General features: G+C 38.3%; 5 protein-coding genes, 1 long non-coding RNA gene, 1 other non-coding gene and 1 pseudogene across 9 annotated transcripts; 4 read left to right on the plus strand and 4 right to left on the minus strand.

Moving 5' to 3' along the window:
* Nucleotides 1-22,881: 22,881 nt before the first annotated feature.
* Nucleotides 22,882-23,962, minus strand: si:dkey-63b1.1 (B2 bradykinin receptor). The gene has a single exon (XM_027000795.2). The coding sequence runs from the start codon at nucleotides 23,960-23,962 to the stop codon at nucleotides 22,889-22,891; it is 1,074 nt and encodes a 357-aa protein (XP_026856596.2). The 3' UTR covers nucleotides 22,882-22,888.
* Nucleotides 23,963-33,257: 9,295 nt separating this feature from the next.
* LOC113571708 (uncharacterized protein C14orf132-like) lies at nucleotides 33,258-52,566 on the minus strand. 2 transcript variants are annotated; one of them, XM_027000809.2, is made up of 3 exons: nucleotides 52,305-52,566; nucleotides 35,414-35,614; nucleotides 33,258-33,353 (listed from the first exon to the last, which is right to left on the minus strand). In XM_027000809.2, exons 1-3 carry the CDS (start codon nucleotides 52,329-52,331, stop codon nucleotides 33,348-33,350), a joined length of 234 nt encoding a protein of 77 aa, XP_026856610.2. In that variant the 5' UTR covers nucleotides 52,332-52,566; the 3' UTR covers nucleotides 33,258-33,347. The 2 variants fall into 2 exon arrangements, with proteins under 2 accessions (XP_026856610.2, XP_026856608.2); XM_027000807.2 differs by lacking the exon at nucleotides 33,258-33,353 and having other exon boundaries at nucleotides 33,487-35,614.
* A 12,364-nt stretch (nucleotides 52,567-64,930) lies between these two features.
* Nucleotides 64,931-66,593, minus strand: LOC113571736. Its single transcript, XR_003410018.2, has 3 exons — nucleotides 66,349-66,593; nucleotides 66,048-66,185; nucleotides 64,931-65,726 (listed from the first exon to the last, which is right to left on the minus strand). It is a non-coding gene; the product is annotated as an uncharacterized LOC113571736 (long non-coding RNA).
* Nucleotides 66,594-68,730: 2,137 nt separating this feature from the next.
* glrx5 (glutaredoxin 5 homolog (S. cerevisiae)) lies at nucleotides 68,731-70,504 on the minus strand. Its single transcript, XM_027000844.2, has 2 exons — nucleotides 70,110-70,504; nucleotides 68,731-69,196 (listed from the first exon to the last, which is right to left on the minus strand). The coding sequence occupies exons 1-2, from the start codon at nucleotides 70,402-70,404 to the stop codon at nucleotides 69,024-69,026; spliced, it is 468 nt and encodes a 155-aa protein (XP_026856645.1). The 5' UTR covers nucleotides 70,405-70,504; the 3' UTR covers nucleotides 68,731-69,023.
* Nucleotides 70,505-70,871: 367 nt separating this feature from the next.
* LOC113571727 (alpha-1-antitrypsin homolog) lies at nucleotides 70,872-82,453 on the plus strand. Of its 2 annotated transcripts, XM_027000843.2 has the most exons (5): nucleotides 70,872-71,762; nucleotides 80,056-80,702; nucleotides 80,799-81,069; nucleotides 81,227-81,371; nucleotides 82,109-82,453. In XM_027000843.2, the coding sequence occupies exons 1-5, from the start codon at nucleotides 71,740-71,742 to the stop codon at nucleotides 82,295-82,297; spliced, it is 1,275 nt and encodes a 424-aa protein (XP_026856644.1). In that variant the 5' UTR covers nucleotides 70,872-71,739; the 3' UTR covers nucleotides 82,298-82,453. The 2 variants fall into 2 exon arrangements, with proteins under 2 accessions (XP_026856644.1, XP_026856643.2); XM_027000842.2 differs by lacking the exon at nucleotides 70,872-71,762 and having other exon boundaries at nucleotides 80,027-80,702.
* Nucleotides 71,164-71,447, plus strand: LOC113571737. The gene has a single exon (XR_003410019.2).
* A 4,051-nt stretch (nucleotides 82,454-86,504) lies between the features above and the next one.
* Nucleotides 86,505-90,519, plus strand: LOC113571696 (annotated as a pseudogene).
* A 16,199-nt stretch (nucleotides 90,520-106,718) lies between these two features.
* LOC113571709 (alpha-1-antitrypsin homolog) lies at nucleotides 106,719-108,370 on the plus strand. Its single transcript, XM_027000810.2, has 4 exons — nucleotides 106,719-107,397; nucleotides 107,493-107,763; nucleotides 107,905-108,052; nucleotides 108,159-108,370. Exons 1-4 carry the CDS (start codon nucleotides 106,722-106,724, stop codon nucleotides 108,345-108,347), a joined length of 1,284 nt encoding a protein of 427 aa, XP_026856611.2. The 5' UTR covers nucleotides 106,719-106,721; the 3' UTR covers nucleotides 108,348-108,370.
* Nucleotides 108,371-144,179: the final 35,809 nt, after the last annotated feature.

Here is a 144,179-nt window from a genome sequence, read left to right on the forward strand (position 1 = left end):
GGTGACAGATATGAACAATCTCTATAAACAAAACAAGATGCAGGTGAGAATGAATAATAATCATGAGAGGATGAGTGGTGAAGAGAGTTGTGATTGGTGGATCAATGTGGAGTGATGGGTGAGCTGTTGACAGGTGGATGCTGAGAGATGTAGTCCATGGCATCCTCAAGGTCTCACAGGAAGCATTCAACCATTGTCTGAAGCACTAAATCTACATAATCCTTTTGTGCTATAGTTTTTCATTGTGGTGATTTGAAACTACTCTCTGTGGGTCCTAATATTACACACCACACTATTACCCACTTAGGCCCACAACTCCTGTCCATCAGAAAGACAAAAAAAAAAAAAAAAAAAGGTGAAGTGAAAAACACACACCACTAGCCAAAATAGGCTGTTTGGGGAAGGGGGGGGGTTATTAGCAACTGAAGTCTGATAGCATACACAGGCCACTTATCTCTTTCTAGCCAGGATTGACAATGGCTTTAACGTCTAGCCACCCCAACACCAGACCATATATCAGGTCAAAGGAATGTAACCAAGATAATCAAACTGGAACTAAGCAGACATATCAACACACACAGAAAAAAAAAGGAAAAATGGATGGGAACACTGCATGATTCACAAAACTTTAAGTTTTAAGTTTTTCACTTGAAGGTCCCACCTTCTGACACTTATCTTGCATGTGTCTGAGTGTTAATTAACAGGTTTCAAAAGACTGATAACACCTTTAGTGGGGAGAATGATGCAAAAACCAGGGTTATTAAATAACAGCTCATCAGGGTGAAAATGTCCTAACAAAGAATCACGCATAGTCAGAGCATTAATGTAAAAAAAATGTCTTCAATAGTTTGAAGGCTGTTTTGAACAGATTCTATCATATAAAAAGTATAAAACTAGTCATGACAATTATTTGGTGGGAAAGAAAGCACATAACATTATTATATATTATAGGTCAAATTCTGTGGTAAGATTTAACTTAATCAAGAACTGTAGAACTTGCGAATTGTCGTTCAGTAATGATGAATAACTATGGTGATGTTCAAAGGACCATTATATATCTGAAATAAGGCCATTTGGCTGAAACAATGGTAATTAGTATGTGGAAATTAAATTAAAAAAAGTTATTGTCATAGTAAACAGGCTGAACTAGAGTCAAGAACATGATCAGTAAAAAAATAAGGTGGGGGTACTGAGAGACAAAAGGGGCAATCCAAAATCATAGTGAATAAACAGTCAAAGATAAAACACAACAGAGAAAACCAAAATGGCTTAAAAACTCAAGAAAAACTCATCAAAGCACAGTGGTGCATTGATTTCCCCTGTGAGTTACCTGGGGACAGTGGTAGCTCAGTGGCTGAGCTAACTAGTAATTTGAGCATTGCAAGTTCAAGCCCCTCCAAGTTTCCACTGTTAGGCCCCTGAGCAAGGCCCTTACCAAGTACATTACTTGAATTGCACTCAGACATACTAAAAAGCATTAGTTAAATGCTGTAAATGTAAATATGCAGGGGACTGGTAAAGAACAGGGGGATTATGGGGTATGTAGTCTATAGGTATTGTGGCAGGTGTGTTGAGAGGAGCAAATGTGATCTTCACTATAATAATAAGCATTGAAGTTACTTATTCAAAACCAGAATATTATTCTCCTTGGTTTAAGTAACCCTTAGTTTGTCTGTTAAAATCAAAATTGCATTTTGGGTTATGCAACATCTCTGAAGGCGGAAGTCTTGTTACAATGAGACTCGGTAGATATTTACACAGGTAGAAAGAGCTATAACAAAGCCAGCAGGGTCTCTGAACCCTCTCAGGCTGTAGTGAACTCTCTCATTCACCCAGACAGGAGGCCTGAGGGCATAAGCAGCTCCTCCCTGTTCCAGATGGTACAGTCACACAAAAGACAGTGACCATCTCCCACTATACACTGAAAACTGAAAGACTGGAGAGCAACAAAGTGCAAGCACTTCATCAAGTGTATATTTTCTTACAGGAAAGTTTTGGATAAATTAAGTGAGCCAGATTTCCCACAATGCCATATAGTTCATTTGATCATGCTATGTATTCGTTTTTCAACATATGAATTTTGTGATATATATAACAATGATAATTGCCTTCCTTCTATAAATCTATCACATAGCCACAGATCTATAACATGCATGGATACGTCTGCAGTAGTATTTAAATAAGGATTTATGCTCTGATTGAACAGATCCACTACAGAAATACCATGCACTGGATGATTGTGTGTAGACCTATTTTCTGCAATTATCAGTACTTAATGTTAATTAAAACAGAGAAACAAACATCTTCTTGTAGTCTACTGTAAACATGATATAATAATTATATATCAGTAACTGAATAGGGTTGGTGTAGGATTGATATACCTCATTGTTCTTTCAGCATTCGTCTTCTTGTGACATTGTAAAAATTAACTTGAAAGAATAAATGTGTTGAGATAGATGCTTGTGTGTCTTCAGCCAAGGTAGGCTAAGGGAATAGTAAATATTAGGCTAAGCCAAAATTAAAGTGTTTGATGAGGTATCCTGTATGGAAACATATGAAAACATCAGACAGCTATTTGTTGACTTTACCTGAATGAATTTAAATCTGTCAGTTCTAGGGAAGCTGTAGTGTGAGTCTTTGATGTTCTCAAATTCATCCTTGTTTCAGCAGGAGGTACCGGAGCCTATAAGACTGATTTCAAAATGAATGCAAAAAAGTCCAAGTGAAGTTCTAATATATGCTTTAAACTATGCCTTAAGCTATTTCTTTATACAGACAAACTCTCAGCTCTAAAGTTGGAATATGTTACCTGAGGCCTTGTCAGCAACAAGAATTCTGGCAAGTGAAAACACAACAGACGACACTGTCTTACAGCCTCCCACCCCCTCCACTTGCCCTATTAACACCAGAAAGCCTTCCTGTTTATTCTGAGCACAGATGACCTCCTCATCAACATCTTAAACTAGCGTGTTAGGAGCAGAAGCAGCAGCTTTCATTCTAGTCATTTAAAACATAAAGAGTTCTTAAGGGAGTTGAGAGTTTCAGCACTATATTTGGTACTCCTGGAGTGTTAATTCCACTGTAGCTCTGTGGGTGTAAAACTGGATTTAAATGAACTCCAAAAGGTCTATTTAAAACTGCCAATTTTACTGTCTGGGTAAAATCTTTTAAAAATATATATAAAAAAACACTTTTTGCATCCTAATTGCTACTTTCATTTTCAGATGGTTTTCTTTGAAGATTGTGCCTTCTATATATTTTTATAAGGCCATTGACAGCCTTATATATTCAAATATATATTATATCTTCATATTCAAAGAGGTAAAAGAGGCTTTTCTGATTTCCTTTTAATTTTTGAACTTAATGTACTTAATGTACAATTGGGGCAATGATTTACTGGACCCGAACTCTACCGTTTCTTTCATAAAAGGTCCTCCTGTGTTTTCATCCAGCAGCAGGACATTACAGCAGCCACTCAGCATACTCAACAGTTTACATCTCTTTGGGTTAAATATATTGTATGGCCTTCTAAATATGATAAGAAGTGTGAGGACGTGAGAGAATGAAACTGCACGAGAAGAGTTAAAATACATGTAAGAGATAATGAAAATGTACAAATGTACTTACAACTTACAGGAAAGAAACAAAATATGAATTACAACTGGCTAGTTAAATATGGGAACTTACCTATAGTACAAACTGTTCAGTGAACATTAATTACTTGAAAGATATGGATCCATTTTTAATAATAACCTGTACTATATCTGCTTACTGAAATGGTTTAGCCCAATGTAAATGGGCTATACACCGATATCCCAGTGTATAACTTGGAAAGCAAGGGAACCTGGAAAAAGATTCCTGTTTTGAACTTATATTTAATCATAAACATTTAGTTAATATCTTTTCAGCATTTTGTTTTGGACTTGCTCGTGTACACTTTCATTCGTGTATTTTCAGTTGCTCACATATACTTTCACACTCTCTGGACCTCACTGACTTAAAACGTGGCACTGTCTTAGGATGCAACTATGTCAGAAGAAATCTTGTAAACATTTCTTCCTACTAGATTTTCCACTGTGAACTGTAAGTTATTGTGAAATGGAAGCATGTAGGTAGAACATGAAGCAATAAACAACAGATACTCAGAGAACAGGACTGCCGAGTGCTGAAGTGTGCAGCATATAAAAATCTCCTCTCTTGCAGCACTTACTTCATATTTCTAAGCTGTCTCTGGAGCAACATAAGTATATGAATTATGTGTCAGGAACTTCATAAAATGTGTTTCCAAAGCTGATCATCTGCACTATGATTTTCATATTTTCAGATGAATAGGAAATATATGAGTTATTTCTGAGTTATTTATTAGGATCCAAGATTTGGTGATGTGTTGCTACATGGCACACTCCCTTCAAGCCCTGATATCAACCCCTTCCTGCCTCAGACTACTTCTACCAGAATGCACCTGCCCAGCCATCATTCCACCATGATCCATCAATCACAGCTCTCCCGCTTGATCTGCTTCCCTTAAATAAGTACTCTCACTCGTTTCTTATTGCACCTGACTATATAGTCTGCATGGTTTCACTTCCACACTGCCATGCTTAGGCCATATGTATTGTGGGGGCTCTCCTGGGGTCTTTGATTCTAGCTTTTGCCTGATCCCTTACTGGTTTGTTCACTCTCTTGGATTGCTTTCAGGTTTTGTAAATTTTGGACTGCTCTCTCATTTTTCCCTGTCCCTGCCCTTGTCGTGGCCAAAATTTGAGACTGACACAAATTTTGGTTTTCACAAAGTTCACTGCCTTAGTTTTTTAGATTTTTTTTCAGATGTTTATATGGTATAGTGAAGTACAATTCTAAGCATTACATCCCGTTTAAGCAAAGACTTCATATTTACAGTGTTGACCCTTCTTTTTTTTTTTTTTTAAACTTCTGCAATTTGCCTTGGCATGCTGGATATCAGCTTCTGGGCAAAATTTTGACTGATGGCAACCCATTCTTGCCTAATCAGTGGTTGGAGTTGATCAGTTTCTGTGTTTGTTTGTCCACCCTGTTTTTGAGGGTTGAGCACAGGTTCTCAATGGGATTGAGATCTGGGGAGTTCCCTGGCCATGGACCCAAAATTTCAATGTTTTGTTCTCCAAGCCACTTTTGTCTTGTGACATGGTGCTCCGTCATGTTGGAAAAAGCGTTGTTCATCAAATTGCTCCTGGATCATTGGGAGAAGTTGCTCTTGGAGGATGTTTTAATACCATTAATTATTCATGGCAATGTTCTTAATCAAAATTTTGAGCAAACCCACTCCCTTGGATGAGAAGCAACCCAACACATGAATGGTCTCAGGATGCTTCACTGTTGGCATGACACAGGACTCATGGTAGCATTCACCTTTTCTTCTTCAGACAATCATTTGTCCAGATGTCCCAAACAGTATGAAGGGGGCTTCATCAGATAAAATAAATGTACCCCAGTCCTCTGCAGTCCAATCAATATACTTCCTGCATGATGTCAGTCTGTTCTTGATGTTTTTCTTGGAGAGAAGTGTCTTCTTTGCTGCCCTTCTTGACACCAAGCAATCCTTGCAAGCTCTGCATTGGTGGTGACACAAGCCTATAGCTGCATCCTCTTTAGGAGATGGTCCTTGTATTTGCTTGACTTTCTTGGGCACTCTGAAGCCTTCTTCACTGCAATTTAACCTCTTTCTTTGAAGTTCTTGACTTGATAAATGATACCACCTAAATCAATCTTACAAGCAGCAATGTCCTTGCCTGTGAAGCCCTTTTCATGCAATGCAATGATGACTGTATGTGTTTCCTTAGAGGTAACCATGGTTAACAGAATAAAACTTCAAGCACCACCACCCTTTCAAAGCAACCAGTCTACTCTTCTAATCAGCATGACAGAGTGATATCAGCTGCCTTGTCCTCAGTAACAGTTTCTCCAGAGATATTGAGAAGATCACTGAAATTTTGTTAGCAGGCCATTTTATTGCAGGTATGAAATGCAGTGGCTGGAATGCAGTAATTTGTCATTAAGTTAATTTTCATGGCATGGAATGGCTTTGCAATTAATTGCATTTCATCTAATCACTCTTCACAATCTCTATATATTGTCTTTACAACAATTAATTCAAATTTGCACCACAAAAACTGAAGCAGCAAACTTTGTGAAAACCAAAATTTGTGTTAGTCTCAAGTTTTGGCCACGACTGGTTCTATATGCTCTGGTATCAGGTATGGGTCACATGCCTGTTTATGGACTCTGGATTATTCTATCAATAAACCTAACCTATGTGGATTAATTTGTTACCATCTGTCTTAGTTCTATTGTTACATCACATTTATAGTTTGACTCCCATCCTAAGGTAAGCTACTAACTCCCAAAAAATAAACACATTCACTTCACTGTGGTATGGAGAGTCCAACACCATGTTTATTGGCTATAATATAATTGACTATAGTTTGTAAGCAGGATGAAGCTGAGACCTGTGGCATTTAATATATAATATGTTTCTGGACAACAAAGATCCTGCTTTTGGAATATTTTTTAGAGGAAATTTAAATGCCATTTACCTCATTTTCCAAACCAACAAATAAAAGCAGACTGATGATGAAGGTTGTGTGCTCAACTGCAGTGTGGACATAGTGTATGGTCACTGGAAGGCTGCAGAAGCAGTGAAGCAGGAGCTCATATCTGAGCTCTGATCCCAATTGGCCAATTCAGTTCTGACCAGTATGCAGGAGGGCTGTTCAACTGACAGTCACACTGCTCAGTCTTCCAATGATAACCCAAACACAGGTTCTTACTGATTTTATGTTTTCCCTACATCCTGATTATGAAATGTTATCTCTCTGATCTTATGGGAGAGAGAATTAAGCAACTGTGTGAGAAACACACACAGAGCTAAAGTGAGTTTTTAAGATTTTACATTTTTTTGCCATAATGCACAATACAGCGCAGTGGGGTTACCATGGTAACTGTGGTCAGTGCCAAAATTGTGTTGGGTACAATGCAGCCATGTGTGTTTGTGGTGTATGATGTGCTCACATAGCATCAGTGTCAGAGGCCACTGTAGATGCTCTGTTGTGTTGAACTAACAAACATACCCATCGTAACTGCTGTTGTTAATATAAGAGCTAATAAATAGCTATATCCTTTTCTTTATTCAGATGACTAATTCTGGTTAGATCAAACTCATTTAAACATGCAGCACTCCTGGCTTTAAGGGCACAGCCCTCTTGACTCCTGCCCATGTCTGTGTCTGTGTGTGTGTGTCTACGTTGCCACACCTCTCCCTTATTGATTGGTCATGTGTACACCTGTCCTTTGTTATCATCCTTGTTAGTGTGTGTCTTTAATGTTTCATTATCAGTTTTGTCTGTGTTTGACCCAGTGTTTGCACGTGTCTCTAGTGTGGCATGTGCATATACCGCCTATTGTGTTTAACCGTTTATTGAGTTTGCCTTGTTAACATAGTGTTCTTTGTGTTTTCAGTTTCATTCAGTATTGTGTCAATAAACGTCTGTGTCATCTAAATCATGGCTTATCTCTGCATTCTGCCTCACTTCCCAACTTCACAGAAACATGGACTGCTGGGGGATGCCTCAAGCTAAGGCAAATAGAAAGAAGGGAAAGAAGCAGTGTAGCCCATACAGGGGAATCTTCCATCCTGGTGGGCACACTCACTGCCATTACAACGATGGACAGTGTCCCTGTAAGATTTTGGGGGTCATACTGTGCAGGGTCGTACTTGCTCCCCATGGATTACGGCAAGGGTGAGGATTAGGACAACATAAGCCTCCGGTCGAGCATGGAATGTGACCGCTCTGGGGATCCGTTGAAGGAGGTGGAGGAGGACCTCCATGAAGATCCTACCTCAGGTTCTGAGAGCAAAAAGCCCCTGGCGTCACCCAAAGATGGTGCTCTAAAGCATGCAAACTCCCTTACCTGGAGCCCTAGAGCCTTTGTGCCTGCTCATGCACCCAAACGAGGAGAGAAGGAAGCACCACCAGGGCCTGCTCTAGAAACAGGCAACCCATCTGGTGTGATCCCCAGTTTGTCAGCCCAAAAAGTGGAGATGCTATCAACACCCAAGTCGCCGGTGGGTGGTACAAAACCCTTGAAACATCCAGGCAACTAGATTTCAGTATAATGGATGTTTCATAATTTTAAGAATCGTTAGACAAAAATGACTTACTGCTTCCTTAAATTAAACACACAAGAGCCTTAGTTATCTTAAATGATTTGCTCACAGAGGCACATATAACACATCCCTGACAATGAACCAAACAAGACTTTAAAGCAAATGCTGCTCCTGCAGAGTATCTTAATGGTACAGGGCCTTTTTTTTTTTTCTTTTTCTTACAGCTATGGTGTTCCTAGTAGCACTGGCTACAGTAAGGTAGAAAACTAGTCCTGTGTCTTGCCTTTAATCCTATTTATATCTTCTAATCCTCCCATCTGAACTCTACTTCCTAATATATATGACATGAATATGTACTTACAGATGTTTGTCATGTGTGGAAACTTGGCTTCGTCCCCCGATCCAGTAGCATTTCTTGTCACAGACGAGAATAAAGAACATTCAGACATGTACATGCAAGGTTTAATTAAGGATCTCAAGCCATTAGTTAGTCATACTTTGTTTAACTGCGTTTGTTTTTACCATTTCCCCTGTTCTGCATCACTATGCACAGCTTACATAAATGGCTGGATGTTTAAATAGTCAAAGTGGAGGTCTGCTGGAGTGGAATGACTGGACTGGCTTTGGAGTTGAAAGACTGGACAATGAAATTTGGGGGAAACCCTTTTCTATTTTTTAGAGCCGATTTTCTGTCTGTTATTTTATTGGTTATCTAACTTGATCAAGGCTTTTTATCATCATATTTTAAAATTTATTTTATTGATTTGTAATTTGTAATAAAACTGATGGGATCTAAGAAAAAACCTGTAAGAAGAAATGAGGTTAGTACATTCTAGCTTGTGACATTGTCTCTTCATCCGTGTTAAGGCATTTTTTTCCAGAAGTCAGTAAGGTGTGTGTTGCAAACTGTTAGATGCATGTAAAGGTTCCACAAATACCACAAAAAATGGGAGAGAAAGAGGAAGGACTAGGAATTCAATGCTGAGAGGAATGATAAATAATTGATGGGTTGTGATTGGTTAAGAGACTGCAGTTCTTATGGTCCTGCTGTTATGAATGACACGGTTGTTTGGACTTCATTCTGCAGCAGCAATGTGAATTGTGCACAAATGTAACAATTACATTCTGCCTGTTAAGATAGGCATAGCTGATAGTAAACTGTACTTGAATTTTTTTTTTCATAGTTTCATTCACATTTTCTTTTTCCATATGTGAGTTTTGTCTGTAGATCCTAGCTTTGGAGGTCATGGACATTAATTATAGAGAATAAAATTGAGATAAAATCAAACACATTAAAGAAAGAGAATTGTCTTATAAGCTGTAGGTAAACAAACCCAGCTTGTAAAGTTTATCGGAAAAGAATATTGTAATGATTTAGGGGCCCATTTATATAACAGCCCCTGAACCAAATGATTGCAAAAATAGCTAAGAAAGCAAAACCTCTGCTTTAGTAAACACATTTTGAGCTCAATAAAGATTTATACCTGACAGGGTGAACCAAGATTAGACATTAGTTTGTAATGATCACATATGATAATAATGTGTATATATGTATCAACCTTTTTCCTTTTTTTTTTTTTCGTGTGTGTTTTTGGTTGAGCGCATACCCTGCAAAGGGGGGCATAGTACATGTTTTCAGGGCTCGTCCCTCGCAGAGCAGATGACTGTAGCTGGGACTGATCGCCCAATGGGAGGGACAATCACAAATGGACTAGCAATGAAACAGGGAATCCCAGGAACCAGAAAAGAGGGTTTTTTTAGAACACACAGAAGCATCAGGTTGTGGGACTTTACTTAGGCAAAGTTTGCATCTTCTCCCTTCACTTTTGCGCAGTGAATATACACCTGAAGGAGCAGGATATTTTTCTTCCTCTTATTGAATGTGGATGGAATTTTGGCTGAGGGATTTACCAACTTCGCTTCCCTGTCTACCAAAAGGGGACTGGTGGGGTGAGCTGTGAAGTGGTAAAGAGACCACCGAGTCTCCATCTTGATATACCGTGATCATTCCATCCCTGTTATGAATGCTTTTTTAACGATGTCAAATTGGTTGTGTTGGATGACCTGACGTGATGATATGTGGGGAATATTTGTATAATACTACTTGCAGTGTTGGTATATACACATGTTGGAGGAAGGGGAGTAATTAAACATCCTGCTTTTCAGCGCTAGTTCATGTATTTGAAAAATTACAGGGCTAGAGTGTTAGTTGCACCACCCCATTGTTGTTTGTGTTTGTGAAAGAGTCCTGAAGAAAACAGGGTGAACTTCATTAGTTTGTATGCCATATTTAGTGTTCTCCTCAATAACCCAAACACGAAAAACTTGAAGCTGAATAATTACAAAAACAGTGCATTCCCATTTGATTATGTTAAAACTTCATTTCCAGCATTCTGCTTTTGCACTGTAAGACATGACTAAGCCTCTCAAATGTATTCTGACTAGTGATGCAGCCACCAAGGTAACCTTGTTATATTTAGACCCATGCACTCAGTCTTGTATTACCACATGACTGTCTTGTCCAGACAGATACATTAATGAATTGATAAGTACTTTAAACTAATTTATTCTGTTTTATTTATAATTTTAGTACAGTTGGAGAGGTGAGATTGGACTACAGCTAGAGCAGAATGCAATTCTTCCTTTTTAAAGAATAGTGCTCATTTTAGGAAGGTTCATGTGAAATCAGATCAATTTCAGATCTGGGAACACATGGTAAACACAATAGAAGAATGTACTTCAAGTTCATCTCCACAGGACCTCTATGTTTTAACTGAGAAACCTCTGAGAATTTATTCAACATTTGAAAAGATCTGTTGTGGAAAATTGTGGAGTTTGCAGAGTTGCTATATTGCATTATCAATATTAAATATAAAACATTTTCTAAAACTATATACATTGTTAATATTAAATGCAAATCCAAAAACCTCTACTGCATTAGAGTGAAAAATGCTAATGAATTGATTTTGGCATGCTCTGGCAAGCAGGGCTGGTAGGCGAAATGTAGTCCAATGAAAGCTTTAATCCCTTGCAACTCTCTGGTTCCCCACCATAGAACTTGGGGGTGGCAATGTAGTGACGCACCCCACTGGCTGCCAAGAGTTTCATGTGCTCACAAGCCCAGGCACCTATAGCCACAGAGAGGCTCTCTATATAGCAGGTGAGACAATCAACCATGGACCGAAGCTCACCAAGTTCTTATTGTTGACTCCCAATTGTGATTACCTGGACCACCAATAGCTCTGCCTAAACTACTCACAGGGCTCCCCTATTTTGTCTGCACATTCTGTGACAATAGCAGGGAGGGAGCAAGGTGTGAGTGCAGGTGTAGATGGTCTTTATCCTCCACAACGTAAATGATAAACAGCACAGTGGCAAGCCAACACCACATAAGAAAGAAAATAAAACAATAGCTGGTAATGATGGCTAATAGCACAATGACATTGATGCTGGCTCAGATGTGCATCTTCTTAGCACCATACAGGCGAGCAACGTGCAGTACTTGAGGAGAGTGTCTATGGGCTTTAAATAAGGAGAGAACAAAACAAGGCACAGGTGCTCACGTTTAGTAAGCAGGTGATTGGGAACAAGACAGCTGCAGTGTGTGCGTGTGTGTGTGTGTCCTTCCTGCTGGGTGCCTGGAGCATTGTTATAACTGATCACAAGTGTGTAAGGAAATAAAAGCACAAAGTCACTGTCACTCATATATGTCAACACATAAGGGCTGAATGACAGCACTGAGGCACTAACCACACACTCACACACTTACTTATTGCTACAACTACTTCTATCTAGTCTCTCTGTAAAATTAATTACAATTTTATCAAAATTTATAATGTAGGTGCACTTTTTAGGTATACAATTTTTTACCTCTATCAGCTACCAAGAGTGGAGGGTTCAAGTCAGCACATGTAAAGCCCAGCACCACATCTTTTCAATGTGCTGCCCACATTAGTTAGTGATAACTTCCCTCATCAGTAACATCAGTAAAGAAAGATGAAAAAGATTAATGTCATCCCTCCCACCCAGACAGCAGCATCAAGCATCAAAACTTACAATGATAGGGCAAACTATAGAACCTGAAACTGAATAAGTTTCCATGTATATAAATAAGTCATCCATGGCCTTCCACAAATTACTTCCCTTCTTTGGAATATGAGATAGGTTTGCAGCAAATCACCAAAAAGAAAATAAATATTTTCACTACTCAGCCATACATGCATGAATGAAACTATTCATGCACATGAGAATGGTAAATACATAAATGATACTGTTTAAAAATAATATACACCTAACCACATTATCTAAAAAGCAAATACAATGCTATGCATGTCAACTGTAAATACAGTTGTGGCCAAAAGTTTTGAAATTGACACAAATTTTGGTTTTCACAAAGTTTACTGTTTTTTAGATCCTTTTGTCAGATGTTTATATGATATAGTGAAGTACTTAATTCTAAGCATTTCATAAGCTTTTTTTTTACTGCTCAGGCATTTCATATGTTTTTTTTACTGCTCAAAAAGAACATTACCAGGAATAAGGAATGGTATCAAAACATCCTCCAAGAACAACTCCCAACAATCCAGGAGCAATTTGGTGATGAACAATGCTTTTTTCCAGCATGACGGCATGCCATGTCACAAGGAAAAAGTGATAACCAAGTGGCTCTGTGAACAAAACAATGGGGGTCCATGGCCAGAAAACTCCCTAGATCTCAATCCCATTGAGAACCTGTTGTCAACCCTCAAAAAGAGGATGGACAAACAAAAATACAGAAACTGTGATCAACCCCAAGCATTGATTAGGCAAGAATGGGTTGCCATCAGTCAAGATTTTACCCAAAAGCTGATATCCAGCATGCCAAGGCGAATCACAGACGTCTTAAAAAGAAGGCTCAACACTGTAATTATTAAGTCTTTGCTTAAACTTTGCTTAAAATAAAAATGTTAAAAAAAAAAACGTATGCAATGCTTATAAATGTATTTCACTATACCATATAAACTGGCAAAAGGATCTAAAAAAAAAACCCAAACAAACCCAGAGGCAGTAAACATTGTGAAAACTAAAATTTGTGTCAGTCTCAAAACCTTTGGCCATAACTGTACACTAAATTTACTTCAATGTTCTGATTTAAAAGGTTTAAAAATGTAAAAGAAATTAATTTGTGTTAGAAAGTGAAGTTGCTCCAAAAGAATTATATTTATATTAGATACACAGCTGATCATGGTGCTTCCTAATGTAAACCAGTCTTCAGGCACAATAGAACTCACTGGTTCTATAAAATGTATTGTTGTGGAAAAAATAAATAAAAAAAAAAAAATATATATATATATATATAGTGTGCTATATTACAGTTTTTCTTAATTGCTTAGACACATTTCAGGAACCAATATCTGGTCTAAAATGCTTGAACACATACAAACTTAAAAAATTCTGCAAATCCTTATATATTGCAATCAAAATGAAACAAAGCCAGAAATATTATTGTCAAAATAATATACTGATAGCAAACTGCAAGACCCACTTATACATAGCACCAGGGACAGCTCATCCATTTAAGCAATTTATTTCAAGCTTAATAAAAAGAAAACAGAATGACACAAGAATGACACAAATATATTCAATAATCTTAAAGGTGCTATAGAATGCATTTATTTAGTATTTTAAAAATGTTCTCTAATGTCCATGTAGAAGGCGTGTGACTTTGGCAATGGAAAAAATTGCCTAGATGTGGTTTTACATGCCCATTCTCACCCTGATTTGGCCCTAATATTAAACAAGCAGTTGTTTTAACCGCCCCCCCCCCCCCCCCCCCCCCCATTTTTAGTTGGTTTATGTCGTTAATGAACCCTGCTCTGATTGGCTAGTTTATGGTAAGGCATCATGGTAGCTTATAGAGAAACAACAGGTCAAAATAAATTGATTCCCTAGATTTGTTCCCAATCGACTAGTTCCCTAGATAACTTAATTGACAAGCTTGATGCCCTCCTGAATCAATTCCCCATTGAAGGAAACCCACTCATTCTCCTTGGTGACTTCAACCTTCCATCAGACAAGCTACATTCCTCCTGCATCCTTCTGCTGTTGATGTCATTTGATCAGTCTCCTCCGACTTGTGGAGTAGGCAATGTTCTGGACCTCATTTTCACCAGAACCACCACAACATCAGACATCCCCTCCACCTCTCAGACCATCACTTTGTATCCTCTCTCCCTCTCTCCCTCTCTCTCTCTCTCTCTCTCTCTTTCCCTTTTTTTTCCACCCATACGTCCTCAATGTGTTCTTCCTCCTTTTGTTAATCTATGCTCCATCACTCCCTCTTCCATTACTTCTACTATTTTGTCCACCCTTCCTCACCCTGACTCTTTCTTTTCTCTCCCTGGATACAGTTACTAAAACTTTCCTTTCTATACTCTCCTCATTGATTTATCTTCTGTGCCCTCTCTCCTGCAAGAAACACTCAGGAGAAAGCTAAGGACTGCAGAGAGGTGGTAAAGGAAAACTCACCTAGATTCAGACCTCAGCTCATACCAGTCACTCCTTTCGAAGTTCTCACTGGAAGTAACATCAGCAAAGCCATCCTACTACACAGAAAAATTTGAATCATCAGTATCTGACCTACACAAGCTCTTCAGTATTTCTTCTTCTCTCCTTAACCCTCCCCTCCGCTTTATCTCTTACTCCGAAGGATTTTATCACTTTCTTTGAGGAGAAGGTTGTAGAAATCCTCCATTCCTTTTCCTCTGTTCTCAATCTTCCAACCAGTTTTCATTCCCCTACAACCAACTCTCTGGCTTCTTTTTTCTCCTCTCTTATCCTCTTTCTCTACTCCTGATTCCAGCAATTCAACTACATGTCCGCTGGATCCCATTCTTTCCATTCTGTTCCAGACAATCAAAATACTTAAGAAGGTCACATTCAACAGTTCCAACATAACCAATTAATGACCAGTATCACTCAGCTTAAAACGCCTTGCTTCAGGACTCATGGATGACAAGCATTGAGACTATTTTCTGTCCTGGCTTCAAGATGGTGTAATGAACTCCCACTTGCTGTCCAGACTGCAGAGTCCCTTGCAGTCTTCAAACGCAGACTCAAGACCCATCTATTTGCAGAATATTTAAAGGACAACTGACACTCTAACCTACTGTACTGTACTAGGATATTCTATGAGTAAATGACAAAGCACTTTTGTAAGTCACTCTGGATAAGAGCATCTGCTAAATGCTTTAAATGTATATGTAAATGCTAGCTATAGGTGTAGATTATCCAGTCTCTAAGCAATCGAATTAGCTAGCTGGCTAGTTTCTGAGTTAGGTCTTCTTGATGAAATATAAATGTGAAATTTACCTGATAAAGGGATTGACAGAGATATTGTAGATATCTATAAGACACAGACAGGAAAATAAAATGTACCGCCATGTAAAAAAGGTTGTCATACTATTTAGCTAATATGTGTTTGTTACTTGGAGCCTCCTAGCTAGTAGCTAACATTACCAGTACTAGCTAATTTTACTTGCAGTTAATTTCAACAAATCAAGTCAAATCAAATGTATTTACATAGTGCTTTTTACAACAGATGTTTTCACAAAGCAGCTTTACAAATGTCCAAGTCCAAGCCCCCAGTAAGAAAGCAAAGGGTGACTGTGGCAAGGAAAAACTCCCTAGAGCATGAGGAAGAAAGCTTGAGAGGAATCAAAACTTAAAGGGGGGGGGGGCATCCTCCTCTGGCCAACAACAGTCACCACAGTAGTAACAGTTTTAAAAGGAAAATAAATAATAATAATAAAATGAAAAAAAAAAAAAGCAATTAGTGTCTAGTTTGGTTTTCTAGACATCCTAGTCTGGTCTAGATGGTGTGCATGTGTCTGAAACCCATACCACATGAGAACATCCATTAAGGTCAACAGAGAATAGTTGGCTGGGATGGAGTTGTGGTGGGCTACAGCAGGGGACATCAAGGGTTGGTAGGAGTAGCCATGGCACCTGAGAAGGGTTGAGGCTCAGTAACATCATGACATCAGGGCTAGGTGTACCTTGGCAGACTAGATTATTAGGCATGTCTAGGTACAGGGTTGTGTAAATTAGGGAACTATAATGTGCAAAGATGCACAAAGATGTCAGATATAGCTATGGCAGCACACCTAAAAGGATAGAGCTAGAAGGAAACACAAGCATGAGGATACCCTGGAACATTAGCACTCGGCTGCTCTCAGTCAACAAACTTGACAAAAGTGACAAAAGAGAGGTGAAGTGGCAGCAAGAATTGAGGCTGCAGCTGTATTGTGCATTTGGAAAGCAACCTTATATTCCCTGGCTGTGACTGTATGTGCTGTTTTTGTTTTATTATTTGGTTGTTAAAATATATGCTAACTAATTTTAGCGTTAGAAGTAAATGCATTCTTTGTCTGCATACAACTGAAACAGACTTTTTGAGCTGAATATGACTTCTCCTACATATTCTACATGTATGACAAATATATATGTCTACATCTTAAACAATAAACATGAAATTAATTAGTTAATGAGTGATATGTGAGGATCAACAATTGTTTAAGTATGAATATGCTTTGTTCTTGAACTATTTGCAAAAGAAATTCTTCAGTCTTCAGTTACATGTGAGAAATTTCCATATTATACATTACATTTCAATTACATTTATTTTCCCTGGTGCTATTTCAGACATGATCCATACATCCACGAACAAGCTGCTTATTATTAATGCTTGGCTATACTCACAAAAGCTTTTTTAGATTTTGCCTTCCCTTATGAGGTACACAAGTGGCAGCTGTCCTATTCAGCCATTAGTTATTTGAAACTATTTAACCATTTGTGGAGTTGCTTGCATGACAACTCTTATCATTTATATCTCTTGTGTAGGAGCCAAATGATCACAGTGCTGAAGTTCCACTGGGAATTTTGGTAGTGGAGAAGGATACTGTCTTTCAGACCTCCAACCCCTTCCAACTAAGAGTTACTTCATGTTAGAAATCTACCCAGATGTCTGTACAGTATAAAAACATTGTCAGCATATTGATAACAAACAAGTTCAAATATTTGAAATGCTTTACAAAGAATTTGGGTCCAGGTGGCTAATGAAAAGTCCAAAGGACTGTATCAAAGCTGAAACCAAAGGTGACAGTGGCAAGGAAAAACTTCTTGAGAGCTAGAGGAAGAAACCTTGAGATGAACCAAGGGTCAGGAGAATCTCCTCTGGCTAAAACGGGAAAACTAACAACTCCAACTTGAATGAAGTTATGCATTTATGAGTTAGAAGAATAGTAATTAGAAGACTCATCTATTTGCAGAATATTTAAAGGACAACTGACACTGGTCCCTTATTGACTGACTAATTTAGTACTTATTGTAGGGCATTATTTATGCTTTTTAACAAACTCTAGCACTTATTGTTTATAGCACTTATCATTGTTTAAGATAGACCTTGTGTATTTTGCACTTCTAGGTATTAGCATTCATCCCTGTATTCTACAGTATTCTAGTTCACTGGTATGTTTAATTCTAACCTACTATACTGTACTTGGATATATTCTATGAGTAAATGACAAAGCACTTTTGTAAGTCGCTCTGGATAAGAGCGTCTGCTAAATGCCATAAATGTAAATGTAAATGTAATTTATAATAGTAAGTTAAGTTAAATGACTAATAAAATATACAACAATGATTAAAGAATCTGAGTGAGCATAAACATTACACAGAAGTATTCAGATTAATCGGTGCGAACCAAAAAGTAATTTCTAGTCAGTCTTCACAGCAAACATATAAACATAGGCTAGCAGGAGTACAGACAGAGGTGGAGGTGAGCTGTTCACTTACATCTCAGTGACACCCAGCTGCTGGTTTTTCATCTCATGAAGAGGGTAAGTGATGGTTCAAATTACAGGGGTTATTGGGGGGTGGGGGGGGGGGCGGGCTCTGATCCTCCTAATCCAAGTTCTTGAATCCCCCAGAAAGAGGTAAAAGCAACAGTTCAGCGGGGTCAGAACATATCTATTCTTCTTACCTGTAATTCTAAATATTACAAAATATTTCCAATATTTATGCCTGGAAGAATTTTGTAATATGATTTCAGAGACCCCTAAAGTGGACCATACCATATTTAGTCCAATCTGCCTGCCTCATGCCTATCATTGTTTGCATCTTCATGAAGGTTGCAGTTGCACAAGCCAGAGAAAGAACTGTATGTTAATATAAGTTGCTAGCTATCTAGCTTGTTTGATACACTTTATTGAATCATATTGTGTCAACTGCAAATGGATGAATGCAAACATCATCTAGTTCTAACTTTTGCCTGAAGTTTCAGTTAACTGACATTAACTGATAGTTTGGCCTTTCATTTTCAGTGTTGGCTTGCCGTTTTATTAGAAAATAAAATATTGTATATAAAATGTTAGGTAACATTGGTGCTCAGTCATGAGCAGTAAGTCAATATAGAGTTTGTAGAGATACATTTTGATATCAGTGTAGAGTTTATTGTTTCATTTTAATAGTCTTTGGTGTGGCTGTGGTGGTGTAGTTAGTCTTTTACTTTTTTTATATCAGTTTTTACAATAGGTACCTGCTTTGTTTTCAGTCAGGAATTCAGGGGTTTTACCTGGGTGGGTAGTTCAGCAATATTAATCCATGTGTACTGAAGGCTGAGTATTTCAAATATATGACTACTTTCTTGAACTCACATTAGATTTATTCACAGAGCCAACATGAGCAAAAGTAAAGAAGGAGAAATAAGGCACTTTTTGTGCTAAAAGAAAAGTAAGTTGAAACTTATTAGAATTAAAATACAAAGATAAAGATAAAGATGTTAAGCAGGGTATAGTGGGTGATGAGTGGGTGACAAGTTTGACATTTATTGCTGTTGTAAAGAAGAAGTACAGGGAGGTTAGAAAGAAGAGGGTGGTCAAGAGGAGAGTGTGCAGGCAGGACCTACTACCAAAGAGGTGGGTTAGAATGGAAAATTTGAAATAGCTCTGTAATGTGAAAGCTCACTGGAATCAAGATTAGGTATGTTGATAAGATGTTTGATTACTGCTACCTTAAAAGTTTTTGGTATAATTGTTAATATGCAAATTTGCTACCAAGGGTTTCTAATACTTGTGAATGGAAGATTTTAGTTCTGGGTAAAAAAAAAAAAAAAAAAAATTCCCCCCAGAAATGCACTATAATAAGTTTTGCTAAATGTGAATTTCTCATTATACAGTGCTGTCTGGCTGATGGGTATGTATATCAGAGCAGTGATGACTGGAATATGGTAGATGGGATGTTTCATTAGAACTGGTATGATCTGTCAGACTTTGATATTATGACTGCTGCTGCATATGAAGACATACCGTTCCAGTCAGTGGGTGACTTCCTCTGTCTTCCTCTCGTTTTCTATTTCCCCTTGAATTTCTCTGTCTCTCTCTCTCTCTCTACCTGTCTCTGTCTGTATGTCTGTTTCTCTCTCTTTCTATCACACAGCTGTATATCCAAGGTTTTCTTCTTCTTTGCTGCTATCACCTGGGGCATCCATAAAATACTCAGTGTGACTCTTACATGCTGTTTTAAAAAGAAAAACAAAACAAACAAACATTCAAACAAACAAAAAAAAACAAAACTACAGGGAAATGTTTGGGTGTTCAATGTTACCCATTTGTGATTCAAGATCTGCAAATCAGGAGCTTATCAGGGAACATCAGCAACAGTAAGTAAAAAAGAAGGGACAGTGTATGTATAGTAGGAGAGTGAGGGAAGTTTCAGAAATTATATAAGGTATATATATTATCCAGCCTATATTTAGAACTTCTGTTAACTTTTGCTTGTTCCTCTGCCAAGGCTATGTTATCGGTCAGAGAGAGATGACACATGCATGGTTTTGTACAGAAAAAATATAGCCTGAAAAAAGAAAGATTACATTTTGCCAAATTCCAATATGACTGCAATAGACTGCCAGTGTATGGTTGCTATGGCAACACCTACCCCCTTCTTGCTGGGCCTGTCTGCTCAGGTGGAATTCCACCCCTGGACAGATTGGATTCAAACATCATGTGTCCATCTTTAACAGGAATATAAAAATCCCAACTTAAAGTGTTTCCTTAGAAACTTTAAAAACTGCAGAGCTCCAGATCACTACAGTATATACCAGGAAGCTACAGAGATTTTGCCTGACAAAGAAGTTAGTGTTTGTGGCTAATGGAAAAGACTCAATCCTGCATAAGTAAAACTACATGAACAGTAACAATTCTTGTGCACTAAGAGCCAGTTTATTCATTGAGTATTTTATGACTCATGTGCATATTATTACACTGCATAACAATGCAATTAGTAGATAAATAGATACTAGTGTTGTTATTAAAAACCAAACTAAGTAACCTTTGTGAACACTAGGTGGCACTATATGAAAGGTAATTCTGTTTTGCCATCTCAGTTCGCTGTGATGAAGGGGGAAAAAAAGGAATGTGAAAAGACAGGATGAAGTTTGACTGGAGTCTGAAGACCTGGTCAAGCTGATAGTCCTCAAAGCAGTCAAGCAGGTCTCTGGGTTCATTCCTCTCCTCTCAATTATGGGTCCCCCTCAGTTATATTACAATCGATTGGGATCTATTATGCAGACATGTAGAGTGCTTTCATCCTTCCCACAGAGTAGACACACACAAATGAGTCAATTAGTTTTGCCTGTAGCCCAGGCAGGTAAAGAATGTCGTGAACTGAATATCCTGTTTTGTAAATATAAGCAGTGTGCTTGAAGCCTGAGGCTACTGACACAAACATAATAATGTTCAGGTGTTCAGTAAAACAATGATATATAAAATGTTTATATGTTATGTCTTGCATTTTAGGTTTTTTATTTTTTGGAAATCTACATTCTTACTCTAATAATGGTTCACAAGATTTTAGCTTTTAGCTCAATATATTAGAAAAATACAAAAGTGGTCTTCTTGGACCTTTTTTGACTAGGTTTTAATCAAATTATGTTACATTTATTTTAGCCCCTGTGAATTTCATCCTAAAAATAGCTTGGGATAAAGGTTTTTACTCATCTTTAACATCCTTTAAAGCAAACAAAATGGATCCCATGTGACCTAGCCTTTAACCAGCTGTTTATGTTTATTCATTTCTGCTTATGTTTATTAATTCATGCTTTTAACTAGTACAACTACACAGCCACCAGTTTGCAGCTATTTCTTAGATGCATGGCAAGCATATACGTAAAACAGACTGAGTATAATCAAATACTACCATCTGGAGGCAAAAGTCCTGTACTGCTTTACTTTGTTTACTCTAATTCCCATAAACTGACTTTAAACCAATAATAAAAGATGATTGCATTCAAACAGAAATACTGATAATAATGATGATATCGTTAAATGATGGGATAGGTCATTTACTTAACCACAGTTCCTGTTGCCTTTAGGAAGATATAATCTTATTCATTTCCCATGACCTGGTATTCACTGGATGTTTACGCAGGAAAAAAGGCTAGCCTTGTACATGTTAGTGAAAGGTAATTTTGAACAAACTGAAAGACAACACAACTTGGAGGGACTGGATGCCTTTACACGAATCATGCATTCACCAGTTATAAGGAGGATTAGTCCGTTTTTGCTTCCAACATCATGAAATAAAAATCTTTAGCAAAGCCAGGATGACAAAAGAGTTTAACAGTGGCTGGCATATGTGGGCAGCAGCATGTGAGAACACCTGAACATCTCTGTATCCTTCAATATGTCTGTTAGCCTGTGGTGTAGACACTGGCTCTCTCGTCATCTTTTTTCAAGCTTCAGTTTCACCAGGTCAAAAAACATCTTTGTCAACTCTGTTTGCAACTCTTAAAAGTTGGAAATTAGAACTTTCACAACAAAGTCAGGAAAGGATTTTTGGCTGATGTATTACCACCACAGCACTTGATATGCTCCAGACATTCATGGTCATCAAAACAGCTGCACTGCTGTTTATCTCTTCACTAATCACAGAACTTTTAGCAAACATCACAACAAATCAAATGTATTTATATAGCACTTTATATAGCAAAAGATGTTGCCAAAAAACAGCTTTACAAATGTCCAAGTCTTATACATATAGTGTGTGTAGTTCTTAGCTGTATAGACTCACCAGTCATTGGGTAGAAAACCTTTCAAAATTCTTTATTTTGTCTTAATAATGGAGCAGTCCTTAATTATCCTTAATAATGGAGCAGTGGTCAGGTTTTAGGCCCTGGCTGCATGTGAAGTTGCATTGAGGGCTTTGGTCCATGCCCAGTTATGAGTCTAACGTACAGAACGTACAGATCACCATGGAATGCCAAGACACTGAGAAACTTTATTATCATCTATTATTACAGCTTTATTACAATGTAAGGTAAGTCACATAATTCATACCCCATTTTGAGTAGTGCCCTTATTGTTTAACCTGAAACAGTCAAAACAGTTATATTATTTCCTGAAACAGTAAGCAATCTAATAATGAATTGCTGATTCACTGGTTGATCCATTACAACAATAAAGTATATAAACATTAAATAAATGCAATTAAATATATCACATACTGCACTGCAGTAGTTGTAGTGACAAAGTGGAGCATTTACAAAGCTTAAGACACAACCACACAGTGAGGACCAGCTCTGAGAGACTTCTTTAGAAGGTGCTTGGATAAACATTGCTGTGTCTTTAAAGAAGTCAGTAGAACTCTGAATCTTATTGTTGGGCTGCACTTCTAACTGCTTGGTTGGACATGTGGAGAACCCTGCTGTAGTTACCAAACACCCCTTTTTTTAAGCACACCAGAGTCTTTTTGGCTGTCACTGCACTTACTGGCAAAAGTAGTGTTAGTAGCACTGTCCTTCCACCCAGGATGGAGGAGTGTTTTAAACACTCCTTTAGCTCTTTTCCTGAAATGTTTCCCCACAACCACGTACAGGAAAGGGTTAATAGAGCTGTTAGCATAAGCAAGGTAGGTGGAGACCTGCTCACTGATGTCTAAAATGTGCACAAACAGACACCCTGGTATTATCTGAAAATAATCCAGAGTGTCCAAGATGCGCACAACCTGGAAAGGTGTCCAGCAGATGAGGAATACAGCCAGCACAGTCAGCACCAGGTGAGCGGACCTCCTCTCCACCCCTACTCCCTGCATTGATCCCACACAGCTGTCTCTAAGGACTCTTACCATTTGGTGGGTGCAGAGTGCAATTATGGACAGGGGAATCACAAAGCCAAGCACATTGGTGGTTAGGTTCCTCTGGATCCTCCAGCTGGGATGAGGATAAACTAAGTAGCATGCCTCCATGTCTAGTTCTGGAATGTAGTTGACAACTCGGAAGAGCAGGGATGGAATACTTAGCAGGACACCCACTGCCCAGATGCCAAGGCAGACTTGTTTGGCCCAGGCTGGCTGTCGAAGTCGGCTGGCACTTAGGGGTCTCACCAGGGCCAAGTAGCGATCCATGCTTACCAGGACCAAGAAGAGTATACTGCAGAAGTAGTTCATATAGATGGCCATATTGACCACTTTGCAAAGCACCTGGCCAAAGTTCCACTGGTAGTCCTGAGCAATGGTGACTGCCCAAAATGGCAGACAGAGCACCATGACCAGGTCAGCCATAGCCAGGTTGCCCAGATAGATGTCAGCCACAGTGCAGGGCTTCTTCTGTAGGCAGAAGACACAGAGAACGAGGCCGTTTCCTAGCACTCCAATAATGCTGATGAGGACGAGGCATCCAGGCTGGAGGGAGACGAGCCAGGCCCAGCCTTCTGTATAATTGCAGTTATCCATGATCAGCTCTGATTCCACAACAGGAACCAGGACTGCAGAAGAGTTTAACTCCATTAAGACCTAAAAAAATAAACAAAATAATAACAAACTCTCATTTATTTGAATACATTATAGATCTTCAACAAGAATTTAAGCAAAATGTTTATTCATGTCCAAATATGTCTGAAATTCATGAAGTTAAATCTGATAATGATTTAAGTTGATATATAACAATATATACCTTTAACTATAAATAGAACACTGCTTCAGCAGAAAGCATATGGCTCCTGCTCAAGCATGGGGTAGTGATATGATGATTAGTATTTATATTATTACTATTAATTAATATTCATGATTAATATTATTTATCTTCAGTTTTAAAAAACAGATTCAAATTATACCTTAACCTTTTTTTACGTCAAATCACGTGTCAAATTTTGGTTCTCCTGTATTGTCTTGGTAATCTTTTTCTGATCTAACTCTTTAGGCTTAACATATTCACTGAACATCAAGAAATTAATATAAAACTGCAATACGGTGGTACTATAAAACTGTAACTTGGGAAAACCACTCTAAAATACTATAAGTCTGTAAAACATTAAATAGGGCTATACAACTGCATAGATAATGAAATAAAACTTCAGCAACCAGCTGTTCTGACGTACCTTATATCACACAGTAGCAAATCCAAATTCCAGATCCAAAGATGAAAGGAAATTCACTTCAGATGGGATGTCTGACTGTTCCTGTTCTCACTGAAGAATTCTCAGAGCTGCCAGACCCTCTTATAAGTGCATTACGAGTTTGTCGTCATAAGGAGCTTGGATCTGCTCTTGCTTTCCATCAGTCGTGCTCTAGCCCACAGTGCAGTATGACTAATACTGTAAAGATTGAGAAAAGTGTTATGCTACCTCACTGACATACTATCTCTAAATGCTACCACCTAAATGTAATTCAGGATGTTAAGAATTCGAGCACTGACAATCTTGCAGGGATCTAATAGAAATATTTACAGCATTTACAACTCCTCAATATGAAGAATTTCACTTTATTACAGTACTTTATTATTTCTATTGCTATAGAGATCAGGACTGGATTTCCCAAAAGCATTGTAAAGATACATTTTAAATGACGAAACACTCACTCCCATTTAAGATTGTCTTAACACTCTGATGATTTTTGAAAAACAGAACCCAGTTTTCATTTCAATTTGTATTTCATTTTAATATGTATTTCAGGTTTGTTTCACCCTTATAGATGTATGGTTATCATGTTCAACACCCACAACATTAGCCACCAACTAAAAATCTACTTTTAATTTTAAAGCTGCATTTATTAAGTTTTATTCAGGATTTAGGATCCAGTTTAGGATCTAATGTGTTAGATTAGAGACAGGTCTTACTAAACTTGCACTAAATCCCACGCCAAATGTCAATAGGACTGTGTTATTCATCATCCAATTTAAGGAGTAGAGTAGGGGCCATATTCACATATCCCCCAAGGACATTTAGTACTCCTAAATGGCCAAAATGTTAGAAATGTCTTATGATTTAATGTTTCACACTGTATTAATAACTGTCACCTTATGTGTACTGGATTTTTAACTGACATTGCTCTGCATTTTGCAGTTTTTTCCTGGTGGTTTTTCTATGGATTATAATTTATAAACTCAATGAGCACAGCTGTGAGTTTTCACCTCATACTTCTCTGGTTTCTCAATGTGCCTGACACGTTGGAGCTTGATCACAATTTCTCCCACACATGCTTGGACTGTGTGGAGCAATATCATCCATCTGCCTTCTGGAGGAAATCCTGAAAAGAATGCAGAATGCAAATATCTATCCACAATTTAAAGTGATTCTACTTTAGTATTCATTTAGTTTTAAATATGCATTATAGGAAGTTTAGCAGTTTTAATAGGAACTACCTGTTTCGCTTAGACAAGCACATAATATGCCTCCTGTAGTGTCTCTCAGCTGAAGCATGGAAACCAGGTCATATGACACATTATGGGCACTTTAAAGGCATACAGTGTCATAACTGAAGAAGTTACCATCGGCTTGTGCACTAAACAGGATTTTTGTGAAGTACTTTTCCAACCAAATGTTAACAAAAGAAGAGTGTAGCTATTTTATGTGAAATTATTCTGAGAGAAACCCAAGAGGGTAGCAATGCATTCTGTGGGGTGGAACATTCTCCCCATTACATCCTGTGTGAGGCAGACAACACAAAGATCTTTCCTCTCAGCTCAAGTCATTACAACAACAATCTTCTTTTTACTTTTATTTTTTTTTTATTGTATGCATATAAAGGAAATCAAAGATAGTTTTGATAGATAACAACACCTGATTACTTAATAGTTACAATACAGAAAAAAAAACATTCCAGATGAATTGTTTCAGAAACCAACCACTGTCTTCAAAACAACTGTCTGCTGTAAAGAGAGGGTATAATATTGTGTGATTGTCACATTATTTGTAATGTTGTGGTTTCTTCCTCTTCCTCGTCCTCTTCGCCTCTATGCTTTTCCAAGTCACTGTTTAATGTTTGCTTACTTTTTGCCCAAGTGATGTATGTTTGGCCCATTGGTAAAATTATTTTTGATTGTTTCTGATGTGGTTCTACAAATTATATCGTTATGCTTACACTTAAATCTAAGGTTTCCAGCTGAGTGTGTGTAGAGTTTTGCAAAACGAGTGCACTGCATTTGCAATCTGTGTGAATACTAAGAGATTGTGTTTTTGTTTGTGGGGAAAGTGTACATTACTCTGAGGTGTTAGCATGAGAAACTGAATTCTTGGTCTCTTCATTCAATCACAATATGCACTTGATTGGGAGAAAACTAACATTGAGTAAGTAGTGAGATGCCAGGTCAATAAATGGTTTGTATTTATGATATTGGTATTTGTTCAGTTTATAAATGTTTTATTAGGGACTGGATCTTTTCACACTCTCTTTGGAAGCTTTCCAGTATGTTGATAATTGGGATCCCAGCAGTCGCCTCATGCTTTTGTCTTTCTTTCATTCTCAGCAAGATTATACTATTCAAAGGAGGCTTTAAGGAGTTTTAAAATTGCATGTCTGGCTTTGTCCTTTTGCCTACAGAGGTTCTGTTTGCACTCTGAGGGCTAGAAAACATAAATTCTGTTATCTATTTGCTTGCATGTAGCATATGATAAGGTAGGAACACAATATATCTCTGTGTCACAAATAAATGTTCTGTTATGGTGTTATAGTCCAAATCACACAGCAATATCTAACCAGGGTAGAGACACAAATCACGGTTGATCTTGTTTCAGCGTATTATTTTTTTGGCTCCAAATGCTGAAAACAATTTTGAAGTCTGTAATGTAAAATTACTGACAAATTTGTAAAAGTACTATTTTTTACATTTTGAATACAAACATCCATATGCTGCCATATGGACTGAACCCTATTTGGTGGCTCAGTCTTGAAATAAATTATTATATGCCAAATATGTGCTCTTATGAAACAGAAGGGTTCCTGTGTGGCAGTACAGAGATTTATCTCCCTTTGCCCCCCAGTGCAGCTTTACAGATTCATTGCCCACAGCACTTGAAGCTACCTCAAAACAATAACCAACATGTGTGACCCTTGCAGATAATACAATAATATTATTCTGTTTTATCTCTGATGAAAATGATAAAACAGAGGCTTTAGAGTGGACATGTCCTTTTCAGTTTCTTGCTTTTGTATAAATGGGTTCCAGTTCCATGCACACTATCTAGATCCCTGCAGATGCTATGGGTAACTTAGTTTAAATTAGCCTGCAAGAACTCTTCCCTCCGGTCTTCGGGGCAGCACATGGACATAGGATTACATCAGGAAACAAAAACAGGAAATGTGGTTTGTGGAACAACCTCACAATGAAGCAATTAGTCTGATATTAATCTGTAAGTCGCTCTGGATAAGAACATCTGCCAAATGCCATAAATGTAAATATGATTCAGAAAAATGGAACTGTGAGATTCTGACTATGAAATATTCAGGAAGATTTATGGATGAAATGAATAATAATAATAATAATAATAATAATAATAATAATAATAATAATATTTCATGGCATCTATGTTGGTTCCAGTACAGCCAGCACAAAGATTATTAAGCTTAAGTTCAGTTTCAGGGACTCAAGGAGTGTTTGGTAGTTCATGAGCTAGTTCACACGTGGGGTTCAATGAGGGAAAACTGCAGTGTGGGTTATAATGTCCAAATCTTTCAAATACTTTTACTTTTATTACTAATACTGCTACTACAAGGAAGTCCAAGGAAAATGTAAAAGGACTTCCCACCCTGCTGGTCCCTATGGTAACAGGTACTGACATCAAAGAGAAAACACAGCACCTTGGAGTCAGGTAGTCATTTTTCCAGATGTGATGTTTGACAGGGTGCCTAGGTTAGGTCACTAGGGTGTTGTTTGCAATATCTCTAATGGCCTGTGTAATATGCCCGTAAGCCACTGTTTTAAATAAGTAGAAGTACCTTCTGCATTATGCCAAATAAGTGGATCCAACAGCTGTGAACTAAAAAAGATTACTTTAGGGGATGGATTAACTTCTTCACTGATGGTCTCCAGCCATAATATTTTCCATGTACTAAGAGTTAAAGAAATGTACCATTGTGTTAAGATTAGTCTCCTGTAATGCTGCATTCTCTGGTCTGGAGCCATTGGAATGAATCAGGCAGCTATTAAAGCAGTCAGTTAGCTGTCATGAAAGAGTCTAAAAGTAGTGAATTTCTGGTTCCTGTAATGTGTCGTGAACAAACAGATGCTTGCGAAATCGCTTTAACAGTTTTAATATCTGACGTACCAAACAGGGTAGATGCCAGGAAGAAGCAATAAGCAGAAGGGGTGTCTGAGCCATATTAATAAACACTTTCCAAAATACATAAACTAACAGAACAAAAAGAGTACGCAAGCAAGCAAATCCAGAGCGACAATCCAAAACCAGAATATAAACACTTGGTAAGCAATAGATAAACAGTGGCATTATTTCACATTGACTAAGTGGAACAGGAGTCTTTATAAGATGAAAAAATGAGTAAAAGTTGAGTAACATATTGACTAATATTCCGGGGAGGATGATCTGCTGATGTGATTAAAGATTTCCTGGTAATTGTTGGATGTAGAGTCAGTTCTGATGCTTTCTTTGTAGTGGAGAACTATGTTACAGGTCCATGAAGCAGTGAATCAATTATCTTACTTAAATAGAAAGACTACACTTTTTAGAGTCTTAGCTTTGGGAATAAAGATTATTATTCAGAATGCATCCTGAACATTACATATCTTAAATCAACATGAATTGCAACTCAATCATGAATCCATTAGCATTTCTCTACAAAAATTTCATTATAGATTTGATGCATACTATATGCAGAGCACATGTAAAGTGAGGAACTCTGTGTTTTTTGGAAATGAATTCATATATATTGTAACATCATCCCAAATTCTATTTGCCTTAGAAGCATAATCTATTATATTAAAATGCCTTTATTAATATATATATATATATATATATATATATATATATATATATATATATATATATATATATATATATATATAAAATTGAAATTGTTGTGAAGTACACAAAGACAGAGGTCATTCATCAGCTGTGCAAGCAAATTATATATGTAACGAATGCCTGAGTGCCGCAGGGCATGGAGCAGGAGACACAGACTCCCTCGACATTGTGAAACATTTAATAACACAATATGTAACAGACAACGGTGGCACTCACACATGACATTAACAGAGAAAATAAACACACTTAACCCTAACAACAATGATTGTAACATGAACACAGTCTAGACAAACATGGATACTAACATAAGCTTCGACTAACAAACAAACAATGACCAACAGTGAGGGACGCACTGACAGGGGTTTAAATAGACTAACAAACACTAATGATTAACCCCGTACAGGTGCATGCCCTCATGGGGGTGTGGCCACAAACAAGCATGAAACCCCTGCACGCAGCAGGCCGTACCACGTGACTGGTGGGGGGGAGTGTCCCATGGCAATATATAATAAAGTGTAATATATATATATATATATATATATATATATATATATATATATATATATATATAAAATCTAAATTGTTGTGAAGTACACAAAGACAGAGGTCATTCATCAGCTGTGCAAGCAAAGTATAAAGTGTAAAGTGTAATATATATATAAATTCCCCTGATGAAGTTCTGAGCTAGTCAATAGCAGGGCTCTCTACCACCCCTGGGCCACAGACCAGACCTGGGACACACTGGTGCCTGGAGCAAAAAATGGCCCAGCTATCAAGATGACCTGGTCCCTTCCCTCTAATGATCATAAACTGATGTATGGCAAGGTGAAAAGCTCTTACCATCCTGGTATAGTAAGGAAGACCATAAATTCCATTAGACTCAAATTCCTAACAGGGCCAGTTACTTTGCTCATCCCATATATTCACAAAGTAGCCACTTAATCTACTTTGATGTCAGATAATCAACCAATAATGTATAGTGATTTTAGTATAATTTCCAAATTGTGATGTATGCTCCTGTTGTTTTATAAATGCCTGTTGTTACATTATTCTGTTCATTACTTGTCCTTCATTAATTTGTATTATTCACTCATATTACCTCATCTGTATGTTGCTTAATTGTAAACAAATTGTTACTCACTGCTAGTTGTGTTTATCAGAAATCCTATATGAACCAATTAGACAATATATTAAAGTTAGTAGTTTGTAACATCTAGAAACCAGGAAAGTAATTAAACTGATTATCTAAATGCTCTACCCTCATTCTAAGACCAGGAGGTAGAAATGGGTAGGAACATGTGATTTTTAAAATTATTATTATTATTATTATTCCTTTATTGCTTTATTTCTTTATTTTCTTTATAATTGATTTGTGGTGGATCCTATGTATTCCTGTGTTCCTATGTCTCTGACTGACTGATGCGCCCCGGACCCGCCGCCACTGACTGCTGCAGCTGCGCTCCCAGGCCCGCCGCCGCTGATTGTCGCAGCCGTGCCCCCAGACCCACCGCTGACTGCTGCGCCCCCAGATCCACTGCTGGTCACCGCGGCCATGCCCGCGAACCCACCGCTGACTGCTGCGCCCCCAGACCTGCTGCAGAACGTCGCAGCAGCACCTCCAGACGAGCCTAGTCCTGCTTCTGGTGCTACGGACACCTCATGGCTTGTTCCTCCTCCTGGAGTGAAAGTAGCCAGGCCAGTTCCTGTGCCTCATGTTGGTCCTAGCACCATGGTTAATTCTCATGACTCTTCTGTCCCCAAAAAGGCTGCTACAGGTGTGCTCCCTGAGACAATTGGGACTCCTTCGGTCACACACGACCAGTGACTCCTCTGAACTAATGAACTAGCCACTCCTGGTCATTAATAGAATTTTAGTCACTGATTGTGGTGCATGTTTTCTTGTTTCGGCTTATTCAACAAACTTACCTTGATTATTATGCCTGTGAGCCCAAGTGATATTATGTTTGGTAGACGAGAAATAATCACATATCGAATTGGCGACTTTCATGAGTTGAGACAGAATTATTAGTTATTAATACATTTATTAAGCATAATCAATTTTCCCCTGTTAATCAGGGTGGTACCTCAATTAAATTTAATAATTGTAATAACTGACAATTAATAACTGACAATTCATTAAATTCATACTAAATATGCTATAATATATATTTCCCTCAAGCAGGCTGGATTCAAAGTAAACATTTTGTATGGAGATTAAGAGGGTGGAGGAGAGAAATGAGAAATTGTGATTCTCCAGACTGGATGTACCTGTTAGAGTAAAAATGGGCTGCAATGCAGGGTTGGCTGAATGTGTTGGGAGGGCAGTACAAGACATCCTGAGGTTCTTAGATTCCAAAAGAAGTCTTTTCACATTGGCACCCACTGAATGGCACAGAGGGCACAATAAAACAGTACCTGTAAAATAATCTACTGCACGTGCCGAAGTAATATACAACCCCAAGTCTGCAGCTCTCAGGTTAGTCCCCACATCAGCAGTGCCTGCCACAGGAATCACCTGCTTTTTGCTCACTGTAAAAATTGTTTTTATTTAAATTGGATTGTGGTTTCAGAATTTTTCCAGTGCTGTGACTGATGAATTTCAAGTTATCTATATATAAAAATTAATTGTTGATTTGACTATTGATAGGATAAACAGCTGAAAATAATAGGCCAATGATTGCTTAAAAAATCAAATTGCTGACACTTCTGTTACTATATACATGGAGTTATTGCCACTCATGAAAAATCAAGCAGGAGAGAGTAGTAAAATCATGAAAAAATCCATGTACTCATGTTTGATTTGTATACATGAGAAGTCCTAAGGCATCTGGTCTAAAGTCAAAGTTCCGCTTCATTTGTGGACAGCTAAAAAATATTTTCTGCATCAGTATCTGTTTGACATTTTATACCAATAAGCCTAACACAGCCTAATTTGAACTACATGCTATGTCAGCCTATTTGCTTAACTGGGCTTTGTTTTGGATGTCTAAAGATATAGGTTACATGGGAATGGTAAACACAGTTATTGTATAAGAGTGTTTGTGGGGAAATTTCATAGGCAATGAAAACAAAAAATCAGAGAATGGAAAAAAAATCAAATGTAATGTGTAATGTGTAATGTTTGTGCACCCACAGAAGAGGATCCAATTGCTAGAGGTGTTATATTAGCAAACAAGCTAATTCTTAGCATCAGACAGGTAAGCGTAGTCGGGTCGGTCCGGGGTCGAAACACGGGGTAGTGTCCAGGAGGTGTCCAAGGGTCAGGCAGGAGACAAGGTCTAGGAAGCAGGCAGGAGTCAATAACCGGGAAAACACACAGGATAAGGAAATGCTTAGTATGCCAAATAGGTTAAACAATACTTCACGACGTGTACACGGGGAAGGGAAGCTTATAAACGGTGTTGGTAATGAGGGGAATGGGAATCAGATGTGTGCTATAATTCTGGTGAGTCGGATTGGAGGGGTGAGCGTGGCTGTGGGTTGTTCCTGGGGTTTGTAACAAATGGGAAGCATTCAGATATTATTATTATTTGCATGTATATAGGACCTTTCTCAAACTCAAGGTCGCTTTACAAATATCTAATACTAATATTATCTAATATTTAATACTCACACACCTGATGAGAAGCAGCAGCCAATTTGCACACGTCGTACTCTCAATCAGAAACCACAGCCCCCTTGGGGGACTGCACTGGGTGCAGGGGAAGAGGTTAAGATCAGGACAGAGCACCAACCATCACTGGACATACATGCACAAATTATATATATATATACACACACACACACACGACAATTTAGAGTATCCAATTAAGCAAACCTACATGTTTTTGGAGGAAACCAGACACCACAGAGGAAACCCATGCAGACGCAGGGAAAACTTGGAAACTCCACCCAGATAGGGACTTGAACCCAAGACCCTAGTGCTGAGAGGCAAACATGCTAATCACCAGGATAGGAAAAGTAGCTAAAAATGAAATATTTTTTTCAGCTGTGTCTGTAATATTACACAAAGAGGAAAATAAAGTAGAACTATGACTAAAGACCACACTGTTCTTTTCTGTAGTTTTGGGTTAATTTTAATGAAAAAGCAGCAATTAAAACTTTGTTATAACAAACCCAAATGACATCAGTAATCAGTTCTACAACAGTACAAATTAAATCTCTGCCAAGCTTGTGAGTTCAAGCCTCATCTGAACCAGGAATTTTAAGATCCTCTTCTGTGAAAACACTTCGTCATTTTACATTTTGAATATGAAATGGGAACCTGCCTGTTTAGTATGATAATTGGCACATTATCCACCATCTTAATGGTGTGTTCAAACAGTTGTTGAAACCTCATATATTTCCTAATTTATTGCTTGGAAGTTTGTACAACTGACAAAATCAGAAATACCGGAGGATAAATGGTGGTAAATCTGACTTTATCTCAGTTTGTGAGTTGTGGCATATTAGCAGAGAGTAGGTTACATTCTGATATTATGTCAACAGAATGGGCCAAGCTGGCGAACCAAGTTGCTGGTAAACATATTTATGAAGTTATCCAGCTATGACTTCAGTTTCTGTGTCTTAATGTGTGTAATGTTATAAATGTAGTAGTTGCCAATGACCATGCAAACAACTAGGTTAGTTATTCTAATTTATTTTAGTTGCCAAGGGCCATTTGACAGCATAAGTCAGTGATTGCAGTCATGGTTGTCTTTCATCTTGGTGCAAGAGAAGGCTGATCACTTGGGCTTCATAAGACCAGTTCCTGTCCTCTGCACTGGCATCTGTGGCCATCATGAATAATGTTCACACTAATGTCCATGAATAATGTCCCTCTCAACAGAAGGGCTGGGTTGCTACAGTAACTGGCAGACCCACCAGAATCATGTCACAAATGGCACAGAGACTACACTGCTATAAAAAGTGAGGGCCAGAGTGTTATTGACAGCCGATTAACCTCTGACCTATAATACACTGATGCAAATTGCCATTTATGTGATTATCACAGACCTGCACTAGCCTTCATCAGCACAGTAACTGTGGATGCTAATAGACAGTAGCTTCTCAAAAGCAAAGAAAACAATGAGATGGCTGAGTCTCTAAAAGTTTAGCTCATTGGTGTACTACAGGTGAATATGTTTTATATCTACCAGTTTAACTCGTTACTGTACTACAGATGAATATGTTTTTTATCTAATATTCCCCATAGCTGGGAACATGCTGAGAGTTCAGCAGACAGATAATTAGCAGGAAGATAATAAATATAGTGAGTTTAAAAAGATAACCACAACCATAAAATAAAAGTTATATGTACTGTTATATGTAATATGTTTCACACAAATACAAAAGCGAAGATTGGCCTGAAGATTTATCAAGTATTAAAATTGACCAATCAGGATTGTCCAATCAGCAGTACAAACCTTCTTGGTGGTAGAGAGAAAGAAAGCCTTCATTACCAAACCAGAAGAATTATAACAAGAATAAGAACTTTAACTATAACATAACTATCAAAACAATGTCTGAAAACATTGTTTTGTTTAGAATTTGATGACCTTGAATTGAGATGGTAACTACAGAAACCTCTAACAGCATTTTGTGTCCTCTATACATTTAAAGCTTCAAAACTGCATACACGCTTACTAAAGGCAAAATTACATACAAACTATTCAGAAATACCAAACTAGGTACTGTCCACACAGTAGAACTTAGGCATACCTGTTCTTCTAAATGCATTACATTGTACTCTGTCATTTATCAATTTACAGAAAGCAAACAGAAAGAACAAGTCAAAAATACTTTCAAACCTCAATGTTAATTTGAATATAAAAATTAATGAAAATTACACTTTATGCCTATGTATGCTACATGTAAGACCTCACACCCTGTTCTAAGGATTGGGCTTAGAGACCTATAAACAGGATGTTGTCTCTCAGTTCATCTCTCAGTTCATCTCTAGACTCAGTTCTGTTTAGAATGTGAAGGCGTAGACCACACCCACCACCACAATATTGCCGATGGTGGCAGTGATGGCGATCCACAGCCAGATGGCATCGCAGGACATAGGTTGGTGCTCCTCCTGTTGGTGGTGAGCTGCCATGGCTGCGGTGTGAACACTGACTGAGGAGTTGAAGAGCGAGTGATCCGTGCTGTAATCATCATTGGGGGAAGAGTCCATAAAGGCCCCAGTCATCACTGGGATCTGCAGCAAAAGGGGAGGAGAGGATGCAACCAGAGGGGGAAATATGAGTTTAAGGGATGCATCATGCTCAAGATAGAGCTTCTATTCTTGCTGCTGAGCCTCTAACTTTGAAGTCCATTTCATGTATGTCTTGTACATGCTTGTGGTTGCATGCATTTGAAAGTGTTCTAAACTGACCACACATCCTTAAACAATGTTCCATATCTTATATATCATTTGCATAATTAACAACAATAGCAAGTCAAGAACATTGTATTTTGATGTCAAGGTACTAAACATTGAGAATGTTCACATCATGAGGGTTTTTCAAAATCCCCTCCCAGGGGTAATAGTATGTTTCATGGGAGGAGTAATGTGTCTTCTGGGGCACTAGAGGGTCTGATGGTGGAAGTATTGAATCTGAAAGAGGTGTAATAGGTGGGATGGGGGCAGAGGAGCACTGACAAATGCCCTAAAAAGGAGCAGCACAGTCAGCTGAAGCCCAGAGCAACATCAAGATAAAAATATCCCACAATTCTCTTTTTCAACCTTTATATTCTTACACACATACACACACAGTTCCTGTGATTTGTGTACCTTCCTGATACACACGTGCATGGCAACCAGTGACTATGGCAGAGGACAGGGAGTTTTAATACTAGCATACAGCTGGGTGTGAACTCTCATCAGGAGCTAAAATATACATGGACATCTAAACAACAGACAACATACATATGAAATTTAGACTGGTTTTCCTATCTAATAATACATGTATACTTGCAAATCAGTATTAATGTTTTTTATTGTCTTTGCTTTTTCAGACCAAATTTTGTCCCATGCAGTATTTCTTGCCTGTATAAAACTTTGTCACACACAGCTCTTTATCAGGCATGGTTCTCTGTAACACACTACTTTCTGTAACATACTGCTCTCTATCACACACTACTCTAACACTGTCAATAACCTCAAGAGAACAGGAGCAACCAGCATAAAAAATCCAGATTTATCTTAAGACCAAATAAGATAAAGCTGTGTCTGTCTGTCTGTCTGTCTGTCTGTCTGTCTCTCTCTGTCTGTGTGTGTGTGTGTGTGTGTGTGTGTGTGTGTGTGTGTGTGTGTGTGTGTGTGTGTGTGTGTGTGTGTGTGTGTGTGTGTGTGTGTGTGTGTGTGAGACCGAGAATCTCCTAGGACTGAAAAGATCATGTGCAAGTAAAACCTGGGTGAACTGAAGTAACATTTAAGGCTTCAGGACATAGCAGACATCACTGATTCACTTAGCTCAGACCCAAACTGTGATAAAAATACAAGCTAACCCCCCTTCCCCCCCCAAAAAAAAACAAAAAAAAAACAAAACAAAAAAACAACCTCATATAGTCAGTAGATAAACCTTAGCAGCTCACTATACACAAGTATTTTCTGCCTCACATTAACATACTTTATAAACATATCCTATTACTTAGCTCATGGGGCAGCTATGTTTTGTGCTTGCACACATGGTGTCCTGTATGCATTGTGTCTACTGATTGGATTCACATTAATTATCAGTGACAGAGCATGTTTGGAGGGAACGAATGAGAAGTGAGACAGGCAGTGGAAACTTTCCTCCAGGCATCAGACATGGATCATTATTGAAAGCAGAGATGCAGATAATGGAGTTGTGTTTTGTGTGTACATTCTTTGAGAAACAGAATAATGAAAGTAATGAACTTTAAATAGCTATCTTGCGGAATACTGCACTCTGTCTTAGTCTGTCTTAGTGTAGTGTTTTAAATCAGCATTGACCCAACCCCTCTGCCATAAAGCCTCACTCGAAAAATGTTAGTCTACATGCAGCTACTCTGGTCTTTGTTGTTTTTCCTTTGAGCCAGGTTTCACTGCAGAAACAGCACAATGGAGCACTGGCACATCTTATTTTCTCCAGTAAACAATATTTATTCTATAGTTTCCTTCTCTGTTTTTAGAATGAAAAAATCATTACAAAATTATATCCTTGAAAGTCTGAATGACTAAACTGAATAAGTAAGAGTTTGAGTTACTTAATAGGATCCTGTGACAGACCAGACTATTACTACTACTCACTCAATCTGCAGTGAAACACCCTAACTGTACAAAAAATATACCGAAAAAAACGTAATCACAAAATCACTGCAAAGCAGTACAAAAATCATTGACTAAACTGACTAAATATTGTTAATTGTATTTTAAAAAGTTAGTTAAGACTTGTCATTCATATGGGACTGAAATTTTAAAGTTGTTTGCATTTTTCATGTGAACAGGGAATGTTCTCAAAACCTTCTTTAATATTATCTGAAGGTTTTCTCAAAGTTATTGGGAAACATTCTGAACATAATGTTAATGGAATGTCCTTATAACCTTTTATATATGTGATACAATTTCTCAGGTCATTAAACAGAGAGGGACTAAAAATTGTAGTGTAATACACAAGGCACACAGTTTATAAAGCTGGTCAATCAACTTTCCTGAAACATTTGAACTGTAATGTTTTTAAATGTTTTGTAGGGATTTTGTTACTGTATTTACTTAGCTCTACCACACTTACGTACAAACAGTGCTGGGAACAAATATTGGTGAATTTATGTAAACCGTAATAAATGTCTTTACTGTCATAATGCTGAGTGTCATGTGCCTCTTGATCTTATCAATCATTCACTCTAGTTAGAATTTATGTGTTGACATTACATAATACTGCCTAAAAAGCTGAACTTTGCATGAATTCAAGATAACACAGGGTTTATTAGCATAATACAAGCCAATGTTACATATTAAAATTGATTAATATGGTAATTAGGCTATATTAATAATACTTTAAATATCAGAAATACAGTATAGAAAATGCTACATGAATATTACCTGGAAACAGAAAGGGAAGAAAGAAAAAAGGGACATAAAAATGAGGGATTTGTATTTACTTTTGTAGCATCTAGCAGACATTCTTATCCAGAGTGACTGAAAAAAGCATCCGAGATGCTACTCTACAACTCAGTCCACCAAGGGACTCATACCTGGAAAGACACTTATTTATGGTCCTGAATAACAATTGACTATTTATGATAGAGTGGGGCCAAAGTGACCATTGTGACTGGATAAATGTTATCTCTGTGAGAGACCACCAATGTGCATAACAGTAGGGTTACAGGAGAACATAACTTCATAGATCAGAGTTTGGCCTAAAGTTTTTAGAACACTGTGATAAGAAAAATATGTTCTACGATTGTTAAATAAACTAAACACAATGAAAATTTCCAGAACATTTGACCCATAGGATTCAGAAAATATTTTGTAGAACTGTCACAGTTGCCCCTCCTCTGGTGTCATGGTTCTCACGGCGACACCTGCCATGTGTCCTTTGTTTTGGTTCTGTTCCTGTTCCACCCCTTGCTTTGTTTTTTCCCACCTTGGATTGGTTTCACATTTGTCTAGTTAGTATCCATTAATCTGTGTATAACTACCCCTTGTTTCCATGTCTCAGTATGGGTCTTTAATCGTCTCATGTTGTTATGTGTGGGTTTCAGGTTAATTACCTTTTGCTGTTTTACCTTATTTTTGTGTCGTTGGATTTTCCTTTTGTATTCCCATCCAGCTTGTATTTTGTTTAGTGTTATTGAATTTCGTGTCTGTTGTTTCTGCCAGTTGCATTTCTGCCAGTTTCCATATTAAATATACTTCAACTACACACTTGTCTCCTGCTTTGCCAGCTACTTTGTTACAAGGATATTCTCATAACCAGTAAAAAAAAATGTTCAAGGACCATTAAGAAAACTGGTCATTATTAATGTTTCCAGAACATTTGGCTGACATTTTTATCCAAAGTAACTTATATTTAAATATTTTATCAGAATAACAGTATGTGCACTCCCTGGAAAATGAACCCATTGGTTTTGTTAGCAGCTTACTTTAAGTGCTTTACCAGATAAGCAATATTGTTATAACCATGGAAAAATGTTCCAAGAAAAAACTAATGAAAAAACTGGTTATTATGAACATTCTTACCTGTAATGCTCTAAGAATGTTTTACAGAATGTTCTGATAATTAAGATAAAACATTCCCTAATCATTGGGAAAACTGCACACAACAAACAGTTATATAATAGAAGTGATTTGTTTGCAGGAAACAAATCACGTTGACATTTATTGGCCTCCACAGAACATCCACAATGGCCAGCACCTCCACAAAGCCCAGAACACCATGCTGTACAGTACCTCCACACAGCCTGGAACATCCACAATGTCCTGCGCATCCACATTGCTCAGCACATCCACCAAGCACCCCTGCCTCTTACTGCACTCTGGCTAGCTGGATTCTTACATGGTGCCTCATTCTGCAGCCAATCACTATCAGCCCACATCATGAAGCCACACAACAAAATCTTTGCATTCAGGACAAATACTTGCACACATATCCTCCCCTCCCCTCTGTGTCCTATAAGCCATAAAATCTTATTCATTTTGCAGTTCAGCATTGTGTAATGTTTATAGCTGAATTGAACCATTTTATAAGATGTAGCATGTCCTCTTTTCGACAAGGACATGCTACTTTACAATCTTTTGGTTTGAAATAAAGTATGTATTTTTGGTCCAACCAATCTTTGCTGTATATGTATTAACACATTCAGTATAATCAATACATTACTGAATGCATAAAATATTGTAAATCAAATAGACTTAACCGCAGAATCAAAAATTGTATTGAGCCTAAAAATGTGTTTATCATTACGCATCCTACCACACACACACACACACACACACACACACACACACACACATAATTATATGCTTTTTCATATTTTAACTTCCAATTTGAGAAAAAAAACAATTAACATTGTATCATGTGGCACAGTTTTTTTTTTTCCTTTCTATTTGTTGCACTGTCAGGGGAAAGCAGTGCTATCTGTTTGGCACTTGGTTCAGTGCAGATCTGAAAGCAGGCTTGGGGCAGTGGTGGCTCAGTGGTTAAGGTACTTGACTTGTAATTGGTTAAGGCACTTGACTTATAATTAGAAAGTTGCTGGTTTAAGCCCCACCACTGCCAAGTTGCTACTGTTGGGAACCTGAGCAAGGCCCTGACCCCTCAATTGCTCAAGTTGTACTCAGTCATAATTGTAAGTTGCTTTGGATAAAAGCATCAGCTAAACGCAAGCCTCAATAGAAATCTGAAGGCAAAGAGCTCTTGAGGGCCCCTGTTCACCCATATTGTTCATACTGTGACAAAAAGCTCCTTTCCATTCCACTCCATAGGCTCCCTGAACATCCTGTGGAACTTTCTGGGTAATCAATCAGTCACCTCAGCTTTTGTTCATGACCATAAGCATTTGAAGCCAACAAACCCTACAGGGCATAATTTCAGAAAACATTATTCTCTCTGACAATGCTCAGACAGACACACACACACACACACACACACACACACACACACACACAAATGATTGTAATGATTTCAAATTCAGTATAAAAAAGTAATATAAATGTCATTAACAATTAAAATTTGTATTATTTGTATTATTGATACCCTCTTTGAACTACTCTGATCATTCCCCTCTACCTGGTTCTCCTCTCATATGCTGTAAAATGTTTTATATGTAGCAGTTCAGATTTTTGCATTCTGCACAGCTCATTTGCACTTTTTTAAAAGTTTAAAAAGACAACTTGCTTTCCAATTTTTGTTCTGAAATAAAAGTTTTTGTCATGCCTTCCACTCGGACTCAGTTCAATACAACCTACAATGCCCACAAGCCACTAGTTTGTTACAGATCACCTGATTATTGAACTCACCTGTGTCATTATCCCTCATGTGTTCTACTATATACGTTCTGTTCATTCACTGAGAAGTCTTATCTGTTTGCCTTATGATTCTGAGCATTTGTATTCTTTGTATGTTCTTCTGGCTATCGTACTCTTATGCCTGTTTTCGGATTTATTCTTATGCCTGCTCCTTGTTGGATTTGTCTGCTCATCACCTGTTTGCTGGATATTACCTCTGCTTGTGTTTTTGACTACATCTTTGGTGTCACGGAACACTCCCATTTCAACTGATCATATGGTACGGCCCACTGTGTGCAGTGGGAGTTCACTGTTTATTGTGACTCGTGTCTTATTTGTGATCACGCCCCCTTGCTATTTCACACCTACACCTTATTCTGTGTTTCATTTATGTTTGTACTTAAACCTCTGTATGTGTATAGTTCTTTGTCGGTCATTATTCATGTTACTCGTATTCTGGTTAGATGTTTCTTGTGTTCATGCTGCTTGTTGTATATGAGTGCCATTTTGTTTATCATTTGTGTCTAATAAATGTCTTTGTACGTTGAGGGAGGTCTGCGTGTCCTGCTCCTTGCCCTGTGGCACTCGGGCCATTACATTTGGATTGCCCCTTTTCATTATTAAATCCAAAACCTGCATTCAACTCCATCTCTGCTTGCAAAATGTAAAACTATTAAATAAAAGTATTTTGTTACATATACATATAGTTATACCTGAACACACACACACACACGCACACGCACACACACACACACACACACACACACACACACACACACACACACACACACAAACTATAAAATAGTATGGGAAAGGCATACTTATTATTAACAGCACCAATAGCTGAAAGAAACACCAATATCTACTAATACATCTTTTTATTTATTTCCTGTCCAGTGGTAGTCCTCCCCTTTTCTTAAATCCTTCTTGTTGCTGGACACTGCTCAACATTGCATATATCAAAGGATAGTATAGGCTCTAATTAATCCCCACAGCAGCCAAGTATGACAAGCTAAATGCTGTTTAGCATGGGAGTGGACAGATTGTTTACAAGTTTGATACACACTCCAGGCAAAGCCTGGCAAAGCCTGGGGATAGCAGCCTCACCCATCTCAGCCCATCTTCTCTCAGGATAATAATTACACTGCATGCAGTGGAAAAGTGCTGGATTCATTCTCAGGGGATCTTACCAACATTAGCATGTGGGCTAAAGAGCTTTATGTGATTTACAAAATGTATTCTGTCTAAGACACAGCAAAAGGAAGCCCTTCAAATCATACAAGAGATTTGAATATAACAGTTGGAAAGAGGCAACTGGGAGCCAGCTATTAATATGAATAGCCTGAGTGGTAAAACTTAAAGGAGAAGGCCAATAGCCAAATGAGTTTCTCTAACAACTGAGAAGGTGGGGGAAGGGGTACAAGAACCTCTTGGCAACTGACTCAAGAAAGCATCTTATACAAGCTCCCAAGACCTCTGTTATAAGCAGACAAATCACATTACTGCAAATGCCTGACCCAAACTTAGGTAAACAAATATGACAAAGCAAACTGATGTCTCTGAGAGTTGTATTTCAGTTCAGTTCACAAACTTTCATTTCACTCCTTATATCTTGACAAATAATTATTTTTAAAAAATATTTTGGTCCAGGAAAACAAAAATATTCCAACCAACTGTGCATTTACAATCCACTGAATGCTTTATAAATCTTTAGATATAGCTTATTTGTAACATGGGAATTAAGACCTCTGCCCCCCAAACTTAGAGAAACTATATAATCTTTTTGGCCAAGAGGATAAACACAGTTGAAAGAGCTGCTGTGAAGGAGATAATCTTCTGCTCATGGTGATATGTATTCCTGTTCTGGGAGATTAAAGTGTTTTCAGTGCAACTTTTGTGCAGATGCCTCATAGTAACCAGCCCACACAATGATAAGAGCATTGGCTGCAACTGACTATTATAACCTCCACAGTAGTAACAATAATTGAATGAGATATGAATATGCATATGTCTGATGTGGCCTCTGAATTAAAATCTGTACTGGTGTACTATGCTGTGCGACCTCCCTGATAACACAATTCCATGCTAATATTAAACAAATAAAACAAAAGCTTGCACAATAGCACTCACACCACACTGTACACTACACTACAGTCATTCAACCAATGCTATATATAAAGCTATGCTGATTAAAAGACAACAGATCAAGCAGACTATATACTCTTTTATATAACCTTTTAAAACAGACTACATTTGCTTCTTGCTCTAGAACCAGGATACACTGAAGGTGTACACTGAAGAGATTTTTATAGAGTAATACCATAGACCAGTAATGGCTTTTGTTTAGGTCATTAATGTGCTAGTATGGTATTTGTGGCTCTGCAAAATAATGTAATATGACTGGCCCAGAGTCTACTGGTGTTCACCACAGTTATCCAGGGTTATGCAGTGCATGATGACTGTTCCTTCACATCAAAACATGTGATATGGCAACTTAATATGACCATCATTGGTAGAGCAGCACCATTTTATGCCTGTCTGTCCTACAATGGTACAATCTCATGGAGGTGTAAATTCTTTATTATCATAGTGCAGGGTCAGCTATTATAAAATACCCCTGGAACCAAGAGGGTTAAGCGCCTTGCTCAAGGACCCAACAGTGCCAAGATTCTGAAATTTGGCCCTGAAATTCTGATTCTAAAATTCTGCTGATGAAAATTCCCTCTACTGTTAAAATACAGTTCCATATTGCTGTGTGTGTGTGTGTGTGTGTGTGTGTGTGTGTGTGTGTGTGTGTGTGTGTGTGTGTGTGTGTGTGACAAGTCTATGCTAAATTTCCACTGATGTTTTACTGGGTAAAAATAATTTCAATGAAATGAATGTATAATCTAGCTCCATTCAAAAGAGAATATTTAGAGAATCAAATACATTTTAATTAGCATACTGGGGATTGCAACAACATGTTTTGTATATTTATTATTTTTTTAAACGCATATCATATATAGATTAGAACTAGTCCCAATTAAAGCACACATAAGATTGCCCAGATGAGCTAAACACACTAAGCTTTACTTGTTCTTTTATTACTCTTAACTGCTAGTGCTTTTAGTTGAAGTGTAACATGCATTCTTAATGTGTGGAATGTTGTTGTACCACAACATTTAATGATCGCAATGTTTTAGTTTGGATGAGCTGCATAAAAAAACAAAAAACAAATGCAGTCTTCATCAATATAGTAAAACACACACTGTCAGGTCTACAAATATGAAAACATGGCCTTCAGTTTAGGCACCTATTACTCCTTCACTAAATATAAAACCCAAATCAACAAGTCTTTGACTAAACATAAAATGTCTTAAACACACTTCCTATAACACAACTTCAGCCCCAAATGCATTTATCATATAACACTACAAAAATACAGAGAAATTAAAGTCAGAATCATAACAAATAGATCTGCTAGCAGTGCTATTAATTTCTTCCTGATCACTCAGCTCACCTACAGCATCTCCTACAATGAGCAATCATTTCCATTCAGAGTAAAACGGTGCTGTCAGCATATTCACTCCACTCTTCTTCCCTAAAGTCATTTCATCCTTAAGGAAATCAAGCCCCACATAACCCCAAGTATACCATTGCGTTCCTTTCTGAAGGTATTTTATCTTGCTTTCTGATCTTGCTGAAATGACTCAATAAAACAGGATTTTCTATTTGCTGCACATTCTACATTATTCTATCTTGCACCGTGTGCATGTTCTCCAGTACTGGCTTGAGGTTGTAAACAGGTGTTCATATTCAGGTGGTATATATCTTGAATTGTGCAGTAATTTAATATTGTGTGCAGTGGAGAAAGCTCAGACAGGCTGGTTGGTTGTGCTAGTAAATTAGCTAGTAAATCATACCTAATCATTTATCATCATTTATTTATTTGACTCACTAGCAGAAAATGTCTGACTTGTATTTGATACAATCTGCTCTTCCCTATATGGCATGGCAAACCTGTGCCTATGATTGTCAAGGCACTGCTTTTGATTGGAAATAGTTGCTTTTGAAATAGCAGCTTTTTACCATCAGAGATCCATTACAAATCCTAGTAATGCTTTCTATAATTTGATTTCTGTTTGAATTGTGTTACTGCTTTCCAGTGCTTTCTAATTCGAAGGTCCTCCCCTGTAACAGTGCTCTCTGTCCCAGACAAGCCAGGAAACTGGAAGAGGAGAAAATGCTGGATTTTTTCAACCACACACACACAAATTGTAAGAACACGGAGGGCACATATGCAATCTAGAAACTTATACAGACAGATAGGAGGCACAAAGTGAAATTTCACAAACTTAACCAAACCAGTGGGAGACATTTTCCACCCACTCCTCCTCTTCCTCTACTATTCTAACCTGAAATGATTTTACACCACATCTCCTCAGCTATGTGGGTTCCTGGGTCCTGTCTATGGCCCAGGGGTGAGAGAAAATCTATACTGACCAGGTCAAAGTTTCATCAGGTGAGTGGTTTGTAGTCTATCATGCAATTTTATATGAACAGTGACTCTTTGTGTGTTCACTGAAGGCACTTAACTTTGCTTGTATAGCACATTTCTCAAATTCAATGTCACTTCACAAAGCAAAAAACAAACAAAAAAAACAAACCAAAAAAAAACCCCACTTTACATAGATCACATTACAATTTCTCAGAGAAACTTGATATAACTGGTATAATGACATAGAGGGTGATTTGCAGAGGAAGGTTCTCACTGGGTTTTAAAAGAAGGCATTAATAGATCCATCTCTGATACATCAGGCTACAGAATTCTACAATTTAACGGTCCAGCACAGAATAATGGAGCAAAGTCTGGTCTGAGAAACCAGTGGCAGCCCAAGACCTGAAAACATGATAGCATGTGGAGGGTTGTAAACGTGAAGGACCTTACGGAACTGACCTTCATGGACAACATTTCACCTGGAGTTTACACAAAAACCTTCAGATTATTTGGAAATCTGCACTATGAGGTGCTGGTATTGGTCAACCTAGCGAGGAGACAGCAGAGAGGCAGACGAGTGGGTGTACTCGTACTACTGAGATGTCATGGGTTTCGGACCCCTTTACTGTCTTTAGTCCTATCCAGTCTGCGATCTCTGTGTGACAAAATGGAAGACCTACTTCTGCTTAGCCAAACCAACAAAGACATTTCAACCACATCTGCCATCTGCTTTATGGAGACCTGGCTTTGTGATATGATCCCAGACAGCACGTTACACCTCCCTGGCTTCCATCTGCACAGAGCAGACACAGACACAGAGCTCAGCAGGAACACCAAGTGAGAAGGAATATCCTTTTCTGTCAGTGAACTCTGGTAAAGTCACTTTTTATTAACTGCCAACATCTTTTATTTTGTTTGCCGCTTACATTTCACTGGATATGTGGGTGAGAGGTGTGCAGGTGAAATTCTCTCTGATTAATTAGAGAGAATCCAGATTCACTGTTTACAAGAGAAGGGAACATTTTGGATCACTGTTACACCACTGTTAAAATGTCTATCACAGTGTCACACACTCAGCTCTTGAGCATTGCTACCATAGCCTCATTCACCTCATGCCATCATACAGGCAAAACCTCAAAACCAACAGGCCTGTTGTCACTACAGTGAGACATTGAACCAGTGGAAACACTGAAAAGCTACCAGTGGAAACACTGACAAGCTGCTTTGAATCTGCACAGAGGCGAGAAATGGACTAGACAAAAACACGGACACTGTGATATCAAACATAAGTTTCTGTGAGGATATCTGCATTTCAACTACAACACAGGAAAATACACTAACAATACACAACAATAAACCATTGTTTTCTGTGGAACTTAGCATCGGAGGGAAAAGGAGGCAGCACTCTTCAATGAAAACTACAACGAAGCCAAATACAGGCTGGAAAAAGAATTAAAGCAACAAAGAAAGAATACTCAGAAAAGCTGAAAAGCCACATTGCTACTAACAACCCTATTTCAGTCCGAAGAGGCCTCCAAGAGATCACAAACTTCAAAACATTTACCATCATTCCAGTAACCCTAAAAAATAAACAGTACTGGACTTAATGACTACAAGCTTATAGCTCTGACCTCTGTAATCACTAAGGTCTTTGAACTTCTGGTCCTACTGCATTTCAAGAACATCAGAAATCTTCTGCTGGATCCCCTGCAGTTTGCATACAGAGTTAACAGATCTGTTCATGATACAGTCAACCTGGCCCTGCACTTCATGCTTCTGCATGTCAACACTCCTGGAACGACAGAGTTCTGTCTGTGGACTTCAGCTCAGCTTTTGCAAAACATGTTTTAACTTTTTGCAAATGTTCGTATCATTCTGTAATATATTTGAATATAGTTTCAAGTTTGGTTCATTTGTCATATACATAGTCATACACAGTATAACTTGCAGTGAAATGCTTTTTTATAATAGTTTTTATTAATATTATCTGACCTACATATGTATAGATATTGTGGAAATGTGCAGATATTCATACATCTCTTAGCTCTCCTCCATGGCTCATTACTGGTCTTATTCTTTGTTCCTTACTCTATTTATTGTATTTTGTTTTTAGTTTCTTTTAGTTGTGCTTGACAGGTCTGTTTAGTTTGTGCCACCCACAATAACCTGGCAACCTAACAGACCACATAACCTATCTATAGAGAAATATTGCACTAAAGTGTAAAGCACTACCCATAGAACTCACATGAAGCATAATGAGCACTTTCTGATAATAAGAACATTTTCCTATGGCCTGTGCCTGAACACTACAACGTGACCACTGAGATGTATGTTTTTGAGCAAGTATGTATCCCTAGTTGAGTATCATAAATTCACAAAGGATAGCGAGTAATACACTTTAAGTCACTGGCTGTAGGGAAGGCAGCTCTAATAAATATATTTTGTCAGTATAGTTACTGACTATATTAATGTTACAAATCCCAGAATGTATAGTAATAATAAGTTTAATTTATATAGCAGGTTTCTCAAGTCCAGTGTTGGAGCCTTACATGCATACATGCACTCACCAAGACAAATTCTTTATAGGGGTAACATACTTCAAATATAGTGATTCTGAAAGGTTTTCCAGTTTTCCAGTGTCAAAGCATTGTGGTCAGCAAATAAATATTAATGAAATGTATTTATTCTCTGAGAATATTGAGTCTGTTCCTTTTAATCATTCATTTAAATCAGAACTGCTAGCTTTTTAATAGATATATAGGCTGCTTATTTAGTTAAGTAAGTGCTTAGCTTAGTTAAGCATCATCCTGTTAGCAGGGTGTAGTGAGAGTTACACATTGTGATTTCATCACATGGCAATGACTCTTTAAAAGAAAAGCTGATCCAGGAACAAAAAAAAAAGAATATTGATCCCAGAACATGTCCTACTCAAAGAAGTATGATATGTATGGTGTGGTGTTGTATGGTGTAAGGCTGTATGGTATAGCGCAGTTTGATGTAGGCCTGTATGGTGTAGGGCTGTATGGTTTAGGGTTTTTTGGTTTAGGGCTGTCTGGTGTATGGTTGCATGGTGTATGGTTGCATTGTGTAGGGCTGTATGGTGTAGGATTGCATAGTGTAGGGTTTGTACATGGTGTCAATTCTAATGGACAAGAGAGAGGGTGCTGAATCAAAAAATTCTATGCAGGTGAGGGTAAACTCATATGTACTAGTTTAGAGATAGATGGAGTCTGTTATATATCCATATATAAACATAAGGAAAAAAAAAACATTTATTCCTCTCTTACACAGAATGGTACAATTAAAGTACAGTGGACAATATCTATGGTGTGAGATAAACAGGTGGCTTAGTTCATTATATCAGAAATATTCCCCCAAATCTAGGACATTATGAGAATGCAACAACTGCCACCCTTCATCATCTGTCAGAAAGAGCAAGGTGATGATTCATTCACATCAAGAGTGAAGAATGAGGGATTAGATCCATGAGGAAAAACTATTTATTAATGAACAGCAGTTCATTCATCTGGACATTGATTGGAAGGTCATTACAAGACGTTTGCAATAGGGACATTAAGCCAAAGCACAAAAAGAAAAATAAAGAGCAAGGCCTTAAATAAGGGCTGGCAGAGTGGGATAGTTGGTGAACAGGGGCCAGATTCATAAAACCTGATGGTAACCACACTACGCCACACTGAACTGCCATTTGTATAAAAATATAATGCAGTTGCAACATTTACCAAGATGGAAATTGCATGGTTGGGCTGAATTGGTGACTTTAGTTCTTCTTCTAAATCATGGCAGAGCAGTAGAACTGTAAAACAGCTAAACTGTTTATAATCTTAATCTTTAACATCAAGTTAAATGTCATGTTTTATGAACTAAATAAGTAGGCCTTAAGTAAGGTATGAAACTAATCTGCTGAGAGCCTGCATATCTTCAGAATTTTAACTTTCTTTCAAAACTGGTTCTTAGTCATCAAATATGACATTCTGCATATTCTCAAGGCACTTTTCTTTGTTATGGAGTTAATCCTAAAACAGCTCAAAGCTTTCTGTCAGGGGAGATGAAGCAAAAGAGAGATGACAGATGTGAGGTCTTCTTTTTGCCAAGCTCTTCCCATACTTTGAGACACACACACATTTTTGCATGTAGATAGGAAAGCAAACATAAACAGGCTTTGAATGTGACAGTAAGCCATCCCGTTGATGAGGGCACACAAGGATTCTGTCTGTGCTCTGCAGTGGGGGTTAATGTAGGAGCTCTACCTCAGCCAGCCACCCTCTGTTCACTCATTTTTAGCATAGTTTCTGGCCATTTTCAGGCAATTTGTTCACACAGCTCCAATGTGACTTTATATGAATTTGCATCTTTTTTGCTGACAAAACATTTAATTGATCTAAAATGATGGAAACAAAATGCACATTCTGTAAGAACAAAGGTTGCTAAGGAAAAATAATTGCTACAATAATGTAACTCCATAAAAAATACCATACATAATTTAAGAGGAAAGGAAAAAGGGTAAATATAAAGTTAATATTTTATGTCAGTCTGATAAAATTAGACAATCCCAAAAAACATCTTATTACAACTCATCAGTTCATTTCATCATATGGCAGGCAGTCATATCCAGAGCGATGTACATATTTATCAGTATGTTTCACCTGGGAATCAAACACCCCAATCCTGGGGTTTTTAGCACCTTTCTTTGATTGTACTACCAGGTATGTACTACCACTGAAATAATCTGCTTCAGACATGTTTTCTATGGAAACCCTTTTGCTTGGTATCTTTATGTCTGAAATGTTTAATAGCACAACACTTTTACCAGTATTACCTAAAGCTGCTTTAATTTTGCTATAGTCAAATTGTGCTTCCTTTACCTTCACCTCAGTCAGCTGGACCACACTGACTAATTTACTTGCCAGTTCTAATGAACACAGAAGTAGCCCAAAGCTCTAGTGTCCATACATCAGCCTCCAGTGTTTTGCTTCAGGCATTCTGACCATGTTGCCTTTAAATTCAATACATATACCACATACCATGTCTGATCATAATGTTAAAGGAAGTGTTTAGTGTAATGGTGAGTTCATGTCACAGTGTTATTTTGTTTCTATAGCTTTTAACTATACACCTTTTAAGTGTGTTGTGTGTTTGTATATGTGTTTATGTATATGTGTATGTCTCTAGGAACAGCAACTCTCTAGGGTCTGATGTATTTTTGTCAGCAGTATTGCACAGAATACCACTCAAATTATATTCTTCCTTATAGGATTTACAAGCATTTCAGATGTTGATGCATGAAAAATGTTGTGGAATAAATGGAAGTCTAGTAAAACTAGGCTTGCTCAGCTGTCTTGTTTCTGTAAGGCTCCAACACTGGACTTGAGAAACCTGCTATATAAATTAAACTTATTATTACTATACATTCTGGGATTTGTAACATTAATATCGTCAGTAACTATACTGACAAAATATGTTTATTAGAGCTGCCTTCCCTACAGCCAGTGACTTAAAGTGTATTACTCGCTATCCTTTGTGAATTTATGATACTCAACTAGGGATACATACTTGCCCAAAAACATACATCTCAGTGGTCACGTTGTAGTGTTCAGGCACAGGCCATAGGAAAACGTTATTATCAGAAAGTGCTCATTATGCTTCATGTGAGTTCTATGGGTAGTGCCTTACACTTTAGTGCAATATTTCTCTATAGATAGGTTATGTGGTCTGTTAGGTTGCCAGGTTATTGTGGGTGGCACACCCAATTTTCATTTTATACGCCCTTACGTCCTTCCAAACGACTATCAGTTTATTGAATGACCTGTTCGTTTATTAGCCTAATAAGTTGCTGTCATTTTCAAGCGATAATAGAACACATATTTATAAACGTTATGAAATTAAACAGACAGAAAAAAACGGCATTCTATTCAATAGTCACACGCTGGAGCTTCGTTTTTCTATCTTTTTCGACCCTGTCCTATAAGATCGTCGTTATCATTTTGCATTGTGGTACAAGACGAAAGCCGTGCATCCAGCAATCGTACAACATCCACCTAAACAAAAGTTAACCCTTTATTTTCTGACATGGATAGTGATTCCACATCATATACCTTTAAAAGTCATTGGTTCATTCTAAAAACATGACACCCTACGTCGCAGATTTTAACGGTCTTAGTATGAAATTTACAGTCTACAATATTGTCCCATTTCTGCTTTAAGATTGCGAATATGATTAAACCAGAATATGATTAAACCATTTTTTTTTTCACTTAGAAAGCTCATAAGAATCTTAAACGCCAATTTAAGATATCGAATAACACCAAATACCAAGCCAAAGTTCATGAAATAGCCAAGCTCTCGAAACTTGAGTTTGATTTTCCTTTTTTTCTAAAGAGGTAGTTTCGTTTGTGGAAAATTAGGTTTAATCTGTAGGTTTTCCATGAAAAGACCTACCTGCGCAGCCATAAATGACAGGTCCATGGTGATTTGCTTATCCTGACACCGAGAAAGCACAACGAAGGATGAGACAGCTCAGTTCTGATTTGGAGCGTAAAGCGTAGTAATCTATTTACATCCAGTGTTCATTGCTGTTGTTCTTTAGCGCATGACTCCCGGTTCATGCATGCTGGCGTAACGCTGAGCGCAGAAGACCATTTTGGTCATCAATAAACAAAGACACGCACGAGAATGTGAGACAGAAAAGGAAGGAGGTAATGAAAGGGACAGGAAATGAGAATGACAAAGAGAGCAAATGAGAACGCGTGAACGCACGAAACGCTGCTTCTTTTGTGTCCTGGTTTTCTGTTTGCCTTGAGTATTTGTGGCATCAAATAATTTCATTGCCTTGCGCTGCTCATTTTAAATATCAGAATAATTTGAAAATGATATATAAAAAATACATATATTTTGATTTGCTATATGTATTAGTCCTTTCTGAATCCAGTATGCTAGTGGTGTAAATGCAAATATACCATAACGGAATTTGTCAATATTTATTGTATGTTTGTTACTATGTGACACTTTTGACGTAGGCAAGAACTAGCGCTACTGCGTACCTAGTGCACTTTGGACTGTACTTGACTAGACGTTGTTTATTTTCTAGAACTCTATTTTTAAAATACTTTGATGAATACTTTTTCCTTGGCAGTCCTTGGTCTTTTGTGCACGTGCTCAGTTGCCAAGTCTTCTATGAATCTGAAATCATCCGGCGAATCGTGTGAGCCAGAGGGTTCCATTACATACCACTCTAACATCTCTCAGATTCAGCCCTGTTATCAGTAGCTATCATACCACTCTAACCCTCAATTGCTCAAGTTGTACTCTCTCATAATTGTAAGCTACTTTGGATAACAGTGTCAGTTAAATGTAAATTTCAATTAAAGTGTGGATGAAATGTAACCTTGAATCTGATGTTGCTCAGTGTAATGGGTTTTACCATGGCACACTCTCAATCAGTCAGTGTGGCCCTCTTTTAACCCAGCTTCATTATTTCATAGCTGACAGGCACATTTAAACACACAATGAGACTGAGTGAGCCTAGTAACTATACAAAACTGGAACCTCAGTGGGCACAGGTGGGAATGAGTCCATGCTGACATTTTTACCAAATGCCAGAGGCATCACATGCCAAACTGAATATTCATTCATACAGCACAAATATCTGCTTTGTAATAAGCCAGTTATGATTAGTGTGCACCAGTATGATGTAATTTAATGCCTGAAGGCAGCATTATGATGGGGTGAGTTCTGACACATCCACAATACAAACTGAACAATCAGAAGATGAATATTTGTTTGGAGTGCACCGCATACTGTGAGTAATTGCTAAAGCAGGCAATCATTGGTGGCCTGATTGACACTATGGCAAATACTTGATTTCATCTGTCAGCAGAATTTTTTTTTGGTGTCATGCAGCCCTCCAGAACCATCACACACTACAGTTCCCAGAATCCTCCATGGAGTATTAATCCAGCACACCTGTGCTTCCTTGCATCACATATTTATATACTCCTCTCACGCTTCCTCATTGTGAAGTATGGCCTCTATTTGCTTGAGCATAATGAGTGTTGTAAGTTATCCTGCTATTTCTCCATGTTTCCAAATTCTAGTCCTTTTACGAGCAATGCCTTGCCCTTGTTTGCCCCTGTCCTACTGCCTTGCTATCTTGTCAGCTCTAATTTGGATGTGTTTGCCTCTCAAACTTATTTTCTGGATTTTTACCTGGAATGTTTGTAAAGTAAAAAAACATTCACTTTTTCTCATCTGCCCTTCTTGCTGCATGATATTAGGCAATTTTGAATTGTGTGCAGTTTGTCTGTCTCCAGGTTCAGTCATTAAATTCAGTGACTCTGAATCAATGAATTCAGTCACACAGATGATCTTGGACTTCTGAACTAGGCCTGGCAGACATGACTTAGGTGGGTTTCTATCACATAAACAGTCCTCATGCACTATAAGGTTTAACAGAGTATTAATAGTTTGATATTTAATATGGACCTGAGTTTAGGGCATGTTTAGTGTGGATATACAGTATTCTTTTACATACATGAGACATAAATGTCACATGAAGTAACCATATATATACCTTATGGGGTAGCAGTAGCATAGTGGTTAAGGTATTTGCCTAGCAGTCAGAAGGTTACCAGTTCAAGCCTCACCACTGCTGAGTTACAAATGTTGGGTCCCTAATCTCAAAGCTGTATACAGCCATCATTATAAGTTGTTTTGGATAAAAGCATCAGCTAAATGTCATCAATGTAAATGTATATCTTGCATTTATAGCCTGTCAGAATCCACTGCCTGTGTCACAGTTTCCCCTTTCTTAGTGTTGCGGTTCCTATGGCAATACCTGTCATGCTCTTCTTGTGTTGGTTTTGTCTGTCTTTAAGCATTTGTTTTTTCCACTCCTTATTGTCCAGGATAGAAAATAGAGCTTGAGTAGTCTATTGCAGCAAAACGTCTAATCATAATTAGCTGTCCTAGGGTGCATTTCATAATCCTACATTGAAACCATCCTACATATCTGGAAATTGATAGTTGAAAAAAACAGAAAAAGACATGCTTGTTTTTGTCATCATGATGTATTTCCTGTCCAGTTCAATATTTTGTGCAAGAATTTGAGAAAGAAAGGGAAAATTCACATGAAATATGGGAAAAGAAAATTGCTGCTCAGTAATTATGATTCCGATGCTACCTAACCTGAGCAGTTGGACTTTATAGACAGCATTTCTGGCTTTGGTTCATTAACTTAATATGACCTTTGAGTTCTCACTGCCCATTTATTTTAAATACTGCCAAGGTGAAAGTGTATACATTTAAGATATTTTATAATACATTGTATTATAAAAGTAATGAGAAATTATGCATTTTAGTTTATAATTCTTTACACTGGTTAAAACAGATTGCTACCCTTCATTCTGATAATACAGATATACACTACCAACATCAGCAGTATGAATGAATGAAAAATCCTCCAGCAGACCAAACAGGAAATTGCCACTAACAGGCTTTTGAGGTGGCATATTTATTTCCAACTATGGTGATGGGTGAAATTCATGTTAGCACTATCCATCTATTTTTTAATGTTGCTTTCAGTATGTGCCTGAGGGGTGGGGCCTGCTGGCTCTCAGACAGAGACACTTCCTGAAGAAAATTCTGAAGAAGAAACATGTCAGGAAAATGACTGATGGATCTGTCACATCAGCCTGAACACAGCGTCATAAAATAAAATGCAGCTGGGGGAGGGCTTGAGCGTCCTGCACATGTCACCTCTGTTCACTAATGTGATGAAGATGTGGAATAAGGCTCCTCCCACGGCACTTGGCTTCTCTCTAGATGTTCTCCCATGACAGCCATCAGTGAGGATAGGCTCACTTGGTAGGATATGATTAATTGTGTGTTTCATAGCAACCAATCTTAGTGAGTTGGATCTCTTGGGCCAGTAGTTGTGTGGTTATTAGCCTGTGGCAACTGTGTGGGAGGCCACATGCTGAATTTCATTACGAAAGAAAAAAAGAAAATCAAGTCTGAGGAGTATAAGTTTGTTAGAGCCAATCTAAGTATGCAGTTACACTCCAGTCTCTATCAGAATAATTTCTTTCATCTCCAGAACAAATTGTTTGCTTGTTTAAGAAAAATGCAATGTTTTATTATTTATTTATTTATTTAATTTTATTTTTTTAATGAGTACACATATAGTAAATATGGGCTCCACAATGGTCTTTGTACTCTGAGTTAAATCCTACATTAAAGTTCACATTAATTTAGAAAAAGATTTGTAGCCTCATCTGTTACTTGCAATTCCTTTATTTTTGACCAGGGTTGGACTTTCCTTCACTTAATGTAAGAGAAAAGGTAAGGAACAGAGAACAAAGAAGAAAGGAATAGAACTATGAGAGGGAGGATTTGCTCAAGTTTCTGGAGGAAAGCAAATGCTCAACAGAGGAACATTTCCTACACTGGGGTTTAATCATGCCAATTTTTAATCATGCCAAATTTACTTTCTCAGGGGAATATGAACCAGTGCTGCTAGTGGACCATACATATGTTTTCCACTGTTCTGAAATTCCTCAGGAATTGGTGAAATATTTTTCATTTTCTGACAAGCATGGTTTTGGGGGGTTGGGAATTTGGAAAGTTTGTTTTCCATTATTACTATAAATTTAGCTTTGAAACTTATTTTTGTGATTTGGAATTGTTTCTTGAGACATTTATAGGCCTATACAGAAGAAATTCTAAAGAAAGTAAGATTAAGATTCCCTTTATTGATCCCCATGGGGAAATTTGGGTGATACAGAAGCCCCAGCACTGAATAAATAAAGGTTAAAGGTAGAATTAAAATAAAATAAAGTAAAAATAAAAACTATGGGGACCATTACTGTATTATGCAAAATTGTCCAAGTGCCACCCCATCTGCTAGTGATGTACATTGACGTGATATAGAGCATAATGAAAGTGACAGTGTGAAATGGCAGCAGGTATACAATGTGAAGGTCTATAGTTAGAGACTATAGACATATATGGTATAATTATTGTATAATTATTGTAACATAATGTATAAAATGTTTGCACATTTTTCATGATCTTCAACATAAGTTAATCAGGCAAACAGCATCAGCTACTAAACAAAATGATCAATCACATGTCGGCTTTTTTCCTCTTAGTGAATCATAATCACTGTAGCAAACTACGGAAGTAAACAGCAGTAGAGAGCTGTGTTGGCCCAGAGATTTGGTCTGGTTAGTCACACAACATTTGTAGGTTAGAATTTTTATGCCTGCCTGCTCATTTGATCTATGATTGTTTTGTTTTTTTTTTCCATTGACTCTTGGTTTAGAAGACTCCTGTCTGCACAAATTCCTTCCTTGAACATGTTGCACGAAGCCATATTTATACCTTCACAATCTTTGTTCACAGAGATGTGAACACTTCTATTGCATTGTACATTTCCAATGGCAAGGTGAAAGGCTGAAAGTACTGCAGTATTCAGGGTCAAAAATGTTTAACTGACTACTAACAGCTGAAGATAGATATGTTCTGAAACTTCTGTAGCAGCTCAAATAATTTGTTCCATGGATATGAGCTAACTAGCTTTCATCCAAATGTTCTTCTGCAGCTTAAAGCAACTTACTAGTGGTGAGTGTTTCACATAAAGTAAGTTTCTATTTAAGCCATTTCCTGTTTTACATATAATTCAGGTTACTGAAAGGAGATATGGTGCTCCTCTAGGAAAAATGAGCATAGAATTCATGTCTTGGTTAGATTTTCTTTGCTGATTTAAGATGGCACTTGGTCTGTATTAAAAACAAAACCAAGCTTTTGGAATGAAGTTCACATTCAGTTAACTACATAGCTGCACCAGGCTAGCCTGCAATGCTAAGCTACTGGCGTACCTTAATGGCTTAGTGGTAAGCACTGAACATCAGTAGATGGTGTACAGCTTCATTCTCTCTCACTGAGATGAAAATATTTGTTTGTGTTTTGACACGACTCTCTCCTTGTCATAAAACTGTCAAGGACAGACAGCCAGCACCTCTTGCCTTTGCATTGCATCTGAGTGGTTGTTTGAGAGGTCCATTAATCACTAATACTTTTTAGTATGTGTTTTAGTGTACACTAAAGTCTAACATGTAAAAGAAAGCAATTAATGTATATTAAATATATGGAGTTTTTATCCAGAAAATTAAAAAAAGAAACTAAACATACAAAAGTGTTAGCACACTTTATGAGAAGGAATTTTCATATTAAAATATTACACATTTGTCTGAAATTTCCTTACACACTGAGAATGAACCCTTAAATAGTAATCAAAACTGAGAAAACAGAATTAACTGAAAGAACAGTTTATTGCTGTATCATTGTAGCAGTGTAAAAGTAGCAGTGTAAAAGATCTTACAACATTTACAGTGTAAAAGATCTTACATTTACATAAATGTAAAGATAAATGTAAATGTTGTAAGATCTTTTACACTGCTACAGTCTAGTGCCTCAGTTTGTGAGGGGTAAAAGATTCCTATATGGAGCAGATGAGGCAAATAAGGAGAGAGACACACACACACACACACAGTCATACAGGCCATAACTGGCACTAAGGCACATAGTGCCTTAATCCCTGTCAGTAGATGGTCCACAAAAAAAAGAATACAGCACAGAGATACCACCTGATTCTAAGATTCATTTTCAGTTGATCAGTGGGTATAGATGGAAGACTTTCATATGACCATTCTTCTTCTGCATGACAATTTTCTATAAAAGCTCTGTAATTTCTTAAATCAGACTGCATATTTAATCTCTGTTAGAATAGTCTTTGGATCGCTACAAATATTTCTTATTATTCGTCTACTTTAATATGAGTGAATAAGGCTATAGAATCTGCAAAAACATGACTAGTGAGATATCTGCATTACTGTCGACTGTGATTTTTTGAGCCATTTTTCTGAAGGTATTTCTATATCATATCCAAGCACGATTAATTGTGTAACAGTAATGTAATACAGTCCTGCACATCTTCTTGGATCATAGCCAATTACTAATTACCCAGGACTGGAAAATGTACAGGGTTATGTTAAAGAAAGCTAGTCCAGTGTTTGTTTTTTTCTACATCAACATGAGTTTTACATCAACTTATAGTGTTTATAGGCCACTTCAAACTCTGCTTCATGCTAATGCTTTTCCTGTTGTTGGGCAAAAGTAAATGTGTTTAAAGTGAGGTGCAAACCTCCATGAACTGTTGTTTTTCATTCTAAGAAACCATTAATAGTACCTCTGAACAATTGGGTGTCAACAGGCAGTCACTCCTTATCTCTATGGAAACAGAACCAAATACACATAGCTGAAGGTGTGCCATGTTAGATCTTGTTCTGCGGTAATTTTATTTTATTATTTTTTTTTGTGTGTGTGTGTTTTGTTGTTGTTGTTATTGTTTTTAGCACTGTGGTGATATAGTTCTGGCACATATGTTTGTCTTATAAAATTCACTTATCATTGCACTGCAATAATCTAAGAGGCTGTGTGCATATCAAAAGTGAGATGCTACTAGTCATTTAGGCTAATAACTTCCATTTAATTAATAGCTTGTTTTCTCCAAGTGGTATTCAACTGTAACTTTGAAAACTGTGAGGGACAAGAATGCAGAGCAGGTGTTGCATTCAATTCAGCTGCCCCTCAAATTCATGTTGTCTTGAAATCAAGTCAAATCAAGCATGTTCACTGAAAAGAAATCACTGCCGGGACTGAAAGTAAGAGGTTCATGAAAAGTTTTATGACTGCCTTTGTCTAGACTATCAGTGTTGAACAATCCAAAACGTATCAGAGCTATGGCTTAAAATATATTTACAGCAGAATTATTTTGTTTATTTTGATTAAAGTTCATTTTCATTTCGCCATAAGTTTATTTTTTGGGTACCTGCCCTTTTTCTTTTGATCCTCGGGTGTTTATTATTTGTAAATCCATTGTATTACAGCTTTTGAATTATTTTGCTAAAATTTGTATTGGCTCAGCACTTTCTCAATTTCTTCTATAAAGGCCCATGTTAGCTACTGATAGTCTACCAGCTCTAGTGTTTATAATATTTCTGCATCCTGAGTCCCATGACGTCTCTTATACACATGTAAGTGAAGTTAAACTTTGTTCATCCATTTCATAACAAAAACATACCACTTTCCTGCCTAGAATCATTCAAGTAGGAATAACATATTGCCACCTAACAGAGAAATGCAACCTGGGGCCTGGGGCAGAAGAGGTTATATGTCGAAGATACTAGAATAAAGCCCTATATCTTTGTTTACTTAAATGTTCATTTATACAGCTTTGTCTATCTTTTTCAATCTATCTCTTCTGGCAGACATGTTTTAAAAACCTTTTAAGGCTGGGCCACACAAGTCTGAAATAATTAAAACACTGTCAATTTCTGTTTCTTTGGAGTCATATTATCCATTAAGCACAAATAAACATTGCTTCCACAAGTTGTACAAGCAATCGGAGTAGAGTAGTTAGGAAACAATCCTATCTCCAAACAGAGTAGGGTAGACATGACCAAAAAAATTTTCTCTACACTTCTGAGTACAGACCTAATAAATGATCTACTTAGCAGTGCAAGAAGTGCATTGTGGGGATTCCCCTCCTGGACAGGCTAGTGAGATGTGCTGGAGGACAAATTGGTGGATATCTGGCTGGAGTTCCTAATTGTACTGCTGGGCCATTTTATTCCTGTGACTTAGGAGAGGTCCGGCTCTGTCTACCATCTCGTGGCCCTGGCCATCCCTGCCCTGCTGTCTGTGGACCCGACTCTCCAGAGTTCCGGGTGCTATAGGCCCCCACTGCCTCCAAAGCATCCTGTTCTTGCCCACTGGACCTGCTGGACTCACTGCTGGCTCCCGCCTTCTCTGGCACAGCATTTCCCATGATGATGCCTTGCCATGTGCTTCCTTATTTTAATTTCATTCTTGGTTCTGTCTTTTGCTTTGGTTCTCTTCTTTAACTTTTTTTGCTCTTCACTGTTTTATTGTTTTCAGGTGATCCTCATTTTGTCATTACTCTGTGTCTTCTCTGTCTTGTTGCTCGTCCTGATGTTTTGTAGTGTTCACATATCACTCCCATTCTTCAACAGCTTCACTGGTTACCCATAGTTAAACTTGTCCAATATAAAATTTTCCTACTAACCTTTAAAGCACTTCATGGCTTTGTGTCCTCATATATCACAGAGGTACTCCATCCATACATTCCATCTTGCACATTAAGGTGCTCTGATACAGGTTTCCTCACTGTCCCCAAGTTTAGGCTGTCCACCATGGGTGGCAGGTCATTTAGTTTTGCTTCACCCTCTTTCTGGAACTCCTACACCAACTTTAAAACCCAGTTTAAAACCTTTTATCTCAGTATTTCCACTCAACATGTACCACCACTCTTGATTGATGCTGCTCAGGCATCTTTGTTTGTTTGTTTATTTGTTTTTTTGTGCATACTTCCTTATTTTGTAAATTAACCTTGGCTTTTTGTGAAAAAGGCACTATATAAATCTAACATTATTCTAATTCTAATTCTAATTCTAATTATTATTATTATTATTATTATTATTATTATTATTATTATTATAGGCTACAATGCATTGACTCCAACTTAAATTGCATTTTGATTATAAAATACTTCTAATGACCTACAAAACACCGAAGAGGCTTGCTGCACAGTACCTTAGCTAACTCTTGGTGCATTAAGATTTACCACATCTGTGTAGATTAAAAGGTGCAGGCTTTTTATTAATGCCCAGAATAAGGAAACCTATTGCAGGGGGCAGAGCCTTTTCCTATAAAGCTCTCACACTATGGAAGCCTTCCTGTCAATGTTCAAGCCTTAGACACAGTCTAAGTATGTAAGGCTAAGATAAAACCCCATTTGTTTAGTCAGGCATTTTGTTAAATACCCCTCATTTTAGGTAAAAATGAAGATCTGGGAGTTCATGTGCATTGACAGATATGCAACTGCAATGTTGTGATCTTCAACTATTTTTTGTCACTCAAGTTTTGTTGGCTGAGAGTGATGGAGTTATGATGCTCCAGAGAGCCATCATACCTGTGTCTTTTTAGCTGTGCTGCCATGACTAGATGGAGTCCATCCTTGCACATTATACATGACTATTTTAGACACTTTGGTATTTGAACATGCCTAATTATCTAGCCTTTCTTTCTGCCAAGGTACATCTACTCCTGCTGTCATGATATTGTTAAGCCTCGACCCGACTCAGCTGTTGTGGCTCTTCCTGCCCTCTGACAAGCCCCACCCCCCAACGTAGCTCCTCCCACCTCCACCCCAGCCAACCACTTCTCTGCTCCTCTGTGCAGCTGTTCTTGAGTCCTTCCTATGCCAAATGGCTGTTGTAAAAGCACTATATGAATAGGTTTGACTTTGAACAGGCATGCTGGTAAGAGGAGAACCCATCTGTAATGAAAGTTGAAGGCACTCACCCTACCCAGGACTCAAACCCAGGTTTGACAGGAGGTAAACATGAGCTCAGACCACCAGACTAAAGAGTCAGCTCCCTGGTACAGCAGCCAGAGCACCTATTTAACCTTCCTAAGTGACAGCCTCCGTCACCCCATCCTTCCCTTTGGAGGGTGATGGTCTGTATCAGAGTGCTTTCACCTCCACCTGGTGGTGTGAGGAAGAAGAAAGACTGGATGTGCTGGCAAAAGAATGAGGAGGAGAGACTCGCCAGGCTGGTGAGAGGAGATTGTATAAAAGAAGAAAGATCCCATGGTACAGCACCACTGTGCAGCAGGTGGCCATGGGGATAGAATCTAATTTGAATGCAACAATGCTCCACTTTGAACATCTATTCAGCTACTTCTCAAAGGAACAGTCATCTGAATACTTTTGTCCACATGAAAACAAACAGATAATGGTTACTATACATCTAGAGTTACTATACATCTTTATCATGGTTTCTTCTTCTTCTGCACAACTAACAAAGCAAATGCTAACCTAGTATTCTTTTGAAAGAAATTCAAAAGACTTTAAAATGCAAGAGCATAATGCTGTCATGTTTATGTTGCAATATTTTATCAAAGTGTAGACAGTGAGACAACTATCCATTAGTCCAGCATATATGACTTTATCCCAAAGAGGATCAAGTAAATAAGCAGCAGTGCCACCCCAAGATCAGCTTTCACTTTACTAAAAGAGAAATTGGCCAGCTTACTTATTGTATATCTCTTAAAGCCTTTAATTTGTAGAAAGCTAGGAAACTTTCCAAAGGTGAGATCTCTAGGGAGTATTTACGTATCATTACAGTATGGTTATATACCACTCTGGTATATTAGATGAATAGGTTAGTAAAAATGTTCAGTAGTAACCACATCCTGTCCCATCTTGAAGAAATCATCCATCAAGAAGAAAACTCAATCTCAGATGAATAACTGTAAAGTCAATGTGACATTCTTTTTGTCCCTCTTTCTCTGTGACCCGTGATACAGTTTATGCACTGAAATCTATAGCGCTGTAAAGGCCACAGAGTGACACAAAGTTTATGAAACATGACTTCAAGACTTCAAATCCTCTGGCTCATGATCTCATTACATTTTTATCAAGATTAGTCTTCCACTAGGAAAATAATAATCTGTAGCGATGTGTTCAGGTTATGTCATCATTTGCTCTGTTTCTGATTGATTTTGAACACCAGGATGCAGAAGGGCTCTAGTTTGAAATGCTTCATTTAAAATGCTGTCAGATCTTAGAGTGACTCTGTAGAATTTTTTTGTTCCTTCAGAAAGGGTTAATGACAAAGGTCCAATATGTCATGTTATTCCATCTCATGCACTAGAGGGAGATGCTTTTTCATAGTTCGGTTATTCACAAAGCCACTAAGAACAACTACCACTTGCCTTTAAAGCAATCCCCAGGTAACCAAAAACAGAGAAATTACATAGATTAGAAATTAGATGTGCTTTCTCCTTATTATGTACTGTGAAGACCAGAATGTTCTTCCTCAGGAGAGCTTAACATTAAAATGAAACATCCATTTGTCTAGGCTCTCCCCCAGTATTACAATTGCCTGAATGTAATCAGCATGAATTTACAAACCAAGAATACCCTCAAAGAGCATTTGTTGTGAAGCTGGTGTGGAGCTGCCCATCAAGTATAATTTCACAAAAGGCAGCATTTATTTGCTCATCATTTCATTTATATATTTATAAAGCTCATTTATAAACAACAACATTACCATATCTTATGTGGCCAGCTGTCAAATGATCAAGCTGTCAAGAATAGTTTAAGACCTTATAATTGGTTTTTTTTTAAATGCTACATCTATAAAACTAGATCACTCTGGGAAGCATTGACCAAAAGTATCTTTAATTACCTGGAACACTCTCTTTACTGTTAAATTATAATAATGTAGGAAAACAGGCTCTGTTCATCCGCTTTAATTTGTTGCAATCCAGATTTGCCACTGTAGACATAAGAATAGATTATACTGTTTTCAGTTGTTCCAAACATGAAAGGTTCTTCTTGTTTTTGTGAATGTATGTTTAAAGTGTATCTCTATATCTTACTAAAACACTCAAGTCTCTTTGTTATGTTGAGGTAAAACCTGTACATAAATCAAGACTAAACCTTTCCTTTAAGGGAAAAAAAATGCTTATCAGTACACTGTTGAGGGAATAAAGAATGCTTATCAGTAACATTTTGAATTTTTGGTAAAAACATTGCTTCAGTCTTAAAATTGGGGCAGCGATGGTTCATGTGTGTATTTTTGGAAAACAATTAAATGTGAATAATTTTGTTGTTTTACCAAGTTTGGGTTCATTACTATCACTGGTTTCTAAGCTTTTCATATGGCTTACAGATAATGTGGTCTACTTTATTTAACCAGACCAAAATATGCATGAATTGCATAACAACTGCATTAGATCCTTGTAGCCTCCTCTCCTTTACTCTGGATCATATACATACAGCATGCAGTATAACAGGTTCCACATAAGCTCTTTGGTATAGGAACTGGTTCACCGAGTCACATGATTAAAGAATCAAATCAGTTTTTTTTTCTTTATTACCTAATGTCATAAACAGTTATACCAGCAAACAGTTTAGTTTGCTAGTCATTTCACCCAAAACAACAAAACAAAGTTTTGAGGCCTAGGCTTAAAGGGTGAACAGTTTAGCATCAGAAATTAAACCTGCAAAACCTCACCACAGAAAAAATAGCAATGTCATATCAAAAATACTATAGCTGAATCATTTTAGAAAAAACAAAGACATGATATCCATTTTTAGTGATCAAGAACTGTCAAGTGCTACTTGCAGATTTGCTGAGGCTCTTTTTAAACAATAGGACAAGCACTGATGAATCAGTTGAGGCCGGCCCACTCATTTTAGACACTTTATCAAAAGCTATTAAGTAAATCTACTATATTCTGAAAAAAATATATCACATGCATTTTAACAGGCAAGCAATACTGTCCTAAGATGAACCTTTTTAGATTTAGCTCCTTCCCATCAAAAAGCTAAAAAAAACACACGCATGAGGAACAGTATCCAAAGTTCAGAATGTTCACAGAAAGTTATGCTTGGCAACATCAAAGTCAGAACATGAAAACATTCCAAAACAATCCATTGCCCCTAATGTGTCCTACTGCCTGCCCCATAATTATGCTTAACTGAAACACTTCTGAAGTCCTTGGTATACAAATATCCATAGTTTAGAGGGAGGTGTCGATGTAGACAAAGATGATGACGAGTAAATTCAGAATGGTTCCAGCAATCCCAAGGAAGGCCAGGATAGATTCCTCTTTGCTTTCACTCTTTTGTTCTCTTGGCTCTTCAGGGCCGATGGCATAATTTAACATTTCCCTGTGGTGGGTCAACAGCCTTCTCCTAAATCCAGTCTGCAAAAAGATGACAGATTCCATTTAAACATTAAAGCAGAAGGAAACACAATATTTGCATTACTTCTGATCAGGAAGTAAACTTACATGTTTCTGGAAATGTCTGAATATCATTATTTTCTGTGTTTTGAGTGAACCTGCTGTCAATGACGTTGAGAGCAATGTCAACTGGTATTCTCAAACTTTGCCCAATCTGTAGCTTTGCCAGGGGATTTAGTAACAAACACATTCAGCTCCACTATTCACCATGTGACACACTGAACTGTCAGGCTCATAATGACAAACTTGATGTGAAGGGAGCTTGAAGAGAAGAGAGCTTACCTGATACAGCACCAGGAGGATGAGAGCTCAACCAAAGTTACAGAATTCAGGACAAGGTCCAAACTTCTGTGCACCAGGTCACTTGTGGCACCTTGTGCAGTGAGGAGCTATGTGCTCAGACAGGTCCAGTCAGCTAAACTATCAGCACAGAGCAAGTGAGATATTGATCACTGTCAAAAAACATGGCAGTGATGAATCTTTATATATTATTAAGTTGTTTTGAATTTACACTGGTCCCTCAAAACATTCAGTTCACAGGCATAAGTATTATGTACGTGCTTTTATCTGCATTATGCTTTACCTCCAAATGCATCTGTTTCCTCCAAAGGCACCATTGCCAGTGGCTGGGCTCCAAGGGTCCTGAGAACAGTACTTCTAATAATTACACATACATTTGTTGAATACTGGCACTCTTAGGCTCCTTTTTAGAAGTGTTCTTGAAGATTGTTTCGACTGCTCAAGGCATTTTGGGTCCTGCCCAGCTGTCTGTGTCTCTTCAGAGCAGAGGAGTCATACATCCTCCAGGCACCGAAGCCAATGACCTGATTCTGTTAGTACGCCAAATCCACTTGGAAGAACAGTGTTCTTCTCACCAACTGCCTCTTATATCAGAGAACCTGGAGTTGCCAAGCAACAGGCATGGGATGAGCTGAAGGATTCTGGGAGGTGAAGGCGCCATTATTTTCTACATATTTTGGAAATGGATTAGTGGGCAGTGGAACCTGTCACATGAGGGTTGTTTAGTAGTGTTTGTATGCCTTCAATTAGTGTTTATTACTGACCAAATAACCACCTTCAGATTTAATTACATGTTATATCTTGTATGGAATTGTATACAAATATCATGAATGGTAAAGAAAGGGCAAGAAGACAAGATTATATTATATTATATTATATTATAATAAAACTGAGTGAAAGACAAAAATCATACAACATTCCATCCACTTAAATGTAATACATGTGAATCTGCTGAATCAAGGCTCCTGAGCAGAAACCATATACCAAAAAATGATTTAAGTCCCATTGGATACACACTGATATCAGAATATTTTTGCGGTGGTGTGAAGTCAACACATCTGTCTGTAGAACTCAGAACACTATCTGCATATATGGGAAATCCTAATTAGCGGAAAAATGATAAGTTTCGCAATATATGTTAGTGTCGTAGCCAATAAGAACAAGTGTAGTGGTGAAAAAAATGACTAGGACAAACTGCTTTCTTTAAAAACAGGACATTGCTCAGTTCGTAGAAAGAGCTGTTCAGAGTGAAGCATGACCAGTAGTAATCTATGAGCCCTGATGTCATCATAAATCATAAATTAAATGCAGATTTTTCTGTTTGGAAGACTAATCGATATATACTGACTTCCAAGGCTGCTGGGTCAGAAGCAACATTTACACAGCATGCAGCAAACAGAAGACAGACTTCACAGAGATAGAGGTCAGGAATAATTTAGCAAAAAAAAAACAGACCCCATTTCAGAAATGTGCTGAATTATATTGCATTTCTAAACTCTGTTCCAGGATCATCTTGGCTGCTTCAGTTAGCAGCTTCAGCTTCCCTATTAACAACAAACAATACTCAGTCCTAGAGGACTAATCAGTGAAGACTTTATTCCACTCAACAGCTAAATATTAAGCTCTATATTAGAATCTGACTATCTGAAGCAAGGTGTCTTGTTGTATTTGTGCAACACAACCACAGATGCAGTTTCTTAATTTTCCAGTATGTCATACCACAATGACCCCTGCTGGAGATTTATGAAACCTAACTTTCTACCTAAAAGAGGTTCCTCCCAGGGCCCATTTTAGATTTTGCAGAAAATTAAAATGAATGGAACATTGGATGCTAGTGGAAGGTCTTTAGATGTATGTCTTGTTTCAAGGTTTCATGGCACTGAGAGATGAGCACTTCCCTTGAATAGAGTCAATATATTCCAGAGAAATGGCGTGTACCCATCTCTAGGCACTCTAGAAAACATGCCACTGCTTCCGGCCCTGAACATTTAATTACCCAAATGTGGTTGTTTATAACACTTAATCTTTGTTTTATTAACGTCAGTATTACCAGTAGCACTTACCATATGATATTGTTTGTCTACTTTAGAGTCAATGTTGGTATAGGAAGCAGTGTGATGACAAAAAAACAAAAAACATTTATCTGATTAAATCACTCTCCTTCATTTTCACCCTTGGTGTGATTCGTTTGAGCATTATGAAGTAATTGCACTCGGATGTGGGCCAAATCATCTGCAAGACCCTTGAGAGGAGGTGGTCTTAGTCCTGTCCCAAACCAACTATGAAGTGGTTTGTTTGTGGTAAGAACGTGATTTGACCTTGATCCAAACCTTCAGGTGTAGTCCGCAAGTTTGAGCTAACAGCATTTTAACCTCATATATTGCCCAGATACTTACTACATCTGTGAACAAATGCCTTCTCTGGGATTTTAAACTGCAACAAGCTCCATGTTAAGCTGTATAGAAATATGAAATAGTCCAGAACACTGGACCTTCTTCTAGCATTTACTTTCTTGCTCCCACACAGTTGTGACCAATAAACAGAGAAAAAGTTCACACGTGGTTTGCTGTGATGTATTTTTGCATTCTTAAAACTTAGAAATTGTATATCCTTTTCAGTGTGACTGGACACATGAAATTCACACGAATGTGAGACACCAAGATCATCATAGGCTATACAATATATGCTTCAATATTTTATTGACAAAGTATGACTCCAAAACTACATTTCATACATTTTCAAATATATATAATTTTAAATATATGTTGGGTACTACATGAGTGTTATGAATATAAAGGTATACACAACATAAGAAAATTATTGTGTAATACAGTGCACATCTGTGTGCAATGTTCTGAGAATTTGGGTACAGTTTGGTCTTCAGTAAGTCATCAAACCCAGCTTCTATAAACACATTTGAAGCACTTTAACTCATACATCCACAACTGATAAAGACATCTACTTAGACTCCTTTTCTTTGTCCAGAAGTGCAGATCTGATGCCCAACTTCTCAAGTTCCTCAACCAAGTCACCACTTTGATGCATCTGTAGGAGAATGTCACAGCCCCCAACAAACTCTCCATTGAAGAACACCTGAGGAATTGTTGGCCAGTTGGAGAACGTCTTCACTCCTTTTAAAAAGAACATGGTACAATTTAATTTCAGACCCAATACACAAACAACGTTTTTGTAGAAAAATGATAAATATGTCAAGAGATCCATTACTCATTTTGCTTCTAAGATCTGTCGTTAATGCTCCGCAGTCAACGCCCTGTCACTTGTGCTGCACACGACTGATAAACGCAATCTGAATATGCAAGATCACTTAGCTAACGTTCATCATTTGTTTATCCAGGGCTTTTCCATTAGATCAGTAACTGACCTACATTTTAATTAACCACACCGCCAACTAAATCCTGAAACCACAACTACATTCAATGCATCAACTCGGATAATAACGCTTGCTCAAAGGTTTGACGCCGAAATCTCATAATCCCGAGTAGTCATTTGGCAGGCCAACAGTCTTCCCATTGTTTTAATCTTTACTCCTAACCACCTGACTGGTCTAAACATCAGAAATTGATTAGTTTGCGATATTAGCAGATAAGATAGCTAGTTAGCTAATGAGACCTAGTTTTTCTCTCTCCTACGTTTCTCAAATGTAATATTTAAAAGGCAACCAAATCAATCTTTTCTTAAAAGAAAGTTATCCGCCTAGCTTCAAAATCCGTACGTATTTTTTTTCCCTGTCTCAGTAACTATGCAGATTCCCGTTCCCTTGAACATAACCTAACTAGTTGCATTATTCATATTAACGCTAATTCTGTAAATGTTATAGCTAGCTAAACCAATATTTACCATCAAGTTTCATTTATCTCAAAACTAGCTAGCTAGACAGACAATTAGCTACTTGCCAATTTACCAATTCCATATTTACCCTAACAAGAACCACACAATTGACTACCATAACCTACGAAATTGGTACGCTAGCAGTCTAGTTATGGATAGCTAGACAGCTAGCTAACTTGTCGGATATCAACTGACCTTGTCTAAGGTCTTGGTCCTCCAGAACGTTGTAGGCGGCATAATTATTTACTCCATGCATTCTAAGGATCTGGACCACAGCGTTGCTAAAGCCACACATAGGCTGCTGCGGAGTCCCTTTCATAAACACTACAACTCTGTCCTTCTTCACCATCTCAGCAAGGCTGTTATGATTTTCTGCTGTACACATTCGACGGGGCGAAATATAAAGAAACTGCCCATTGTTTTGATTTGACCTGTAAAGCGACGTCATCGCCCGAAGAGATGTAGCTGTCAGCCTAAATATTTTGTTCATTTTATAAAGATTGTATACAAACAATGCAAAAAGCAATAAAGCAGAGGGATTTTTTTTTTCTTCTAAGACGCCGCAGCAAGACTTTTCAGGAGCACCGCCCTTAAACGGAAGCTATTGAAACAAGACACTCATTGGCCTGAGTATATTTTACTCTTCTGCAATTGGCTTAAAGACATGTCAGTTATTATCAACATTTGTAATGGCGCGTTCGTACAACCCACGTTGGGCGGATCCTCTGATCGTTAATTCATATGCATTCGAAATTGCTGAGACGAAGGTAATTTGAAGATCGTCGTACTTTCGCGGACCTGAGTGATTTGAAAGTACCTCTAATTTTACGCAGGGTTTCCATAGTAATACTTTTTTGTTGGCTTGTTTTGAGTTTCAATATGCTAATTGGTTATTTATAAATATTCAGTGACCTCGCCAAAGGCATACAGCAACGGACACGTTATCAATGAGTAATGTATTTTCGGTCATCCATTAGATTTGTTTGCTATTTGTTCCAGGCAGTATCGAATTTGTTTACTATTGCTAGCTAGCTAACCGCTAACTGGCTAGCTACATAGCAGTACTAAATTTGTTTTTTAAAACCATATCGTCATAAACGTTTAATATAACGCTAGCTGGTTTTAATATTAGTTCGCTAAAATAGTTTGCTAAGATGGCTTTCTTGAACTTTCTAGCCAGCCAGCTAGCAGTTACCTAGCTAGCAAGACGTACTAGTTGGCTAGTTTTAAAATTGCTTGTGTGAAACACATCTGGTGGTGACAAATATGCAATGTTGTTCTGCAGTGCTTTCATATTATTGCAAGCGACTCAACAATATTGCATAGATTAAAGGAAGAAGTATAAAGGCGTAACCTCTGGAGGTTTTGAGGTCTTACGTGCGATATTCTTTTAACACTTTGAACCCTGTTTCCACGGCGGTAATAGTTGGCCGATACTGTTACCTATCCACAAACAGGCAGAAAAAGACCGAGCACTTCGATATTGTCTGTTAGGACAAGCTCACCTTTCAGACACTTTTTGTTGCAACATTTTCCTATCTGCCATTTATGGATAATAATGGCAATGGCCAGCTTCCACACTGACGTTTTTAATCTCTCTTTAGGTGGATCTTCTGTGTGGCTTGTGATCCAGGTTCAAGTATTACAGACGGTGAAGAGATTGTTGTTGCTGATTCATGTCAGTTGACTTTAACAGGTTGTTTAAAAAGGCGGGGGAATACCTAGTTACAGGAGACTTATGTAAAGTAGTGCATATTTTCACTGGATAATTTGTTTTGCATTAAAATGTTACAAATCAGTGGTTAGCAACTGTCCTCCTGAAGATATGCATTTTTGCAGTTTAGTTCTATCTCCAGCACTAGAAGTTAAACGGCTTGATGTAAATGAATCGCTACCAATGAGGACTGAACCCTTTAAAGCCTGTGGTTTCATGAAATTAATCCCCTTATTTCATGCTTTACATGTTATGGCAGCAGTATATGGTGGGCTTCATATTGAAACACCTTTTTGGTCATGTTCTGAACTAATAGGTCATATGAATAAAACTATATTAAAGCTGTGTGTTGCTTACCTTTTGCTTTTAGCCTAGCATTTCATGGAATTTGTAAGGGATATATGCTATATAAGATCCGTTTATAAGTGTTCAGCGCTCCAGTACCATATAGCTAATGCTTCTGGGATGCTGTGCTGTGGAAAATCAATAAATATCTGAATGGAAATTCATGTGTGAAACAAGATATGTTCTATTTCAAGCATTTTATGTCTCTAAACTATGAAGTATAATGTTTGGTTTCTAGTTTTGTCTAAACATTTACATACATTTTCTCAGACAAACGTATGATTTCAAAGAAGCCAGTCACTTTTTGGACAGGTGTATAATCTAAAGGACAGTAGAAAACGCTAGTCTCAAAATTGAATTTGCAGATTGTGGCCCTCATATAAACAGACTTGCTTGAGTTATTAAACTTTTCTCTGTGTATCCTGATGTTCATTGTTACACAATGTGGACCTAAAAAAGTTCATTAATTAAGACATACACAAGGGTGGCTGTGAATAGATGGCAATTCCAGATGAGAAAGGACATGCTTAATCAAAAGGTGTTGTGTTTTTGTCCTCGCACTTAATTTCCAGTAGGTATAGCTAAGGTTCTCACTTCTGTCCACATTGTAAATACATGTGGAAGGCAACCATCCATTTACAATACAAATCACATACACCTGTTTAATTCATGGCATGGGCCAAGTTCAATCATCAGTTATTTGTTTATTTAACAAATGATGATGGCCTTGCAGGATTTAATGTTCACAACCCATGTTTCCTTATTTAGACTTATTATTACTCTCCTTAAATTTAGAAGCGTTTATTGGAAGTATAATTGGCATATTTCTTATATAACATGATCGATACATTTATTTAAAAAATAAATAAAAATCTAAAAGCGACTGGAATCTACAAGTTTTGCAATCTATTGGTCACCCTCTCTGTGTTATTACTACTCCATGTTTCTAATTAATCATAAATGGAAGAGTATACTATATATGCTCAAAGCATTCATTGCTGTTGTAAACACTGCTAAAGTTTTTTTAAGTATTGAAGTTATTATAAAATCTTCAGTGGATTAATGTATGCTGCTTGTAATTAAATTATTGTGTTTGCATGTATAAATAGGCAAATAAGCATTTTGTTACACACTGAGTTTTTGTGCTTTGATAAGGGCTAATTTGTTCATTTTGTAGCATGTCCTCTTCAGAAGGACAGATTGTGCAATATGGATTGAAGTGTTTTTGGGCAGGTACCACAATTATTCAGGTGATTTCACAGCAGCATTCATAGGGCATGATGTAGTGTGTATGAACAGGGCGTGTTTGTGAATGCCTTGTGGTAAGTTCTGCATTATGTTTTACATTTGACCACAAACTCTTTACCCTTTTCTACTAAATCTGCCTTCCTGTTCGAGATATTACCACCTGCAGGACATCTGATTATGAGAAAGCTACTGCACCACAAAAAGACAAATGTCCTACAAACCTTGCAGTGTTTCTGGTAGGCAGCATTCAGTACAAACTAGCAATCAGATTCATCTAAATTAGTAATCAGATTAACCTATCTCAGATTTTTCTCCTAAGTGTCTTCAGTTAGATTTTTTGCAGTCTTAAAATAGACCAGTTGGCACCTTGTGACAGGGTGGGTATACACTGAAATATTCTTTCTATCTTCATATTCTTCTAAAATGTTTTTTGTAGAGAACAAGTAAAATAGAAAGGGAACTCGTGCAGTAGTAGTGTCTGATTTTATTGCCAGTGAATTACCCCATGTGTAGTATAGTTGCCTTCTCAGGCTATGACAAATTCCATTTTAATACTTGTTCTCACCTGCTCTCACTGCCTGTATGTTTTCAAAGGAGCCCTTCACACAAATGTGCATATTAAACACTGAACTGAGTTTACCAGTTAACAATATCAACTAAACACATTTTAACTTCATATTTACCATATAAAGTTCAACTTCCAAATGGAAGGCCCTCTGCAAATAAACTTGCATTGTTCTAGTAAGTTTCTTTATGTTTGAAATATGTTATTTATGATTCAGGTTATGCAGATGCCAGAGAAGCTATCCAGAAATGGATCTTCACCCGGTGCATTTACATGAATTTGAAAATGGTGACACCTTTTGGCTTGTCAAACAACATAATATTTAAGACACAGTGCATGTTTGTAGAAGGATTCATTATGGTACCTGTGTTCAGTATTTTAATGGAAGCCTAACAGAGCAGCCTGATTTATTTTCCTTCCCAGTGTGAACCTCATGTGCAGGTAGACAACTTGCTCACAGGCATTCAGGATGGAAATATATTAATGGCTTTGTTAGAGGAACTGTCAGGATGTACATTTACAGCATTTAGCTGACATTTTTATCCAACGCAACATATAACTATGACAACTTGAGTAAAACTTGAGCAATTGAGGGTAAGGGCCTTGCTCAGGGGCCCAACAGTGGTAACTTGGCAGTGGTGGGGCTTGAACCAACAACCTTCCGATTACAAGTCAAGTACCTTAATCACTGAGCTAAATGCAAAATGGTGAGACTTTGCTTGATTGGCTTCTTTGAAATATTGTGTTTCATATTTGAACAAGTGTCAGTTAAACACTGACAAACTGATGATGATGATGATGATGATGATGATGATGACAGGCAAACAGCCTGATTGTGATGGTTATATATACTGTGTATATTTGATATTTTTCTGACCCTCATGTTACATATTTTGAAAAGGAAGGAAATACATTCACAAAAATAACCCAAAAGCCCCACACACATTCATTGATCATTTCCTTAATCTAGTATTTACAAAAATGTATATACAGCATTGCCCAAAGGTTTTCCCATTACATAGTCTTATTGCTAGAAATCACAGAAGAGCTAATGAATTATGTAGCAATGGGCCATGTAGACAAATTTCAACAAAATGACAGAATAACTAAATAGAACAAGTTTTATATATATATAAAATCTGTCTTCATTTTTGCAAAATAGGACATGAGAAATTATAAGTACAATTTTGGTCAAGATTGAGAATGATTTAGTTTTCCTTGTAAGGGAAATGGTGTTTAGTTTTGCTCCACTAGGAGGAAAAAAATACAAACACCTGAGCTTCTGATCAGTGCTGTAGCCAGGAATTGATTTCAGTGGCAGATGGGGACAAAAGAAACACACAAATTGTAAAATTAAATTGATACATCCAATACGCTCATGGATTTTCATCCCCTATTGAAATTGTCATGTGTTGTTTTCGGGAGGTGTGAGCTGACCTAGCTATGCCTTGTATGCCCAGAGGGTTTGTGAGAGTTTTTTGGTGGTGCAAAAGGGCCATTAATCACTGTGGAGACTGTGATCTTTGATTTCATTCCAGCTTTACAAGTTCAGACTATCTACACATTACATTTTCAGTTTCAGCAATATTGCTAAGGCTCTGTATTTCTTTGAAGACAGAAATGTGAGTTGTGTTATCTTAAAATGGCTAATTTAGATCATTATGTCCTACATACATACATACATACATATATATATATATATATATATATATATATATATATATATATATATATATATATATATATATATATATATATATATATATATATATATATATATATATATGTATATATAGGAGGTAGAGAATATTGAGGTAGAGAATAATATGAATCCAGTTGGAGCTCATGGTTTATTTAATATATTAAAAATATTGCTGGACTGTATGCCTTTGAAAATACTTGCTATGCAATTTCCTCCAACAGCTAAAGGAAGTGACAGTGAACTTTGAGAAAAGGTTCTCCTCTATATCTAGCCTTGCTTCTCTACGTGACAGCAGCTACTCCTCTGCCTGCAGCTCTCCAGCATCCCCCAGTGATGAGCAGAGCAATACTCTTCTCTCCAAGGGGGACAGGATGTACATCCAGGATAAAGATGTGAGTATCTCCTTAATTATTACATTAAATTATTAAAAACATGTAACCTATAGAAAGGGTAAAAACATTTCAGAGTTTTGCTTCTCATACCCTGGAAAACATTATAATTAGTCATGATGAATGCAAGCTCTTTTCTTTTAAATTTGCTTCCTGCATATATTCAGGTTAATTTATCAAAAGTCAGTCCAGAAGATGAATTTAACTTCACTAGTAACCATCACAGCTCTGCACTGGCCTGCCCCTCACTGGATGATGTAAAAGAAGTTCAAGACTATTCTACTGTCTGGCAGAGAACCTTTGCCACAGAAGCTGGACATGTCCTATTCTTACCACTGCCTAAGTTGATTTGCTGTTTACAATGACATTTTTCCAAGTGTAGCGAAATCCATGTCATCAAATGGACAGATTCTCTGTTGTTCCACTGAGGGGCACTGTTGGAATACCTTATTAGAGTCCAGGAGCCATTCAGAAGGAATTGAGAAAGATGATGAAGGCCTTTCCCATGTTTCAAAGGAATCTGTTCTGTTTGCTCTGGACTCAGATGAAGAAGTTGCCTACAGATACATCCTATACCTGGGACACCAAGAATCTGAGCTTCATGATGAGTCAAGCTTACAGCTCAGACTATTTGCAGTGTTTAATGCTCAAAAAGCGCATGACAATTTATAAGTTTTAAATACACCTGATTTTTATCAAGGAGAGAGAGAATGGCGGCTCTTATCTCGCTCTTTGGAGATCAGAGTACAAAGCCTCCAACCACCTTCAGAAGACAAACAAACACCTGATAATCCCAAACCAGAAGCTAAGATCATATATACTGATAATATTCCTACTTGCCAAAAGAACAGGGCATTAGTCACAGAGCCACATACAGTTACAGAGCTATGTTGTGCGAAAGGTAATGTTAGCCAAAATGATATCGAGTTCCCTGAACTCCATACTTATAAAGTAAAACTTCACAAAAGTGGCAGACCTAAAGTAATTTCTACTGACTCTACACTTTCTGACAGAGTCAGAACTTTAAATAAAGGATGTTCTCCTGAAGAAGAGAACCTATATAATAAAATTTCCAGAGACTATATGGATCCAGAGTAACTGTCTGTGAGAAAGAGAGTGTACTCAGAAAATTAACTCAGAGATGAACACAACCTTAGTGAGGTTAACACTCATATGCAGAACAGTCTAGAAGATGAAGATTATACTGCACTGGGAAACTTTAAACATCAACGTGATTTCATCCTAGCAGTTAAGGGGCCAAAGATGGATGCTACCTCAAAAACAGCAAAGTAAGAGTGAACATCATATATCTTACTTATTGTCATTAGTTATTTTGCATGATCTCATTTGTTATATGCAATCTGTATCCTGCAGGGATGTGAAGCTGACTGTGCTTTCCGATGTCATAAGTGCTGAGATTGAGTTACTGCACAAAGTTCTGCTCCTGTGGCTTGTCACCTACTGTATCTTTATGTTGTTTCAGTCAGAGATCTGGGCACTGTTCTAGCTAGAACTGGCTCAATCCAAAACAAGGACATAGCTATGTAAAAAACATCATTGCAAAAAAAAACTTTCATGCATGATACCACACACTCAGGTCCCACTGGATGTGGCAACCTATCTGACCTATATAACAGTTACAGATAGGAATAAGTAATACATTTATGACAATTAATTTATGATGAGCTCACAGTTCTGCAAAAGTCACCACAAAAGTCATGCCCATTGCATCTTTAATCCCACTGATACTCTTGAATTTATCAGATTGGGCAAATTTATAAGTATTGTATTTGCATACCCTAATTGATTCCATTTCTGTATGATAATAGGTCACAGAGAGAGATTTGATGTGAGTGTTTTAGCTGGCTCTATGATCTATATACTCTGTGAAGCTTCCAGTGGGCAGGTATTGCTGAAAACTGTTGCAGGGAAGGCATAAGATCATTCAAGAAAACATCTTACTAGCATGGGTTTTGTAGGATCCATACCCACTGAAACAGTCCATCACTTCTAAGAATCATGTGTACCCTGTTTGCCTGCTAGGTCAGGGTCAGCAAAATCAATAATTTTAAACATGAGTGCAGGAAAACAACTTCAGTTGGAGTTTGGACAGTTTCATGAACCATTCATAGTCTTTGTATAGCAGGAGGCTTTGTGAGCCCTTTGGTAGCAGTTCTCAGTTCCCTATGTGTACATATGGATATTTTGTCTGTGGAGCTCCACTCTGAAGTGTGGAACTTCATCCTGCAGACAATTTTAGGATTTAAAAAAGTATTTTATAGCCTGATTTAACCACATGGAACAGAAATAAATAAAATGTACATTAAAAAAAACCTTTAAAGGCATCAAAAAGATTTTGCTCTCTTCAGTTTTACTAAGGTTACCAGTGTTAAATAAGTTAATTAAGATTGTTAATGTTTATTACCATAGCTAGAATATACATAGAAAAACAGATGTCATTTGAAAACATTCCTTTCTGTCCAACAGATGGCACATCAGCTCTGAGCCAATAAATTCATGGAATTTATCAAGTCCTTGCTGAAGATGGGGCTAGATATTTTTATTATTACCTGAAATATCATTTTACATCATTTTACAATTGTGAGGCAATTTATCTGTAAAAAGTGTCTCTTCTGCAAGTGGAAACTCACCTAGTTCTATAAGAAATGTAAAGTCTCATGAGAAGTGCATACTATACAATAGAAATGTGGTGTGTCTTTGGGCAGGTGTTATTTCTTATGTAAGGTAGTTAGCTTTCCACTGTGGTTACATTTAGAGAGACATGCTATGACTTACAAATATCTACAATAAATAGGGTTTTTGACAATGGCATTGCATTAGTGTAAAAACCTTTTGGAAATAATTAATAAATATTGATCATTTTAAGTGCACATATAACCTTATGAATTCAAATAAAAAATATATATTTCATTTCCGTGATCAACTTCAAAAGTTTTCAGTGGGAGAAAATACTCAACATCGTTTAAATAACATTGTGATTTAAAAGATTTTTTAATAACAGTGGTGTCTGCTCCATTTTATCACAGAACACTGAACTCTGTAGGAGTCACTAATTGATTGTACAAAGTGCTCTCAGAGTATTCAAATACAGGGACTGAACAGTGCCTCCACTGTCATGCACTGTATCTGTGTTTTTCGTGTTTTATCTGAAACAGACAGAAGATTTTCCTTTAAATTAAATTGGTCACCAGAGAGAGATCACAATCCCAGCATTTAAAATATAAAACATTTAAAGACTGAGCTGATTCACATGTATAAAAAACAAAAAGGTGGTATTCACTATAAGATAATCAGAATTTTAGAGCATTTTATCCCAAACGTTAGAAAAACTGAATGCATGTTTGCACATGAAGACATTAAACCATTATTTTCTGTTTTAGAATGGTCCGTTATGTTTTCAGTAATCAACTTTTTAAGATACAGAATGACTAATGAACATAGAATGTAGGAGAAATATAATTAAACATATTTAATAGGCTTTAGTAAGTGCAACATATTGTGTTGTATTTGAAACAAATACAACACAATAAATGTGTTAAATAAATGTGGCAAATAAAATCCTGTAATTCAGCAGTCCACATATTGCATCACTATATGTTGTGTGATAATAAATCATGACCAGCTTCAAATAATGCAGTGTGTGCTAAGTTAATGTTTAAAAGGCTGTACTCAGCTGACATTTAACAGGCTATAAAATGAACAAACTCAATCCCAACAGTCTCCTGCTAATAGGACGCTTAAGGTAAGTAAACATATTGTTAGATGATTGCTAATCTGGAGTTCTTATTAAAAGGGGGTATTAAACCCTCCAAAATCACTGAGATATGGAGAAAGAGATTACTAACTTTGCAACCTTAGATTTTCTAAATATTATAGAAAATATTGTCATATATGCCATTTTAAAACTACATAAAAATGTAAAATCTATAGCCAACATTACATTCCGGTATACTTTGCGATATGTCCAACTCTGCAAGCATCCAGTGTTGTAGACATTCCTAATTATTATAAAAACATTTAGCCTTTTTAAAATATATGTTGAATATGAATTTTATCTGTTCCTGCACTGAGGAATACCCATATGTAATTCCAGATTTAAATCAGTAAAATCCCTCTCCAGGTGATAAAATGTTGGGAAAGGTCCAGTGCTATTTGACGGTTGCTCTCCTGCTGGCAGTGGCCTGGGCTGACCACCACGAGAGGCTTGATCATGGACATCATTCAGCAGATCACCATAAACATCTTCACCATGGCAAAGATGAACCCCACCCTCAGCATGATAGAGGAGACAAGTCCTGCCACATACTCTCATCTCAAAATGCTGACTTTGCCTTTTCTCTCTACAAAAAACTGGTCAGCCAGCCTGATGCCAAAGGCAAGAATATTTTTTTCTCCCCACTGAGCATCTCCATGGCTCTGTCCATGCTGGCCCTGGGGGCCAAAGGTGAGACCCACTCACAGATTTTCAGCTCACTGGGCTACAGTAACCTCACAGCCACTCAGGTCAATGAAGCCTATGAGCACTTACTGCACATGCTGGACCACAGCCAGGATGCCATGCTGTTGGAGGCAGGAAGTGCTGTGGCTGTCCGAGAAGGCTTCAAGCCTGTAGAAAAGTTTCTGAAGAATGCTCAGCACTTCTACCATGGAGAAGCCTTCAGTGTAGACTTTTCCAAACCAGACATTGCTGTGCAGGAGGTCAACAAATTCATTGCCAAAAAGACCAAAGACATGATCACTGACATGATCAAGACTCTGGACCAAGACACTCTGATGATGCTGATCAACTATATGTATTTCAGAGGTATAACATCTACACATAATCTACCAGTGTTTTAGTATTTCTAATGTACCCCCCCCCCCCAATTGCTTAACAAGTCTCTAAATTCCATCTTCCAAGGTAAATGGGAAAAGATTTTTGAAGTGAATAACACCCACAAAGCTGACTTCTATGTGGATGGTAACACAAAGGTGACAGTGGACATGATGAAGAGAACTGGCCGATATGAATTCTATCAGGATCGAGAGAACTTCACTTCTGTCATCATGGTGCCCTACAAAGGAAATGCGTCCATGATGATCATTCTACCTGATGAAGGAAAAATGGAAGAGGTGGAAAAATACATGTGCAAGCATCACCTCAAGTACTGGCATGACAAACTTTTGAGAAGGTAATGTTTTTCTGTGATGTGAAGTCACTTACATATAGTACCAAAACATTAAATCTTATTTTTAGAAATGTTTTCGTTTGAAAAGCAGAAATGGTGGAAAATGATCCCTAAAGACTAAAAATTATTTCCTATGTCTGAGATCATTTCTGTTCTCCAGCAATGTAGATCTGTATATGCCCAAGTTCTCCATCTCTGCTTCCTCCTGTCTTGGGGACACGCTGAAGGAAATGGGAATAGTTGATGCATTTTCAGACAGTGCAGACTTCTCTGGAATCAGTGAGAGCAAAGTGGTCATTTCCAAGGTACATGGAGAAACTGCACTCATTCTCAAGCAATGTTTTGTAATGATTTGGTAGCATCTTTGAAGAAAGTGCCATGTTGACAATCCAGGAAACTTCAGATCATAGCCCTTGGGCAACTAATTAACTATTCAACACAGACATCTTTGGAATCAGTGATGGGAACAAAGAGGCAGAGGTAGATGTGCCACATGGATAAATGTATATACTAGAACTATGCACATTTCCTTTACATAAAAATACTGTAAATGTAATGAAAATGAGTAGGGCTGCAAATCATTTCCCAGCTTTCATTTATGAATAAATGCTGGAAAATTCTAAATATAGTTCATACATTCATGAAAAAAAGTTTCATGGGAACTGCAACAAAATTAAGATGAAAATGTATTTGGTGAGTTAGTAAAAATTGCTAACAGAATTTAGTCATATGACTATTTTAGACCATGCCTGGTAAGTTTAAGCATGTGATTAGGCTAAAGATCTGTGTAATGTTCTTTTTGCTATTTCAAAGTTTTTATACATATGTAAAGTTTTTGTACACTGACAAGTGCAATTTCAAGCTAGGAAATTACTGCAATTTACCAAAATATATACATATTACTTTTAGTCTATTAACATAAAGTGGACAAATGAATACAAAGATTAGAAAAATATTCATTTTTGTCCGGCATTATAGTTTGAATATGAATTTTTAGCGTGTAGTATGTTCCACCTTGTTCATATATGTGATATCCCTGCAGGTCCTTCACCAGGCAGTTCTCAAGGTTGATGAGAAAGGCACTGAAGCAGCTGCTGTCACGACTCTAGAGATCATGCCCATGTCTTTGCCAGACACCATGAACCTCAACAAACCCTTCCTAGTCTTTATAGTGGATGATAGCACCAAGAGCATCCTCTTTATGGGCAAGATAACCGACCCCACTGCATAGTGGCGGACATCTCCCACACATTCTACCAAACAATCTGTGTGCTATTGAACTACACTCATTTGACTTAACTCTGTCAAATTTTTTTTTATTATATGAGAGGAATTATAAGTTAAATGTTTTGCCAGCAACAGGGTTTAAGGAAGGTCTTCACTGAGGAAGAATACAGCTATGTTCAGTATGTGCTTTAATTGAAATTTTAATAAACAAATAATTATGCTAACAAATATAAACTGTAATAAATATTTATGAATTGAAATGAATGCCTCATCATTTGCTTTGGTAAATTGTAACGTTCTATAATAGGTATACTGGTGACATTAGCACTTTTGGCTATACTTAATGTTTCATCAAATACACATTGCTACTGTCTGTTGAACTGGAAAATTTATCAAACTGACTATATCCAGTCAAGTAAAATGTATTTCTATAGTGCTCGTTACAACAGTTACACAAAGCAGCTTTAGAAATGTCCGGGTCCAATCCCCAAGTGAGCAAACCAAGGGCAACCAACAGTGCCAAGGAAAATCTCCCTAGAGCATGAGGAAAAAAAACAAGTCTCAAGGGGGTGGTGGAGGGCATCCTTCTCTGGCCAACAATGGATACTACAGTATAAACAATAACAGTATAAACAATAACGAGCAAAATAAGTAGAGAGAGAAAAATTAATAATAATAATAATAATAATAATAATAATAATAATAATAATAAAAAATAAAAAATAAAATGAAATAAAATAAAAATAAATAATACTAATCATTTAATGTCTAGTCCATTTAATAGAAGTCCTACTCTGGTCCCAATGGTGTGCACATGTCCAAAACCCATCCCACATGAGAACAATATGGGGTTCATATAATACAATAAAAAGGTATATGTAAGGGACACTTATCCTAGACCAACTATATAAATGTTCCCACTCATAAGATATCAGTGGTCTACTGTTCAATTACAGGTAACAAATTTAGATAAAGTCTTAAAGTCCAAGTTCACCAAGTTTGGTTTATTCGTCACATGCATAGTCATACACAGTATAACTCGCAGTGAAATGGTTGAGAGTGCTCTGTCCAAACTGAGGAAAAAAAAAACAGGGGTGCATAGAGAAATATAGATATTCTATATATGTGAAATATATATATGCAAAGAGAAATATATATATTCTATGTATGTACAAAATATATTAACAATGTAAGTGCAAAGTCAAGTGCAAGAGATGTCTTGTCCCTGATCAGACCCCTCTGATCAAAGCCTGTTCAGAGGCTAACACACATCTATAGTGTAAATGTAATAAATAAACTCATGTGAGGCCAAACACAAAAGACCAACATGTCCAACTAACTTAATAATGTAATAAGAGATTAGGGGATGATATTAAGAATGCAGTCTATACTTGTGTGACCAGAGATTCCCTGTGTTCCCAAAGTGCTGAACTCAATCAAACAAACAAACATCCCAAAGATCAAGAGAATGTCAGCAGGAGTTGTAAAAGAGCCTAATGTGTTGTACAACAGCAGTTTATTCAAAGTTGTTTCACCCTATATCATTCACCATATTAACATTCACATGTGGGGATGGGAGCTATTTCAATCTCATCTTTACCAGTTGTTAATTAAATAAGTATGAAGAACATTTTTCCTGTCTCGCTTTGTGGTTCCTCACTGCAAGGCAACAGTTGTGTTAGAAGAAGGATTCTACTTCTAGCAACAGCTAGAAACAGAGAACTTAACCAGCAATAGTCCAGCAAGAAGGATAGCAGAACACTGGCGCTCCTCTGCAGAATGTGAATAGCATTCTGTGAATGAGGGGCATTAAAAGATAGCAGAGAAGCTGCAGCCAGAAGAGAATGTCTTCTTATTGGAACTATGATAAGTGTCTTTTAGACATATCTGAAGAACAATGTTGATGCCCCTGGGCGCACTTCAAGGCTGTCACAGGTAGTAGCTAACTTAATGGGTGGTCAGATGATGGAGAGACTACAGACAGTACTCAATATCTAAAGGCCTAGAAGATTGCTACAGCCTGCTTTACCTGAAAATAAAAGTACCAAGGTGTTTCTCTCAAGCCACTACTCCTGCAGCTCAGTCCCACCTACTAAATGCAAATACCAAGCGAGAAATATTGGGGTTAAAATGGACTCAGATTATTTATTGGCCATATTACAACAATAAGAAAATCAGCCTTCCACTGATTTAGCAAAATATAGCAAAATCTAGAAATGTTGCGATAAGACTAGTCAAACATATGCATACCTTGCTTTAGAGCAGGCTGGTTTATTGTAATGGTTTCTTTACTACTTTTCCCAAAAACACTTGGAGAAAGTGATGTGATGTGAGCACATTTCCTTAAAGTCTTCATTAAGATATAGAATTGATTTCAGATTGTTATTACTTGGTTCTGTATCATTTAATTTGCTTAAGACCTAAATACATCTCCGACATGCTAGAAGAATACATACCCAATGTGCCTCTTACGTTAATCGAGACTGGTCAATTAGTATTGTCCAGAATAAAAACAAATCACAATGAGGCAGCTTTCAACTAATATACCACCCACAGCAGGAACCAACTCCCAGAGGATGTCATGGTTTCCCAAACCATAGCAATTTTTACACCTGGACTGAAACCATTTTTGCTGTGCTGTGCCTTTGATTAAATTCATAGGCACTTCAGCCGTTTTGGTGTTTTAGATTTCTTTTATTTTACCTTACAATTTAAGCCTTTTTATCTTTTATGTCTATTTATTTTATCCTTTGCTCTGTATGCTTTTATTGTCATTTATACAAAGCATTTTGCTTTGCTTCTAAACTTGCCTTGCCATAACACATCAAGTTTCAAGTTTGGTTTATTCGTCACATACATAGTCATACACAGTATAACTTGCAGTGAAATGGTGGAGAGTGCTCCGTCCAAACTGAGGAAAAGAAAACAGGGGTGCATAGAGAAAAAAATATATATGCAAGATAAATATATATATATTCTATGTATGTACAAAATATATTAACAATGTATGTACAATATATGTATATTATGATTATATACACAATGTACAATGTATATGGTTGGGTATATATGTACACAATCTACAGAATGTACAGATCCATCAAGTTTGCAGGTTACACAACAATTGGGGGTGTGAGGCATGTGACTGCTGTGAGCCAACTCCTGTACAAAAGGGCAATCACCCCACCCCACTGAAACACTCACCAAAAAAGCTTCTTAATAGGTGGACTGGGTCAACAACCAAATCCTTTGCTGCAGTACAAATAGAAGATGGTGCCATAGCCTCAGTGACAGACCACTATTTAGATCATTTTACTGGGATTTTTGCTGAACACCAATAAAAACACATAGAGGGGAGACTTAGACTACTGCTGAGATTAAGTCCATCACCAGTGAGATTTTGCCTGACACTGGACAAGCCTCATAGTGCCTTCATGGTTAACAATGAACTTAGCAGCACTATGCTATCACACACTCAAGCTGGAGAACAAAGTTATTGCAATCCACAGTATCAGTACTGTACTAGCATGGACATTTATACTGTGTACTATTAACCCTGTGCTGACAACTTCAAATAAATACTGTCTCACAGCTGAGACAGCATTTCTTCTGTGTACCGGCTCATTCACTGCAGCAAAGCCTGCACTCCCAACAAGGGTCAACTAGAAAATAAAAGCAACACTACATGTATAGATCACCAGCTTCTTTAAGCAATTCAACAGAACACCCCAAGTCAGCTATCTATCACAGGCTGCCACTAACTGGGACCCCCACATTTCCCTGATCCTCTGGGCAGTTCGGTCACCAGTACAAGAATATACAGGCTTCAAACTGGTGATGAGGAGCCCATAGAGCTCATCCATGGCATGCCACCTGACAGGAGCCCCAGAGATACTGCAGCTCATTATACCAAACTAAAACTTCCCAAACAAAACCAGAAAACAGGAAGGAAATTTAATGGCTAAGGGGAGCCTCAGGAGAGAGACATATTTGAGAAGGGAAAACCGGAGAGGAGAGGGGACGTGTAAAAACATGGACACCCTCGCAGGGAAGAAATGAGGTGTAGCACAAGGGCTCACAGACCGCAATACCTGAAGTTACTGGCTAATAGCTTGGCTCAAAACATTAGCAAAGACCAAGCACTGAATGACGGGGTCACTGGGCTTTTATAGCTCTAGCCCAGCTGTTGGTCATCAAGCCTGATTAGTAGCATGGTTGACTCGAGGCCTCCCTCTGCTGGCCGGAGGGCGCCTCAGCCTGGTGTCAACCCTTACAAGACAGCAACTCTTGGTGATGTATAGCACTAACATCACCTGATGTCAGTCCAATCAAGCATGCATTTCATTTAATGAGGGTAAAACTTTCATTATATTTGTCAGATATATTTGTACATTGCAAATGGTTTAATTACTCCCAACTTCACAACCACATAGTCAAAAATATTTACAAATATTATTACATCCTCACTGATCTACAGATACTATCTAAAAATAAATACTAATCTATTTAAACAATGAGGTGAAATGTTTTTTTTTTTTTATACAGTCCTCTCAAGTTCAAGTTCCTCAAGTTCCCAAATTCAGATTGACAGCTTTACAGTGCATATGCAGTGGGAGTTCACTATTGGCTGTTCATAGTGTATTGTCCCTTGTTGGCACACACATGCACAAATTTCACTGTAATTTATGTATGTATTTAATACATAATGTGTGTGTGTTATTCCTTGTTGGTCATTATTTGTGGTCATGTACACATTAGTGTGAATTGTTCACTGGACCATTATATGTGAGTGCCATTAATATTTATTGTTTCTCTGTGTCTGTTGGGCCCACCACAGAGCATCACTGTACTGCCTTGGGAGAGGCACAGACTTTGCCTTTCCTCCTTACTTATACTTATTGAGAGACCTCCCTTGATTGGTGACTCCTAGCCAGCCTTGTGTTGGGTGGGCATCAAGCTTTGCTGTGCTGTCATGTGTGTGTGTGTGTGTGTGTGTGTGTGTGTGTGTGTGTGTGTGTGTGTGTATATATATATATATATATATATATATATATGTACAGTCATGATCAAAACTTTTAAGACTGACACAAATTTGTTTTCAAAGTTTACTGCTTCAGTGTTTTCTTTTGTTTTTTCTTCAGAAGTTAATATGGTATAGTGAAGTACATTTAATCTGCAATTCACCTTGGCATGCTGGATATCAGCTTCTGGGCAAAATCTTGACTGATGGCAACCCATTCTTGCCTAATCAGTGCTTGGAGTTTATCACAGTTTTTGTTTGTCCACCTTCTTTTTGAGGATTGACCACAGGTTATCAATGGGATTGAAATCTGGGGAGTTTCCTGGCCATGGACCCCAAATTTAAATGTTTTGTTCTCCGAGCCACTTGGTTATCACTTTTGACTTATGACATGGTGTTCCATCATGCTGGAAAAAGCATCACAATCCATGGTCAATTTACTCTTTTTCTCTTTAGTTCCCTACCCCTACATATCTACAGGCCACCACTGTTAAGATTTTATCTCATTATTATGTTAGCGATGGCCTGATGTATGAAAATAAATACCTGAACAGAAAATTACAGGAATCAATACAAAAATCAATACAATCAATACTGGAGTTAACAGAGGCACAGAGCAGTGCTTTATTTGGAATTTAAAATAAAGGGTGAAAACCATACAATGATATTATAGCAACTTGGTGTACCAATGAAAATACTTTTACATTATGTTGTATAAAAGCATTTTGCAGGAGTACCCTTTATTTGACTTCAGAAATGCAGTGTTGACCAAGTGGTTAATGTTTAAAGGACTTTACACAGCTGACACCTAAGAGAACTCAGTGCTTACAGTCTACTGCTGACAGTGTGCTGATGGTAAGTAAATGTGCCATAAGAGGTCTGAAAATTTGGCACCGTAATTTTTTGGAACAGTAAAGATTAAAAATGTTTGGGTAACAGCTGCTTTCAAAATGATCAACAAAACGAAACATAAAATAAAAAAGACACAAATTTTAACTCTCATATTATTTCAATGAACAATCTATTTCATTTTCAAATCTTTATTATGAACATCACTTTAAGCCTGTGTCGTAAACATCACACTTGCTTTGAAAATGTTCTCTGTACTTATGTATGTTTTAATGCAGGAGTTATAATTAAAATAAAAGTATATGTGTAATTGTATACATGTGTAAATATGTACAAAACATGCAATATACATACATACAACACATACAATATAAATGTGAGATTCCAGCTTTACATCAGTGCAGTTCCTCTCCAGGTGATAAAATTTCGGGAACGGTCCAGTGCTGTTTGACGGTTGCCTTGCTGCTGGCAGTGGCTTGGGCTGACCACCACGAGGGGCAGGATCTTAAACATCATTCAGCAGATCACCATAAACATCTTCACCATGGCAAAGATGAATCCCACCCTCACCATGATGGAGGAGACAAGTCCTTCCACATACTGTCATCTAATGCTGACTTTGCCTTCTCCCTCTACAAGAAACTGGTTAGCCAGTCTGATGCCAAAGGCAAGAATATCTTTTTCTCCCCACTGAGCATCTCCATGGCTCTGTCCATGCTGGCATTGGGGGCCAACAGTGACACCCACACACAGATTTTCAGCACCCTAGGCTACAGTAACCTCACAGCTACTCAGGTCATTGAAGCCTATGGGCACCTACTGCACATGCTGGACCACAGCCAGGATGCCATGCTGTTGGAAGCAGGAAGCAGGACGTGACCAGTATAACTTCACCTCTGTCATCATAATGCAATAAAAGGGAAATGCATCTATGATGATTATTCTACATGATGAGGGTAAAATGGAGGAGGTGGAAAACAAATCTCCAAGGATCACCTCAAGTACTGGCAAGACAAACTCTTTGGAAGGTAATGCCATTGTTTCCTTCCACATTACAAATAATTACAAATATTAGCCTTTGATGATCATATCAGAAACTTTATAACTCTGAAAAATGTTCTAACTGTAAAAATGTTGATTTTATGCTGTTCAATATAAGAATGCTTTTCAATCTCTGAAATTATTTTTGTTCTCCAGCTCTATGAATGTAGGTCTGTACATGCCCCAGTTCTCCATCTCCGCTTCATCTTCCCTTGGGGACACTCTCGAGGAAATGGGAATAATTGATGCATTCTCAGACAGCGCTGACTTCTCTGGAATTAGTGAGGAGTTCAAAGTAGCAGTTTCCAAGGTAGAAATAGGTCTTCTCAAAAATATGATTCATATGATTCTCATATTACAATTGTGTAGAATACATTGAAGCCAATGGTCTCAATCTAAGATGCTTAAGAACAAATTCAGATTGTTCTGATGCATATAACCTTTTTCTTTTTGTCTATTTTTATTATTGTCTTTAAGTCTTAATTATCCTGAATACAGGTATAAAAAAATAGCTAAACAACATGCAAACAAACATTACAATATCCAAGGTAGTGTGATTTATTTTCATCTGCTTAAGCCTAGTAAGAGTAAACATGACAACAGAGATCAGATAAAGATTTATCAATTTATCTCCACAGGTACTCCACCAGGCAGTCCTTAGTATTAATGAGCAGGGCACTGAAGCAGCTGATGCCACCATAGTTGAAATCATGCTCTTATCAATGCCATTCAGAGTGTCAACAGACCTTTCCTAGTCTTCATTGTGGATGATAGCACTGAGAACATCTGCATAACAGAGCAATCTGAGAGAGTGCTGTTATACTCCTTTCATTTTAGTTAGCAACAGATTCAGGAAACTATGTTACGTATTCTAATATGTTGCATTACGCATGAGCAATTGAAGGTTAAATTTTCTGCAGGTTAACCTGAAACTGGATTTACAGAAGGAATCCAATGTATCTTCTTTTAGAGTTAATTTCCATTACATCATGTAGAAAAATAAATTAAGATAAAAATTAACCTGTGTTTTCTGTTTTAGATTTGATTAAATAAATATACATATATGAAAATACTTGTGTTATATGCATCTTAATAAATGTTTACAAATTCAACCAAATGACTACAGACTTGCTTTGATAACCAAATTATAACCATCCATAATACATAAATTAGAGTCAGTTATAATAGCACTGCTGGTCATACTTTAAAATTAATGAAAAGTGCCATATGCTGAGATTATGATTTTGTAGGATCTTTCATCTCAGCCAGAAGATCATGGGGACATGGATACCACTGAAACAGAAGAGGTGCCATGACAGGATAAGCCTCTTATTAGAATGTAAGAACTCTGGCTGCTGCATTTTGAACTAGCTGGAGCTTGTTTAGGCAATTAATGGTACAGCCAGATAGTAAGGCATTGCAGTAGTCCAATCTTGAAGTGAAGAAAGGTGGTCCTAGAAATATTATTTACATGAGCTTCGAATGAGAGACTGGGATCCATAATAACTCCAAGATCTTAACTGTTAGAAAAGATGTGATTGAGAGACCATTGAGGTTCATTGAGTAATTAGAGAGCTATCTATTGTCCTAATAGAAGCACCTCTGTTTTGTCAGGATTAAGTGAGAGAAAGTTCCTCAACATCCAGTGTCTGACATCCTTTATACATTTGTCAATAATACTAAGCTGATATATGTCCTCTGGATTGGCTGAGACATATAGCTGAGTATCAGCATAGCAGTGGAAACTAGCATGATGTTTATGTTTAATGTCACCTAGAGGAAGCATATATAAAGAAAAAGCAAAGGCCCTAGAACAGATCCTTGTGGGACACCATAGCTAACTTTTTTGTACAGTAAGAAGTCTCCATTTATGTTAACAACTGGTAGCAAGCAGCTAGATAAGATTTAAACCAGGAAAGTATCATTCCTCTAATCCTTACACCATTTTTGAGTCTATCTAGTAAAATGTTGTGATCTATAGTATCAAATACTGCACTCAAATCAAGCAATATAAGCAATGAGATATAATCCTGGTCAGAAGCCAACAACAAGTCATTAAATACTTTAATTAGTGCTGTTTCTGTACTGTGATTAGGCCTAAACCCTGACTGAAAGACTTCATGTATCTGGTTCTGATTCAGCTATGAGCTTAGCTGCTGAGCTAAACCTATTTCTAGTATCTTGGAAATAAATGGAAAGTTTGAGATCTGCCTGTAGTTTAACAGCTGACATGAGTCGAGGTTAGATTCTTTGATAAGAGGTCTGATTCCCACTAGTTTGAATGATTCAGAAATGTAGTCAAGGATCAATGAGGAATTTATTAAATGTAGAAAAGGTTTGATTACTTCAGGTAGGATTTTCTTAAGAAAGTGTGATTCTAGTAAGGAAGTGGAGGAATAAGAGCATGAGATCCGAGATGTAAGTTCTGGCTCTTGGATAAGGATTCTAGAGCGGTTTTTGGCTTGGTTGTTCTGATGGCATGTTAATACTCTTAATGTTATCTCTAATGTGCTTAATTTTCTCATTGAAGAAATTCATAAACTCATTTATACTGTGTGATGTTATTTTTGTTATTTTTTATTAGGGTCGAGAGATAAGATGTTCAAGCAGTATTAAGTGCTTTTTTACACTCAATAACAATGTCCTTCCTTGCAAGTTGGAAGACTACAAGCTTAGTGCAACACCATTTATATTCTATTTTTCGAGTGCTTTGTTTTAAATTGTGAATGTTGACATTATATCCAAGTACTATTTTTCTGTCCCTAATTTTTTATTCTTAACTGGAGCAATATCATTGAGTGTGCAGCAGAGTACTGATTATAAGCTTTCAGTTATCTGATCACATTCTGTGGGGTTTGAGAGTATCCTAGTCGCAAATGATAAGTATGGGAGATTCGCAATAAATATAGGTGCAGTGGCTGACGTGATTGTGCGTCCAGTATGATAGCGAGGAGAGATTACTATATTGTGGCTCATATGTAGTTCAAAAGCAATTAGGGAATGGTCTGAGATGGCATCCGACTGGGGTAGTATAACTATGTTCTATGCCTACACCATATGTTAGTACTAAGTCAAGCATATGTCCACCAGAGTGTATGGGTTCTCTTATACATTGGGTGAAACCAATCGATTCTAATATAGAAATAAAGGCCATTCTCGGAAGGTCTTTGGCACTATCAAAGTGAATATTGAAATCACCAACAATAATGGTTCTTTCTACTAGAGTGACTAGATTAGAAATTAAATCTGCAAATTCCTTAATAAATTCTGAGTAAGGTCCTGGTGACCTGTAGATGCCAATTAGTGGAAGAGGTTGGGTGGGCTTCTTATCACTGGCTACATCATTTATGCTAGTAAAAATAATTTCAAAGGACTTGAAATCATAACCAGCTTTGTGGTTCATGCCTAATGTGTCAGCATAAATAACTGCAATGCCGCCTCCTCGGCCAGGTAGACGAGGGCAGTGTGTATAGCTGTAGCCAGAAGGACACACTTCATTTAAAGCTATGTACTCATTTTGCTTGATTCAGATTTCTGTTAGACTTTGGATGTTAAGGATGTGTGATCTTCAAAATGTTCTGTGAATCAGTTACTTTAAGTTACTTTACGTTGGTTTATTAAGACATGTTTTTCTTTGTTTTCTGTATTTCTGCTTAGCTCTGGGAACAGACACAGTGTCAATATGATAAACCTCGGCTGATGTCACGTAGCGACCAGCAGACGGTTGGTTTAGCCTTTTTGTCTGCTGCCTGGCCTCCACTCTGGATTGTCATAGATTAAATAGATCTGTCATGAAACTATGGTTTATGGTACAGGAAAGGAGAGCAGCGCCCTCCGTAGTGGGATGGATACCATCCCACCATCCCACCAAAAGGCCAGACATGCTCTCCAATGTGTTTCAATTATCTATAAACCCCACATCGTTTTGTGAGCACCACTCGGACATCCAGCAGTTCAGCGAAGATAACTGGTTGTACATTACAAAGAACAAAGGACGAAAAATAACTAAACATATTGCACTCAGCACACTGAAGGAAAACAGAAGCAGCCATGATGGAAAAGCAAAATATTAATGGTACTTACATTTTTGGTACTTCTTTGGATGTAGTTTCTGATGATAAAGTAGTTTTCGATGTCTGATGGAAGTTGCCGGTTTTCAGGTAGATTTACTCTATACTGCCAAAAGTATTCACTCTCTCATCCAAATAATTTAATTCAGGTGTTCCAATTCCATGGCCACATATGCATAAAACCAAACACCTAGGCATGCAGACTGGTTCTACAAACATTTGTGAAAGAATGGGTCAATGATAGGATGCCACCTGTGCAACAAGTCCAGTTGTGCAATTTCCTCACTACTATATATTCCACAGTCAACTGTCAGTGGTATTAAAACAAAATGGAAGTGATTGGGAACAGCAACAACTCAGCCATGAAGTGGTAGGTCACGTAAAATGACAGAGCGGGGTCAGCAGATGCTGAGGTGCATAGTGCGCAGAGGTCGCCAACATTCTGTAGAGTCAATTGCTACAGACCTCCAAACTTCATGTGGCCTTCAAATTAGCTCAAGAACACTGCATAGAGAGCTTCATAGAATGGCTTTCCATGGCCGAGCAGCTACAAGCCTTATGTCACCGAGTGCAATTCAAAGCATCGGACGTAGTGGTGTAAAGCACTCCGCCACTGGACTCTAGAGCAGTGGAGACATGTTCTCTGGAGTAACAAATCACACTTCTCCATCCGGCAATTTGATGGATGAGTCTGGGTTTGGTGGTTGCCAGGAGAAAGGTATTTGTCTGTCGGTCTTGTGCTAAGTGTAAAGTTTTGTGGAGGGGGGATTATGCTGTGGGTTGTTTTTCAGGAGTTGGACTGTGCCCCTTAGTTCCAGTGAAATGGAATGCTTCAGCATACCAGGAGATTTTGGACAATTTCATGCTCCCAACTTTGTGGAAACAGTTTGGGGATGGCCCCTTTCTGTTCCAACATGACTGCACACCTGTACACAAAGCAAGAGCCATAAATGAATGAGTTTGGTGTGGAAGAATTTGACTGGCCTACACAGTCCTTACATCAAGGTGATAGAATACCTTTGGGATTAATTAGAGTGGAGACTGTGAGCCAGGCCTTCTTGTTGAATCTCAGTGTCTGACCTCACAAATGCGCCTCTGGAAGAATGGTCAAAAATTCATATAAACACACTCCTAAACCTTGTGGAAAACCTTCCCAGAAGAGTTGAAGATGTTATAGTTCCAAAGGGTAGGCTGACATCATAATAAACCTATGGATTAAGATTGGGATGTCACTCAGGTTCATATGCATGCGATGGTAGACGAGCGAATACTTTTGGCAATATAGTGTAGTTAAGACCAAGGTATCACGGTTGATCCCTCCTAGCATCTATGTTTCCATGATTTCCCTGTCTCATGTCTTTGTTTTGCTTCACTTCCTTGTATTTGTTCCATTCCTTAGTTTCGTTTTCTCTGCCTATCATTATTTCCACTGGTCATGTTTAACTTTTATCAGTTCATGTATTTAAATGCTGTCTTGTGCCCTATCTTTTTGCTGTTCATTGTAAGCCCATAAGGAAGTCTAACCAGTGTATGTAATCCTGTATGTATGTCTAGCCTACTACTTTGTGAATGTAAGTTGTTTGTTAATCGTAGCCTCTATCAGGTCTGTGTTAAAGCCTAGCCGCTGTTTGTGTTTACACATTCCTCAATAATAAGTTGATTATTTGTACTCTGGTTGGGCAGACATATATAATTGTCATTAGCATAGGGTTGTCACAATGTCAGATTCAGATCATTCCCTGAACATGCAGCTGCTTGGTGTTTGTCACGTTATGGCCCTGACCCCTCCTCAAACGTCTTGGGGTGTGTGTGCGTGTGTTTGTCTGTGTTGCCATGCCCTTTTATGTCATCCACCTCTTCTGTACTATGTGTAATCCTCTTGAGTGTATATATGTCTCCTGTGTTGTAGTATGTGTTGTTGGTGTTCGGAATGTGCTTAGTGATTTGTGCTGTTAGATTTGTTGCCTGTGTGTGGAATAAAAATGTATGTTTGAACGTGCCCCTTCTCCGCATCCTGTTTGTATCATAGTTTAAAGGAGAGAGCTGCGTATGAGAAGGCCACAGTTCCTTTACTGTTACAGACTTTTGTGTTGCGTCTACATGACATAAAGTGAATAACTGATGTTATACCAAAACTATTTGTAAAAGTATTTGTATTGAAGTCACGATTTTTATTAACTTGTGTAATATCTGTAGTTTTTTAGTTACATCTGATAGCATTTTCCAATCTCACTTTTTATCCCATCTGCTGATATTTATAGCCTGCGCTCGTGCTCCATTACGTTGCCCGTCATGCACAAAACTGCTTCCTTCGTATTACTACTAGACAAAGCATTAATGTCTAAATGCTTATTCTTGAATGAACATGCTAATACACTAAGCACTTTATATCTCCATGCGATATCATTGCTGCGACAAACTAACCTCACATGTCGACAAAATATGCCTCAGCATGCCAACCCCCAACATAATTTACTACTAGGCTCTTCACTTCTTTTCACTGTCCAAAGTTTTGCAGGATTGGAAGGAAGTCATGAGTTGCTCCAAGCAAATATGTAATGCAACTCTTGCCAGGTGATTTCCCAACTAAGCCATTGGCCTTGTTTTCCTTGCAGTACTGCTGTTGTGCACCATGCTTCCTCTTCCTGCTTCCAAACAAAACTAGTAATAATTCACCTTCTCTATGGAGATGTGGCCTTATTAAATGCTTTCCACAAATCACTTGACCCAAGACCTGCTTTTATGTATTGTACTTGGTCAGTCATGTCACGTAGTTCTAATGAGCTCTTGGCAAACTGCACCGCCACTCACAAGTTTGACTTTATCCCTGCTATTGTGACTTGCGCTGCTGCTTTTATCACTGTTTTCCTTGACTCTTTCAAAATCACGACTCAGCACATTTAAACTCCTCAACTAAACTTGTCTACTTAAACAACATGGCACCCCTAGCCACTTCCTTATAGCCTTATTCATAATCCTCTTCAGCCTCTCTATTTCTGTAATTGCAACCTCATAAACCACCAGTGGCCATCTGCTCTTTATCATTTAATGCTACACTATACCATCTACCTAAACTCTTACTTAACTGCTTTCAACAGTATAGAAGGTATTAATTTTCTTTCCACTTTTTGACCAAATGAGTATATGGCCCTGAATGAATCTTCTCCTTCTGGCTTTAGCTAATCTCATAACCCCTGTTTATATGGTTGTGTACCCACAATATATGACAGGTGTTTCTCAAAAACCAGGCTTCAACTCTTTTGAATTCCTTATTCTCAGTGTGCCTGACTCATCTTCAACCAAGAAATTGTCAGTTGTTTATTGTAATTACTGTTTACCACTACCCAGGCCCTTAAACTTTTTAAATTTTTTTTTAGACTTTTTATAAATCTTATCAGGGGATAGTGGGGAACCTTTTTTTTTTTTTACTTAAGTCAACCTATAGTCAAGGGAATATGAGACAGGAATAAAACTACTGCATACAGCACAAGATCAGGTTGTGTGCCATCAACCAAAACCTTAGCAATGTACCTAACTCAAATAGATAACAAAATATGTGGTCCCCCCAAAAAAAGTAATCCATCTGATAGGGTAAGTTGAACCATCAGAGAAAACAGTTAATCCCTAATGTATTAACCAGATTTTAAAGTGTAATTCTAATTATTAACATAAATTTCCCATTGTACTGATAGTATTTGTGTTCATGAAATAAATATAAATTAATTTGTCTACAATTCTGAAAGCTTTAAATGTAATTAAACTTTTTTTGAGGAAGATCCACAGATTATTTGATTTTCACTTTCATAGTAGACTCCCAACTGTATGTTTGAAATAATAGTATATAACATTTTAATCTTTTTTTCAATAAACAAAAATTAGGTCTACTTGGTTATGACAGCAATCAGTCATAGAAGATTATGTAACAGTGTAGGTTGCAGGGAAATATGAAATCTTGTTCCTCAGGGATGTGGAGCCCCTATCTGTTTTTCTTCTGTAATTAGTTATATGGAATATCATCTTTTCAGATGCAACACCTAAAATATGAAATATAATGTTAACTATTCATTATTAGGATGCAACACCAATTTAAACACCAAATATCTGACTTAACTTCATGCAAACCTGACTCAAATCTGGCTCAGTTTACCCTACAGCCACCATTTTGGTAAATGTTTGGTCTAGTAGCCCACAGCTACACTTCTGCTAATCCAGTCACATGTTTTAGACAATGGTAGTTCATCAACATGTCTGATACATTTTAAACTGAGAATTTAAACTTTAAACATTAATTACATTTGATGTGAGATGTGCTTATACCTCATATGCAAAAATCTTTGACAGGCAAAAACATTTTTTTGTGTGTGAAAAAATATGCTTATCACTTCATCACATGATTCTTCAGAAAGATGGAAATTGAGAATGCAAACTAAATTTAGGTCTGTATGCCAAAATTGTGCATGATTACCCAGATAGAGGTGGTGGGTTAACTTTCCACTGGCTTAGCTTACAACGATCTCCCCTATTATCAATGGATAAGGCAATAATCAAAATTCAAAATACACCAATCAATTCTTGATTCCATGGGCATTACTCAAAATGTGGTGGGGCCTACAAATAATTTAAACCATACTTTAGACCTAATCTTATCTTTCAGTATTGACACAGGCAATTTAGCAGGCTTCCATCAAAGTGTGGTAATATCTGACCACTTTCTTGTAACGTATGAAGCGTGTTTGAATCTTGATGTTCATCTGCCAACCTGTTACTGTTACATCTGCTAATATAGCTACTACTATTTATTGATGATTTAGCACATTAAATAACCACTGATTTAACTGTAGATTCAGAACGACTTTATTGTATAACTGAGCACATTTGAAAATTCACTCTGTCTAGCTTTAGACAAGGTCTAGCAAAAAAAAAAAAAAAGAACATTAAAAGACATGCACTTCGGTACAATAACCATACACATAGTTTGAAACAAGCCATGCAAAGTGTAAGTGGTGAAATACTAAATTAGAGATATTTAAAGCTTTATAGAAAAATAGCCTCATCAAATATGCCCTCACTTTGGCCAAATCTAAGAAAACAGAAAAAATAAAAACAATCCAAATTCTATAAACTAAGAATGAAGCTGAAATTGAATCCCTTATCTCACAGGAATGTAGCTGTCATGCTCTCTTGCTGGGGCTTCATATCCCAGCTGTTGCCTGTTGCCAGCTTCCTGTCACTCAACCTAGTTCATCCAATGGTCACACACTCCTCAGCTCTGCCCCCCCTGATTCCTCGTTATGCACCTGTCTATTTAAACCTGTATGTTTCACCACATTCTTTGTGAAGTATTGCCATGATTACTACATTATGTACTGAGCATTCTCTCTGTTTGTCACTACAATTTTCTGCCTGTTTTTTTGTTGATTATTGCTGCTTTTTTACTCTTACTGGGTTGGTTTGCCCTGTTGGATTGCCCTTTGGATTTGAACACACTAGAGATGTTTTTTTGTTTATCATAAACATATCATTTATCAGGGCTTCTCTTAGTTTCTAGAATTAATAAGATTACAGACAGGGGAAGAGCCTTCTTCTATAAAGCCCCTCAGTTATGGAACAGCCTTCCAGCTTTAAACAAAGAAATCAAAGCAGCCAAGATAAACTACTCAAACAAACTGCGTAGAATGATGTCCACTAATGAGCCATCAACCATCTGGAAAAGCTTGCAGGACATCACCATCTGCACTGGTGACAAAAGTATTTGTTCATCTGCCTTTGCACACATATGAACTTGAGTGACATCCCAATCTTAATCCATAGGGTTTAATATGATGTCGGCCCACCTTTTAAGATATAAAAGCTTCAACTTTTCTGGGAAGGCTTTCCACAAGGTTTAGGAGTGTAAGGGAATTTTTCGCCATTCTTCCAGAAGCACATTTGTGAGGTCAGACACTGATGTTGGACAAAAAGGCCTGGCATGCAGTTTCCACTCTAATTCATCCCAAAGGTGTTCTATTGGGTTGAAGTCAGGACTCTGTGCAGGCCAGTCAAGTTCTTCCACACCAAACTCATTCATTTATGGCTCTTGCTTTGTGTACAGGTGTGCAGTCATGTTGGAACAGGAAGGGGCCATCCCCAAACTGTTTCCACAAAGTTGGGAACATGAAATTGTCCAAAATGTCCTGGTATGCTGAAGCATTCAGCATGTCTTTGTAACGTTGAGCGGTAAGGAGGCAGATGCATATGTGGAGAAGTGCGAACTTTATTAGGAGCAAATCCAGAGTAGTAGTCATCAGATTAGTCCAGGGTCATTGAGCCAATATGGAGAGTACAAGGATGCATGAAACAAACAAAAGTACACGAAGCCAAACAGGGGAAGCACGCTATAACAGAGGCTAGGATAAACTTGTACAAACTTAAATACATACAGATAAGGGCTTTCAAAAAACATCCAGACTTACATCCATACATCCATACACTAGACTTCTATACAGCCAATGAACAGCCAAGACACAGGACACTGTCACAATTAGTCTCTCCTAGCTTCCGTGTTCTGTGTTTTCCCTGTCTTGTGTATTTTAGTTTTATGCCATAGTTTAGTAACTACAGTAAGCAAGACCATGCAGAGCTTTGGTCATCAGTGAGATGAAGCCAGAAAATGTACTGGTGCTGCCAGTAAATGGATGATCTGATGGTGGCATATCCATCAAGCGACACCCTTTACTCCAGTGGATGCAGAAACAGCTCACCTACTCTAGAATCATCACAGTAGCTGAGACTCTCAGTCCATTTATTTTTGATGCTTTCTTATTTCCAGAGAAAAATGGCATCTTTCTAAAACAAAGATCAGCTGTTTTCTATTTAAAGCTGTCAGGTTTTATTCAGGATGTCTCATTTTATTTAAAACTCATATTTAGCATAAAGATGTTAGGTTTTATTTAAAGCTTTTGTCCTTCGGTGCCACCATAATAATGTAACAAATCAAAAGTCTTTTATAAGTAAACAGAACAAAGAACACTAAGGGCAATGAAATTTCAGGGCTTAACTAATATTTTCTCAGTACCTATATTCGGAGCAAAGCTTCACATTGTTTGTCTTGGAAAGGGTCCAATAAATTACTTTTTTCAACCCTTTACAATACTTCAATACATTATACTTAGTTATATCCAGTATCATTTCGTACTTTCTACAATCGTATGTGTACTCTCCCTGTTGCAAAAACTGTTTAGAAATAAGCCAATTTAGCAAAAACAACAAACAAATAAAACAAAACTGGAAGTAGGCTAAACAAAAATTACGTAGTAAGGTGTAATATTATTTCGTGGGCTTGCCCTACCAATGAATCTGAGCTACAAACACTATTAAGATTTTCCAGCTAATATTGTAATTTTAGGATTTCTCTAAACTGGTTGCCCTCTAGACTGCATTGGTGGCTAACTCAAATTAAAACAAAGAAGCATGGCTTCAATGGGAAACTGCTGGATAGAAGAAGGTAAAAAGAAGGATGTAAAAAGCTATTTTGGTTTAAAAACAAAAGCAATGACAAACTCAGAGAATACATAATGGGTCAGAAGAGCATAGTATGAACTTATCAAGAGCATAGGGACTGGTGTGTGCCCTATCATTTAAAAGATATACCACATTTTAATTAGCTTCTCTATCAGGTCAAAGAAATATTACACAATGTGCTATGTTGCCTGTTACAGTTACAGTTACAGTTAACCATAGCCACTCAGATAACTGCAATTACTACAGTTGAGAACTACATTTTATTGATTTTCTCCTACTGATGGGTAGTGAATGCTGAAGAGGAGGGTCTATGTATGTGAATAGGTGTGACAATATCAACCTTCCAATAAGCTAATGTCAGAGGTCTACTGTTTAATGAAATAAAATCTAATCAATAACATTTGGTTAAGGAGTTATGGATTTCATTTAATAGAGTTGGACTATATTGTGATATTATATCGGGAATATGCAATAATTAAAACTATATCTTATGGTTTAACAACAATTGACAGGTGATCTCAAAGCATTTATGAAAGTGTACAGCCAAGCTTTTGACCCAGTTTATTATTTAGACTAGAAATGAAATACCAGAAGAATAGAACTGTAAGCATAAGTGCAAACTAAATATACAACATACCCTTTAAGGATGCAAAGGCTATTCATTGGAAAACAGTCCACCTGTGAAAGCTGCAAAGGGTACATACATCTGCACAGAATCAATTTAATACAGTCCACCAAAGACTGTATGCCTTATGCTTCCCTTTAATACCCTATAAGTAATTTTATAAAAATCACAGGAACAAGTACACAAGTGATGGGAAGATGTGAGTTATAAAAAGAAAGCAATAAACTCAGGAGCTGGAGAAATCTCACCCCCAATCATAGCCTTCCACACTCTGGTTCACAGACTACTGGTCATAAGTAACACTATTAAATAAATGTATGTTCCCCACAACTTTAACACCATATTGTTTAATTAGACTTACACTGTAAAATGAACATACATGACATGAAAATGATGCCAACCTAAGTGAATAGTATAATACCAGTTTAAATCTGTAACTTGAAGAAATGCAACTGTATGCGACCAAAATTCCCTCTGTTCCCAATGGCAATGTTCCCAAAGAACAACTATTTTTAACATCCATTATTTAAAAACTGCTATGGTGTTACTCACACGGAAGAATAACAGGAGTTGCAAACAGTCATTTGGGTTGCTGAATGGGTTCATTCACACCTCCTCCACACTGAATACATTTGCCTCTGCTGGCCTATCCAATATGTATGTTTGGTGTGTGTGTGTGGCATGAGTATGTGTGGGCTTTTTTGGGTAAGTCATGTTAATTAGCTTTCAACCTCCTGTGGTCATCCTGCCTTTCAATTACTTCTGTGGGAGTAACTTTAAGAACATTATTTACCCCTTTTCCTTGTTGATATTGTTGTTTGTTTTTACTCTTGATTATTATGAATAAATAGTTTGAAGTTAATAGCTAATAGCTATTATATTTGATAATCTACAAATTTTCTCCAGAATTCTGAGTGATGCAAAATAAAGTTACTAATCCTTACCTAGTGACTGAAATCTTATCTCCATGGATGAAATTTCCAGTGTGGTATAGTTGGATGACTAGATTGATTTTTTTAGTCATAAATTATTATTATTAGTGTACACATGTACACTTCAGATTACATACACCCTATACAACTGGACAATTAGTAGGCATTATGTTTGCTTGGTCAGCCACTTGTTTGAATTTCTGACTATAAGCACAAGCACCCTTCAAGGCTGTGCACTTTATATTACTGCTGTTTTCTTTGTACATTAATGCCTGCTGATACAATGACCTATTGGTCAAGGTTCTAAAGTTTGCAAATGACACAACCGCAGTGGACCTCTCCAACATCAATAAATATCTGTACAGGAAACAGGTGACCCCTCTTAAGTTATAACATACAGTTGAACATATAATTCAAAACAGGTGAAATGTAAGCGGGATTGATGTAAACAGCCACTGTCTGCTTTATGTGAAAATAAATGGTGTGAATATGGTAGTGAGTCATGTGAGTACCACTGCCAGTAGCATTCAGAATCCTTTGCCAGTTATGTTACATATGCAGGGAAGTCAAAAAAATCTAACCAAGACAAAAATAAAAAATACAGAAATAATAGAGGTTTTTTATATTTGAGGTATAATAACTCAGACATATTAAGCAAATACTGAATATGTAGATATAAACAAGGTATAGGGAGAAAGAGCATTCAGTGTTATATATAATAAACATTTTATATTGATATAGTTCTAGTTGGGATATTAAGGTACAGTTAATGCATATTATGTGGAACAGTGTAAAACACTGGTATGCTATGATGAAGGTGGGTGCTGGGTTAATGACTGAAATGCAAGTTGTCTACCTACATACCTAAGTTCATCTTTGCATGGTGTCATGGCATGAGTGCTGAAGAAGAGTACACAAAAAATATAAATTATTTCATTTGGGCAGAACCTAACATAATAACATAGAAGCATATCTGATAGCCACACTCTGAGGGATAGCCATTGGGGGGGCTAGTGACAGGGTGGACATGGGTGGACTGTATAAGGGTGGAAGAAGATTCTGTGTTAAAATGATGATAAGGAAGTTAAAGATGTGTTTAATGATTTTAAAAGGACTCTGCAGTACCTCTCACTGAGAATTTATGAATTAGTAGAGAGAGTCTTGGGACTGAATGAATGGAACCTTCAATTAACCAATTTTCCAGAACTTGAAGGATAAAATGCACAGAGAATGTGGTTTTCTATGTCAATTTATTTCAATGTCATTTGCAGTGTTCCTTTTGTACTACTGTACTGTACTGTACTACAGTTTGACCTTGACCTTAATTTCTGAGTATTTGGAATCATGTTTCAGGATTATTTTGTATGTATGTATGTATATTTATATGCATATGTGCATTTGCATGTGTATGAAGGTGGCAGGGATATAGTGGAGAAATGGTATTTCAACTTTGTGTTGTAACTGTGTGTAGGTCTTTTATGGAATGAACAAACTCCTGCCATATATGTCATACTTGACAATACAGTGATTGTAGAATATATTGAGCTGGAGCTGGCATAAACATCATAGTATTCTGCTTCAACATGTTGTTTTCACATTATTTGCTCACACAACAAATGTTTACTGTCCACATATGTGATTTACAACTGGATGATGTTTAACCTCAAGAATGCCAATAAAGAAAGATTAGCTCTTAAAACAAAGACACAGTGGACCTAAATACCTTAAGGAACTTATTGGTTGCTTAGGATTCAACACCATTGCTAACTTAGATAACAGTATTTATTGTTGTCAGCAAGTCTGTCTGGAAAATTTCGTTTCATTAGAATCAAAGGCCAAGCAGTCAGAAAGTTAAAAATTGCCTTTCTATTATTCGTAATGCTATTTTATCATCCCCAGTTGGGTGGTGCTCTTTCTGCTTGCATGTATCTTGAGGATCCATGTTTGCTAGTTAGCTAGAATGGTAGCAAACTGTCATCACCCACAAATAATCCAGAAAATGAAAATTATTTGATTGCCCAATATTTCAGTGAGACTGGCTAGACTTCAAAAACTTCAAAAGGAGTGATTAACATTGTTGTGCATAAGGGAAATTAATACTTCATGTACAGCAAGTGTAAGAAAGGATCACAATTTGAGTTTCATGGGATAATGCCATTTCACTCTGTTTTGTGAACTTACAATGAATGTCAATATAAAAACATAGGGAAGCGTGCTAACCCTGTCTCATTCTAAGTCCCTCCTTTGTTAGGATTTGCTATTCATAACATTTCTACCAATGTAGTAACTACAAATCATGGCTCATCAATTTAATAGCATTGAATTGCAACATGGTGTCTAGTCAAAGAGTGATCTATGGCTTCACAGAAAGGGGGCTGGGAACTGGTTAATGTTTGAAGAATTTGGTTCAATCATTTCTTATAAAATGACCAAATTCCAGCTTAGATCCTGCTGGGAGGACATAGATGGTAAGTGTTTCAAACTCCAAAAATATTGAACACTTTATATTTTAAAATATGATATATATATATATATATATATATATATATATATATATATATATATATATATATATATATATATATATATATATATATATATATATATATATATTTCAGTTGTATGTGACTTAAATAAACAAATAAATAAAATAAATAAATACATTTATAGTTGTGGGACCTACATAGCCCGTCAAGTCTGGGACATCTTGCCTTTTTAAAAACACTGTATCATTTCATTTTCCACTAAAAAAGCTACAATTAAGAATTTGGTTAATATTTACTAATTTACTAATACCATTAGTATATTTTCAGCACTTAGCTACCTTCAATTTAATTAGAGTGTCTGTATAAAGAGTAGGTTTTTCCTAAATAGTGATTTAATGTTTTTCTTTTTTTCCAAATTATAGTAGATATAGAATATTTTTTAAGCATGTCTGTGGAACACCTGAAAAAACTGAAAAGCTTGAGCAGCAAGCTATGAAAAATATTTTGAGCAGATGGCTGTCCCCAGGCTTTTTTTACAGATAGGGTATATGACAAAAATGTTTAGTAGCATATATATATATATATATATATATATATATATATATATATATATATATATATATATATATATATATATATATATATAATATATAAAATCTTAAGAAATGACTACCAGTATGATTTATTAATTTTACTGCTTCCTGCAGCAATGAATCAGTAATTTATTCTAAAAATATAATCTATTCACCTATAGTTATATAGTCCTTATAAAGGCTGCCCTACTCTGTCCTGTAGGGGCAGGGTCCAGCACTGTTTGGTGCTTATCAAAAACACCCGATTCAACTCATCAGGTAATTACCAAGTTTAGCAAGTGTGCTTCAGGAGGTATATTACCAAACTGTACAGGATTCTTGCCCTTCAAGACCTGGGCTCCCCAAGTCTTTATAAATATTGCCACTTCATTATCTATTTATGGTTTTATCCTGTTAAATTCACTTTGACTGCCATTATACAAACACACAATATTATAATGAAAACATGCAGGAGGTATAATTAAAAGATTAAATTTGAACATTGGACAGTAGAACACTAGATATCCAAATTTGTACTTCATATACTCATAACATTAACATATAGCCTGGACTACTTAATATGGTTCTTTCACTCATATAATTTTCATCTGAGCAAGGGACGCCATCTTCAGAAAGGCTTCTGGGTTACTGCTGCAGTTGACATGTGAGATAATAAAGTTAAATTAGCTGGAGAGAATGATTGAATTTTCCAGTTTATCCTGATGTCCAGAATAATGTGCGTCTCCATTTTGGAGAAGCATTTGAGTAGACAAAACAGACACAGAGTACCAAGACAGAGGAACATGCACATTTTAGATATGTTTGATAAGATTCTACTTGAAAAACAACAACAAAGCAATTCTCCTTTCCATAACTAAGTAGGATTAGGTATCATTAAAATGTCTAATCAGTTATTTGATACCAAAGAGCTGTTTCAGAAATCCAATACCATTCAATACAAAATCAATGTGGTACTCTTTGTAGGTGATGTGGTACCCTTTGTGCAGGTGATAAAATGTGGGGAAAAGTCCAGTGCTGTTTGATGATAGTGGTCTGACAGTGGTCTGGGCTAATATATTGTCATATATGCTATTTTAGAAGTACATTAAAAAAAACCAGTAACTCTAAAGCCAAGATTACATTCTTGTATATTTTGCGATATGTCCAACTCTGTAAGCAACCAGTGTTGTAGACATTCTTAATTATTATGAAAACATTTAGCCTTTTTAATGTAACAATTATGTTTAATAGGAATTTTATCTGTTTCTGTACTGAGGAATACCCATATGTAATTTCAGTTTTAAACCAGTACAGTCCCTCTCCAGGTGATTAAATGTGGGGAAAGGTTCAGTGCTGTTTGACGGTTGCCCTGCTACTGGCAGTAGCCTGGGCTGACCACCAGGAGGGGCATGATCATAGACATCATTCAGCAGATCACCATAAACATCTTCACCATGGCAAAGACGAACCCCATCCACATAATGATGGAGGAGACAAGTTTTGCCAGCTACTATCATCTCAAAATGCTGACTTTGCCTTCACCCTCTACAAGAAACTGGTCAGCCAGCCTGATGCAAAAGGCAAGAATATCTTTTTCTCCCCACTGAGCATCTCCATGGCTCTATCCATGCTGGCCCTGGGGGCCAAAGGTGAGACCCACTCACAGATTTTCAGCACCCTGGGCTACAGTAACCTCACAGCTACTCAGGTCAATGAAGCCTATGAGCACCTACTGCACATGCTGGACCACAGCCAGGATGCCATGCTGTTGGAGGCAGGAAGTGCTGTGGCTGTTCAAGAAGGCTTCAAGCCTGTAGAAAAGTTTCTGAAGGATGCTCAGCACTTCTACCATGGAGAAGCCTTCAGTGTAGACTTTTCCAAACCAGAAGTTGCTGTGCAAGAGGTCAACAAGTTCATTGCCAAAAAGACCAAAGACATGATCACTGACATGACCAAAAGCTTGGACCCCAAGACTGTGATGATGCTCATAAACTATATTTATTTCAGAGGTACAGCATCTAAGTATAATCCACCAGTGTTTTAAGGAGTGTTTCAGGTATTTCACTAAAACTGCAGTAACAAGCCTTAAATTCCATCCTCCAAGGTAAATGGGAGAAGCCTTTTGAAGTGAAGAACACCAACAAAGCTGACTTCTATATAGATGTGAAGACAAAAGTGACTGTGGACATGATGAAGAGGACTGGACGATACAACCTCTTCCAGGACCGGAATAACTTCACCTCTGTCATCATGGTGCCATATAAAGGAAATACCTCTATGATAATTATTCTACCTGATGAAGGAAAAATGGAGGAGGTAGAAAAAAACATCTGCAAGGATCACCTCAAGTATTGGCATAACAAACTCACCAGAAGGTAATCTGAATTACAGGTATTTTAGCAAAAAACAGAAAGCTTATATCTTTAATGAGTGAATATATTAGGACAATCATGAATATCCAGACTTTTAAATAAAGTTATAGGCATAATGATAGAAATCTCACTTTTTCTCTGCAGATCTGTGATACTATATATGCCCAAGTTCTCCATCTCTGCTTCCTCATCTCTTCAGGACACTTTGATGGAAATAGGAATAGTTGATGCATTCTCAGACAAAGCAAACTTTTCTGGAATCAGTGAGGAGTTCAAACTGAAGGTTTCCAAGGTATATGGAGAAAATTGATTTTCATTTGTTTGACATGTGTATGACATGATGTGTATCACTTGATGTCTAAATGTTTTCCTGTTTTATTTGTGTGACATCCCCACAGGTCCTCCACCAGGCAGTTCTCAGTGTTGATGAGAAGGGCACTGAAGCAGCTGCTGTAACCACCTTAGAGATCATGCCCATGTCTATGCCAAACTCAATTAACCTCAACAGACCCTTTCTAATCTTCATAGTGGAGGACAGCATCAAGAGCATCCTCTTCATGGGCAAAATAACCAACCCCACTGAATAGTAGCAGATGTCTCCAACTAAATTAGCAAATCTATATAGTTGAAGTGTCTAGATTAGCAAGTCTAGACTGTTGAAGTTTTATCACAGTAGCCTCATTGCAACAGACAGCAAAGACAAATAGAAATTTAAACATGAGTCTACATGTAATGTAACAGCAGTCAAAGAGTTAAATGATTGGAGTATTGTAAAATGTGTTATAAAATGTACCAGGCAAGAGAGGCTACTTAAGATGAGCCTAATTTTTCAGTTTGACATAAACGGTCCTTTTGGTCTTTGTGATAGTGTGTTTAACTTCAGTCAATGAATTAACATTACTACCTGACTACTGATTGTCACACCTACACAACCAGGAATTTATACAACTGTTGCTTAGATTAACAAGATACTACATCTTGGAACATTGCGTTATCTTGCTTCACTGCTCAGTTGTTACAGCGAATTAGATTTTTCTATAGAGCACAATGTGCAAATTAATGAAGCATTCAGAATACATCTACAGTGAGCACCACATGCACTTTTATTGGCACTGATGATGAAAACCCATTTGAAATCTAATACAATAACTGACCTGGGTCTTTTGCCGCCTTTCCTGTTTGGTGTCAGTCCACTTCCTGTTAAGGAGTTGACTATCTAACTTACTGAAGCCACTGAGAAGTGCCACTCAGTAGTCATCTTTTGGGAACCCTTTCACACTTGACAATACAGGTTGTGGAGTTGAATAAAATGCACAAAATGTGCATTAAAATTATTTTAAAATGTAACAGGAGTTTTGATGAATATAATAGTAAAAGTACATTTTTGACCTCACAAATGTACTAAAGTAAAGTAAGACCTCAAAAATGAGCTAAAGAGTATCACCCCACTCTAATATTTGACATGTACAAAGGCATATCCCCTCACTCTAATGAGTTAAGGTACTTGACTTGTAATCAGAAGGTTGTAGGTTCAAGCCCCATCACTGCTAAGATGCCATTTTTGGGTCCCTGAGCAAGGCCCTTAACCCTCAATTGCTCAAATTGTACTGTCATAATTGTAAGTTGCTTTGGATAAAAGGTAAATGTCACATTACACTAATATTTGACGTGTATTAAAGAGTATACAGATATTATAGAGTTATAATATACATGCTACAGATTCCTGCTTATGTTTCAGGTTCACCACCATCCAGTTATTGCTAAGTGTTAAAAAGAAAGAGGTTTTTTGTTGCCCAAAGACAATTATTGGGAAATATTTGTAAACACTGTCATAAATTATCATCATTGTTCTTTGCTAATGGCATCTTCATATTTTACGATTTACAGTTTGTGGCAGAATGAGAAAGATTACAGTTATAAATTGGGTGTCACTATACTGATGGTCAGTGACAGGCTTTTTCAGTTCTGAGGTCTTCATATACATAGCCTCATTAATCCATAGTAGCATCCTTAAGCCATAATATGTCTGACTTTGTAAAGCTATTCCTTAGTCATTCAAAAGTGTAAGAGACATCCATCATATACCTTTGCTGTTTACTGTTTTAAGAACTAAGTCTTTCTTTTGTAGGCTAGATTAATTAAAAACAATATTTCTGTGTGGAAATCAACAAAATCAAACCTTCTGAATTTCATTTGCTGTTTTATGCCAGCAAATTCTCTCACAGTGGGTTCTCAAAATAACATCAGAACATAGTTAGTGTATTACAAGTAAAACAATATGCCACTAAAGTATAAATAATGACATTTAAAAAATGAATATAAGCTGTGAAATATCTGATGATTAGAAACAACTTGAAGTTTGCCAAAGGTCCATCATTAAAATTTTACTACAGAAAATAATGGTGAATGGAGAGGTGGAGACTCCCCCTGCTCTATGCCTCAAAGAGGCTGATAGTATTTAATGTATTTACCTGCTGTGTCCTGACACACATTCACATATCTACCATTTCCACTCAAACACACAGATTACTCATAGACACAATATCACATTACACTGGAATTCCACTACCATTCTGTTCACGATAATCTGTGAGCTGTGTCCAAACTTTGATGCTAGTTACAAACAGCACACCATTAATTCATTTTAAAAAACCAAAACAACATATATACATTGTTCTTAATCAATAATCTCTTTTGAAGATGGATTTGTTTGATTATATGTGGCAGATTTGAGACAGAACTGAAGTCTGTGACAACAGAGTAGAATCAGAGTAGAATCAGATAGGGAAGCCGTTATCTTGCTAGCTAAAGCAAATAAAAATTGAAAATTACCTTCAGGAAAACAATAGATATTTGGAAACATATCTAAATGTCTAAAGATGGTCACTGTATAAAAAACCTGTTGTCTCTTCTTGCTGAGTGGCCTCCGGTGTGCCTTCCTGCATTTCTTTGCTCTTTGGCCCAAAACATGATGGCATGTCAATCTGGGGGAGGGCTATGTGCAAAGCACTCCCTGAGCAGTTTGTATTCATTTCTACTGTGTCACTGCCAAATGCCACTCCAACAGGGTTTTGTCTAGCTATTGACAGAGCCCTTAGTCTAGCCCTTAGTCTATCTGAGCTGGAAAACTGTACTGAACAAAAATAAAGACTGCTGTTACTGACACTGACAGTGATATTACTAAAACACTACATTAGTGACTCCAAGGCTCGGTGAGCTTTGACAAGGGCACATTTTTGTGTATACCTGTGCTTGAACACTTTAGAATCAACCAGATGTCTTTGTAACATTTGGTGAATGGAGACCAAGTTGAATGCTGTAAAACAGGGCAATCCAAGCCATAGCCAAAAACAGGCAGTAGTATAAACAAAGTTGATCCAGCAAGGCAAACAAATACAAAGGGGAATAGACAAAAAGGGTAATCTAACAATACTGGCAAGGATCAGCATAGCCAGGGAAAACAACAATCTAAAATGCTCAGAAACATTAGACATGCAAACTCTTTGTTTCCCAGCATGACAAAGAATTTTCTTCATACTCAGTCCATGCAAGGTATGTGAGGATGCTGTTGACAGTATAAATGTAGAAACTAATGTCCTCAGACAACCAGAACTTCTTAAATACAAAGCAGAAGAGTAGGTCTGCCCTCTGCAAGGCTGTAGGTAATCCCTTCGATGGAATAAAACTAACCATTTTTGAAAAGTGGTCTACAATCACCAAAACGACGGTGTTCCCCTCAGAGACAGATAGGCCCATAATAAAATCTATGGAGATGTGGGACCATGGTCACAGAGGAGTAGGTAGAGGAAGCAGCTTACCTGCAGGGGGAGTGTGTGGCGTCTTGCTGCGAGCACATTCTGTGCACAAAGCCACATACTTGACCATGTCTTTGTGCATGGCCAGCCACCAGTATCGTGCACTCAACAATTGCGCCGAGTGCATCGATCCTGGATACACTATTCCCACCGAGGTGTGCGCCCATGTGATGAGGTCTCTGTGGTGTTTGGGTGGAACATAGGGTTGGTTCAGTGGACAGTGAGGATGCGGGTTAGCGGCTTCTATGCTGTGGTCTAAATCCCATGTTACTGCAGCCAAGAAACATGAGGGAGAAAGAACTGGCTCCTGGCTGGTCGGTGTGGCTTCGGCGTGATGTTGCCAGGAGAGTGAGTCCGCCCTTATGTTCTTCTCTCCAAGTCTTTAAGTGACATGAAAAACAAACTGGGAAAAGAAGAGTGACCACCAAGCCTGCCACCAAGCCTTGCCAAGAATTTGTAGGCCCTCAAAAGCCTCTCTGCTGTGGAACCCCAATTAAGCCATTTGGCTTGTCCCCGAAGCAAGTCCGTGATGAGTTTGGCCAGGGTGCTAAAAGATTTAATAAACCTCCTGTAAAAATTAGCGTATCCTAAGAATTGTAGCTACTGCCAGCGTGTCTGGGGTCTCGACCAGCCTGTCACTGCTTCTACCTTGCATGGCTGCATGCGTATGCTACTCTCTTGTACTAAATTCTCATAGTGACCTGGGGATGTACTGAAGGCTGTCTTCCACTCATCCCCTTCCCTGATCCTTATGAGGTTGTAAGGTCTAGGTCTAGTTTAGTGAAATACTGGGCTCCCATCCACTGATCAAGTGCAGCAAGGACCAGTGGAAGAGGATAGGGATATTTGACTAGTAGTTCGTCCACAGTAGTCCACACACGATCTCTATCCCTCATCCTTCTTGACAAATAACACACTGGCTGAAGCTGGCAATGTGGATGGGCCCTGCTGTGTAGCCTTCACTGAACTGAACACCTCAGCCAGTGCTCGATTCTCCTGAGGAACAGTGAAGTCTTTGTCAGCGTTGGGACTCTCTATCAATATGGACTGGAGATGCACAGCCCAATCAGGGTAGCACTGCTGGTTAAAGGAGGGTGCTCACTCAAGGATGTGATTCTCTCACCACAGCAGGTGAGGGTTATGCTTACATAACCAAGGGAGACCTAATGTGAGGGAGTGAGAAAGAGAGAGTAAATAGAAGGATATGTGCTCTATGTGCTCCCCGCCTGCTTCGAGAAGAAACGGGGAGTGACATGGGTAATAAACACACACTTTTGCACACTTAAGGGAGAAGGCAGGGAAATCACTTTTATCCCTAGCTTCTTTGTGATGCTCCAGTCCATCACATTCCCAGCCACTCCAGAGTCCACCAGATGTCTTTCTTGCAATAGGTGGTCATAGGTTTCAAGTTTCAAGTTTCAAGTTTGGTTTATTTGTTACATACATAGTCATACACAGTATAACTCGCAGTGAAATGGTTGAGAGTGCTCTCAAAAACAGGGGTGCATAGAGAAATATTGTACATTCTATATATGTACAAAAATATATTAACAATGTATGTACAATATATGTATATTATGTTTATATACACAATGTACAATGTATATGGTTGTGTATATATATATATATACACAATGTACAGAATGTACAGATCCATTTTGTAAAATGACATATTTACAGTTTTTATGTTACATGGTGGTAATTGAATATATATATATATATATATATATATATATATATATATATATATATATATATATATATATATATATATATATATATATATATACAGTTATGTTACATGGTGGTGGTGGTCCCCACAGTTTATCAGTTTCCCTAATTCAGGGCCCGAATGGCCTGTGGGAAGAAGCTCCTCTTCAGTCTCTCTGTCTTGGTCTTCAGGGAGCGAAAGCGCCTCCCTGACCTCGACAGAGAGAAGAGCCTATTGTTGGGATGGGAGAAGTCCTTCACAATCCTCCTGGCCTTGGTCTGGCACCGCTTGTGGTAGATGGTCTGCAGGTCAGGAAGTTCCGTGTGAGTGATGCGCTCTGCTGAACGCACTACCCTTTGGAGTACTTGTCTGTCCTGCTTGTTGCTATTCCCAAACCAGACTGTGATGTTCCCCATGAGGATGCTCTCGTTAGTGCAGGTGTAGAAGATCCGCAGTACCTTGGAGGGCAGTCTGAAGTCTCTTAGGCATCTGAGGTGGTAAAAACGCTGACAAGCCTTCTTTGCCAGGGAGTTGGTATGGCGGGACCAGGACAGGTCCTGCGAGATGTTGGCTAAGTGAATAGCCTTGTTCAAAGTAGAGTCCTCCGGTCTGCAGGCTAATTCTGCCTTGGCGTGATTGGACAGAAGGGGCTGGTACCCCCCCCAAAAAATCTGCACTGGACCACGAACTCCTCACAGCTCTCTGCATCTCCTCCAAAGACTTCAGAGGTGGCGATCAGACACCTTACCTCCTCCACAACAGGTGGAGTAGTTGGAGAAGTCACTCAGCTCTCAGAGCTCAAGGTGATATTACACACACATTGCCTGAGGCCCTGCACCATGGAGCGGATCTCCATAATTTCCTGTCTCTCCTGCTTTAGTGCTGCCATCTGAACAGTTAGCAGGTGTGTCCAGTCAGGGCTGCTTGCCTTACTCCCTGTAGGCTGCACATTCTGTGATGGTGGTGGCACAGAGGAAGCAAGAGGTGAGGCAGAAAGAAGGTGCTCTTTATTATCCATAACATAAACAGCTGTGAAGCAGTGACAAAAAGGAAAACAATTGCATTTTGACGTAGCATTGCACTCTGTCATAATACTTGTCAGTGTAGTCCACTGTGTTTAATAGGTATGTGATTGGGATCCAGAGCAGGAGGGGGTGTGTCCCTCCTGCTGGATGACCGGCCAACCGTGACACCATGTCTATTTCTTAATCCTAAAAACCTGGCAAACCATCATCAGCTATCAGAAATGTAGACAAATTAATTTATATTTATTGCATAAACACCAACACTATCAGTACAATGGTGGATTTAAATATTAATAACAGTATCTAGAATTATACTTTAAAATCTGGTTAATACTATAGGTGTAACGTGCTGGCCCAAGTGACAAAGGGCGTAGAGCAGGACACATAGACTCTCTTGGCAAGGACAAATATTTAATTACATAAAACAAAAGACAAGAGTGGCACTTACGTACTATACAAACAACAAACAGGCACACTAAACACTAACGATATTTAACACTTAGCACAATCAAGACAACCAGTTACGGCAGTTACGTTTTACAAATAAATAACACACTACATTAGCTTCTACAAGTACATTAACAATGACCAACACCCTGCACACAAGGACATAGGTTTACATACATAAAGACAAGACAAGGTGCATGTGTGTGCAGGTGTGGCCACAAACATATATCCTCCCACTTCATGTGGTGGGCCTAACCACATGACTCGAGATTCTAGCGAGTGTTCTATGACAGAACCCCCTCCCAAGGGGCACAGCTCCCAACGCAAATGAACGCGAACCTCCGGGCGTCGTGAACATATAAACACAAACACACAGCATGGCCACCCAGGTGCCCACCCAGTACCAGGCTGGCCAGCTGCCTGGGAGGGAGAAAGGCAGCTTCCCTGCCTCTCTGAGGGTAGTCCGGTACACTCCCAATGACATTACGCCTGTGGACATATGAAAGGTGCAAAGACCAACGAACAATAGTGTCCCACACACAAACATATACGGTGCAGTGACGTGGCGCCCACCGTCCACGCAGGGACCTTGATGTGTCCATGGCCTCAATGGACAAGCAGGAGTGCATGTCCGTCCCAGTTCCAGATGTGCCACCCTCCACAACAGTCCTCCTTTTGCCTGCCGCTCTAGGAGCATCCCAGAGGCGGTTTGCCTCCAGGGCTTTGGGCAGACCCCTCCAGTCTAGCTGGCGAGTCGACTGAAGGAAAGGGACTTGGGCTTCAGCTCTGCCCTCCGGAGATCCCTATTGCTCCACCCAACTGTCCTCTTTCTGGTTGGTGTGGTGCCCCTCGGCCCTCCTCGGCCCAGGCTCAACAGCCTTAGGCCCCCCCATGAAATTCCTGGGGGTGTTTCCTTCCACTTCCGGAGAGAACATGGACAGCGGTCGCGGTCCTCTCCCCATTGTCCTGGGATCCAGGCAGCAGTGCGGGGGGTGCCTATGCACCTCCCACTATGAAGTCCATTTTTTGCCGAGGGTGCTGGTGTCCTGTGCTGGTTGGTCATTCTGTAACGTGCTAGCCAGAGTGTCAAAGGGTATGGAGCAGGACGCACAGAATCTCTTGGCAAGGACGAACATTTAATTACATAAAAAAAAAACAACAACAACAGCTCATTTTACCCAACTCTCCCCTACAATGCTTGATAAGAAGTATAAAATTCTTTCCAAAAATTGATTAATGGCCTGGGTAGTGCTAAACAGTAATTGGCATAAACAACTGTCATTTCCTTGGTTGAAGATGAGTCAGTCACATTGAGAATAAGGAATTCGGTTTTGGAGAAACACCTTTGTCATATATTGTGGCTACATGACCTCCACAACCATAAAACAGGGGTTATGAGCATAGGTAAAGTCAAAGGAGAAGATTCATTCAGGGCCATATATTAATTTGGTCTGGACCAGGTTTCATTTATACAAAACATGCTCAGACTATGGTTAGTAACACTATTTTCAAATTAGTGTGGTGGATGATATTAGTATAATCTATTTTAACATTAGGTTGTAACACATTTTACAGGATCTCTATAGAAAAGAAAGAAAAACTTGCTAACTACTGTTGGCTAAGCTATCCAAAAAATACCAGGTGACATCTGCCTTCTAAGATAAGGGACCTAGATAGAACACTGCATATATAAACATATTTGCATGCATATTCTCTCACAAGGGACAAAGGAAAGAAGAAAACACTAAAAATATATGTTACTGGGACAAGAGACAGTAGTAACTAACCAAACAATGAGCAATAAATAATTAAATCTAACAAAATAGAAAGCCTAACAAAAGCCCTTTAGACAAACATGGCAATAAAAACAGCTTTAAAAAGCTAACAAGACAGTGAGCAAAGTCCTTACATGTACACAAAGTAAACAGCTCACAAGCACAGTGACAGTAAATAAGCAGAAAGACAGACTAATGCGCGGGTCAGTACGAATCACAGAAGCTCTAGGAGGAAGGCTTGTGGGCTAGCAGGGGAGGAGACGGAGAAGAAGGTAGAAGTGGTGTGGAGAAGGGAAAACAGGGGCTGTAACTATGTACATACAAGCACAGAATCAACAAACAACTCCTCCGCTCCTCTACTTTCTTATTGCCTGCCTGGGGCCATGAAAACCGCTTCTTTCTCTCCAGTCCTTACCACACACAAACACACACAGCCCATGAAAAATACTTATTACTCTTCAGTTCTCACACACACACACACACACACACACACACACACACACACACACACACACACACACACACACATATAAACCTATGCAAACACAGGCAAAGGAAACTACTTATTTCTCTCTCACTCAAATATACACACAAATATGCACCTCTGTTATTTCATGGCTTTGAAAATGTTTTCCTTACCTTTTTGCATTTATCTCAATAAAAAAAATAGCTGTGCAACCTACAGCTAAGATCCTAGCTAAATCCCAGCTGTTCCATATAAAATCTTCGGGGGAAGGTTTGGACAGTAGGGGGCTCTCACTGATCATTTATGCTTCCCATTGCCAAATGGTGGAGTTAAAAGATTTGGGTTCGCTCAATATATAGAAACCTAAAGCAATGCTGTATGAAAAGAATTCATAAACATCATCACATGCATCCATCACATTTCATATTATAGCAAGTACAGCTAAATGAACTAAAATAAGTGGGTCTAAAATATGTGCTTCAAACTGATTTACATAGGAGAAAAACAGCAACAGTATTGCCCAAAAATATCTCTACACTATCTCTACACTCTACACAGTTTATCACCTTACCTCCTCATACACACCTGACTCAACTCATCAGCTAATTAACAATATCTATAATAACCCCCATACCCTGGATTTATTAGTGTATGGGGTACAGTGTTGACTGGAACAGTTTATAAACCTTAACTACTATTCATGTGTGAGTGACTGCAAAATATATCTGTCTGTAAAGTGTCCTTGAATTTGAGAAAGGCGCTATAAAAATGTAACAATAATAATAATAATAATAATCAGCATCATCATCATCATCATCATTATTGAGGAATATCAGACAGATTAATTAATTATCATTTCAGATATACCATAGACAGATGTCTTACCTTGTTGTTACATGAAGCATACATGATTGTACACTCATCTATGCTTTATGCTACTCACCATTGCCAGGCAGCACTTATTTACTTTTTACACTTTTTACATCAGTAATATGTTTACAGGTGCGATAATTAATTACAAATGAAGCTCTTTTGTAACATTAAGAAAAATAAATAGTATGACCTTTTAAAGATTTTGAAGAAGGTTAGATGCCAGACTACATATATAATATGGAAGTAATAAGTGACAAATCTATCTGAGAAAAATCTGATTGAGATACTCTGGGTACACGCACAGCAAAGAACAAAATAAAAGCCAATCTACTTTCCCTAGGCAGTGTCTCCTTTTAACACTAAATACACATTAACCATTTAACCTATGGGGGCTATGTTAATTACAGTTTCTCTCCTCCCAGTCCAGATAGTTGGCAGACTGCAGGGACCAGGGCAGGCTCTTTGGCCTGCCCATGGAATTATTCCACCAGCTGTTAACACATGCTGTGTCTGCCTTTCTCTTGAGAGAAGTGACTGTAAGTGCCATCTGGTCTCATTTCCATGAAGACTGGAATTGAAACACAGGTGTGTCAGGTCACAAATGAATAAGGATATATCTAAGCATGATGTTTCAATGTGAATAAGGATATATCTTAGCATAATGTTTCAGTGTGCATATCAAATTAAAGCATGATGTAGCGCAAGACAAGCAGTGAAGATAAAATGAACATAGCTCATTGTCCTGATGTTTGTCACTGCTCTTCTGCTCAAAATCTCCACCTCCATTGTACTCAATATCCACTGCATGACTGTAGATCCAGAATTTAAAGGGAAACAATTTCCTCTGCAGAGCAATAGTTTAGGTGTTCAATGAAGGATTAGTTGTTTCATTTCATTACTGCCAATAGCAGCAATTGTGTGCTCACTTCTTTCATCTTAGGAGTGAAATAACTTCAAAGAACCTTCAGCCTTCATTTATGTAAGAGATGTAAGAGATGGCAACAAAGAGCAAATAAAGCAAATTGGATTTGAGATTTAAACACTAGGTACTCAAGCAGCACTGAGGAAACACATTTTCCATTCACTTGAGCAAAAGCTTGTTTGTTTGCTGGCTTGTTTGGCAGCATTTCCAGTACCAATACATTATTGAACTGTTAAAGAATTTAGTCAAAAGGTGAGAATTTAAGGTACACTATTTCAGGTTTTGTTCTCTCAATCATTCATTAAATTTACATTTTAAATTTACAAGTAGAAGCTAAGACTATATGGATAAGCAAGTTTGGTGTGGATGAACTTGACTGGCCTGCACGGAGTCCTGATCCCAACCCGATATAACACCTTTGGGATGAAATAGAGTGGACACTGTGAGCCAGGCCTTCTTGTCCATCATCAGTATCCGAATTCACAAATGCTTTTCTGGAAGAATGGTCAAAACTTCACATAATCACACTCCTAAACTTTGTGGAAAGCCTTCCCTGAAGAGTTGAAGCTGTTATAGCTGCAAAGGGTAGGCTGACATCATATTAAACCTTATGGATTAAGATTGGAATGTCACTCAAGTTCATATGCATGCGAAGACAGACAAGCGAATACTTTTGGCAATATTGTGTAAATCCATATTACATAACCATAAAGGGGGCCGATATGTGTGTTTGCCTATATGTGTTTCTTGCTTTGAATTTCTTGCTTTGAACAGAATCTCTTGTTGAACAGAATATGATAGTTCAGCATGACTTTGACACATGGCACCTAACAATGGCACCTCCTTATACAAGATGATGGGGGACAATCTTCTCTGTGGCTAGTCCAGGGCCTCCGGAGTCATTTCAGGCCTTTTAGAACGTGTTGGAACAAACTGGAACCATACTGGAACAAAAGATTGTGCTGCAGGAGCAACACTAAGGAATGACTAATGGGAGAACAACGATGAAGCATAAAACTAGAAGGTGTGGGGAAGGAAACTAATGAGGAAGAAGAATGTAAATAACCAGGCTACTTTAGCTAGACAAACAATAATGAAGACAAAAACAGGAAACACAGGTAACAGAGCTAAATCAAAGACTAGAGGGTTAAAGACAGACACGAGCTGAAAAGAAAAGACTAAACAATACTTACACAATTAATGGGGAAGTATAATCTAAATGGAAACGATGCGACAGGAGAAAATAATAAGACTGCTGAATAAGAACAGGGAAAGGAACTTAGATGAGAGCACAGAGAGAAAGTACAACAGACAGGGAGGGGAGAGATCGAGAGACAATGACCAGCAAAAACAAGAGGAAGGAGCAAGGATTAAATAGAAAGTCTAATAAAAGACAAACAAGGAACAGCTGGAGCTAAAGCGGAGGAGACAGGAAACCACAGAAACAGATGATAGCAGGAAAGAAATAAAGGAAGTGCTTTAGGTAGTGAGAGAAATGTGGGATGTTTCAGTATGCAAGCGTGACACTAACCAACTAGTTAGCAGTGCTACATTTTGCTAATAACCAATGTCTTAGCTAAGCTATCTAATGCACTTGCTTTAGTGGTCTAGTATGTTTTTGGCAGGTTAATCATATGTGTCTAGGTTATGTGTGTAACCCCCCCAACCCTTAACATCCACTCCGATAGAATACCAACAGGGTAGGGGCCTAGGTTTGGACTTCTTTTGAATGACAAAGTCTAACTTTTTCCCTATGGTTAAGAATGCGCAGGTCTATGTGTCTTTTGTTATACCCCTAGGTAACTTGATTCCCTTCAAACCTCATTACCATGTGCCATCTAACCAACATACAAACTGGAAGATTATCACATACCAGGGTGATTAACCATCAAAATTTAGTTATCCACACATAACACCGAATATGAACTGAATAAAGAATACACTTACTGATTAAAAATGAGTACTTATAATTCTCTTACAACTCCAAACCCCCCTCCTATTTCCCGACAGTTATACAGATGAACCCATGCCCCCCCCCCAAAAAATGTAGCAGGCCTAATACTGTGCTCAGGAACGTTGAGACCAAAAACACAATGGCTGCTTCACAGGCCTATGACTTCCTCCTTAACATCAGGACATTGATCAAATTAGTGCATAACAGCAGGCTACTGTCACAGCATGCTACTTAGATATGCTAAATAGAAAATCAAACAAAGCCTCATTTGATGACTTGTATCTAAAACATTTATACGCACTTACTCCAAAACTTACAGAATTAAAGTATTCTCGATTAGGCAACCCAAAATTACCACAGTGTTGTAAAAAAAAAATAAAATAAATAAAATAAATAAATTATATATATATATATATATATATATATATATATATATATATATATATATATATATATATATGTTTACCAGATAAGGGAACAAATAGAGAGTGTTTCCACTCTCCTCACATGTATTCATTCCATCCCTTTTCTCTTGAGAAGGGTATCTCTGCAGACCAGAAAACGCTCCAAATAGGTGGGACTGGCTCCAAATTGGTTGGACATTACACCAAGGGGAATACCAACATGTGTTAGCATGTCATGTTAGTAAATTATGGCAAACTTCAGCCTGTTCAGTTTGTTGTTGGTGTTGTGCTAGTTGGCTGCAAATAGCAAGTGAGATTACACACAGTTTCACACACAGTTTAAACATCTAAAATAAATAAATAAATAAATAAAATAAAATATATATAATTTTATTTTATTTTATATATATATATATATATATATATATATATATATATATATATATATATATAAATTCCCATCTAGATATGTGTGTGTGTGTGCTTGCATGTACTACAACTTATTCTTGAGCAGTTACCCCTTCAGTAGGTTCTATGACTGTGCCTTTGACAGCTTCTCTCCTCCTTCCTCCAATAACTCCTAGAGTATGCATGCCACTCTCACTCTGACCTTGTCACTGAATAGGAAATACTTTTACTCAGGTGATAATGTACGATCTAGGCAGATTGACTTTTGACTCCTAAGCCACTAATTCTGGGTTATTTATTTTTCATTTTAATTTGGGTTATGACTGAGATGATCAAAGTCTGATTATAACTCTAAACTTTACTCTGCCTCTCATTCAGGATCCAGCAACTGCAAGGCATTTATCCATTACTATGCTATGGGTAGACAGAAACTGGACACTGTTCATGGGCATGTGATGGAGATTTTTGCCTATGACTGTGGATGACCACCAGAAAGCCCTCAGTGAGGTCTTACAGGGAGATGACTGAGAAACAACAGAGCCCTTTCTGTTTATTTTTGAATACAGAGAGGATATGGGGCTGTTTTTGCAGGCTTGTCTTGATGAGCAGAAGTTCCAGGTCACCACCATGTTCACTGTCATGCAGTGTCCTTCTCCCCATAGTGTCGGAGGCACAGACACTGGGCTTCAGTGCCACTCATCACACACTGCTTGAGATTTTGTTTCAAACTGTCCTCTATATGTTGATAAACAACTGAATAAATAATATTAAGCTACACAATTTATTTACTTTTTTGGTCAAGGATTTGTTGTTTCCATGTGATTATGTTGGTGAGGTCAATGTATGAATATTATTATGGGAAATATTGAGGGTAACTATTTGAATACACTTGGTCCACTTGAAATTTATATGCAATGTAAAAATACTTAAGTATAAAATAGTGTTCACATCCTGTGAAGTGGTCGAAAGGACACTGGGAGTTGTATGTGAAGATATAGCCTACATTGTAACACTGAAAAAAACAAAAGTTGACAAAGTGTTTGTGTGATTTAGACTGAGGTTAAATATTGTCTTTATTCTTCTGAATGGTCACCTTACTTTGTTTCAGTCAGTATATTCATTTTAGTTGAGTAAAACCAGGTAAATTGCTAGCCACCATGCAAAGATTTTTCTTTAAAGCTGACAGTCTTTACATTGTGCATTTAATTTGTGCACATTTTTTCCCTAATGAATACATACTTTACAGTATGGAAATATTAAATATTAATTTACTTAATAGTTTCAAGTTTCAAGTTTCAAGTTTGGTTTATTTGTCACATACATAGTCATACAAAGTATAACTCACAGTGAAATGGTTTGAGAGTGCTCTGTCCAAACTGAGGAAAAAAAACAGGGGTGTATAGGGAAATATATATGTATATATATACAAAATATATTAACAATGTATGTACAATATATGTATAATATGTTTATATACACAATGTACAATGTATATATGGATATGTGTAAATGTATGTACACAATGTACACAATGTACAGTTCCAGCTTACAGTTGACATATTTACAGTTACATGGTGGTAGTCCCCACAGTTTATCAGTTTCCCTGATTCAGGGCCCAAATGGCCTGTGGGAAGAAGCTCCTCTTCAGTCTCTCTGTCTTGGTCATCAGAAAGCGAAAGTGCTTCCCTGACCTCAACAGAGAGAAGAGCCTATTGTTGGGATGGGTGGGGTCCTTCACAATCCTCCTGGCCTTGGTCTGGCACCGCTTGTAATAGATGCTCTGCAGATCAGGAAGTTCCATATGAGTGATGCGTTCTGCTGAACGCACCACCCTTTGGAGTGCTTCTCTGTCCTGCTTGGTGCTGTTCCCAAACCAAACTGTGATGTTGCCTGTGAGGATGCTCTCAATAGTGCAGGTGTAGAAGTTCCGCAGTACCTTGGAGGGCAGTCTGAAGTCTCTTAGGCATCTGAGGTGGTAAAGACGCTGACGAGCCTTCTTTGCCAGGGAGTTGGTGTGGCAGGACCAGGACAGGTCCTGCGAGATGTGAACACCAAGGTACCTGAAACTATCTACTCTCTCCACCGTGGTTCCACTGATCCTCACAAGTTGGTAGTGCTGCATCTGCTTCTTGCTGCAATCCATGATCAACTCCTTTGTCTTGCTGACGTTTAGGAGGAGATTAATTTCCTGGCACCAGTTTTCCAGGTGTTTAATCTCCTCCAGGTAGGCCCTCTCAATGTTGTCCGAGATCAGGCCCATGACGACGGTATCATCAGTAATCTTAACAATGATGGTGTAGCTGGAAGTGGCTGTGCAGTCGTAGGTGTACAGTGAGTAGAGCAGTGGGCTTAGGACACAACCCTGAGGAGCTCCAGTGCTGAGGGTGAGGGTGGATGAGACACAGTTGCCCACCCATACTGATTGTGGTCTCTCTGTTAGGAAGTTGGAGATCCAGTCGCACAGGGATGTATGCATGCAGGGATGTATCCTAGATCCTCCAACTTAATAGTGAGTAGGGAGAGGATGATAGTGTTAAATGCTGAACTGTAGTCTACAAACAGCATTTTAACATAATTACCCCTCCCTTTGTCCAGGTGGGTCAGTGTGGTGTGGAGCAGATTTGTAATTGCATTGTCAGTGGAGCGGTTGTGGCGGTATGCACACTGCAGTGAGTCCATCGAAGCTGGCAGTGAAGATGTGATGAACTATCTGATTAGCTTCTCAAAGCACTTCATCACGACTGATGTGAGGGCAACAGGGCAGTAGTCACTGAGGCCGGAGGGTCGAGGTTTCTTCAGGACAAGGAAGGATGGTGGACAATGGTGGAACGCTTGAATATTGAGTAGAGTGGGGGTATTGGAAAAACTATTGACTATGCACAAAAAAACCCCCAAAAAAACTAATCATGAAGTGCTATTCCATACATAACTTGCTATGCACAATCCAGGTAAGAATGAAGGTTTTCCAAGTCTTTTCCTAAGCCACTGATTTCTAGATCTGGTCCTGGAATATACCGTGTGCCAGAATATACCATGCCCTGCATATTTGAGTCTTTTACCCTGTTTTATCATACCTGTTCCAACTGATTTGTGGAAACTAAAATGTACAAGGCTGGGAGTATCATAGAAGCAGGGTTGTTCTTACATGTTTTGAAGTATTAATATAAAAATCTCTACAAATGTTGAAAATGATTATATTATTGTAGCATTTTTCCAGTTAAGACATTCCTGGTATCTTGTGTGATAGGTGTTCCTGATAAAAAGTTACCTTGCAGGTACGAGGTAGGTAAGACCTAATAAAATAAAAGATATTACTTCTGTCTCTGAACTTATTGCCAAATCTAGGTCATGATCATGTCAGTTAGACCATGTCCCTACCTCTCTTTGTAAGGCCTGTATGGATGTCATTTCTACTCCAATGATTAATATTGGTTTGAAGAAACCCACTCATCACCTCTTCTCTAAGCAGCTATAGACCCAAATCCAACCTCCCCTTCATAGATAAAACTATGGAAAAAGTGGTATCTTGGACATTTTCTCACTGAAAATATGGCCCTTTTCTATTTAGATTTCATACACATCATAGTAATGAAATTGAACCCCTGAGAGTTGTAAATTATCTTTTACTATCTGTTGATGGTGGACACCATCTTGCTCCTTGACCTAAGTGTGGCTTTCAATACTATTAATCACAAGTACTGTACTGCTTTACCATCTGTCTTCTATTGGTATTGCAGGGGATGCTTTACTTTGGTTTAGATCATACCTTTCACGCAGAAAACAGGTTGTCTCCTTAGGAAAACAAGTTATTCACTGCCACTATCACTCAAGGTTTGCCCCAAATGATAAGGTTTTCCTTCTCCTTTTTATTTAGATGTTGCCCACTGGGCAAATCTGTAATCATGATCTTTTGGTAGTACTTTCCTCACTGTACATCAGACTAGGCTTTCCTTTATGGGTAGCAGGGCATGTAGCACTGCACAGAATCTGTGGAACACCCTCCTTCATTCTTCTGTTATTTCTTTGAAATCTCAATTAAAGCTGTACCTCTTCATTCATCACTATTCTTTCTCTCCTTTATTTTTTTTGCCCCTCCTTCTTTCTCTCCCCTGACAAAAGTTCTTTCTGAAGCAACCTTTCTGAAGGCACTATATAAATGTAACAAACAAACAAACAAACAAGCATAATTAAATAAATACATATGATTGCTGGGTGACAGCAGCAACACCTCAGATTATGTTTATAACCTGGCTTTAAAATTTGGTGAAAGTATGTCTGAGTCCCGAATTAAATCCTGGAGAAAGAAGGTAATGCTGCCACAGTATGGCCCCTCCTCCAAAACGTCTCCCTGTGTATGTGTGTGTGTGTGTGTGTGTGTGTGTGTGTGTGTGTGTGTGTGTGTGTGTGTGTGTGTGTTCATCCGTCTTTGCCACGCCCTCCCTGTGTTTCACACTTGCTCCTTGTTGTGTATCGTCAGTGTGTGTGTATATATAAGACTCTTGTTTAAGTGTGAATGTTGTCGGTGTTTAACCCATGATAGCCTACGAGCTATGTCATCTTGATATTGTGATGTCGGCAGCAGAGAGGAAACGAGAGGCAAAGTTCCAGTAAAAGGTTTTTTATTATTCATTCTCTCAAAGCAGCGATACCGAGTCTAGTGGCTTTTCAGGAGCGGAGTAGCGTCTCTCCAGTAGGCTCATGTGGTTTGAATACTAATGTGCAGCGCTGTCCCTCCGAACCTGTGGGTGTACAAATACACGTACAGGTAAATGAGACGCAGGAGTCTCCTGTCAGAAGACAGTGATTGTGAGCAGGGAAAGTGAGTGACATGGTCCTGGTCTGGCAGGGGCGTGTCCCCCCCTTTAGGGGACTGGCCAACCATGACAGATGTTTGTTGGAATAAACATGTCATTCTGTTTCTAGGACTCGTCCCTGCATCCCGCTTAGCCTCCAGAGAAACACCGACCGCCAGAGGAGGCCAAGAAAGAAGAACAAAAGGAAGAAGCAGGGGAAGAAAGCACATAACTGTTCCTCCCCAGCCCTTACAGGGAAAAACTCCATACTCTTGGGCATGCTCTGTACTGGTACAACAGTGGAGAGTGGTCCTGAAAAATTTGGGGGGTGCCCTAGGTGTAGTACAGGGTCAGACTCTGCGGAGTCCTACAGGCCCTTGACAAACTATAGGAAATGGTATGAGGACAACCAGTATCCAGGTCCGGACTCCGCAGCGTCCTATTATTCATACTGAGACTACCTGGAGAGCTACGGGCAGTATGAACGGAGTGAGGGGTATACCAACGTCAGCATCCAATCTGAGTTTACCGACGTCAGTTTCTGATCGGACTTGGAGGTCAATCGAGTGGAGAATCCGGCAAAGGAGGTGGAGGAGGTTTTCCATAGGGATTCCCCCTCGGTTATGGACACCACATCAGCGGATTCTGAGACTGAAGAGACTCCTGCACCTAAGGTGCCACCTAAGGCTCCACCCAGGAGGCACCACTCTGGAACAAGCAGGCTGCCAAGTGGGGCTTGCAGACAGGCGTAATCATCTGATCAGGACACGTCCTCCACGAAAGCTCACAGCCCCAGAGCTCAAGCATCTATGCCTAAGCCTCATAAAAGCAAGGGGGCAGCATCACCAGTGCCTGCCCCTGAAACGGACAAATCAGCTGCTGAGCTTCTGGACATGCGTGCGTCAAAACCACCCAAACCGTAGAAGGAGGATCCCGCCCAGCCTGGCTGGACTCCAACCCAGCCAACGATAGGAGGACTGGAGTACTCCTGCTAACTTTCCCAGACTGTTTAATGATTCTTTAGGTAGTCCTGTTCACATACGTGTCCCGATCACCATACCTACCCCTGTCTGTATTACTGTGCCAGTAGCTTTGTCCCCCTTCATGTCAGTGCCATCAGCATGTCCATTCCTGTCGCTTGGTCTTCCGGCCTTGCCATTTGGCGTTGGATTTGGGGCCGTAACCTGATGGGTTGGTGTGCCAAAAGTCACACCTTTGGGTAGGGGCTTTGTCACAGTACAGCCCCTCCTCTCAAACATCTCCCTGTCTGTGTGTGTGTGTGTGTGTGTGTGTGTGTGCGCACGTATTCCTCTGTATGGCATCTGCTCCTCGTTGTGTATCATTAGTGTGCATGTATATATGTATATAAGTTTAAGTGTGAATGTTGTCGGTGTTTAACCCATGATAACCTATGAGCTACGTCGTTATTTGTTGGAATAAACATGTCATTCTGTTTCTACAACTCGTCGCCACATCCTACTTAGCCTCCTCAGCATCACAAACGCCATGCTCACAAACAATTATAGCGTATACAGTGATAATAATAAGGACCTAATATTTATCCTTGTGAGACATATTTTACTTTTGTAAGCTCAGCATTCATTATGTAAAAGGACAAATTGATAGCTGTTTGTCATATACAATTTAAACCAGGAGATTGCTTAACGTCAAAGTCAGATTTATTTATATAATACTTTTTACAACAGCTGTTGTCACAAAGCAACTTTACACATGTCTGAGTCCAAGCCCTGCAGTGAACAAGCCAAGGGCAACAGTGGCAAGGAAACACTCCCTAGAATATGAGGAAGAAACCTTGAGAGGAACCAAGACTCAAATGGCTGGCCCATCCTCCTCTGGCTGACAACAGACATTACATAAGTAACAATATGAAGAATAAAGAGCAGAATAAGTAGTGAGAGAGGAATTAAAAGAAAATTTAAAAATAGAATAAAGAAAGAAATATGTAATGAATGTCTATTCCAGGTTTCTATAAGTCCTAGTCTGGTGTGCGTGTGTGTGTGTGTGTGTGTGTGTGTGTGTGTGTGTGTGTGTGTGTGTGTGTGTGTGTGTGTGTGTGTGTGTGCATGTGTGTGCGGAACCCATCTGTCAAGGGCAACAGAGAAGAAGTTGACTGGGGTGGAGGGGTGGTGGCATACACCAGGGGGGCATCAGGGAGTGTAGGGAGACCTTCATTCATCCTGGCCTCGCTCCATGGGTCCACAATGGGGGAAGAACCATTTGGATGATTTTAGGGGTGCCCTGAGTATGGTCTGGGGTCGGGCTCTGCTAAGTCCTATGGAGACCAGCTGAACTATGAGAACTGGCACTCGGGGGTGGACTCCACTTGCTCCTTTCCTCCCACAGCGACATTACAGGCTCTGAGAATGACAAGCCCCCAGCACCCAAGGCTCTACCCAGGTAATCCGCCCCAGAGCAAGCAAGCTGCCCCGAGTGACATGTAAGGAAGTGTCATCATCAGATGAGACACTCCTTACCCTAAGGCCAAGAGCCTAATAGAGGCAAAAAGGCAGCTGCACCAGTGCCTGCACCGGAAACAGACAATACAGCGGGTGCGCTTCCTGATGCGCATGCGCCAAAACCAAAACAGCCGCCGCTATCCGAGCCGGCGAAGGACAATCTCCCCCAGACTGGTCGGTTTCCCACCCAGCCAATGACTGGTTGACTAGCTGGGGTTCCTTTCCCCTTTTCCAGACTGTTTACAAATCCTGTGTGTGGTGTTATTCATGTACCCGTTCCCATCACATTGTCTGTCCCAGTTGCTTTGTCCCCCTTTGTGTCTGTGCCTGTGCCTGTCAGTATGTCCGTTTCTGTGTCTGTTGTCGTCCTAGTCCCGGTCCTTCCGCCCCCGTCCTGCTCGCGCTGAGCTGTGTCGGGTTGCTTGGTCCTCCAGCTTCGCCATTTGGTGTTGGCTTCGCAGCCATTGCCCAATAGGCTGGTGCGCTAGGAGTCGCGCCGTTGAGGAGGGGCTCTGTCACGGTATGGCCCCTCATCCCAAGTGTCTCCCCGTGTGTGCGTGTGTTCGTCCATGTGGCCACGCCCCCATGTGTCATAACTGTTTGTAACTGCTTGTCATTTACGTGTGTATATAAACCCCTATGGTTCTGGTGTCAGTGTTTGATGTTACGCTAGCTTAATTGCTAGGTGGTCTTCAGTGTCTGTGTAAATAAATGTTGTTGTTGTTCAACGTAACTTGTCTCCGCATCCTGCTTAGCCTCCGTACATTACAGTTAATTTTACAAACCCAATGAATATTAAGAGACATTAAGATAATTAATAATTTAATGTAAAAGAATTGAGTGCATTGAGAAGGATCAAAGTGCATAAACAGTGGACAGTTTAATTAAAGGTCTTACAGAATAGGAATGCCTTAACAAAAACTATTAGGTGGCCTGGTTGCTTTTTCACAGGCCTATGCATAAAAACTGCAAAAAAATAAATAAAATAATAATAATAATAATAATAATAATTATTATTATATATATATATATATATATATATATATATATATATATATATATATATATATATATACATATACACACACACACACACACAGGCATTTTTCATGGATTCTATATTCCTTTTTATATCTTTTAGATTTCTATGATCCTCTCTACTGGGGTCATGGAGCTCTACTCAGAACTTAATAGGACTCCCAGTAAAACACAAATGTGGGCTGTGTCATCCTACTTGGTGTTACATCACCTTTCAAAACACCACAATATCTCATCTCAGCGATCTGGATTTTGCAACCATTCTTCAATGATGACATGTAAAATAGGTTTTCTTTGAAAAAATAGATTTTAACATTCAAATGCCACACAAGAAGAGGACATTAATTATTATACACTAGGAATAAAAGTGCTGTGAAAAGTGCCTATGTTGTAACAAATGAGTTTTAACAATTGAGTACTGTTTATGTACTGTTTATGCCTCAGTTCTAAATAAATAAGAAATATAAGCTGTGGTAAGGTGGCTTTGTCTTCAAACGCGTGGACTATGGCCTCATAGACTTTGGATTTATGTTGTGTGACATTTACTGAAGTAGATAACAGCTTCTTGCGGAATCTGTAAGAAGTGCATAAGTAGGTAAAGTTGATTTATGGAGTAAAATGACAAAAGCTGACCAGACCGCTGTACAGAGTTAAGAACAGAAGAAAACAAATCACATCAAGAAAAACATGACGTAAAACAAATGCCCACTTTGTAGCACTAAAATGCTAAAGAGGCAGATTTTATTCCTTGATTTTAAGACAAGTTATAGAAGGAGCAGACATAATGCTCAGTGGCAGGGTTCTACAGCATGGAAATGAGTGATCATCCAAATATGGCTTTTTCCTTGACCCTCTGCCCTGAAGGCCAGCATCCTGAAGGCACCTTTACACTGTTGTTATTTTGCATGTAGCACTGTTGTGTAAGATCTTCAAATTTTTGTTAGCTAACAAAATGCACCATTGGAACACAGGAGTTATGGCAACTGAAAACTGGTCTCTGTATGCCTATTCAGTACTTTTCAGAAAAATGGTTAATCATTTGCAATATAAAAAAATATATTGACTATGCAATTTAATTTTACTGTAACTGAAAAAAACAAGGGAAATTTAAAAGTGACAAAACAAACAAAAAAGCAACTTTGGCAACAGCCTCCTGTTACCTTCTCTCCTTTCTCTCTCTCATCCCTTTCACTGTACTCTCTCTACAGTTTTTCCTCTCTCTCCACCATTTTCTTCAGTAAATATAAAATGATTGTGTCCCTCTTCCTTTTTTTGTGGCTGTGGGGTCATGACAGAAGGGGTGCGACCAGAGCTACATCCTATGGATGTATGCTATGGAAATGAAGACAGGCAGTGTTACTGATGGCTTGCACGCAGTTGCCTCCTCTATTGTGTACCACTTCCAGGATGCAGCTGTGTTATCACTCCCTTTAGTCTTGGGACATTTTAAATCCTACAGAAAGTGCAAAGAATATTGACTGTAAGGGTAGGCGCCAGGTCGAGGTCCCCTCCAGCCACCAGGGGGAGGCCGCAAGTCAGGCACAATACCAGGCACAATACCACTGAAGCCCAACAGCTGTGCTAGGTCTGTATAAGCCCAATGACCCAGTCACTCAGTGCTAGGGCTTTGCTAAAGTCTTGAGCCAAGTTCCTAGCCAGTATTGAGGTCTGTGAGCCCTTGTGCTACACCACTCTTCGAGAGTGCTTGTGTTTTTACACTCCCCCTCTCTTCTCTAGTTTTCCCTCTCAACTCTGTCTCTCTTCCTCTCTCTCTCTCTCTCTCTCTCTCTCTCTCTCTCTCTCTCTCTCAGCTTCCCTTAGTCACTAAAGCACATCCCTGTTTTCTGGTTTTGTTTGGGAAATTTTAGAGTTTTGTTTTCCCCAGTACATCGGGGCTGCCATTCTTTCCATGGCGTCCTTTGTTTTCCCTTTTTTCCACGCTCGGTGTGGTGTTTTGTTTTTTTTCCACCCGTCTTTGGTCCTCCATTACTTTGAAGTGTGATATACACGCAGGTCGTTTAATGGCCGCCGCAGTCTAGCGAGAGCTTATTCATCTTGCAACTAAGCGGCCGGGATCGACTCCCCACCTTTGTTTTTTTTAACTTCTCTTGTTTACTGACACTGCAGTGTCAGTGTCATCTCCTATTTGACCTGGGTTCAAGCCCTGTTACAATTGATACCTACAATACACAATCTTACAATGATGTATAATCACTTTATATTAATAATGTTTATGATTATTTGTATATAATGTTCAGTAACATTTTGACTAGACTAACATTTGCACTTCACAAAAAAAAAAATATATAACTTTCTTGTTTACAAAATACATTTTGTATGAGGAAAATGATAGCTTGCTCTGATTTGTCTAAAGCATATTCTAATAGCATTCCTCCTGAATATAAGTGAAATGTATCAAAGTGTAGTTATCAATTGGCAATGGAGTGTGGTTTAAATGATGATGCTGAATCTACTGGACATCAAGAGTCCTGTAAGCTACACCCCTAGAGAGTTTACTTTTAACACAATACTCAAATGTACATGAAGGCCTACAATTCAAATGTGTACTATAAGATATGAATCCAATGTATATGACCATTTGTCAGTGATAGTTTGTGAGAGTGAGAGAGAAAGAAGGGTTACACAGTCATTACTGTGCATGTGTATCATATCTATCCTTATGTGTGAGTCTGTGTGTAATGTATATGAGCATCTGTGTGAGATGTACATTGTGAAGGCACTGATTAATTGGATCTTTTATGTCGAATTAGGCTTGGAACTAAACTCTCCAGGGTGGTAAATCACCAAGACCAGGCCTAGTCACCCCTGTACTGATATCTTACCTTGTATTTTTGTTTAAGGTTCTCCCATTTCTTCTTCACCCTGATATAACCTTCCCCAGAAAACCTCCCCCAGTATTCTTGTGCACAAAAAAACCTTAAAAAGACACAATGTGTGTTGCATTTAAAATATATATTAAACTGCCATTATGCAACTGTCATTTACATATAAATTAGATAAGCAAAAGAAAAAGATCTGCATTTTTGACTGTTATATTTCTCATAAAACCTAGCAATTCATTTTTGTCCCCTGGGGGGACATGTCTCTAAAAGATATTTCAAAAATTAAATTGGCTACCAAACTGAAACCTATTGTGCCATGTAGAGGACATCCTAGCCTTTCCAACAATATATCATTGTTGAGGTGTGTCATCCTGTCATCCGTTCTGCCTTTTCAAAATGGTTGCCATCTCAGCAACCACATTTTATGGAGCAAGAGAAGTAAGTAGTCAAATAATATCCTTTTTATATGTTTATAAAGTCTATAGTTTATATGTTTAGGTATAAAAATGTTTTAGCTAATTTTCAAAGCAATTTCTATTGACATGCACAAATGTTTAACCACCTAACAGCATACTTTTTAGGTCTTTCATAGTGGACATAGTGGATACTAAAAAAAAAGATTTAGTATCACAGGTGACAGGAATTTGAAGCAGAGAAAATTTATCTTAAGATTGTGGAAAGATTTTGAGATTAAATATGATTAAATGGAGAAACAATGTTGTAGAGGAGGCTGCAAGTTCAGGAAAGGATGAGGAAGCAGTACAGGATGAGCAGAGAAAGGATGATCACATGCTTCATTATCCAGTTTGGGTTAGAACAAATGTAAGCTTAGCAGTTAAATACATTACTTTATACAATACATTGCAATCCATACATTACAGCTCTCTTTAAATATCAACAGAATAATAATAAATGATTTCCCTGCTTGCCTTCGTGTGCTTTGGTTTGTTTATCATGTATCCTAGTACTCTACATATTGGCTCAATGACCCTGGACTGTTATAATGACTCTGAATTTGGATTTGCCCCTAATAAATCTCGCTCTTCTCTGCACATGCGTCTGCCTCCTTACCTCTCACCGTTACTAACATATTCATTCATTGCAAGAGCAAGCATAGGCATGAGTTCATGTAAAGACAGAACCACATAACAACTATAGCTAAACCAGTGTTGAAATTGATCATTTCAGGTCACATAAAGGTCACATATTCCTTACTTCCTCCTTAAAGCAAGCATTAAGCATTTTACCTCACAGGTTCTTTTTCTATCTCAGGTTTATTTAAATGGTGAGGTATAGTACTACTGAGACTTTAAAAGTTTCCATAGGCAATATAATTTGTAGGCAAATAATATTTGTAGGCAAAATAAATTGTAGATAGCTAACTTGGTTAAAAAATTACTTTTTTTTAAATGAAATGAATACATGAATTTTGATGGTGCCTGCTCACAGCCTTAGCTAAATGTGCTAATATAATGTTATCCCGCTTCATTCCTTCTTTGCTCCCCTTCGATAACATTTTTAAACAAATTCAAAGACAAACCAATGTTCTTTTTAAACCAATGTTGCCCTTAATGTTCATATCCTTGACTAATGTGAGTATCGTTTTGCTCAACTCTGGCTATTCTAGAAGAAAAACATTTTGTGGCTAGGCTACTGGGGGCTCAAGCTTAGTGATGACCCTGGTCAAGTTTGAAAAATAAAGTTGGAAGTCTGAGAAAGAAGTCACAGTTAAGCGAGTCACTTTGCTTAATCACACAAAACAGGCTTCCATATATTTCTGTATGGGCAAAGAGCCCTACAATCTCATGCCCTTTTATGGGGATTGTCAGGACATTTACTTATGGTAATTAGCAAGAATTAGCACATGCTTTTAATTTGTGAGTGTCACGGAACGCTCCTCCCCCCATGAGTCACGTGGTACGGCCTACCACTTGCCAGTGGATTCACATGTGTTTTATAACCATGCCTTCCAGGATTGTGCACACCTGCACAGGGTTTACTCTTTGTCTGTCTATTTAAGCCCCTGTCAGTGTGTGCTCCGGTGTTGGTCATTGTCGCTACGCCTGTGTTAATTCTGACCATTATAGTCGTAACTTTGTATTCTGTAGTCTGTTATTAATGTATAGGTGTTCTATGTTTAACATTAAGTGTACAGTCATGTTTTCCATCAGTGTTGTGTGAGAAAAGTTGTGTATGTTTAATATCATTAAATTTTTCGCAACATCATGGGAGTCTGTGCGTCCTGCCCCGTGCCCTGCGGTACTCGGGTCGGCAGCAACATTACAGCGAGGAAAATTTTTTAAATTATAAGAACAAAAATGCTGACAATTCTGTGGTTTAAGAACACATCATAAACCTGACATAGACCTTTCTCAATAACATTTCTAAGAAAAAACTTAAAAAGTGTGAATGAAGCCCAATGTCTATAAATCTGAGACTATGTCTATAACTGTCTATTACTTCTGCTCCTTTTCCTTTTCCATATGTATTATGCCAAAAGTTGAGCTGATGATCATAAACAATTTTGACTCACTATTTAACAAAGTCAAATAAAACCTTTCCCATTATTCTCTCCCAATAATCTCCTATTTTCTTGGTTAGGCAGAATTTCACTTCTCTGCTTTACCCAATTCAAACGATTCTCATTAAATTAACTCACTAAAAAGATACAAAAGTGAGCAACTGGAATAAACTAAAGCCCCTATTTAAGTATTTTTAAAATCTATTGATGTAGGTATATCTTCCATAATATAAATAGCTTTTATACAAAGGATATGCACCTGTGCTAAGTATAGTATTATCTTGATAACTACCCTTGTGGTATCTGTGACTGTTTAAAAATAGAGTTGAGGGTTTTTTATTTACTTATTTATTTGATTTTATTATTTTTGAGGCAGAGTGTTCTAGTTTCCCTTTTTCTTCATTGTGTCCGAGTGGCATTTCAATAATTTATATAATCATTGTTTTGCAAAGGCACTAACATTACTTCATTAATTTGTGTTTATGTAATAAATATCTTAAAAAGATTTAACATTCTTAAGGATATGAGATTAAGCTACATGGGAAAAAGACACAGTCATGACCAAAAATTTACAAATTTACTACCAGATGTTTATATTTACATTTAAATTTTTTACATTTTATGGCATTTAGGTGGTGCTTTTACCCAGAGTGACTTACAATTATGACTGAGTATAATTTGAGCAATTGTGAGTTAAGGGCCTTGCTCAGCAGCCCAACAGCAGCAATTTGGCAGTGTTGGGGCTTGAACCAGATATGGACTTCAAATTTGATTGCTGTAAATGCATTGATGCGTTGATTAGGCAAGCTATTTTTACGATGACTTTATAGGACTTTGAGTTTCAATTTTTGAAGGGCTAAGTTTTTCAGGAGCAGGGTTAGAAGGAACATTGATCTGTGCAGGACAATAGATCTCCAGGAGCATCCTGGACTAAATTTGCCTGTGGGACTGTGCGATGTAAATGAATGATTACTCATGCATGGTTATATACTGTTCTTAAGAATAATTTTCTATTATAAACTATATCTATCATTATGCCTATACATTTATTTCTATCATGTCTGAAACTATGCCCTTTCTCAACAACACTGAAAATGTTGTTTAATTATTATAACAGGGTTGGAACTAAACTGCAGGGCAGTAATCTGTCAGATGTAACATTATCTATCCCTAGGCTCCCGATGTTTCCTTCCCAGGACTGTAAACCCCGAGCTGCTGTGTGCAAACACATACATACACGCCACGGCAATATCTGTTGTTCCTAACACAAGATGTTGTTCCTAACACAAGGTGGACCAGGAACCGACGGCCTGGGAGGCCTCTCAACAGGAGGGAGGGAAGCAGAATCTCTGCTTCTCTCAGGGCATTCTGGTAGGCTTCTTGAGACATGCAGGGGGGATACATTCCCCGACGACGACCCCTCCCTGCGGGCGAGGTTCCTGATGATTCCCTCTCCAGGATAGCAAACTCTGGGCTGCTGCACACACACAAAGACACAGTACAGCCACGCCCGGTGCCCACCTAGCACAAGGCAGGCTAGGAACCTCCCCCTTGGGAGGCCCTCACCAGACAGGGAGAGAGGCAGAGTGTCTGCCTCTCTTGGGTCAGTCCTTCGCTTTCCCCGTGCAGTAAAGCACTCAGAAACAAAGAAGCGCAAACATTTCACAGTGCTGCAGCGTCTGCAATCAGCACAGGCACTGCTTAACATGTCCTCGGCCTCCATGGACATGCGGGGGTGCACGTCTGCCCCGGTTCCGGTCATGCTCCTCCCCAAAACAGTCCTCCTTAATACCTGCCGCTCTAGGAGTGTCCTAGAGGCGGTTTGCCTCCGAGGCTTTGGGCAGACCCTTCCAGTCTAGCTGGTGAGTCCGCTGATGGGAAGAGACTCTGGAGATCCCGCAGGCTTCACCCAACTGCCCTCGCTCTGGTCATTGTGGTGCCCCTCAGTCCTCCATGGCCAAAGCTCAATAGCTTAGGCCACCCCCAAGAAATTCCTGGGGGTATTTCCCTCCACATCTGGAGTGGACCCGAACGCCAGTTGCGGTCCTCTCCCCAATCTCCTGGGATCTAGGAGGCGGCAGTGCGTGAAGTGTCCACGCACCTCCCGCTAGAAAGTCCATCTTCAGCCAAGGGAGCTGGTGTCCTGTGCTGGTTGGTCATTCTGTAACTAATCTGCTGGCCCGAGTGCCGAAGGGCGTGGAGCAGGATGCACAGACTCCCTTAATAAAGTGATACATTTATTACCTTCACATACGAATAACTTTGGCACTCACACACAACATTAACGACAGACATAACATAGATATTTAATTAAACACAGACTACAGTAACATTTTAACACGGGCTACATACATGTGTTAACATACAGCAGACTAACAATGACCAACACAGTACACGTACGTACTATCAAAGATTTAAATAGACAAAAGACACAATACATTAAACCACGTGCAAGTGTGTACAATTACAAAGGGTGTGGTTACAAATAAGGTGAAACTCCCTGCATGCAGCAGGCCATACCATGTGACTTGTGTGGGGGGGGGGGGCATCCCATGACAAGGCCATACTGCAGTGTGGTGGATATTTGTGTTCTTTAGCCTTGATTAAGAAAAGTCTTAGTGTCATGAATTCTGCCCAGCGCTCCAGAATTTTCACATCCAGATTCCCCCACTCCAGGGAGACTCCCTGACTAAACAGATTACCATCACCTGGGTACTGTTGTTCAACAACTGTTCCCTTTCTAATTAATTACTCTCTCCTCATATACAAGCTCCCTGCTCCCTGACTTTCTTGTGAAGTATTGCCATCACTTGCTGCATAACAAGTACGTTTCTCCATTGTTGGTCTTCTTGGTTATTGGTTTCTGTTTCTCTCTCAGACCATGCCTCTCTCCTAGTCCCTCGGTGCCTTCAGGATTCTTCTACATCTCGATCTGAACATACCTGTGTCCTAGCTTTCATTACACGTAGTAAAGTTTAGCACTCACTGCTGGGGATAATGCATTTATAATGCATCATTAACCATCTCCAGAGAAGGCACTTCAGACATGAACATTTAAAGGTCATAACAGAGGTGTTATTACCCGTCATTGGTCATCAGAGACAAAGAAGACTTAACCAGTTGGCCATACACAGAGACATGCAATGCTTTACTGTCACAGAATGCTCCCAGTGCCACTGGTCACGTGGTATGGCCCACTGCGTGCAGTGTGACTTCACTTTGTCTTATTTGTAACCACACATCCCTTGTTTGCACACACCTGCACATGGTTGAATATGATTGTCTGTATGTATTTAAACACCTGCTGGTGTGTGTATTTTTGTCGGTCATTGCCTTTGTTCATGTCTTGTAGTGTTTGTTCACGCTATTGCTGTTAAACGTGTTAGTGTCTGTTTTTCACATTGTCAATGCCTGCATTTGTGTTTATTGTTGCCGTTGCATGTGAGTGCCAATGTTGTACGTGTCCGATAATAAATGTTTGTCTACGTCAGTGGTGTCTGTTCATCCTGTTACTCGCCTTGCAGCACTCATGATGTTACATTTACATACATTTACATTTCTGTCTAGTCATAAACAGGTGGGTTGCTGCTTCTTTCAGGGACTAGCAGTCCTTGCATTATCTCTGTTTCAGTGTGGTGAAGTTCAGGCCTATTATACTTGGGTGCACTCCCTTGCAAAGACTGGAACCTAGGCCCCTTCACACAGAGTCAGAGCATGAACTTTCTTAATACGTAACACAGATTATTTATGAACACAAATAAAGTGTAATACCTGAGTGTTTTATTCTAGTGGGCAGTATTTCTTTAGGAGCCCCCCAGACTGGATCAGTCTGTGAGCCTGTGCAAGGCAATGTGTACACAGTGGAACTGAAAGAGAAAATGCTAGTGAATATCATAGATTTATGAAGTTAGTGTGCCTCCTTATACTACCTGTACTTTGGTTCATTTCTAGAAAATACATTTAAATAGGAAGTCATGGATATTTTACGCAAGACACATTTTTACACATGCACGTGCAGAACCCACCATAGAACAGCGCCCTCTCATCATCATGTAGAGTGATGTGAGGAGAGTGTTTAAAAGGGTGAATAGCAGGAAGGCAGCGGGACAAGACGGTATCTGCGGTAGAGTCCTCAAAGCCTGCGCAGACCAGCTAGCCCCGGTATTCACCAATATCTTCAACCTCTCCCTGACGCTCGGTATCGTCCCATCCGGCTTCAAGCGATCCACCATCGTTCGCGTCCCAAAGAAACCTCAACCCTCCAGCCTCAATGACTACCGCCCTGTTGCCCTCACATCAGTCATGATGAAGTGCTTTTAAAAGCTAGTCAGAGACTTCATCACCTCCTCACTGCCAGCCTCCATGGACAGTTCAGCATTTAACAGTATCATCCCCTCCTGACTCACTACTAAGTTGGAGGATCTAGAACTGCATACATCGCTGTGTGATTGGATCTCCAACTTCCTAACAGACAGACCACAATCAGTACGGGTGGACAACTGTGTCTCATCCACTCTTACCCTCGGAACTGGAGCTCCTCAGGGTTGTGTCCTAAGCCCACTGCTTTACTCACTGTACACCTAAGACTGCACGGCCAGTTCCAGCTCCACCATCATTGTCAAGTTTGCTGATGGTACCGTCGTCATGGGCCTGACCTCAGACAACGATGAGATGGCCTACCTGGAGGAGATTAAATACCTGGAAAACTGGTGCCAGGGAAATAATCTCCTCCTAAACATCAGCAAGACAAAGGAGCTGATTGTGGACTGTAGCAAGCAGCAGGAGCAGCACTACCAAACTTTGAGGATCAATGAAACCATGGTGGAAAGAGTAGAGAGTTTCAGGTACCTTGGAGTTCACATCTCGCAGGTCCTGTCCTGGTCCCACCACACCATCTCCCTGGCAAAGAAGGCTCATCAGCGTCTTTACCACCTCAGATGCCTAAGAGACTTCAGACTGCCCTCCAAGGTACTGCGGAACTTCTACACCTGCACTATCAAGAGCATCCTCATGGGGAACATCACAGTCTGGTTTGGGAACAGCACCAAGCAGGACAGACAAGCACTCCAGAGGGGTGTGTTCAGCAGAGTGCATCACTCATGCGGAACTTCCTGACCTGCAGACCATCTATTACAAGCGGTGCCAGACCAAGACCAGGAGGATTGTGAAGGACCCCATCCATCCCAACGATAGGCTGTTCTCTCTGTTGAGATCAGGGAAGTGCTTTCGCTCCCTGAAGACCAATACAGAGAGACTGAAGAGGAGCTTCTTCCCACAGGCCACTCGGGCCCTGAATCAGGTCAACTGATTAACTGTAGGGACCACCATCATGACTAAATTGTAAACTGGAATTATACATTGTGTTCATACACATATATGCATATTTACATTACATATACTGTACATGCATTGTTATATATTTTTGTATTTTTTGTATATATACATTTCTTTATACATCCCTGTATCTTTCCTCAGTTTGGACAGAGCAGTCACAAAAAACTGCATGTTACACCATGTATGACTATGTATGTGATAAATAAACCAAACTTGAACTTGAACAAATAAACATCTGGAATTTCACGTTTTTTTTACAATAAAATGAAACATTTGAGAATGGCATTGATAATTCTAGTAATTACTGGAAAAGAGCTTAAATTAGTGCGTTAATATAGCAAATGACAAACATAGAGTACATGCATATTAAAGCAGAACTGGAAGCAAAACTGAACAAGATTAATTATAAATAATCACACAATTCAAAAAATACCTTTACATTATTTTCTTGAAAGATGTTTTTGTTGTTCAAACAGTTTTATATATATATATATATATATATATATATATATATATATATATATATATATATATATATATATATATATATATAGCGACAAAGACATAGCAAGAAAACCCATGTTAATGCTAGTTAATATGCTGAATTTTTCTTTTCACCATGCAAGATATCACAAATTCAAACAGACTATTAAAAATACACATGATTGTGTAAAAATACAAATGAATGTGTAAAAATACACATTCATTTCCATGTTACTTTCATGTTTTTCAGTGGGAGTTTAACTTACTTTCTCGAACTTACCACACTATGCTCAGCCTGGAATATTATGGCTTATCCACTATAGAAAACTGATTGAGTATCACTGTTTATACTAATTATCCTGTCTAGCTCAAAAATGACGCCAACTGTTTTTCTCTGTATTTCCTCTGCATCGTCCCTCCTCCTCCTTTTCATTTTTTTTCAATGTATAACATACAGAGATGAGTTTAATGAATATTGACAACCCAGACAAAACTTACAAATAGTCAAAACAATGGATTACTGTAAGTATATAAACTTAAAATGTACAAATTGTCATCACGTGAAGTTCAATTACTGTTTGATTATCATTTAACAGGTTAAACATAGGTTAAACGGCAAGTTATTACTTGGTAAATCTGTCTGAGAAACAAGACTGCGAACATGAGAAATGTTGTGAGAAATTAGATGAAATTAGAAAAGTTGGTTATACTAGCAAGGATTTGAGTTTGTTGGAATTTATGGTCACAGTTCCTTGAATTAAAACTAGGCTGGTAAAACCTTCCCAATCTTCCAATCTTTGGGTTTTATGACAGCTAAGAAAGGGGGAAGGGTCAGAAATTAAAAAAGCATAAAAATACTTGTTTTTAACATTTCTAGAGTTGGGGTTGTATTAAGCAATTCATCTTAACCAATGATAAAATGTAGTTTGTCAGTTTGTCACACACACAGAGTTGTTTAAAATACATGCATTTGAATTTATCTCAGGGTTCATCAGCTAATCCAGTTGCCATTTTCAAAATTATGGCCCAACATCAAGCTCCAAAGGAAAATCCCAAAGTTTATCTATTTGAAAAACAGCAAGTATAAAATAATAAATTAAAACAATTTAGTAAAAGCAGAATAAATAAAAAAGTGAATGCTTAAAATTTAGATTTTTACATCATGGTTTAACACCATCATAGCCGGTTTTTGCTATTTCTAGGGTTTGGGTTAGGGTTGGGTTTAGCAATTCAGCATAATCATAAAATGTAGTCAGGTCATCACACATGTAAGACCATTTAAAATAAATGCAGTAGATCTGTGGGCTAATCAGCTCATCCAGCTGCCAAGCTCAATGTATGGCCCAACTCTCTCTAGGATATAGACAGCAAGCTTCAAAGGACCACCCAAATGTTACCATCCATATATTGAACAGCAAATATAAAACAATAAATGAAATGTTTACCATCCATATATTGAACAGCAAATATAAAACAATAAATGAAACAATATGATTGAATGAACAAATGAATGAATGAATGAACAATCTGTTTTCATTGTACATAGTACAAAGAAATTCTGTACAGTACTCTCAACATGAACCAGATTAAAAGAAACAAACACAATCAATTATAGGAGCAGACAGCATTAAGGTGCAATAGTAAATATAAAATTGCAGTAATGTGCAAAATAAGTGGATGTGCAAGGGTTCAACAGAACTGTGCCTCAGTCCCGAGAGACTAGGGTGGGTATGTACAAGTAGGGTGATGAAATTCACAGCTCTAGGGAAAAAGCTGTTCCTCAGTCTGCTGGTCAGAGTTTTTATTGTTTTAAATATCTGTCCTGAAGGCAGGGGGACAGTCTGTGACTGTCTGTGGTGGGTGCGAGCTGCAGTAATGCCACAGGCCTTCTTCTGAGGGTAGCCATACACTGAGTTCAGGTCAGAGAATGGGCATCCCACTATCCTCTGGGTTAATTTCACCACCTGGGCCTAGTTCTTCCTGTTTTGTCCTGTGCAAACCATACATTCATACAGAGACAGAAAATACTTTCAATGGTGCTTCTATAGAAGTCCTCCAGTAACTGGGAGGAGAGTCCTGCTTGAGCCTCCTCAGGAAGAAGGACCCTTGCTGCGCCTTATTCACCTGATGGGAGGTGTTCAATGCCCAAGTAGAGTTGGCCATAATGTGGAGTCCCAGGTACTTTATATTGTCCACATGCTCCACTTCCTCACCTTGAATGAATAATGGAGCATGCACTGTTCTTCTGGTTGTTCTGTAATCCACAATGGCCTCTTTTGTCTTGGTGATGTTCTGAACCAGTGTGTTGCTTGAGTACCATCTGGCTTTGTGATGGAACTCCTCCCTGTAGTGGGTCTCTTCATTATTCGTTATGTTACCTATTACTGTGGTGTCATCTGCGAACTACACAATGGTGTTGAAAGCAAGGATGGGGGTGCAATTGAGTATGAAAAGGGTGAAGGACTGGGTTAAGCACACAACCCTGTGGTGCACTGTATTCAGGATGAGCAGAGATGATGTATGGCCCCCTATTCTCACCACCTGTGTTCTATTGATAAGGTCACTGATCCATTAACACAGTGGGGTGGAACACAGTGGGGGGGGAATATTGTGTTAAAGGCAGAGCTAAAATCAAATTATGTGGGGGGGGGGAGTGTTTCAGGATGAGCCTCTTGAGGTATTTCCTGATGACAGGAGTCAGCGCAACTGGGCAGTAGTCATTGAGGCAAGTTACAGCTGATTTTTTGGGCACAGGTACAAAGATAGAACAGGTGGAGACTGCAACCAGCTGCAATGAGAGGTTGAAAATATCCAGAAATTCTCCTGCTCATTGGTCTGTACATGACTTTAGTTTCACCCTGCAATGTGGATTTCACTAGATGAAGATGCAAGGTGAATGACAGCTGCTGCTGCTCTTCAGGCTGCAGTGACTGGTCCATCCTTTGACTTCCTTGCATCAAACCAAACAAATTACTGGTTCAGGGTATCAGTTAGTGCTCAGTCATGGCTGATCTGCTGGTAGCTGCACTTGTAGTCTGTCATGATTACAAATGCTTCTCCACATACTACTGGGGGTTATTGTTAGCAAACTGTTCACCTATGTGCCACCTGTACCTGTGCTTTTCCTCCT

Source organism: Electrophorus electricus, chromosome 3, assembly GCF_013358815.1.
Source record: "Electrophorus electricus isolate fEleEle1 chromosome 3, fEleEle1.pri, whole genome shotgun sequence".
In the NCBI taxonomy this organism is placed as follows: domain Eukaryota; kingdom Metazoa; phylum Chordata; class Actinopteri; order Gymnotiformes; family Gymnotidae; genus Electrophorus; species Electrophorus electricus.

Coding starts and splice junctions, on each gene's coding strand:
- si:dkey-63b1.1 (XM_027000795.2), bottom strand. CDS start 23,962: ATGGAGTTAAACTCTTCTGCAGTCCTGGTTCCTGTTGTGGAATCAGAG.
- LOC113571708 (XM_027000807.2), bottom strand. CDS start 52,331: ATGGACCTGTCATTTATGGCTGCGCAG. Junction 35,615..52,304: donor TGTCATTTATGGCTGCGCAG/GTAGGTCTTTTC, acceptor CTTTTGCTGCAG/ATCCCAGTGATGACTGGGGC.
- glrx5 (XM_027000844.2), bottom strand. CDS start 70,404: ATGAACAAAATATTTAGGCTGACAGCTACATCTCTTCGGGCGATGACG. Junction 69,197..70,109: donor GGACCAAGACCTTAGACAAG/GTCAGTTGATAT, acceptor TCTTTTTAAAAG/GAGTGAAGACGTTCTCCAAC.
- LOC113571727 (XM_027000842.2), top strand. CDS start 80,027: ATGTTGGGAAAGGTCCAGTGCTATTTGACGGTTGCTCTCCTGCTGGCA. Junction 81,070..81,226: donor CATGACAAACTTTTGAGAAG/GTAATGTTTTTC, acceptor TCTGTTCTCCAG/CAATGTAGATCTGTATATGC. Junction 81,372..82,108: donor GCAAAGTGGTCATTTCCAAG/GTACATGGAGAA, acceptor ATATCCCTGCAG/GTCCTTCACCAGGCAGTTCT.
- LOC113571709 (XM_027000810.2), top strand. CDS start 106,722: ATGTGGGGAAAGGTTCAGTGCTGTTTGACGGTTGCCCTGCTACTGGCA. Junction 107,398..107,492: donor AAACTATATTTATTTCAGAG/GTACAGCATCTA, acceptor CCATCCTCCAAG/GTAAATGGGAGAAGCCTTTT. Junction 108,053..108,158: donor TCAAACTGAAGGTTTCCAAG/GTATATGGAGAA, acceptor ACATCCCCACAG/GTCCTCCACCAGGCAGTTCT.